This window comes from Corythoichthys intestinalis, chromosome 12 (assembly GCF_030265065.1).
Source record: "Corythoichthys intestinalis isolate RoL2023-P3 chromosome 12, ASM3026506v1, whole genome shotgun sequence".
NCBI classification, from domain to species: Eukaryota; Metazoa; Chordata; class Actinopteri; order Syngnathiformes; family Syngnathidae; genus Corythoichthys; species Corythoichthys intestinalis.
Window position 1 is genome coordinate 6,830,551 of NC_080406.1, and position 144,179 is coordinate 6,974,729.

The 144,179-nt window shown below is 40.0% G+C and overlaps 4 protein-coding genes across 14 annotated transcripts; 1 reads left to right on the forward strand and 3 right to left on the reverse strand.

Moving 5' to 3' along the window:
• The first annotated feature begins 413 nt into the window (after nucleotides 1-413).
• LOC130927374 (target of Nesh-SH3) lies at nucleotides 414-72,829 on the forward strand. 7 transcript variants are annotated; one of them, XM_057853159.1, is made up of 23 exons: nucleotides 414-644; nucleotides 28,466-28,645; nucleotides 28,716-28,784; nucleotides 28,857-28,989; nucleotides 33,096-33,286; nucleotides 33,373-33,416; nucleotides 38,032-38,077; nucleotides 41,357-41,422; nucleotides 41,580-41,660; nucleotides 43,826-44,953; nucleotides 48,024-48,101; nucleotides 48,441-48,602; nucleotides 49,199-49,255; nucleotides 53,879-53,941; nucleotides 57,320-57,442; nucleotides 59,765-59,854; nucleotides 63,393-63,605; nucleotides 63,682-63,790; nucleotides 66,609-66,688; nucleotides 68,529-68,558; nucleotides 68,818-68,976; nucleotides 69,095-69,217; nucleotides 71,798-72,829. In XM_057853159.1, the coding sequence occupies exons 1-23, from the start codon at nucleotides 536-538 to the stop codon at nucleotides 71,911-71,913; spliced, it is 3,450 nt and encodes a 1,149-aa protein (XP_057709142.1). In that variant the 5' UTR covers nucleotides 414-535; the 3' UTR covers nucleotides 71,914-72,829. The 7 variants fall into 7 exon arrangements, with proteins under 7 accessions (XP_057709142.1, XP_057709144.1, XP_057709145.1 ...); XM_057853161.1 differs by lacking the exon at nucleotides 49,199-49,255; XM_057853162.1 differs by lacking the exon at nucleotides 48,024-48,101.
• A 5,339-nt stretch (nucleotides 72,830-78,168) lies between these two features.
• Nucleotides 78,169-107,693, reverse strand: tfg (trafficking from ER to golgi regulator). Of its 3 annotated transcripts, none has more exons than XM_057853201.1 (8): nucleotides 107,545-107,693; nucleotides 102,895-103,105; nucleotides 99,825-99,908; nucleotides 93,874-94,020; nucleotides 90,220-90,381; nucleotides 87,703-87,849; nucleotides 80,785-80,874; nucleotides 78,169-78,748 (listed from the first exon to the last, which is right to left on the reverse strand). In XM_057853201.1, exons 2-8 carry the CDS (start codon nucleotides 103,076-103,078, stop codon nucleotides 78,339-78,341), a joined length of 1,224 nt encoding a protein of 407 aa, XP_057709184.1. In that variant the 5' UTR covers nucleotides 103,079-103,105; nucleotides 107,545-107,693; the 3' UTR covers nucleotides 78,169-78,338. The 3 variants fall into 3 exon arrangements, with proteins under 3 accessions (XP_057709184.1, XP_057709186.1, XP_057709183.1); XM_057853203.1 differs by having other exon boundaries at nucleotides 87,712-87,849; nucleotides 90,220-90,387; XM_057853200.1 differs by having other exon boundaries at nucleotides 90,220-90,387.
• A 3,374-nt stretch (nucleotides 107,694-111,067) lies between these two features.
• jagn1a (jagunal homolog 1a) lies at nucleotides 111,068-115,054 on the reverse strand. 2 transcript variants are annotated; one of them, XM_057852916.1, is made up of 3 exons: nucleotides 114,931-115,054; nucleotides 114,696-114,781; nucleotides 111,068-112,643 (listed from the first exon to the last, which is right to left on the reverse strand). In XM_057852916.1, exons 2-3 carry the CDS (start codon nucleotides 114,764-114,766, stop codon nucleotides 112,181-112,183), a joined length of 534 nt encoding a protein of 177 aa, XP_057708899.1. In that variant the 5' UTR covers nucleotides 114,767-114,781; nucleotides 114,931-115,054; the 3' UTR covers nucleotides 111,068-112,180. The 2 variants fall into 2 exon arrangements, with proteins under 2 accessions (XP_057708899.1, XP_057708900.1); XM_057852917.1 differs by having other exon boundaries at nucleotides 114,696-114,746; nucleotides 114,931-115,033.
• A 7,535-nt stretch (nucleotides 115,055-122,589) lies between these two features.
• col8a1a (collagen, type VIII, alpha 1a) lies at nucleotides 122,590-124,926 on the reverse strand. 2 transcript variants are annotated; one of them, XM_057852938.1, is made up of 2 exons: nucleotides 124,620-124,926; nucleotides 122,590-124,517 (listed from the first exon to the last, which is right to left on the reverse strand). In XM_057852938.1, the coding sequence occupies exons 1-2, from the start codon at nucleotides 124,924-124,926 to the stop codon at nucleotides 122,590-122,592; spliced, it is 2,235 nt and encodes a 744-aa protein (XP_057708921.1). The 2 variants fall into 2 exon arrangements, with proteins under 2 accessions (XP_057708921.1, XP_057708922.1); XM_057852939.1 differs by having other exon boundaries at nucleotides 124,647-124,846.
• Between the last annotated feature and the right edge of the window lie 19,253 nt (nucleotides 124,927-144,179).

The following is a 144,179-nucleotide window of genomic DNA, read 5'->3' on the forward strand; positions in this document are numbered from 1 at the left end:
GCTCCGAATAATGAGTTCGGGTTGAGATTGACCTTACGAGCATCTTTCCGTAACCACTCATGCCATTTTCAAATGCATTTTTCGTACAAATTCAAAAGTAGACGATTGCATTGGTAATTTAGACGTTCAAAATGTGACCGTTACTGTGTGACAGGCACTCCCAGAGAGAAGCAGTAGGGAGGGAGAATGAAAACAATGACTTGTGTCTACTGCAGATGGAAAGCAGAATTGGTGTGGACCAACCAGACTAAGCAGGGAGGGAAATTGAAAAAATGGAAGAGGGAGGGAAGTTTGGCGAAAGCTCCTTTTGGAGAAAACGCCAGTGTGTTTGGCTCTCTCTGACCCCTCCCCTCCAGCAGGGAGGTATAGAAGGTGCAGCAGCATCCAGACCTGCAGTCAAGTGTGCTGCACAAGTCCTGCACTTCTTTCTTAGAGAAGCAACCGGTTATCTGCACCTACTAATCTACTTGAGTGCCTCACCTGAACTTTGAGAAAACAGCGCACGCAGATTTCACAGACAAAGAGCTCGCCAGTCATGACAAGGATGCAGCAGCAACGCATGCCCTTCTTTCTGGTTGTCTTCTTTGTGGTCCTCATCGCGGGAATAGTTTTGTCGGGTCCCTCCACGCCACGCAGGAGCAGAGGTAGGGAATGCCTATGTTATTATATATGTTTGTCCACCTAATACAGAAATATCCAAACTGTGGCTCGTGGACCGAATGTGGCCCACTGCCCGGTTGTAATTGGCCCGCAGCAAACTATGAAAATACATTTGAATAAGGCCCACATAGCTTCCAATCAGTTGCACTTCTCATCTTTAACACTTGATAAAGCTAATCAATTAAACAGTGGCTCTCCATTAGCTCAGAGGTCAAAACCTGACATGTTGAAACATGTAGGAAACTAGAATTTCACTATCTTGTTGTATTTTTTCAATAAATAAACATACAAAAAAAATAATCGAATGTGATAAAGTCAGGTATTTTAATTGGGATTTTTTTTTATGTTGTTGCAGGACATTGTCTCACTTTTCTGCAAAGACTCGGTAGTGTAACTGACCTAAAAAAAAACATTTTAAAAATCCAATAAAACGTGATGGAAGAAAAATATTTAATTTCTAGTAATTGAAACCTTAAAACATAGCATTTAATAAATAATGATGGAATTCTTTAAATGGTGTCCTCCTGTATGAATGTATTCTAATCTGCTGTTGAGATTCCTCATTGATTCCTACATATATATATATATACGGTGATACCTCAGCTCACGAACGCTTAAGCTCACGAACTTTTCGCCTCAAGAACATTAAATTCGCGAGCATATAGTCTCTGCTGACGAACTAGTTTTCGGCGGACGAACCAAACCACGCGGTCGAACAGCGCCACGAGAAGCTGACGCACGCTCACGGCGTCCCAGTTCGTCCCCTCCCTTTCGTTGAGTGCGGACGTGGTTTGTGTGTGATAGACATTTTGGACCATATTGAGTGTACTTTTGCTATGATGGGACCGAAAAAGAGTTACCTACAGTCATTATGGAAGGTGACTCGTGTTACCAATTCGCCCTCGACTGGTAATTGGCGATGCTTTCAGCTTCCCACCGTAGTGAGAAGTGGACCGGCGAGTCACGTTGGCTCGTTGTCGTCGCTTGTCTTCGGTTCGCCCGATTTCCTCTCCAGAAAGGTGGCGGCGTGCATACAAACACCCAGAGGCGTCGGATGGCTTTTTGTGGGCACTTTTATTAAAAACCAAAAGCATGTGTGGGACACAGCGCTGGAGTCTACGCTAACTGCGCACTTTGCCGGTAACACTCTCCTTCCAAACAGTAACTCCCTCCCTCCCTCCTCCTCCCACTCCATTCCATCAAGCCATCAACTATCATCACAAAGGTAAATAAAACGACTTTATTCTACAATACAGTTTATTTCTTTAGTTATAATACAATAGCACATTTATTATACATAAAATAAGGTATATTTTTGTGTAGTTTTAAGGCTTATTTAGTAGAAAATTATGTTTTATGGGGACCTGGGAACGGATTATTCTCATTTTAATGGTTTCTTATGGGAAATAAATGTTCGGAAGACGAACTTTTCGCCTTACACACACTTTCTGGGAACCAATTATGTATATATATATATATATATATATATATATATATATATATATATATATATATATATATATATATATATATATATATATATATATATTAGGGCTGTCAAAATTATCGCGTTAACGCGCGGTAATTAATTTTTTAAAATAATCACATTAAAATATTTGACGCAATTAACGCACATGTCCTGCTCAGACAGTATTCTGCCTTTTGGTAAGTTTTACAGCAAGGTTTTTGGTGCTGTCTAACAGCGAACTCTTGTGGTCGCTTTGCGACATGGTTTATTGCTTTCTTGCCAGTTCATTATGGCTGCACGACGTCTCGGGCTGACGCCTACGTTGTAATGTTGTGCTTATATGATCCTTGGACAAGATTTGTCCGTAAGTATGGATGTTGTAAAAAATGTACATATTATGTTAGTAAGTGAAATGTTATATTTTTTGTATTAGACGCTTTTTGTTTATGTTTAGTGACCCTGTATAGCGTGCTAAGCTAACGTTGTTGCTAATGCAATGCTTGTGTACTTTTTTTTGTAGTTTCACTACGGTCTAAAGAGGACAGTGGTTTGAGGCCATTTTATTAATAAATCAGATGAAAAAGGAAGAAGTCTGATTATTAAGGCGTCGTTCACTAGCTGTCTAGCTTTGGAAAAAGTAGACGCTTCGGAGTGAGGACAGCATAGACAGATTTAAATGACAGTAGAGTGAAATGTTGAATGTATATATGCATCTTGTGTCTTATCTTTCCATTCCAACAAATTATTTTACAGGATATATAATTTACAGAAAAATATGGCATATTTTATAGATGGTTTGAATTGCGATTAATTGCATATATATATATATATTAGGGCGGTCAAACGATTAAAATTTTTAATCGAGTTAATTACAGCTTAAAAATTAATTAATCGTAATTAATCGCAATTCAAACCATCTTTAAAATATGCCATATTTTTCTGTAAATTATTGTTGGAATGGAAAGATAAGACACAAGACGGATATATACATTCAACATACGGTACATAAGTACTGTATTTGTTTATTATAACAATAAATCAACAAGATGGCATTAACATTATTAACATTCTCTTAAAGCGATCCATGGATAGAAAGACTTGTAGTTCTTAAAAGATAAATATTAGTACAAGTTATAGAAATTTTATATTAAAACCCCTCAATGTTTTCGTTTTATTAAAATCTGTAAAATTTTGTCAAAAAATAAACTAGTAGCTCGCCATTGTTGATGTCAATAATTACACACACGCTCACTCATGGTACTAACCCATAAAATCAGTTGGACCCAAACGCCAGCAGAGGGCGCCAAACACCAAAAAACAAGTAACAAGCGGACATTACAATGTACTGTCATTTTAGTCTGTTTGAGCCGCGTTACTTGCGTCAAATATTTTAACTTGATTAATTTAAAAAATTAATTACCGCCCGTTAATGCAATAATTTTCATTTTTTTTTTTTTTTTTTTTTTTAACCTGATTCTGATCCCTTTGTAGAAAACAGTTTGGACACCCCTGACCTAATACAATGTTGAATTGTAAAATTGTTGAGTATCTCCCGCCTTCCCCCCAAAGCCAGCAGAAACAGGACAAGTACCAAAATAGAGTTGTCCGATATTATCGGCCTGCTAAAAGCATTTTAAAATGATATTGGATAATATCGATCAATATCAATATGCATGCTGCTTTCAAGGTGAATATAGAAGCCTTCTGCCTTTGTACAAGGGCTGGTCACAACTTAGCACATAAGTTATATTTATTGACCATTAAATGTCTCCAAACTAAGATGCTTGGGATTTGCTATCTGAGCATTATGATTATTAAAGCATCCAGTGGGGCATCACAACACAATTAGCCATAATATGTTAAATCTACGACCGCATATATCGGTTTGATATCAGTATCGGATTTTGGGATTTGGAAAATATCGGTTAAAATGCAATTATTGGACAACTCTAGTGAAAAAAATATATATAGACATTAGATTAAATCCATTTAAATGCTTAGGCATCATCACTTTTCTCATGAAACTGAAAAATTTGAAAGTTCTTAAGGTCCTCTGATATGCTCTTGACTAATGCCAATGACTGTCATCCATGAAGAGGCCTGTCCTCACTTGTCAGGCTTACCTCAAAAAAAATTTTTTTTTTTTTTTTTTAAAATCAGGCACATATCCCCGTACCAATGAGAACACAACTGATGGGGAGACAAAAAATGTATTTTCTGGACTATAAGGCGCACTTTTTTTTCATAATTTGACTGGGTCTGCGACTTATGTTTTTCTCTGCATTTAGCCAGTTATCTTGTGTTATTTAAGGCCATAGTTATGAGAAAAACTGTAAATATGTGACATTAACAGAGGCTGTTCTTGGTTTTTGATAAAAAATCTGACCTTCAAAAACACGAATTATATATGTTTTTTTTCCTTTTCATTTTGCATTCTTTGGCTGGTGCGACATAAACTCAGGTCGACTTATAGTCTGAAACATTTTTTCCCCCAAAACTGGCACATTTCCCCGAACCAATGAGAACAGAACTGATAGGGAGGGAAAAAAAAAAGAAGTATTTTCGGGACTATAAGTCGCACTTTTTTCATAGTTTGACTGGGTCTGCGACCTATATATGTTTTTCTTTCCACTTAGCCAGTTATCTTAAATATAAATATGTAAATATGTTACATTAACAGAGGTTGTTCTTGGTTTTTGATCAAATAAAAAACTGACCTCCAAACGCGAATTATGTTTTTTTCCTTTTTATTTTGCATTCTTTGGCTGGTGCGGCTTATACTCAGGTGTGACTTATAGTCCGAAAATTACGGTAATCAGCGTATGAAAAGATTAACGTAGACAAATATGACATTCATTTTGTCTCTGTTTTGTAAGTTTGAAAAAAACCTGAGCTCATTACATGCGTTTATTCATCTGAAAAGAGGTTACGAATGAGTTCCGACCCTACACTGGTGACGTAACACGAATTTCTGCATAAGTCGGAATTAACTCTTTAAGTAAATCTCAAAAACCCTATCTAAAAAGTATTGTATTTTGTTTAATGATGGAGGATACACTGCCCTCTGGTGGCAGTGTTGGGTCTGGATGCACGGTAGCCTTGTAGGGCTAAGAAACACTCAGACGTCTGACATGGATAAAGGATAGCTGCGCTCTGGTTTGGCTCACATAAGGCTGTAAGTTGTTTCAGCTAATATATGTTTGTGTATGCATTTGTAATTAAGTTTACAGCTACAGTTTGTGGATTTACGTGTGAGCGATTTTGCTATGGGAATTGTAAATACGTTAGCATTTGTAGCATTTAAGTCAGTGGTCCCCAACCTTTTTTGCACCACGGACTGGTGTGATGTGGACTTTTTTTTTTTCATGGACCGACTATCTGTGTCAGAAAAATACATCAAATATAAAAAAACTCAACAGAGCTAAAAACAAATGTTAAGTGCAAGGAAAATGAAACTCACTATACTAGGGGTATTCAACTTCGGTCCTCCAGATCACCTATCCAGCTTGTTTCCATGTCTCCCTCTTCCAAAACACCTGACTCAAATAATCAGGATCGTTATCAGGCTCCTGCAGAGCTTGCTGATGAGCTGATCATTTGATTCAGGTGTGTTAAAGGAGGGAGAAATGGAAAACAAGCTGGATAGGGGCTCTCGAGGTCCGGAGTTGGATAGGTTGGAGATAGGGTGGGATGCTATATGCTAGCTCCAAACGATTTAAATGACGCCGTCCTATCCAGTTTTATCATTGTACCTATAGAATAGACTGGCAGATTGGTGTGTCAAGATGCAGATGCCAGAATGCGGTTACTCATAAATTTACTATTTTTCACGGTCGCAGGCCCTGTGATTGGGGACCACTGATTTAAGATAGCTGACTTTTGTTAGGCAAATTAGGCTAATTTAATCTACTAAATTTCATATTGATCAGACTAGAGCAGACATGTCCAAAGTCCAGCCCGGGGGCCAAATGCGGCCCTTGGTCAAATTTCCCTCAGCCTCTGTCATAAAATCAATAACGTCTGGCCCGCACAGATCTAATTGGACAGCAGTACTGCGACCAGCATATGAAGCAGCTTACACACTAAATGCTGCCCCTCATTTACCACTAAAAGGCAGTAGCACGACTAATTGAAACCATTGCGAATAGGCCTAAAAAATGACGGACAATATGGCGGCCGCATACAGCGACACGTCATTTTGTGACGTAGATGAGTAGGGTCTATAACTTTACAAATTGTCAAATGTGAAGGAAGTAAAAAGCTTCAAAAAGCACAATGGCCTTGTTTGCTTTCTGTATAGCTGAACAAGTTAACATTTAGTGAGGAGAGAACACGTCATATTAATAAGGTAAATTGAAAATAAGATACTGTAATGTACAGTAAGCTAATGTTTATGCGACTAAAAAAAAACCAAAACAAAAAAACAAATGACTGGAGACAAAATGGCGGACGAGACTCAGGCATCGTACAGTTAAAATCGCGTAAGTAGAGTACGTCGTGACCCATAGATTCGATAATTGAGCCACTGATTGGCAGTTTTGGTAAACAGAATATTTTCCTGTCTCACATTGCAGGAACTCAAACCCTCTGCCATATGCACGGCGTTCAGAATTGTGCAGTGTTTATATGTTCAAGCCTCTTTGACGCTTGTAAAAAATGATTAGACGTGAGCAGCCAGCAATCCAGCTTCTACTTTGGTTAACGCTGCTGGCAGGAGTTGGCTTGCAGGCCAGTCACGGTGTGCAGCTTTGCCCTTGTTTTTCTATTTCTTCTCAGCGGGTTTGAGTTTTTCTTGGCTCCAACGCTTGATTTTAAGAGTCAAACGCATTATGCAATGAAGTGTTTATTTTTTATTCTTAACTCAGACAAAAAATATGTATTGGAACGAACCTGGTAGTTGATCCGTACAGTGGTCCTTCAAGATAGACAGGAATGACTTGTCAAAATGTTCAGGTTCGGTCCATTGACCAGATGGGAGCGACTTATGTTACAGCAGACTTTGCCAATTTTTGAAGCAACGCAAACCATCAACATCTGTTGAAGGTCTGCTCATGCTTTATACCCAAGAAAACGTGACTAAATGAAGAAAAAAAAAAATGCAAGAAAGCACTCTTGCACGTTTGTATTTATTATCTTGTTAGATGACAGAGGCAATGGTGAAAAGTGGAAGGGTAGTGATAGTGTATTTATTATTTGGAAATTCATTTGCGGGTTTTGAGTTATTAAATCTATTAATTTCTGGTGGGAACAGGGGAGTCACTAGATATTAAGTACAGGGGGGGCTTAGCCTGCAGGAGTTACACAAGAGGTAAGTTAACGAAGCGTACAATCACAAAACTTCGCAAACAGCTAACAAAGACTGATCATTTATTTATATAATACAGTGGGTAGAACAAAGTATTTGATACACTGCCGATTTTGCTGGTTTTCCCACTTGCAAAGCATGTAGAGGTCTGTAATTTGTATCAGAAATTCTCTCCAACTGTGAGGGACGGAATCTAATACAAAAAAACAGAAAATCACGTTGTATGATTTTTAAATAATAAATTTGCATTTAATTGCATGAAATTAGTATTTGATACATCACAAAAATCGAAGTTAATATTTGGTACAAAAACCTTTGTTTGCTATTACAGATACCAAATGTTTCCTGTAGTCCTTGACAAGGTTTGCACACACTGCAGCAGGGATTTTGGCCCACTCCTCCATGCAGATCTTCTCCAGAGCCTTCAGGTTTCGGGGCGGCTGCCGGGCAACACGGACTTTCAGCTCCCTCCATAGATTTTCTATCGGGTTCAGATCTGGTGACTGGCTAGGCCACTCCAGGACCTTAAGATGCTTCTTACGGAGCCACTCTTTAGTTGCCATGGCTGTGTGCTTTGGGTCGTTGTCATGCTGGAAGACCCAGCCATGACCCATCTTCAGGGCTCTCACTGAAGGAAGGAGGTTGTCAGCCAAGATCTGGCGATACATACAGTGCCTTGCAAAAGTATTCGGCCCCTTTGAACCTTGCAACCTTTCGCCACATTTCAGGCTTCAAACATAAAGATATACAATTTTAATTTTTTGTCAAGAATCAACAAGTGGGACACAATCGTGAAGTGGAACAAAATTTATTGGATAATTTAAACTTTTTTAACAAATAAAAAACTGAAAAGTGGGGCGTGCAATATTATTCGGCCCCCTTGCGTTAATACTTTGTAGCGCCACCTTTTGCTCCAATTACAGCTGCAAGTCGCTTGGGGTATGTTTCTATCAGTTTTGCACATCGAGAGACTGACATTCTTGCCCATTCTTCCTTGCAAAACAACTCGAGCTCAGTGAGGTTGGATGGAGAGTGTTTGTGAACAGCAGTCTTCAGCTCTTTCCACAGATTCTCGATTGGATTCAGGTCTGGACTTTGACTTGGCCATTCTAACACCTGGATACGTTTATTTTTGAACCATTCCATTGTAGATTTGGCTTTATGTTTTGGATCATTGTCCTGTTGGAAGATAAATCTCCGTCCCAGTCTCAGGTCTTGTGCAGATACCAACAGGTTTTCTTCCAGAATGTTCCTGTATTTGGCTGCATCCATCTTCCCGTCAATTTTAACCATCTTCCCTGTCCCTGCTGAAGAAAAGCAGGCCCAAACCATGATGCTGCCACCACCATGTTTGACAGTGGGGATGGTGTGTTCAGGGTGATGAGCTGTGTTGCTTTTACGCCAAACATATCGTTTTGCATTGTGGCCAAAAAGTTCAATTTTGGTTTCATCTGACCAGAGCACCTTCTTCCACATGTTTGGTGTGTCTCCCAGGTGGCTTGTGGCAAACTTTAAACGAGACTTTTTATGGATATCTTTGAGAAATGGCTTTCTTCTTGCCACTCTTCCTTAAAGGCCAGATTTGTGCAGTGTACGACTGATTGTTGTCCTATGGACAGACTCTCCCACCTCAGCTGTAGATCTCTGCAGTTCATCCAGAGTGATCATGGGCCTCTTGGCTGCATCTCTGATCAGTTTTCTCCTTGTTTGAGAAGAAAGTTTGGAAGGACGGCCGGGTGTTGGTAGATTTGCAGTGGTCTGATGCTCCTTCCATTTCGATATGATGGCTTGCACAGTGCTCCTTGAGATGTTTAAGGCTTGGGAAATCTTTTTGTATCCAAATCCAGCTTTAAACTTCTCCACAACAGTATCTCGGACCTGCCTGGTGTGTTCCTTGGTTTTCATAATGCTCTCTGCACTTTAAACAGAACCCTGAGACTATCACAGAGCAGGTGCATTTATACGGAGACTTGATTACACACAGGTGGATTCTATTTATCATCATCGGTCATTTAGGAAAACATTGGATCATTCAGAGATCCTCACTGAACTTCTGGATTGAGTTTGCTGCACTGAAAGTCAAGGGGCCGAATAATATTGCACGCCCCACTTTTCAGTTTTTTATTTGTTAAAAAAGTTTAAATTTCCAATAAATGTTGTTCCACTTCACGATTGTGTCCCACTTGTTGTTGATTCTTGACAAAAAAATTAAATTTCATATCTTTATGTTTGAAGCCTGAAATGTGGCGAAAGGTTGCAAGATTCAAGGGGGCCGAATACTTTTGCAAGGCACTGTAGCTCCATCCATCCTCTCCTCAATACGGATGCAGTCGTCCTGTACCCTTGGCAGAGAAGTAGCCCCCAAAAATGATGTTTCCTCCTCCATGTTTCACGGTTGGGATGGTGTTCTTGGGGTTGTACTCATCCTTCTTTTTCTTCCAAACAAGATGAGCCAAGTTTAGACCAAAAAGTTCAATTTTGGTCTCATCCGACCACATGACCTTCTCCCATTGCTCCTCTGGATCAACCAGATGGTCAGTGGCAAACTTCAGACATGTCTGGACATGCACTGGATTCAGCAGCGGGACCTTGCGTGCGCTGTACGATTTTAATCCATGACGGCGTAATGTGTTTCCGATGGTTTTCTTCGAGACTGTGGTTCCAGCTCTCTTCAGGTCATTGACCAGGTCCTGCCGTGTAGTTTTGGGCTGATCCCTCACCTTCCTCATGATCAGTGATGCCCCGCTGGGTGAGATCTTGCATGGAGCCCCAGAACGAGGCAGATTGACCGTCAATTTGAACTTCTTCCATTTTCTAATAATCGCTCCAACAGTTGTTACCTTCTCACCAAGCTGCTTGCTTATTTTCCTGTAGCCCATCCCAGCCTTGTGCAGGTCTATTATTTTATCCCCGATGTCCTTACACAGCCCTTTGGTCTTGGCCATTGTGGAGAGGTTGGAGTTTGTTTGTTTGAGCATGTGAACAGGTGTCTTTTATACAGGTAACAAGTTCAAACAGGTGCAGTTACTTCCGGTAATGAGTGGAGAACAGGAGGGGTTCTTAAAAAAGAACTAAGAGCCGAAATATTTACTAGTTGGTAATGTATCAAATACTTATTTCGTGCAGTTAAATACAAATGTATTATTTAAAAATTATACAATGTGATTTTCTGGATTTTTGTATTAGATTCCGTCCCTCACAGTTGAAGAGAACTTATGATACACATTACAGACCACTACATGGCTTGCAAGTGGGAAAACCAGCAAAATCGGCAGTGTATCAAATACTTGTTCTCCCCACTGTATATAATATACATTGCTGGCCATAAGTATTGGCACCCATGCAATTCTGTCAGATAATGCTCAATTCCTTCCCGAAAATGAATGCAATTACAAATGCTTTGGTAGTAATATGTTCATTAATTTTCCTTGCAATGAAAACCAAAAAAGAAAATAGAGAAAAAAATCATTGTCATTTTACACAAAACTCAAAAAAGGCGCCGGAAAAAAGTATTGGCACCGTTTGAAAAATCATGTGATGCTTCTCTAATTTGTGTGATTAACAACAACTGTTACTTACCTGTGGCACATAACAGGTGGTGGCAATAACTAAATAACACTTGCAGCCAGTTAGAGTGGATTAAAGTCGACTCAACCTCTGTCCTGTGTCCTTGTGTGTACCACATTGAGTATGGAGAAAATACAGAAGACCAAAGAACTGTCTGACGACTTGAGAAGCAAAATTGTGAGGAAGCATGGGCAATCTCAAGGCTAGAAGTCCATCTCCAAAGACCTGAATGTTCCTGTGTCTACCGTGCGCAGTGTCATCAAATAGTGTAAAGCCCACGGCACTCTGGCTAACCTCCCTAGATGTGGACGGAAAAGAAAAATTGACGAGAGATTTAAGGTTTATTGTTTATTGTCATCATCATCATCGGTATCATTGAGAGTTACAAGTAGGGTTGTTCCGATCATGTTTTTTTGCTCCCGATCCGATCGTTTCAGTTTGAGTATCTGCCGATCCCGATATTTCCCGATCCGATTGCTTTTTTTTTTTTTTTTGCTCCCGATTCAATTCCAATCATTCCCGATCATTTTTCCCGATCATATACATTTTGGCAATGCATTAAGAAAAAAATGAATAAAACTCGGACGAATATATACATTCAACATACAGTACATAAGTACTGTATTTGTTTATTATGACAATGAATCCTCAAGATGGCATTTACATTATTAACATTCTTTCTGTGAGAGGGATCCACGGATAGAAAGACTTGTAATTCTTAAAGGATAAATGTGACTTTATATTGTGACTAAATATTGCCCTCTAGTGTATTTGTTGAGCTTTCAGTAAACGATACTGTAGCCATTTAACTTCTGCCCAAATGCATGATGGGAAGTGCAACCATGACTGTGCGTCATGGTACCAATTGATATATCTTCTCTGTGTTGGGAAATAACATAGGGTGTTAAGAAAGAGATCAACTACTACCTTTCTTCCCCATATTGCTTCCCACGATTATTCTAATCGTTGGGAGCGGGATTGTAAGGCTTTAACCATTTAAAAAAAGGCTCCAGAGGCTGCCATAATCCACTCTACTCATTTTACGCAGCCTTTTAGCTCTATATACTATATGGGTAAAACGGCGCCATTATAGATTGAACGCGACAATGCGTGAGTGGGTCGTGCAGTGCATGCGTTAATTGCGGTAAATATTGTAATTAGCAAACGATTTAATTAAAAAAAAAAAAAAAAAAATTTAAAAAGGCATGTCCGATATTTTTTTGCCGATTCCGATACTTTGAAAATGACGTGATCGGACCCGATAGCATTGTGATATAATTAACCCGAAGAAAACCGAAGAAAAGACAAGGGCTGACGGGAGAAGCCAGAGCTTATCTAGTCCCATCCCCTTTAGACCAAGGACTCACATCATTACATAATAGAGTAGACATTCCACATTGTGGTACATGTACAGGGATTTTTTTTCTCCCCGAAAGTTATTAATTCGACATAACACATGGGTAAAGCTGTCAATCAACTGTTTGCACATTGATTAGGGCAAGATTGTCTGATTTGTTAAAGGAGGAATAGCCAAGGGAAGAAAACATCTTCCACATCCTCGATCTGGCGCGGTCAAACATAAGGGCCTCCATTTCCCCTAGCCATCCTCCGTAAAATCCCCACGTGAGTGTTGGCCGGACGTGGGCTCGATGTAGGAAAAACCTGTCCGTTGTCCATAGATCAGTTTAGTAACTCCATTGTACACAATTGTTGCGGATTTAATCAAGGTGGACAACATTCACGTATGTCAGCACTCGAATGTTTTGTCTTTGCGACAGAACTGTTTATTAGGCCATGTTATGATTACCATTATCTTTAGCCCCTAAAGTTCCTTCACTTTTGTTATGGGAACACTGTGTGGTGTCTGTGTGTCTGGCAGAACACCTTTGTTTGACTATCCATCGGTTGATTTACAAAACTTGGAGGTCAATCACGGAAGCGACTAAGAATACTGTCCTTATATTTTCTTTTAAAAGCTGCTAGGGACCTTATGTTGGTTAGTGCAGGGTCAAGAGCACTCCACAGGCGAGCGCCTAAGTTGGTATTCGAAAAAGATTTTAAGGTGGTTCTAACTTGAGCATCAGTAAACACATTGTTCCCTCTCAAATCATAAGTCAATTCCCTCTCTTGGAAGCGAATTTGTAAGTTTTTGCGGAAGACAATTTGTATGGGCCTTGTACATCATCTGAACAGTTTTGAAGTATATCAAATCATAAAATTGTAAAAACTTGGATTTGATGTAGAGTTCATTTGCGTGTGCTCTATACGGCGCTTTGTGGATGATCCGGATTGCTTTTTTTTGAAGGATCAGCAGAAGATGAAGGTGTGCTTTGTAAGTGTGCCCCCAAATTTCTGCACAATAGTTGAGATAGGGCAAAATCAATGCACTGTAAAGTGTTTGGAGGGCCTTCAAATCTAGCATATTTTAGGCTCTAAAGAGATTAGAAATGCTTCTGGCTAGCTTATTTTGCAGATGGCTTACATGTGCCTTCCATGTTATTAAATCATCAATTACTACACCTAAGATTTTGTGCTCGATTTCAACGAAAGATTGTGCGGATGGTGGATAAAGAACCTCGATTAAAATCCAAACAAATTCAAGATGTCCTGCAGTCCGAGGGTACAGCAGTGTCAACCCTTACGATCCATCAGCGTCTGAATGAAAAGGGACTCTATGGCAGGGTACCCAGGAAAACCCCACTTCTGACCCAGAGACATATAAAAGCCAGGCTGGAGTTTGCCAAAACGTACCCGAGAAAGCCAAAAACGTTTTGGAAGAATGTTCTCTGGTCAGATGAGACAAAAGTAGAGCTTTTTGGGAAAAAGGCATCAACATAGAATTTACAGGAAGAAAAACGAGGCCTTCAAAGAAAAGAACACTGTCCCCACAGTCAAACATGGCGGAGGTTCCCTGATGTTTTGGGGTTGCTTTGTTGCCTCTGGCACTGGACTGCTTGACCGCGTGCATGCCATAATGAAGTCTGAAGACTATCAACAAATTTTGCAGCATCATGTAGGGCCCAGTGTTAGAAAGCTGGGTCTCCCTCAGAGGTCATGGGTCTTCCAGCAGGACAATGACCCAAAACACACTTCAAAAAGCACTAGAAAATTGTTTGATAGAAAGCACTGGAGACTTCTAAAGTGGCCAGCAATGAGTCCAGACCTGAATCCCATAGAACACCTGTGGAAGGATCTGAAAATGGCAGTTTGGAGAAGGCACCCTTCAAATCTCAGAGACCTGGAGCAGTTTGCCAAAGAAGAATGGTCTAAAATTCCAGCAGAGCATTATAAAGAACTCATTGATGGATACCGGAAGAGGTTGTTCGCAGTTATTTTATCTAAAGGTTGTGCTACCAAGTATGAGGCTGCCAATACTTTTGTCTGGCCTATTTTTGGAGTTTTGTGTAAAATGATAATGATCTATTTTTTTAAATTCTCTTTTGTGTTTTTTAATTGCAAGCAAAATAAATGAAGATATTACTACCAAAGCATTTGTAAGTGCAATCGTTTTATGGGAGAAATGGAGCATTATCTGACAGAATTGCAGGGGTGCCAATACTTTTGGTCAGCAGTGTAATACTGTGCATGTTTTTGGATGGTTATTTTGAGATGTAGGGGGAATTTAGTACTTAAAGGGTAAATTCTGACTTATGTAAAAATTCGGGTTACGTCGCTAGTATAGGAACGGAACCCGTTCGTAACCCGGGACTACCTGAATTATCACACCCCTAGTTTCAAGGGGTGAATAAAAATAAATACAAACCCTATTACCGTAATTTTCGGACTATAAGCCGCTACTTTTTTCCTTCAAGATTTATTTGGGTTAATCGGTAACAATTTATTACAAAGCGTCATAACATTGTCATAGGACCGTCATTCATACTTATGACAGTATCATGGGCATTACTGAATGCTTATGTTGTGAAGTGACATCCGGCAAATTATGTCAATAACTCCTTTTATGTCCAGCTTGGATCTTCTACATCCATTTAGAAGTGAGATAATTTGCCAAATACCACTAAATGACATCTGTTATAAGCATTCATAAATGCTCATGACAGTGTTATGTCATAATTATGACAGTCTTATGTCACTACTGTGTAATAAAGTGTTACCAAATACCATAACTAGCAATTAATGAAACAACTGGAACAGTAACTGAAGAAATTATTAGCACAGGACATGAATTTTGATTGTCATTTACATCTGTAGTGCTGCAATGCATGCTCGGAGGCATGTTGGACAACAACAGTGTTGACAGCAGGTGGCAGCAGAGGTTGACTGTTTGACAGTGATGGCCAAATTAAGCTTCTTGAAGCAATGAAGCTTTGCAGCCAATTGGTTCAAAGTAATTGGTGTGACGCCGATGTCAAATAAAGTATTACTGGTTAATATCCTTTTCATGTAAATATCCCATAATAAATACTTAATGACATACATACATACATACATACATACTACAGGACAGCTGCGGCTTATATTCCAGTGCGGCTTATCTATGAACAAATGCCGTTTTTGTGCCAAATTTGGTGGGGGGCGGCTTATAGTCAGGTGCCCCTTATAGTGCGAAAATTAGGGTAATATGCGCTGTGTAATGCATTTTTTCGTATTGTTGATGAGTCAGGAACATATCCCCAACACCAACAAAAGTTCCCTGTATATTCAAATCTTGCATCCAATTTCCAAGAAACCCAAATCAAATAACTGGAAAAGAAAAACCAAAATTGTATCCTAGAAAACAATCCATGACATCAACCTGTTTGATATCACAACTAAAAATGATTCACGACTGACCCACATTTAGACAATAAATGTCTTGGAGATAGCATTGAGAACAAAACCACATATAAATTACAGAGATGGAAAATGAAGACGGTGAAGAGAGGAAGAGTTGTCGGATGAACTCGGAATCCCATGGTGTCAAGATGATGGAATGATAGCCACTTCCACATACTGGATGGAAGAAGAAGAATGGGATAGATTGACGCCGCAAGAGGGAAGAAAAGCAGCTGTGGCGCTGTTAAAAATATACCCAAATCCATTTATCGTGTGAAAACAGCATGGTAGTCGCCAAGAAAAATTTGGGGAGTCCGATCCCTGGCATGAGTATCTCCTGCTGGACTGGGGATTGTTCCACAATAGACCCCGCATGATTTATAAACGATATTCCCTTGGTCCCATTTTACCTAATATAGGTCACTGGAACTGTCATTGCCTCGCTATCTAAATTATTTTCAAATGTCGGTGTCACTGTTGGCACAGAGTTCGGAGAGTTTTTCACACTTCATTGCCCTAAATGGATTTGGCCATAAAACATCTGTTTCGGCTCTTCTATCTTCTAGGACTCGAGCTTGACATCACCTCGTGTGTGTTTCAAGGAGCCGAAGGGGGGATTTACCGACTTCGCTTGGTTTAATTGATTTAAACGTTCGCGCATGTGAGGGGATCTAGTTTGTTGGGCAGTATACCGCAGAAGTATAAAGTTTATATACTCTGGTTTAGATTGGAGATGAGAGCAGATGTGTTGTTGTGCGACCACACCGACGAAGACAAAGACATTTTTTGTTTTAGAACACAACAATCTGTGTTACAGCTGTCTCGTATTTATGATGATTAAATCAGCGGAGAATCATTTATTACAAAAGGATTTAAAGCCATGCTAACTCATTGATGCTAATTGGTAGTTTTGGTAATGGGGGAATAAATCGGCATGGAAAGCCGCAAACTACAGTTTTAGGGATTATGCGAGTACTTCAAGGTTTTACTGTAATGGGTTTACGCAGGTTTGTTGTGGGTGGTGGTAGAGTGGCTAGCTGGCGCTTTTAGCCTAGCGGTTAGCACGCTCTGCTGCCATGCTGGACGCGCCGTGTGGCACGGGATTGCGTCATGCGGCGCGGTTTCGTGCAGACTGGTTAAGTTACCACAATCCATTCATCGATTAAGATTGAGTACAGGTATAGACCCCACTCACCAACGTCACACAATGACGTGTCGCTGTATTGTGCCGCCATATTGTCCGTCATTGTGTGTCCGTATTCTCAATGGTCTCAATTTATCGTGCAATTTATAGTGCAATTCATGGAAGCCCCGGTGCTTTCAGACGCTGTAAACTCATTGGATGTGTTGCATAAAAGGCGTTATGTGGAAAAGCTTCGGTCGATCCATTCGCCAGATCCATATTTGATGCCTAAATCGATATTTTTCGACCCTCTGTCTTCGCCGTCTCTGCCTGACATCTGCTACCCTGATATCTACAACTATGTTGTCCACAGAAACTCAGCCTATTCTCACGAAACTTTGAAAAACCTTAAGAGCAGCATTCTAAGCAACATTACCCCGTGTGACCCTTTACTTCCAATTTTCTAAAATGGCGACAATCAATAAAAAAAAAAGTTGACTGCGATGGCCGACGCTTCAAGGATAGGTGGATATTGGACTATTTCTTCAATAAAATACGCAACAACTGTGTCTGCTTCATTTGCAAAGAGACAGTCGCTGTTTTCAAAGAGTTCGATGTGACGCGATATTACCAAACAAGACACGCTGACATGTACGACAACATTACAGGGAAGATACGCAGCGAGAAATGAAAGCAACTTGAAGCTAGTTTAATTTCACAGCAGCAGTATTTCGCAAGAGCCCGAGTGTCGAAAGAGAACGCCACAAAGGCGAGATTGCTGAAATTATGAATTAAAAAAAAAAAATAATAAAGCAAATGTGACACACAAAAGGGCTTGCTAAAATTTGTTTAAATATATTCTACGTAAATCAGCCAAGGTAGCCCCCCAGATTTTTAGTAGTGTTGCACCGATACCATTTTTTGGCCCCGATACCGATACCTGGCTGTGCAGTATCGGCCGATACTGATACCATACCGATACCACCCCGTTTATATATATATATATATATATATATACAACTTTTTTTTTTTTCTTTTTTCACCCCCAAAGAGCTACATAATTGGATGTGAAATCATTGCTATCAAGGCTTTGTCAGGCTGTTGCTAACCTTTGCAAAATAGGAAAAGGATTTGTACAAAGTATAATACTAGCCCAACAGTAAGAAAGTAAAAATAAGTTCATAATAATAAACTCTGAATGAACTGAGTAAACTTTTTTAAACCTCTCAAATGCCAAACAGTGCAACTTTCATGAAATTATTGTCACATTCTGCTGCTGGTTAGATTGTGTTTTGTTGCTGGGCTGTTAGTGGGGCATTCCTGACGTCGCACCTGAATCCAATGCAGGCTCATCAACGCAGCATTTAAGCATGGGTGAGCTCAGAGAAGGCTGCCGAGATATTTGCTTTGCTGATCGCCATTTGACATCTCGCACTATAGTCTCGCTACATTTGCTTGTTACGCCCCTGCATTGGGTTTTTTCTGTTAGTGTGCTGCACTCGTTTGTAACCTCTACCCTGTGCAGGTATTTGAGTATTTGTATTTTGACTTTTTGGCTCGCTGCCTATCGTCTTAGTTAACCTTCGAGTTTGTAGTATTGAGCTCCGTCGACCTGCTGTCACGGACTCCTTTTGTTATTTCTACTATCCCGCGATCGCGTGTTATTTTTTTGTTTGCAATCATTAAACCCTTGTACGTATCCCCCGCTTGTTGTCTGCTTCGAGTTCCAACTTTGTTTCCGCATTTGCGGACGCTAACAATTATAAGTAGTAATAATTGACCACAGCATCCCGTCTCTCTACTAGCCTCCTTTTTTTCGGGAGGGGAGAGTCCCTTATTTCTATTTCTGAAAGGTGGCAACCCTACTTTGGAAACGGTTCCCAAATTACTGCAGCATTTCTTTCAGTAAAAGACAATAAAAGTAAAGTAGACGTAGTGAACTGACCAGAGATTGTTGCACCTGTCCAGCGCCCTTCCTCTGGATAGCAGTCCTGCTCTTGCAGGCTCAAACTCGTTGTGTTCGTTCACGTTTCGTCTTCACATGTTTTATCAGGTTCGAGGTATTGAAACTGGCCGATTTAACTCCACATCTCGAAACTTTCAGGCCGCAAATCTTGCATGCAGCCATTGATTTTAATTGACGGGATTTCTATTTTGAAATATTTCCCGACCGCCGCTATGTCGGCGTCGCCAAGCGGCCTTGTCATTTGTCAGGAGTGGCTATTGGCCCGTTCTCATTGGTCTGGAGCAGGCCAATAGCGATAGCTGCTTGGTGTTCACGTGTCATCACACAACACGGAGACAGAGTGTAGTGAGCGCCAGGAGGAAAAAAAAAAGGCTGCGGTCAAATGTTATAATAATGGACCGGTAAATTGTATCGGCGCCGTCTTTGTTGGTACTCGCCGATACCGATACCACCATTTCGGGCCGGATCGGCACCCCCTGCCGATACTAGTATCGGTATCGGTGCATCTTTAATTTTTACCACACCAAATCTGGCCTCCTTTGCAAAAAGTTTGGACACCCGTTTAACTGATGATCCGTAGGCGAGGCCAGCTTCTTTCACTTGTTACCAGCTAAATATTATTCAAAAAATAATGATTGTGGAAGAAATAAGCATCTTGAATTTGAAACTGTATGTTGTTGGCGATTAGCCTCGCAATGATCTTAATTGTGGTTGTCAGCCCAAAACCCTCTAAATATACATTAAATGCATCTTACCAGACATAAAATGACTATACATAATCTGTGGTGATCGTTTGTTGCCAAGTTTTCTCGTTGAATTGCAGCTGGTGGCCTAAAAGTGTCATTGCATGAAATTGACTTTCCTATATATATAAAAGTTGTAAAGCAATAAAACTGCAACAAAAATGAATGAAATGAACAAAACAAAACAAAACAAAAAAATCATAATGGGTCAAATTTATTTTTCGAACAGATCATCATGACTAGCACCTTAGTCGGTCATTTGCTTAGCATATAATTAAAAAAAAAAAAAAAAAAATTAGTGGAAGGCAATTTTATTTTTAAAGTTTTTTTTTTCTTTGATTGAAAATGTTTTTTGTTGTTGTTTTTTTTTTTTGGGGTTTTTTTTTTTTTTGATTGAAGCCACTTTTTGGGGGATTGAATGATTTAGACACAAATGTCCAACCCATAATATGGCCCAAACACAAAAAGGATTGCTTCAAATCAAAGAAAACTTTTGCAATGAAAAATTACGTGTTCAAATACAAAATTTTCAATCTCAAATATTTTTTCTATGATTGATATTTTTCTTTTTTTTTTTTTGATTGAAGTGATTTTTCTTTTTGAAAATATATACTTTTTGAAGCAACCTAATTTTTGACTGAATAATAAAGACAAAAATGTCCTAGCCAAAATGTGGCCCAAACACACATCAACATTACTTCAATCAAAAGTTGCTTCAATCCAAAAAAAAAAAAATTCAATCAAAGAAAAATGGCTTTCACATGCATTTTTTTGAGTTTCAAATTTATGCTTGCATTTAAACACGGTTTTTTTTTTTTAATGAAGCGACTTTTTTTTAATTGAAAATTTATATTTTGATTGAAGCAACTTTTTTTTATTGAAGCAACTTTATTTTGATTGAATAATAAAGACACAAAACTACCTCCATATGGCTCTGCCCAGGGGATACAATTTTTGACTGGGGTAACTACATTGGCACGACACCAGCGGGCGTACCATATTCAATGGTTGACGATCTTGGCGAAAAGTATTGCCTAAACAGCCTGATTTAGAATTCCTCTCAAGAATGATGGGAAACAAAAAAACGCTCATTTTCAACTAATTATTATAAATATTCTTGTAAGTTAATTTTATTGCTGACGCTGCGTTTTTGGGTCATCAACATGTTGTCCCCCCCCCCTACCCCCACCCCCGCCCCAAAAGTCAAACTCAGCCTGTGGGTAGTCCCTGGGTTATGACGAACTTGATTTATGCGATTTCGACTTTACAACGTCGGCGCCATTTTGTCTCCAGTCATTACTTTATTAATATGACATGTTCTGTCCTCGCTAAATGTGAAGTTGTTAACAGACATGAAAATGGGTCAAGGGTTAAAAAGGTGAGAAGGGTGTGAAGGAAATATGTTCCGGTACTGTGTACACAGGAACATTATTGAGTTGTGAGTGAAAATTTGCCAAGTGAATTTCTTCGTGAAATGATTGTGTGTGTGTCAGTTATACCCGGTGAGCCTTTCCAGGCCCTTCCAGTTTTAATTGATTGGACGTCTATTGCCGTCAATGGCAGCCAAAAAGTAAAAAAAAAAAAAAAAAAAAAGTTTGAGTTTATAAGAGATTTAGAGAACAAAATAACAGAAAATTAAAATGAAATTCCCAGAGCAGCTACATTTATTTGAATGTATGTCTTCATTCTTTTTTTTTTCAATTTATTAAAATTCCCATTAATTTATTTCTTGAAATGTTATTTTCTTTAATTAACTGAATTTTATTTAGAATTATTTACTTTTGTTTAATTTGCAGTTTTTTTTAAAAAAAATTATTTATTTTTTACTATTTAAATGAATTGAATTTATTATTATTTGAATGAATTAAATTAATTAAAACTACTTAAATGAATTTAATTTTTTTCTTTTTTTTTAAATGGATTAAACTGTTTAAAATGATAAGCATTAATTTATTGCCCATCACAAAATGCGTGTAGGCAACACTAATACTACAATTCAATGTCAAAAGGGGGCTGCAAAACATTGTCCGGTAGGCCACAATTGGCCCTTGGACCGCAATTTTGAGACCCCTATCCTATGTAAATGTAATATAATAAAATTCAGAGAAAAAAAAAAAAAAAACTGAATTCCTGCATGAAAGGGTTCAACAAAATTTGATCAAAACTTCACATTGTGCATGTTTTGGCAAGTTAATGTTACAAGCTATCATGGAAACTTGTGGTCAAAGCTGACAAGAGTGTGTTGGTTTATTTCTCTATTATTAAGCGACTCCCTTTCCCGGAGGACCATGCATCACTAGGTGATAACATTTAGTTTGGAGCCAAACTCCACTATCCACTTTGAGGGTGTTGCTGCTTTTCCAGCCAACTGCGTGACCTCCTCTTTCTTACTCACCAAAACACAAGATGGAGAGGACAATTATTCCGTGTTTATCAGATTTTGTGCCTTTATTTATTGGAGAATGTCACCCGCTGATTGGTGACTTCATAGCATTTTGAATGAGTGGCGTATGCAGTTAATGGAAATGAACCGGTTTAACATTTGGAGCCAGACTGCTGGAGTCATAATATTTTAATGAAAGGGACTCATCTTTATTAGCATCGCATAATACAAACCATGTTTGTTTTTGTTAGAATGAGTGCACTAAATGGCCATCTGGGATAGTGTGGAGATTAGCGTTGCATCATTTGATGGGGCAAGAAGAAGAAAAAATATAGGTCAGCAGACTTTTTCTCGCTAATAAGCATGCAAGCTAGATGTCATCGGGCGGATATTAGGGCCCCATTGAAAAAGGTTAAATAAATATTTTTTGACAGTGAGAAATAAAGGTTCTGCAATGGAAAAAACAGTTGATTATATATATATATATATATATATATATATATATATATATGTATTTACAGTGGGGAGAACAAGTATGGGTTTTCCCATTGGTATTTGATACACTTCCAATGGGTTTTCCCATTGGTAGTGTATCAATACTTGTTCTCCCCACTGTGTGTATATATATATATATATACATACATATAAGGTAACATAAAGAAGTGGGTAGAGTACCCAAAAAAATTTCGTTCAGTAACAGTAGCAATACAGTGATTCCTCCCTACTCCCTCAGGACCCTCAGTCCATTGCAGATTTTTTTTTTTTTTTTCCAATTAAAAAAATGAATAAATAAATACAGATGAGCTGTCCCAATCCTTCATTGTCTCACTCTCCCTCCTGCTGCTCTTTGTAGGTCAGGCAGTGCACTTGAGTTGCTCATTAAAGTTAAAGATGATTGACAGACATTTAATGTTTGATCTTGCCAGAGACGCTTACTTCAAAGTGTCGCATGCGTCACTCATTGTTTAGCTTGTTAAACAGTTGCTGTGGCAAGTCATTGTGTGTAAGTGAGCAGCTTGAACAGATTTGAGTGGACTCACTCAATGAAGCATTTAATAAAGACAAGCATTTTTCTATGTTATTCTTGTTTAAAAATAATTATGTGGGACAATAACACACACACACATATATATACATATATATATACATATATATACATATATATATATTAGGGCTGTCAAACAATTAAAAATTTTAATTGAGTTAATTACAGCTTAAAAATTAATTAATCGTAATTAATCGCAATTAATTGCAATTCAAACCATCTATAAAATATGCCACATTTTTCTGTAAATTATTGTTGGAATGGAAAGATAAGACAAGATGGATATATACATTCAACATACGGTACATAAGGTCTGTATTTGTTTATTATAACATTAAATCAACAAGATGGCATTAACATTATTAACATTCTGTTAAAGCGATCCATGGATAGAAAGACTTGTAGTTCTTAAAAGATAAATGTTAGTACAAGTTATAGAAATTTTATATTAAAACCCCTCTTAATGTTTTTTTTTAATAAAATTTGTAAAATTTTCAATCAAAAAATAAACTAGTAGCCCGCCATTGCTGATGTCAATAATTACTTACACAATGCTCATGGGCGCTGAAGCCTATAAAATCAGTCGCACCCATGCGCCAGCAGAGGGCGGCAAAACTCCATAAAACACAACAAGTGAGCGTTTCACTGTACTGTCATTTAAATCTGTCTGACCAGGGTATCTGCGTTAATTGCGTCAAATATTTTAACGTGATTAATTAAAAAAATTAATTAACGCCCGTTAACGCGATAATTTTGACAGCCCTAATATATATACATATATATATATACACACACACACACACACACGTTTTTTTTTTTATATATAAATATTTAGAGGAAATGTCAAAAAACATGTCTTATATGTATCTTTCCAATGCTAAATCTGATTTAATACATTAAACACACACAAAAAAGACAAAACTTTTGGGGGGGGGGACGCTACTTCCCGGATTTTCACTTATCGTTGCGGGTTCTGGACATAGTTTGCCAGATGACACAAAATGACAACTGTCATGAGCATTCATTAATGCCCAAGATCGTGTCATGTCATAATTATGATGGTCTTATGACAGTTTTATGACACCGCTGTCAAATAAAGTGTTACATATTAACCCAAATAAATCAACAAATAAGCCACACTGGACTATAAGCCGCAGGATTCAAAATGACTGATAAAAGTTGCGGTTTATAGTCTGAAAATTACAGTACTTTTGTTTTGGAATAACACAACTTTTATACAGATGATTGCAGGCCTTTACAGAATGGCATTGATATTGTTTTCATTTATTCTCTTAGGAATACCACTCTGTATTCATTAGCAAAAGCAGGTGTTTCCTGAGGAACTCTCCAGTAGAATGCAACAGCTGCAAATGTTCCACTGAGGCAAACTGGGCTCCTTCTTAGGCCAATGATCATGTATACTAAAGCCTGAACTATTAGGATACATTCAAACAATGGCATATAATACTGTTTAGTCTGAAAGATTGGCAACTAAAATTGCGCTGATACCCGTGAAATGACATCTTGAAGCAATTTGGGTAACAACCAGTAGGGGTTTCAAAGCCTGAAGAGTGCGCTAATAGCACTTAATGTAAGTACCCTAGCTGATTGATGGCTCGATGATCAGATCATCTAGATCCAATCACTCTACTTGGGAAATATTGATAAGTCTAAACAGTTCGCTAGCAACTTGCGGGCCAAGTGGTCTAAGTGTGGACGTGTCCCGAGTTGGAGCCAGGCTTCGTTTGTATTCAAGACTGAATTGAGGGCCAGATGTTTCCGGCTTCTCAAGCCAGTCTCATGTGCTTTTTCGGGGAATATTGATGCGAGAAGCAAAAATAAATGCTTTTGATCGAGGTTTTCATCGGGAACACAGGGCTGGAAAAGCTAAGAGGGTATTTTTCAAATCCAGGGCTTCCCCTTTGCAAGTGTCTCGTTGGGGTCTGGCAGCCGCTAGTGTTATTCGGCATGCAAAGTTCCACTATTTCATTTGCTGCTGAGATCGAAGCCAAAGACATGTGCTTTGGAGAGTTTATTGTTAATAATCATGACTACAAAGGACGGAGGTTCAAGCAGCTACAGGCTCCTGTCACTCTAATACTCTTTAAAAACCGTAAAAATCCACTAATTGCTTTGTTGTCAATGTTGATTTTGAATGAGATGAGAGAAAGGCGCGCTAACATTTCCACAAAAACGGTTATTCTTTTGTCAAATCTGATCATTTAAAGCATAGGTATGCTCATAGTCATGAGCCAAGTGTCAGTCCTCAATCAACCATTCTGACTAGGGTTGTTCCGATCATGTTTTTTTGCTCCCGATCCGATCCCGATCGTTTTAGTTTGAGTATCTGCCGATCCCAATATTACCCGATCCAATTGCTTTTTTTTTGTTTTTTTGCTCCCGATTCAATTCCAATCATTCCCGATAATTTTTCCCGATCATATATATTTTGGCAATGCATTAAGAAAAAAAATGAATAAAACTCAGACCAATATATACATTCAACATACAGTAAATACGTACTGTATTTGTTTATTATGACAATAAATCCTCAAGATGGCATATAAATTATTAACATTCTTTCTGTGAGAGGGATCCACGGATAGAAAGACTTGTAATTCTTAAAGGATAAATGTGACTTTGTATATTGTGACTAAATATTGCCATCTAGTGTATTTGTTGAGCTTTCAGTAAATGATACTGTAGCCATGCCCAAATGCATGATGGGAAGTGGAACCATGACTGTGCGTAGTGCTACCAATCGATATATCTTCTCTGCGTTGGGAAATAACATAGGGTGTTAAGAAAAAGATTAATGACTTCATTTCTTCCCCACATTGCTTCGCACGATATTTCTAATCGTAGGGAGAGGGATTGTAAGGCTTTAGCCAGTTAAAAAAAGGCTCCAAAGGCTGCCAAAATTCACTCTACTCATTTTACGCTGCCTTTTAGCTCTATATATAGGTAAAACGGCGCCATTACAGATTGAACGCGACAATGCGTGAGTGGGTCGTGCAGCGCATGTGTTAATTGCGTTAAAAATTTTAACATGATAAATTTAAAAAAAAAATGAATTACCGCCAATAACGGGATAAATTTGATAACCCTACCTTAAGCCTAAACTAAAGACTCTGGATGAGTGTAACATATTATGTCTGTAACGTTAAATACAATTAGATAACGATTTAATTAAAAAAATATATATATATAATTATATTTTAAAAACACATGTCCGATATTTTTTTGCCGATTCCGATACTTTGAAAATGACCTTATCGGACCTGATCGATCGGGATGCCGATCGATCGGGACATCTCTAATTCTGACCATAGGCGGAGTTTGACTTTTGGGGTAGGGGGGGCACAACATGTTGATGACCCCGAAACGCAGTGTCAGCAATAAAATTAACTTAAAAGAATATTCATAATAATAGGTTGAGAATGAGCGTTTTTTGTTTCCCATCCTTCTTGAGGAGAATTCTAAATCAGGCTGCGTAGGCAATACTTTTCGCCAAGATCGTCATTCATTGAATATGGTACACCCGCCGGTGTCGTGCCAATGTAGTTACCCCAGTCAAAAATGGTATCCCCTGGGCGGAGCCATATGGAGGTAGATTTGTGTCATTATTATTAAGTTGCTTCAATCAAAATATATATTTTCAACGAAAAAAAAAAGTCGCTTCAATAAAAATACCAAAAAAAAAGTGTTTGAACGCAAAAATAAATTTGAAACTTAAAAAAAAATAAAAATGAATAAACGCATGTGAAAGCTATTTTTCTTTGATTTTTTTTTTTGTTTTTTTTGTTTTTTCTTAATATTGAAGCAACTTTTTCGATTGACGTAATGTTGATCTGTGTTTGGGCCACATTTTGGCTAGGACATTTTTGTCTAAAATAATTTTGACCCATTATGAAAATATATTTTTTTGTTCATTTCATTCATTTTTGTTGCAGTTTTATTGCTTTACAACTTTTCTATATATAGGAAAGACAATTACATGCAATGGCACTTTTCGGCCACCAGGGCCCCCCCTTAAAAACGGCTTACAATTCTGACCCAGATAACTCGTGGCTTCCAATAATTAATGTCTGTAATAAATCAGCAGAATTTTGACGGAGAGATCGAGTTAAGTGTGAACATGAGGTAATCACGCGGGGAAAAAAATGAGACTAACTCACTTGAGTGTACCTAACTTTCGATGATACCCATATAATCAAGGTCTTTACGCACCATTTAAATCTGCTTGAAGCCAAAGACTTAAGGAATTTGGACGATGCTGAGGAGAAGCTTGACATTTCAGGCCAACTTTGGGCATCTATTAATTTTTGTTTCATTGTGGAACTTACATTGCATATAAGAAATCTAGGTCGGGTTCATACTTCAGGTCTTCAAGCACAATTCAGATTCTTTGTCATACCTGTGTTTTTGCCATGCCTCAAAACAAAAGACTACACATGCTGGCTCTACGTCATTCCAGGGTGATCATATTTTGATTTCCAAAAAGGGGTCACAAACTATTTACCATTCAGGAAAAATGTGACACAGATTGGATTTAAACCACATATGAAAGTGACCCCAGATCGGATTTGAAATGGTGCACTTCTATGTGACTTGTCCTGTTCAGACCGTCAAGGTAATGTCTCACTTGAGTTGGAAAAACACAAAAAAACGCTGGATTTGTGCATTAAGACCTGCGGTCTGAACCCAACCCTAGTGGAGCTCAAACCTTGTGGAAATGAGGTACTAAGAGTCTCACGTCTAGGAGTGGGAACCTCTTGGTACCTCACGATACGATACGATACGATTTGCGATACAAAGCTCACGATAACGATGATCTGACGATATGACGATACAACGATTAACGATACATTGGTCAGGAAATCATTCTAGGATATTCTTAGAAAAAAAAACAACTAACAAAAAACAGCTTCTAGTGTGAATTGAAATTAGGTTATCACTAGTAGACGTCCAATCCATTTACCCTGGGAGGGTGGCAGCGAATGAACATCCCATCCCTCCCAGTTCAAACTGATTGAACGTCTATGGCTGTCAGCGGCAGTCAATGCCAGGCAATTAAGTAATTTTGGGCCATTTAAAGTCTCACTGGAACGGCACCAAACAAAAGTTCCAGCATCATCACCTTGTCCAATGCACATTCTTGACAAGGTGATGATGCTGGAACTTTTGTTTGGTGCCGTTCCAGTGAGATTTACAAAGATGATGGCCTGAAGAAGACATTAAAATTCCCTCAGTAAACATTACACCTTTTTAAAACAATATCTCGATTCTTGGCAGGAGCATATCGATAACCTTTTGGGATACAAAGTATCACGATATATCACCATTTCGATATTTTGTCACACCCCTACTCACGTCTTTTGGAAAGCCACCAAACATTGACAAAAATGCATTCTCTTCTGTCCCATCAGTCCGACGTCAGAACATGAAGGTCCGTATCAACGCTACAGGTGACACCATCGTAATGAAGTTTGTACGTCCCAACACCGACACCAAGCTGGAGGGCTACATCCTGGGCTACGGCAGCAGCATGTTCTCCAAGCAGTTCATTCCGCTTCCGGAGAATGGGAAGCCTTACGAGACTGAGTTTGGTGAGCGTGATTTGAAAAGACTTAAAGCTTTATGAGTACATATATTTACTTCTTATTGTTGTGGCTACAGACGCAGAGCCTAAATACCTGATAGCCGTCCAACCGATCCCAACCAACGATATCAAAAAGCATTGCACAGGTGTGATTTTAAAAAAAAATTCTATTTATATTAGCATGTAACTGTTTGATGTTAATAAGCATTCATCTGCAGGGAAAGTGGAATTGGAGAAGCCACTTCACTTAGTTATAGGCTCAGTGACACCCACTTCAGTTCTGCTCTCCTGGGGAACCTTATTGAAGACTCCGTATGAAGGGAACATCATGAATGACTGTCTCGAGGATGGGTAGGCTTACACATTGTACAGTACACACGGTTGATTGTCAATGCTAGTCAGTGTTGTCACTGATAACTTGAAAAAGTAATTTTTGAGCCAAGTTACTTTAAAAGTACAGTGCCCTCCATAATAATTGGCACCCCTGGTTAAGATGTGTTTTTTTAGCTTCTAATATTTTTTTTTTCATTCAAATAATATGGGACCTTAATGGGAAAAAAGAGAAAAATCCAACCTTCAATGCAAGTGCATTTATTCAGTGGGGGAAAAAATCCTACGTAAAGAAATAATTATTTGACATCAAACCTATACTACTGCGGCGATCTACAAATGGACTCATACTGTAAACTGAAATCTGTTTTTTTTTTTTTTAATTGCACTGTTAATAACCAATATTTATTACTGATGCTGCTATCAAATATCACTTTACCCTGACCACAAGAGTTTCACTATTACAAGTCATTGACTCCTCTCTGATGCATTTTATATTGTTTTATCTTGTGATATGTAAATATATATATATGGATATATATATATATAAATATTTATATATAGACATACTTTTTAAAAATTTTGCATATTGGAGACTGTATATACTATTCTATGTGTAAGTACGTGTAGCTTTGAATTTCATAACACTTTGTGTAATGACAACAAAGGCATTCTATTCTATAATGTGTGTCACAATTATTAGCACCCCTGGTGTTAATACTTTGTACAACCCCCTTTTGCCAACAAAAAAGCACTTCATCATCTCTTATAATGTTTCACAAGCTTGATTTTGTGTCTGGTGAACCATTTCTGTGTAGATTTGGCCATATGTTTAGGGTCATTGTCTTGTTGAAAGACCCAGTGACGACCCCGCTTCAGCTTTCGGGCAGAGGGCAACAGATTTTGATTCAAAATGTCCTGGTATTTCAAAGCATTCATGATGCCATGCACTCTAACAAGGTTCCCAGGGCCTTTGGAAGCGAAACAGCCCCGCAGCATCAATGACCCACCCCCATACTTCACAGTGGGTATGAGGTGCTTTTCAGCATGTGCATCTTTCGTGGCATGCCAGACCCACTTAGAGTGTTTGTTGCCAAAAAGCTCCATCTTGGTCTCATCTGACCAAAGCACACGGTCCCAGGCTTTAACTGGCACCGCTGTTGCCAAAAAGCTCAATCTTGGTCTCATCTGACCAAAGCACACGGTCCCAGGCTTCAACTGGGACCGTGTGCTTTGGTCAGATGAGACCAAGATTGAGCAACAAACACAAGTGGGTCTGGCTTGCCACGAAAGATGCACATGCTGAAAAGCACCTCATACCCACTGTGAAGTATGGGGGTGGGTCAGTGATGCTGTTTCGCTTCCAAAGGCCCTGGGAACCTTGTTAGGGCGCATGGCATCATGAATGCTTTGAAATACTGAAATACATATTAAATCAAAATCTGTTGCCCTCTGCCCGAAAGCTGATGGGTCGTCACTGGGTCTTTCAGCAAGACAATGACCCTAAACAAATGGCCAAATCTACACAGAAATGGTTCACCAGACACAAAATCAAGCTCCTCCCATGGCCATCTCAGTCCCCAGACCTTGTTTTGTTGGCAAAAGGGGGTTGTACAAAGTATTACCACCAGGGGTGCTAATAATTGTGACACACATTATTTGAAGTCAAATAATTATTTCTTTATGTGGGATTTTTTCCCCACTGAATAAATGCAATTGTATTGAAGATTGGATTTTCCTCTTTTTTTCCATTAAGGTCCAATATTATTTGAATAAAAAAAATATTAGAAGCTAAAAAAAACATCTTAACCAGGGGTGCCAATAATTATGGAGGGCACTGTAATATATCAGTTACTTTTCTCCAACTTTTCTTCATTGGCTGCCTCAACATAAGAGTGACAACAGAAAAATGTCATCACATGTAATTGACTTTCCGATAATTGAATTTAAAGGGGAAGATCAATATTTTTCAAACTACGGCGTACACGCACACACGGTCAATTTGGCCACAAAACATGGCAGTAACTAAGCACTTTACACTCAATCGGACTCACGACACATCCCAAAGACGCTAAACGAACACGTCTCCTCATGGGATGAATGTGCAACACGAATATGATGTAAACAATGCTCGCCGACTTGGAGCGATGACTCCCCGCCGCTGCAACAGCAAAGCTAAGAAACAGCCGCGCATGTAACGGCCCTGACCTATCGCTGGAACCCTCCAGAATGAAGCAAAAATACTCATGTTCATTCACAGGTCAACATTCCCTCACACATCTCAATAGGTGGCTGCAGCCCTGCGTTCCTTACGCCTTTCTCAGTCCCAAACAGTGTTGTTAATTTTACTTTAAAAAAGTAATTAATTACAGTTACAAATTACTTCTCCCAAAAAGTAATTGTGTTAGTAACTCAGTTACCTGAATGTAAGAGTAATTAGTTACTTGGCAAAGTAACTAGTGATAATTTTCATGTTTTTTTTTTCCTCAAAAAAACAAACAAACAAACAAAAATGTGAAGTTTAAAGGATTTTGGGGACAGTTGGCCCTAGCCCAGTTCTTTACCCCCCACTTAACTAGACACAAGGGTATTGCGATAACTAGATAGTAACCTTTGCTATGTGTGGAAGTCATTTAAAGTTGTGAATCAACCGTTAAAGTTGTTAAAATTGCTCCCGTTATTGCATTAGTTCCCTTCCGTCTACTTTCAACATGTGTAAGTTTTAAAACTGTTTCATCGTTTAAAGATAGATTTAAGTCAAGATTTTGCCGATTTAAGAGCATTTTAGATTAAAAAAAAAAAAAAAGTTTCTTAAGTTCGCTAGGAATCGTATGTTTATTTCCGTGCGCAAGTCCCTTGTCCTGCCCTCGTCATTTTACTAACGTCACGTCTGCCCGTCGCTGATTGGTCCACTCCGCTGTCTGTTTGCTGTGGCTTGCTCCGCCCTGGAAATTGTATCCGCTGAATGGTGACCAGACTCAATAGCTGGAACAGCGGTGAGTCTGGTGTACCAGGCAATATTATTGGAGCCACCTAGCATCGCGTTTGCAACGGCGTCTTCCCCATTCCTGCTCTGCTCTCTCGTCTCCGTGAGTCCGTCTCTCTCAGACTTTTTTTTTTTATTCAACCAATTTAGTAACGCATAGTAACGCACGCCTTTCCCGCCTCAGTAACGGTAACGGCGTTGCCAAGATGAGAAAAGTAATTAATTAGATTACCTATTACGAAAAAAAATAAGTTAGTAACGCCGTTATATTCTAACGCCGTTACGAACAACACTGGTCCCAAAACACTTTAGCGCGCATGTTTGGGTGGTTTTAGGTAAAGCAGACAGTTTTTTCATCTGTGTGATTTTGACAAATATCAGATCACATTTGATGGTGATTTTATGCAAAAAATGTGAGAAATTCCAAAAGGTTTTGATTAGGGCTGTCAAATGATTAAAATTTTTAATCGAGTTAATTACAGCTTAAAAATTAATTAATCGCAATTAATCGCAATTCAAACCATCTATAAAATATGCCATATTTTTCTGTGAATTATTGTTGAAATGGAAAGATAAGACACAAGACGGATATATACGTATATATATATGTACATTCAACATACGGTACATAAGGACTGTATTTGTTTATTATAACAATAAATCAACAAGATGGCATTAACATTATTAACATTCTGTTGAAGCGATCCATGGATAGAAAGACTTGTAGTTCCTAAATGATAAATACAAGTTATAGAAATATTATATTAAAACCCCTCTTAATGTTTTCGTTTTATTAAAATATGTAAAATTTTCAATCAAAAAATGAACTGGTAGCCCACCATTGTTGATGTCAATAATTACACAATGCTCATTGGTGCTGAAGCCTATAAAATCAGTCGCACCCAAGCGCCAGCAGAGGGCGGAAAAACTCCATATACAATAATTAACAAGTGGGCATTTCACTGTACTGTCATTTAAATCTGTCTTAGCGGAGCATGTTTTCGTTAATTGCGCCAAATATTTTAACGTAATTAAGTAAAAAAATTAATTACTGCCCGTTAACGCGATAATTTTGATAGCCCTAGTTTAGATACATTTCATACCACTGAATAAATTTTACTTTGCTTTGTCTTTGGTCCAGACACTACACTGTGCGTTACCGGGAGAGGAACAGAAAATGGAATTACCAGACCTGCCCAACTAGTGACACAGTAATTGACAATCTCAAGCCCAATGCAGTGTACGAGTTCGGTGTTCAGCCTAGCACAAAGGACAAGACTGGTTCGTGGAGCAAGCCTGTCATCCACAACATTAGCTCAGGGGGCATTCAAGGTAGGTTTGATGATCAGGGGCTACCACCAATATGAATTAAAAAAAAAAAACGTAGGAATGTAGCAACTTTCTCTTTCTCTTTCCAGAGAAAGTCATCAGGAAAATCTACAAACGTCCCATCAGCTCTGTGGTACGTATCTTTCTCTTTTGAAAAATGTGATCACAGAATAAACTAAGAGTTGTAACTTAATGTCATAACTAAATTTATGTCTTACAAGAGGGATTTATTATACCTATTCATCAACAAACAGTTTGTTGAAGCTAATGAGAACCAACAGCTCATCTCAAAATAAACATATTCCGGAACAGGGTGTGTGTTCGGAAGAATTAATACGCTCTGGAGAACTTGTTGTAGAGTACAGCCGAGCAGTCTTGGCTGTGGACTGCGAGGCGAGCAGGATTGGATGTTTTTTCACTGTCACATCAAACAGGAAAAAGGAGAAGCGGGGCATTGAAACACCACCACCAACAGCAGAAATGGTGGCCTGCTTAATCCTACCAAATCTCAAAGTCCTGTGCAACTGCCTGGCTTCCAGAGTAGGACTCTAGTGACATAAACATGTCATCTGTTCAACCCTTTCAATTTGAACCCGAGAGGAACATTAATGAGCATGACAGCAAAGTCGATATTTCACATAACGAGCAGCAAAAGCAAAATGAACAGGAAAGACTGGATGAAACGAGATGAGAGTAGGAAAAAAAAAAACACGGTGTTCTGGCAAAATATGCTACACCGGTGAAACGTGCTACAAGAGGCGAGTTCGACACCCAAAGTACTACCGTGCGCTTTCAGCTTGTTTTGTACTGTATAGGTGCATACAGACAGAACATACTAAAGACGCCTAAAGAAAATACTTTAACGCAGTGCTTGTTTTGTAAATCAAAAGGTGCCGGAACGCAAAGTGCATATGACAGCGCAGGGATGACGAGACGGGCACTGGTCCCGGAACATACGCAGAAAATGGTGCTGAAAACAACATGCAAATCCCCACTTGCCATGCTGTGGGACTTACAAGCCTCAATTTCAGATAATATCCACTGTATAAATTAGAGATGTTGGGATACCGATCGATCGGCATCCCGATTCAATTCCAATCATTCCCGATAATTTTTCCCGATCACATACATTTTGGAAATGCATTAAGAAAAAAATGAATAAAACTCGGACGAATATACATCCAACATACAGTACATAAGTACTGTATTTGTTTATTATGACAATAAATCCTCAAGATGGCATTTACATTATTAACATTCTTTCTGTGAGAGGGATCCACGGATAGAAAGACTTGTAATTCTTAAAGGATAAATGTGACTTTGTATATTGTGACTAAATATTGCCATCTAGTGTATTTGTTGAGCTTTCAGTAAATGATACTGTAGCCATTTAACTGTTCTGTCCAAATGCATGATGGGAAGTGCAACCATGACTGTGCGTAGTGGCACCAATTGATATATCTTCTCTGCGTTGGGAAATAACATAGGGTGCAAAGAAAAAGATCAACTACTTCCCACGATATTTCTAATTGTTGAGAGAGGGATTTTAAGGCTTTAGCCAATTAAAAAAGGCTCTAAAGACTGCCAAAATTCATTCTACACATTTTACGCTGCCTTTTAGTTCTGTATATAGGTAAATCGGCGCTATTATAGATTGATCGTGACAATGCGTGAGTGGGTCATGCAGCGCATGCGTTAATTGCGTTAAATATTTTAACGTGATTAATTTTTTAGAAATTTACTACCGCCATTAACGTGATAAATTAGATAGCCCTACTTTAAGCCAAAACTAAAGTCTCTGGATGAGTGTAAGACGTTTTGTCTGTAACGTTAAATACAATTAGAAAACGATTTAATTAAAAAATATACAGTATATATATTAAATAAAGGCATGACGATATTTTTTTGCCAATTCCGATACTTTGAAAATGACGTGATCTTTACAAGGAACCACTGGGGGCCTTGAGGACCGGGTTAGAGACGCCTGTCCTAGAGTACAGTTGGCGCAGCTGAAAACCAATTGACTACATCCATACTGGTCAAGTTGACCTACCACATGACCCTAGGTCAGGGGTGTCCAAACCTGTCCGCAAGGGCCGCTGTGGGTCCTGGTTTTTGTTCCTACTAATCGAGCACAGACAGTTTAACCAATGAAGTTTGTGCTAAAACAAGCAGCACCTGACTGCGATCAACTGATTACACTTGTGAGACACCAGATTGGTAAAAAGATGTCATCTTGTTCTGTAGGAATGAAATCCAGCACCCACTATGGCCCTATGTGGAATAGTTTGGACACCACTGACCTAGGTTAATGTATAGCATGTATTACCAGTACCCAGTGGCAGTTCCTGGCACGGGCGGATTGCGCGGTTCCCTGGGGTGCCAAGTTGCTAGGGCCGCTTGAGTGATTGTCTGCTAGTCTAGAACTAGTCGACAAGTTTCACTATGTACAGCTTGTTGAGTCAACTATCAGTTGCTGAGACCTCTGCAAATTGGTTCTCCTCAACCTGGACTCTATACATCAGGGGTGTCAAACCAATTCCACAAAGGTCCAAGAGTGTCCTGGATTTCGTTTCAACTAAGACTGTGCAAACAGATTAACTAATGAATTTTCTGCTGAAACAAGCAGCACCTGACTGCAATCAACTGATTACACTTGCAGGAGATCAGATTGGTCAAAATATGACCTCATCATTGGTTGGAGCAAAATCCAGGACCGTCTTGGCCCTTTTTGGAATTGGTTTGACACATCCGATGTTTCGAGTCCAGGTTGAGGAGAACCAATTTGCAGAGGTCTCTGCAACTGATAGTTGACTCAACAAGCTGTACACGACCTGAAAAGTCTCTCTAAGCAAATAAACGCAGAACTAGCAAAATTGCAAGAATGGTTCGAGGCAAATCAATTAGCCCTAAATCTCGAAAAAACTAAATACATGCTATTTGGCAGAAAAGGCCTTAACGAGAACTTAAGCATACAAATAAATAATGTTATGATACAAAGAGTACAGCAGCACAAAGTCTTAGGTATTGTCCTTGATCACCAACTAACTTGGAAGGCCCATGTGGTGCAGCTGTGCAACAAGCTTGCTAGGAGCATCTCCATTCTCTTTAGAGCACAAAATATGCTAGATAAGAGCGCTCTCCAAACCCTTTACAACGCACTTGTCTTGCCGCACCTCAGCTACTGTTTGGAAATTTGGGGACACACGTACACAACACACCTTTGTCCACTTTTATCTTTCAAAAAAAAGGCAATTAGGATTATTCATAAAGCACCGTTCAGAGCGCACACAAACGAATTTTACATCAAGTCCAAGCTATTAAAATTTTATGACTTGGTTAACTTCAAAACTGCTCAAATGATGTACAAGGCCCACGCAAACAGTCTCCCGCCTAACCTACAAGCTCTATTCCAACTAAGGGAATCAAACTACGACCTAAGAGGAATCAGACTGTTTTCCTATCGGACAACTAGGACAACATTAAAATCTTTCTCGATTACGAACATTGGGGCTCACCTATGGAATACATGTGATGCAACGCTTACGAGTATAAAATCATCGAGTTACTTCAAAAAGATGTACAAAGAAACTATACTAAATCGCTACATGGACCAAAATAAGTCATAGCTGCACTGCACGCACACATTCGCTAAAAATTGTTCCCACAACAAAAAGGCAAACAAAGGATGATTAAATGTCAGGGACAGAGACTAAGACATAACATTGGTTGCTCTGAAGATATGCCCTCCAGTAAAATTCTGAGCTGCCATTGCAAAGTGAGCGCTGTGTTTAACCTGCTGTGAGATGGAGACTGGACACTCAGCTCATTGGACAAAATATTTTCTACAATGAGACCTACACCAAACCAACGGACAATATTGCGAAATGCCATGGCAATCAATGACTTTTTTTGAAAAGATATATGAGTAAAAAAATGGACTATGCAACACTAACATGCTTGACTGTGCGTCCCGGGCTGTTGGGGGGACGGGTATCGATATGCATTTGCTTTTTTTCCCGTCTGCCTTTGTCTGTCATCGTCTTTCTTCGGGCAAATTATTCCATATTCTGTGTCAATGTTTCTCCTTTCTGGCCAAACTATCCCACACTCTGTAACTGTCAATGATACTGATGATGATGACAATGACAATAAATTCATTCATTCATAGTGAAACTTGTCGACTAGTTCTAGACTAGCAGACAATCACTCACGCGGCCCTAGCAACTTGGCGCCCCAGGGAACCGCCCAATCTGCCCATGCCAGGAACTGCCACTGGGCACTGTTAACAAAGTTTCACTCTCTTACTGGCTGTCTCTTCAGCGTATGCTTATGTCGGTATCCAATCCGGCACAGATTCAGAAGGTGTGTTGGTGCCACAGTGTCTTGCTGTCTCCTTTGCGGAAGCGCGTTTGGCTTTCGTACCGAGTTTCGTGCACACCGGCAAGCAATTACCAGTTATGATTGACAACTTGCAGGGAGAGAGCGTCACATGGTCGTTTGCCGCGACAGTATGCGTATGCTATTCTCAGGGTTGTTTGCCTCATTAATTTCCTTCCCAACTGTCGAATGGAAACGGCGTGAGTACAGCCAGGTCATGACAAGCCAAGTCCGTCTGTAAAGTGCTAGCCACTCAGTTTATTTCCAACTTTAAGACGTTCCTGCCAGCAGGAGTTATCAATTTATTTGCTGTGGTCATTGTGACTGTATTATTGACTAATTCTTCTCCTTTGTTTTTGACTCACTAGAAACCCATTGCACCAGGTCCTCACTTCCCCTTCTCTCCTCGCCATGGTAAGTTAATAGCTATTTGTTGGTTTAAAAAAGTGAGTATTTCTGTAATAGAAGATGCAGAATGTTTGTTTTATTTTGTTTTACTATGAGCTTTAAGTCATAGCACTGGAAAAGTCTTTATTTTGCAGATCAGCCTATTCAAACTGAAATTTATTGCACATTCCAGGTTCTAGAAATTTGTTTTTGTAGAAGACTCCAGATCTCGGTGCGAGTAGTGAAAACAAGGGCAATGCATCCATGTACTGGCTCCATACAATACGACAATACATCCACCAAACTTACAAACGGCTTGCGATTCAGTGCAACAGCATCCGTCCCGATTATGACGAAATTAGGGTTGTTAAACGATTAAAAATTTTAATCGAGTTAATTACAGCTTAAAAATTAATGAATCGCAATTAATCGCAATTCAAACCATCTATAAAATATGCCATATTTTTCTGTAAATTATTGTTGGAATGGAAAGATGAGACACAAGATGGATATATACATTCAACATATGGTACATAATTACTGTATTTGTTTATTATAGCAATAAAGCAACAAGATGTCATTACCATTATTAACATTCTGTTAAAGCGATCCATGGATAGAAAGACTTGTAGTTCGTAAAAGTTATAGAAATTTTACATTAAAACCCCTCTTAATGTTTTCATTTTAATGAGGGCTGTCAAAATTATCGCGTTAACGGGCGGTAATTAATTTTTAAAATTAATCACGTTAAAATATTTGACGCAATTAACGCACATACCCTGCTTAGACAGATTTAAATGACCGTACAGTGAGTGAACTGCCCACTTGTTAATTGTGTTTTATGGAGTTTTGCTGCCCTCTGCTGGTGCTTGGGTGCGACTGATTTTATAGGCTTCAGCACCCATGAGCATTGTGTAAGTAATTACGGGCTACTAGTTTATTTTTTGATTGAAAATTTTACAAATTTTTTAAAAACGAAAACATTAAGAGGGGTTTTAATATAAAATTTCTATAACTTGTACTAACATTTATCTTTTAAGAACTACAAGCCTTTCTATCCATGGATCGCTTTAACAGAATGTTAATAATGTTAATGCCATCTTGTTGATTTATTGTTATAATAAACAAATACAGTCCTTATGTACCGTATGTTGAATGTATATATATCCATCTTGTGTCTTATCTTTCCATTCCAACAATAATTTACAGAAAAATATGGCATATTTTATAGATGGTTTGAATTGCGATTAATTACGATTAATTAATTTTTAAGCTGTAATTAACTCGATTAAAATTTTCAATCGTTTGACAGCCTTAGTTTTAATAAAATTTGTAAAATTTTCAATCAAAAAATAAACTAGTAGCCCGCCATTGTTGATGCCAATAATTACTTACACAATGCTCATGGGTGCTGAAGCATATAAAATCAGTCGCACCCAAGTGCCAGCAGAGGGCGACAAAACTCCGAAAAACACAACAAGTACACATTTCACTGTGCTATCATTTTAATGTTTGAGCGGGGCATGTGCGTTAATTGCGTCAGATATTTTAACGTGATTAATTAAAAAAATTAATTACCGCCCGTTAACGCGATAATTTTGACAGCCCTAGACGAAATACAACCTAATGCGGTCCATTATGATAGACGCATGCGGTGCTCTGAAGCTTTGGCTTACAAGCATCTGTGCCAATATCAAACCCAAACATCTTTCAACATTCTTATGAATTGAATTGAAAAAAATCTGCGATGGACTGAGGGCACGAAGTTTGAAGCGTGGAGCAGCGAGGGATCACTGTAATTTCAGTTTCAGTTTAAGTTTCAGTTTATTCGCACATCATCAAATACAGTACATAATCATACGCTAGCAGTTCACATGTTAAGATGGGCAAATAGGACACTCCAAAGAAGCTATTCAAAGCTTTTAGCAGGGGCCCAGTTAGACAACACACACATACACACACACGCAGGCACACACACAATTAACTGTGGACAATTTCAAAATTTTGGTTACATTGGATTTGGTAAGAGACATCAGTAGTGTTATTCAAATAATCAGCATATTATATATACATTGCTAGGAGATGAGTTTTGAGTTTTTTCTTAAAGATGGAGATGGAGTGTGACATTTTAAGTGTTTCCTCCAATTCATTCCAAATCTGTGGTCCTTTGCACACAATGCTAAAGCTTGTACACTTTAGCCTTCGTTTTTTCCCTGTGATTTGATGTTTTCTTCTGGTAGTGTATGTGTGTTGAGGAGTACAGACTGGGACGAGGTCACCTAATTTATAATTTAGTCGGTAGATAATCTGATACATTACACAAGCATTTTGGTAATAGTTGTGGTCTTTAAGCCTCAGGGGGTGGTGGCGGTGAAAAATTATTTTAGTTGGAGCATTAAACTCAGACCATGTTAGGGCACGTATAACTTTTTTCTGTAGTATTTCAAGCTTTTTTAAATAAGTTGGATATGTGTTGCACCATATGACATTACAGTATTGTAAGTGTGGTTCAAATAAAGATTTATACAAAATGAGAAGTGCAGAGAGTGGGAGATAGTGTCTCAGTTTAAAGAAAAGAGCAGCATATCTTGACAGTTTATGTGTAAGATCATCAATATGTTTTCTATAATTAAGGCACTCATCAATATGGACTCCCAAAAATTTTGTAGAGTCGACCCTTTCTATGTTTTCTCCGTTTATGTTTAGGCAGATTTGTTTAGTGGCTTGTTTTTTATGAGAGCGAAACACAATGTAATTTGTTTTATTGATATTTAGAGATAGTTCATTACATTTTAACCATGTGTCTATTTTCTTTAATTCACTATTTATGATTTGCTCAAGTGCAGTTGGATTTTTATGGGAAAAAAACAAATTTGTATCATCAGCAAATATTACCTTATGTAAAACGGACGTGGTGTTAACAAAATCATTAATGTACAGGTTGAAGAGGAGCGGCCCTAAGATGGAGCCCATCTCCTATTTTTTCTAAATCCAGTTTTCCCAATTTGGATGATACTATCTTGAACAAGTAGTGTATAACTGATCTATGCATATTAGTCAATTTTCCTAACTTCCAATAAATACCACATACAGTTTTCGTAAACACAACCACTGATGAACCCAGACTACCTCACATAAGAAGTAATAAATGATCTTTTACAGTGCCTGAGAGAATTACTGTGAACTGGAAAACCCTCCAAATGTATTTGTGTCGAACAAATGCTTTCCAATTTCTTTTGCAGGACAGACATATCCGTTATGCTGACTTCTCTACAATCTAACCTTTCTTTCTTTACTCTTTGTTAGTTCTTCACAATAGGACGCAGGGAAGACTACCCCTATCCCGCATCATAACCCCAAAGACAACTCTTGGTAATTTTTTTTCCCGAACATGATTTCAGGAATTCCATAATGAGTCAGAAAATCATAGTACTAAGCAACTTGGACTCTCTTTCACTTAAGGATAGCTGCAACAATGAGTACTTTCTACAGTTCTTTCACATGAACTAACGTGCACTATATTTGTCAGCACCCATCACAACTACTAAACAGGAACCTTTGTCTACCACTGGACCTGTGGCACCTGTGACTACTACCAAACAGCCCATCGGTAAATAATAATTCAAGTTTGTTAAGACCTTAAACACTGGACCTATACTAATTGAGAAGCAGACAATGTGCGAGTTAAGAATTGTTGCATGCTTGGATCTTAGCTAGCGCAGGCTTAGCTTAGCTGTTTGAATAGGCAACGGTAGCCAATTAGCATAACATATTCTGAATTTTCTAATGATGACTGTTGGGTCTAAAACACCTTCTTCAATTTAGCTGTTGACCCAGAGCGAGGGGACAAAGGCAGGACACAAGGAGGCAGGAGGCAGAGAGTGGACTTTTACCAACTGCAGTTTGGGGAGAGGTCTGAGATCGTGCAACGTGACTAAGAGTGTCTCATCGAAGTCTCTCTCAGAGCTCCCCGCGCTGCTGACTTTTATTGAGGGCTTGTTGCTGGGCAGAATATAGTTACAACACTGTTGTCCAACGTGGTAGTTTCGATCGGGCAAATTCCTTATTCTAGTCATTGATTAAATTAACAGTCCCACTCTTGATTAAATTAACAGTCACACTCTTGAGCGAGCAAGATAACTTTGTTTTGAACACACATTTGCACTCGAAGTAGCTTGGTGGAAAAGTACTGAGACGTTGTGTGATGAATCAACATATGTGTGTGTATCTATTTATCAGCAGAATGTGAGCAATTGCCGGTAATAAAAATGTAAGCACATGATTATGGGCTAAACTGTATTCTTCATAATAGCTTGGGAGAGCGCGTATAATAGCTGTGGGAGAGCAAAGTTGTATAACCCGCAGAGTATAATGGTCATACAATCAAGCATATCTTACAATGACCATTAGAGCTTTTTTGTGTTTCAGATGTATTTTGTTATTTTTAATCTGTGATTTAAAAAAAAAAAAATTTTGCCGACCCAGTTGAAGTGGGCCTGCTACCATAACCGAATTGAGCGATTAAAACAATGGACCAGTGTATTTTTTTGGCAGCCATTTTAATTTTCGTCTTAGTCTTTTGGACAAAAATACTTATTAGTCTAAGTCATATTTTAGTCATTTCAAAAAGTGTTCGTCTTCGACTAGTTTTAGTCAACGAAAACTCAGACAAATTTTGTCTGGTTTTAGTCGACAATTCGCAAAATGTTTCCGTCTCTAAACTTAAAAAGTTCAAAACAGCACATTATTTGCAATTAATTAAACTCACCTGAAAGCCACGAACTGTATGTAAAATGTTTTCCAAGAGTTTAAGAAGACACAGAGTCACCGTGCTAAATGCTAATGCTAACGCAAACTCTATGCTAACGCTACTAGTTAGTTTAGTGTGTGATGATCACTCAGCCTAAAGGTATAAGCAGTATGACATATCTAGCCCAGATAAGAAAGCAAAACTTACCTAGCGGCACCTGACACATATGTTTAACAAAAAGGAGCCGGGAATGGGCACAGTCTTCACTCACTGGCCGGTGAGTGAGTGTGTGTTTGGGAGGCGCAGCACTTCACTTGAGTGACACGATCAAACACTGCTAAATGCGTGCTAACTACACATACAATAAGAAAATACCACACATTGTGGATACATGACTGAAACTATGCCGAATTTTCATGTTATTCTCGTGTCATCACACCACAACTGGCATCAATTTCGTTATGTTTTAGTCTCCCAAAACCTGTAATCAGCGCGTCATCGTGACGTCACCGTCGTGAAAAAAGTGTTCGGTGACCAAATATTTTCATTATTGTCATCGTTGATGAAAACAACACTGCAACGGACTGTTTGAAAATTCAGTCCATAGTACTGTGTTACTCTAGCCTTAGAATTACATTGTTTCAACTTACCCTGTGCTGTTTTTGGACTTTCTCTATTAATTCTGTTGCATTGGAGTGTAAACCAGTTCGGAATGCCTATAAGGCAAGCAATCAATCAACAGCTAATAAAACCTTCTTTCCTAGTGTCTTAGTGAGACAGCCTGTGGGATTTGTCCCATTTAAATTCTGGCTAGGAAGACTGGATTGCTTTGAGGCTGAATGAATCATTGAAATTTGAGTCAGGTAAAAGATAATGTGTCACTGAAAACTAGGCCAATCATCATATTGTTAGTTTCCAGGTCCATGTGTGCTCTCTGTCGTTTTTTTTAGCTCAGTTGTTTTAGTTTGTCATGAGTGAATAAGTCATTCACAGGAAATATTTTCTGTTTCTCACACGCCACCCAGGTGGAGGCCTCTCCAAATCTGTCATTCCTCCTTTCCATGAGATCCCCTTAGTTCCTAATCTCCAACTCCCACTCGGGAATTCAGCTCCAACAGCTTCTATACCAGTCCCAAATCTAAATGGTGGACAATCCCAAATTCATGCCCCACCACCGTTACATCTCCACCAATCCCCAAAACAATCCAAGCCCAGACCACAATTACCCCAAATAGGTTCTCAAGCAAAACCAAATTTGAACCGTCAATTCGCCTTCCCACCGGTAACCCAACATGGACCATATCTAGATCTAGAGCTGCACACCATGACAAACAACCAGATTCCAAAACATTACCATCAAACAACCCAGTCTACAACCCAAGCACAACCCCAGTCAGAAATTGGATCAACATCCAAAACCCAGACCAAATCAAAAACTCAGGCAAAGCTACAACTTCTAATTCCGTTTCAAGCCACAACACAACCTGAACCACAACACGATTTAATAACCCAGTTCAAACACCCGACACAATTAACAACAAAGCCTGCAGATGAGAAACTACCAAAAACATCTCTAATAACAAAGCTACGTCAACCTCCAAAGAAACAAAATCAAACAAATTCTGGCTTCATACCTAAACAATCATCCCACACTTCAAATCAGCCACAACTCGAAACACCATCTGAACCAACGATCCATTTTGACACAACACTTCCATCTGTCACTCAACTAAAACACTCTCCCAAGCCTGGGCCTAGCATAAAAAAACATTTTACAGTTCAATCAACATCCAAACCAACGGCTAATTTCTTAATCCCCATGTCACAACCTTTGTTTGAGAGAACGACCCAGCCAAAATCACAGCCAGGTCATCCAGCTAAGTCACAAAAGCAACCCATCACCAGATATGGTACTAGTAACCAACCAGAACCGTTAGATAGAACACATACACAACCCCAGTCTCCTTCTTTGTCTAACACCCTACCCCAAAGAAAACCTGCTTCACAACTCCCATCACCGGCAGCAAAACGACCCCAAACCAAGACCAATACTGCACCAAATCCGCAAGCAGAACCTCAACCTGGAATTGAGATTCAGACTGACGGCAGGACAATTCCTATTGAGATCCCTCCATTGCAGGCAGTTCCCACTGGTAAACACCTACTTTCCAAACCTCATACAGTGAAGAATATAAGTATTTGACCAACCTGCTGTTTTGCAAGTTCTCCCTCTTAGAAATCATGGCGGAGTCTGAAATTTTCATCGTAGGTGCACGTCCACTGTGAGAGAGATAATCTGAAAGAATTCTGACCCTGAAAGAGCTGTTAGTCCACCTATTAAAAGTTCACCTCCAATCCATGTATTATCCTGAATCATATGCACTTGTTTAAGGTCGATAGCAGCATAAAGACACCTGTCCACCCCATACAATCAGTAAGACTCAAACTAACATGGCCAGGACCAAAGAGCTGTCCAAAGATACCAGAGACAAAATTGTCCACCTCCAAAATGCTAGAAAGGGCTACGTAGCAATTGCGAATTAGCTTGGTGAAAAAAGGTCCACTGTTGGAGCAATCATTAGAAAATGGAAGAAGCTAAACATGACGCTCAATCTCAGTTGGAGTGGAGCCTTTTGGAGGCAGTCTTTCAGGTCCTCCGCGTGTTTGTTTTCAATTCAGGTGAGACGGCTAGACTGGATTGTTAAATGAAGACTGGAGGCATGAGATCAATACAGAACAGTTTTAATTTCAGAAATGTCTGGGTGCATCTAGTTACAGAACAAGCCGTGTAGAGAAATGCACACTAAACAGAGGGCTCGGCCTTCCTTATATACAAATAAGGAGGTGTGTCTGGATCGTTTGGTGATTAGCTCTTCTTGCAGATCTTGCAAAATAGGTCATGAGCCTTGCTGCGTTGGCAGTTAAAAGTCCATGATTATCTGAGGGGAAAACTAACTATCAGCCGTTTCTATGAAAAACAACGCCATTTATGGTCATGCTTGCAATCATATCAGAAGATTGCATTAGGCGAGATGCACACTGACTTCAAGCGCCATGTAAGATATCACCTCGTGGGGTCTCAATGATCCTAAGAAAGGTGAAGAATCATCCCAGAACTACACGACTGGAGTTGGTCAATAACCTGAAAAGAGCTGGGATTACCGTTTCCAAGGTTACTGCTGGTAATACACTAAAACGTGATGGTTTGAAATCATGCATGGCACGAAAGGTTCCTCTGCTTAATCCAGCACATGTCAAGGCTAGGGTTGTTCCGATCATGTTTTTTTGCTCCCGATCCGATCCCGATCGTTTTAGTTTGAGTATCTGCCGATCCCGATATTTCCCGATCCGATTGCGTTTTTTTTTTGCTCCCGATTCAATTCCAATCATTCCCGATAATTTTTCCCGATCATATACATTTTGGCAATGCATGCATTAAGAAAAAAATGAATAATACTGGCACGAATATATACATACAACATACAGTACATAAGTACTGTATTTGTTTATTATGACAAATCCTCAAGATGGCATTTACATTATTAACATTCTTTCTGTGAGAGGGATCCATGGATAGAAAGACTTGTGACTTTGTATATTGTGACTAAATATTGCCATCTAGAGTATTTGTTGAGCTTTCAGTAAATGATACTGTAGCCATGTCCAAATGCATGATGAGAAGTGGAACCATGACTGTGCGTAGTGCTACCAATTGATATATCTTCTCTGCGTTAGGAAATAACATAAGGTGTTAAGAAAAAGATCCATTGCTACCTTGCTTCCCCACATTGCTTCCCATGATATTTGTAATCGTAGCGAGAGGGATTGTAAGGCTTTAGCCAATTAAAAAAAGGCTTCAATGGATGCCATAATTTACTCTACTCATTTTACGCTGCCTTTTATTTCTCTATATAGGTAAAAACGGCGCCATTTCAGATTAAGCGCGACAATGTGTGAGTGGGTCGTGCAGCGCATGCATTAATTGCGTTAAATATTTCAACGTGATACATTTTCTAAAAAAATTAATTACCGCCATTATCGGGATGAATTTGATAACCCTACCTTAAGCCTAAACTAAAGACTCTGGATGAGTGTAACATATTATGTCTGTAACGTTAAATACAATTAGAAAACGATTTAATTAAAAAATATATATATATTAAAAAAAGGCATGGCCGATACTTTTTTGCGGATTCCGATACTTGACGGGATCGGACCCGATCGATCGGGACAGCTCTAGTTAACACCATTTTTTGAACATATAGTCCCCTCTGAATTAGAACAGTTAGCAAGATATAAATTCAGCTCTCGAGTTAAACAGTGTCCATATTTAACACACACATATTTTTTTGCCGATTCCGATACTATGAAAATGACATGATCGAACATCCCGATCGATCGGGACATCTCTAGTCAAGGCCCGTTTTAAGTTTGCATATGACCATTTGGATGATGCAGAGGAGTATTAGGAGCAAGTTTTGTGGTCAGATGAGAATAAAATAGAACTTTTTTGGTCTGAATTCTACTAAGTATGTTTGGAGAAAGAAGAATGATGAGTACGATCTCAAGAACACCATCCCTACTGTGAAGCATAGGGGTAGTAGCATCATGCTTTGGGGGGGGTTTCTGTGCATAGGACAGGATGAGTGCACTGGATTAAAGAGAGTATTGTGAGATTTTGGAGAACAACCTACTTCCTTTGGTAAGAGCATTGAAGTTGGCAATATGACTATGACCCGAAGCACAGAGCCAGGAAAACAAAGGAGAGGCTCGGTAAGAAGCATAACAAGATTCTAGCATGGCCTAGCTTTTCTCCGGACCTAAACCCAATTGAAAACCTTTGGAGGGAGCTCAAACTCAGTGTGTCAGCGACAGCCCAGAAACTTGACTGATGGGTGGGCCAAGATCCCGCCTGCAGTGTGTGCAAACCTAGGGAAAAACTACAGGAAACGTTTGACCTCTGAAATTCCAAACAAAGCCTACTGTACCAAATATTCACATTCGTTTTCTCAGGTGTTCGAATACTTATTTGCAGCTGTATCACACAAATTGATCATGCACCTACGATAAACATTTCAGACCCCTCCATGATTTCTAAGTGGTAGAACTTGCAAAATAGCAGGGTGTTCAAATTCTTATTTTCTTCACTGTATGTTCAGACAGATCAATGTCAAAATAACAACAAATGCCCTTTAGAATATACATGAGTTTTTTCCCATACAGCTCCTAGTCCACCGGAGAAGGGAAAGCCTCTGCCAATTCCAGCCCCGGCTGCAGAGAAGCCTGATAGTTACAATCTTGGTAAACAATTACCATCACCGCTTTACGTGAAACCTGTATGACACCCAGTTGCAACTGAAATTCACTGGATGATATCACTGCTTCCCCATCTCCATATCCATCCTTAAACCCACGTCATCGTCCCTGTCACCCTGTGTTTTGTGAATCACGGCCCGGCAGAAAATCCTAACCATTCACAAACAGCGCAGTGTGCCATCCATGTCTGTCTTTTCATTCCTTGGTCTCTCGTCTACATTCCTTTCACCAATGTGCAGTGTCTTTTGTCCCATTTAGGTAGGGCTTTACAAGCTCGCAAATGGACCATCGCTAACCTTCCCGAATGCGTCTCTTCTTATCTAGGTACCTCTAACCGGAGAGTTGAGAACCCTCGCTCCCCCACAAGCTCTTCAGCTATCCCTGGAGGAAGAAACACAACATTTTCCCGCGTCCGGCCTCCACCTCACTTCCCTCGAAATGGTGTCAGATCATTCCCCACCTCACACAGCTCTAGGATCTCTGGGGGTAATGGAGATCACTATCTTCCTCTCTTCTGAATCCCCCTTTCTACTTTTCTGTTATTCAAACTTCGTATCTGCAGATCTGCATTTACAGATTACAACAGATGGTTCCAGGTTTAGCACAGAATATATGCGAAAATTCTCCTGAAATTTCCTGCGCTTGCCTCATATTTGCGCTCTTTTGCGGTTTACTCAACATCTCTGCCATGGGTTTAAATTTACGGCCTGAACCTCAGCATTGTTAATATGATTTATCTTCGCTGGACCACATTGGATGTCTGGCGACAGCGCTGGCTGAGACACGCCACATTTTACACCTAGCATGCCAAAGCAAGCACAGCGCAGGCAGTTTCACCGATCTCTTTTTCCTCTGTTTGTATCATCCTTTCCTAAACATACCCACAGACACCTCAAAAGAATTACAAAATGGGGAATGAGAAAAGCCAAAGTGTAGAATTGTCATGAAGTCGTGACAGCTCCAGATTTAAATCCAACTCATTTCTGAAAAACTAGGTCAAAGGCACCTTCAGCTTTGTTTCCCCTGACTGGCGAAACCAGTGACAGCGAACACTTTGTAACTGACCTTCTTCTCTCCAACAGTGCATCATAGGAGCAATGCTCTCCCTAAACCTGGAGCATGGCCCAAAGAGAAACCTGGTAAAGACTAACATAAAAATCTCCTTTCAGCGTTGCAAGCACACTAACCTATGATTCAGTGTCACAGTATGTCCTTCCCCACATCATCACAATTATCATCATCATCATCATGCACTCCCCCATCCGTCCCACAGTCCACTAATCCTTCAACCTGCCTGTCAGAACTTTTGTGGCGCTTTTCGTTTGTTGTTGAATATACCTTGTCCCAGAACCAGTTCAGCTACGATGGGCATAAAACCTGAAGATAAATAACTTGTCGATCACTCGAATTATTATCCATCTGAAAGGTTTATGTTCCAAACCTTAGTCAGACAGTCAGGGTCACGTCTTATAACAGTTGAGGAAGAAATGCCACCGCTTATTCCATGAAATAGCGCGGCTCCAATAAATGACTGCATTATCATTTCGCCCTTCTTGGTAATTGGCGGTGTTATGGTCCGGCGATTCATGTTTGCTCCTTGTCGTCGGTTGGCTCGGTTCGTCCAATTTCCTCTTGAGGAAGATGGCGGCGTACATATAAACACCGAGAGGCGTTGGATGGCTTTTTGTGGATACTTTTATTAATAAAACAAACGCATGTGGGGGACGCAGCACTTGAGCCTGCGCTAACTGCGCACTTCCTCTACTCTCTTGCTCGACCACTTTCTTCTTCACTGCTCAATCTGGCAATTCCGGTCACATTGAAAATAACAGCGGCCCCCTTGGTGGGTGTCGGTAACACCTTCGTCCATTCCACTTGCTTGTCTCTGCCCTTAGCTCTCAATATATCAATATACGGCGCCATTGTAGTCTGTTCGCGGCAATGCTTGAGTGGGTCGTTCAGCTCATGCGTTAATTGCGTTAAATATTTTAACGTGATTCATTTAAAAAATTAATTACCGACCGTTAACGCGTTAATTTTGACAGCCCTAGTAATAATACAACCTATGACTTCATTCTCGTAATATTGCGACTTGAATCTATTAATATTTTGATATTTTGGCAACTGAAGTCACGTGAATGACAATACATATTTGATTGACTGCTTCCTCGTCGTCGCTGAAATCTGTCGCAGAAAGAGCACCTCTGTCAAGATGGCTGAATTTCTCTTCAGCACAAAAATCCTTCTCGTGACATCTCTGAGAACGGCCTATTTGGTCAAACTCGCGACATCACGCGGTGCCTACTGCATGTCGCCTGATTACATTGCCTCATGTAACGAGAAAAAAACACGTCCGGTCTGAACGCAACATCATGAGGACAAGCACCAAAACCAAACCCCAAAAAATAACGAAAATGATTACTAATTGAATTTGGAGGAATTCGGTGTTTAATGTTCCTGATGATCGAAGAAGGACATTTCTTCAGATGCCCATCTTTAGACTCATGTCGAGCATAATGTTCCCTATAAAAGGTCAGCACATGTAATACTAGGGTCATCACATTGCTTGACGTTTGCCAGACCAGTCCCTGCTAATTGAAATCAGTCAATCGGAGACAAGGAATGCAAACCATGTCATGTCTTGAATTAACAAACCATCACGGACCTACACAGTCTTCATAATTGTACAACCTCAAGTACATCGCTCCCAAGGCCAGCATTTACGTAATTGCTGCTGTATATAACAGCAATGATACAAGACGTGTGCTGTTGACAGCACATTCTATCCTCAATTCTTCACCCAGTTAAGCATGACATCACATTTATGTGATTGTAGGCGCACACAATCACGAGGATTTACCTCATGCACATACAGTACTTGCCCAGATACATATTGCTGCATGTTTGCCATTAGCTGTATGTCATGCGGCGCTTAATCTTGGGGCTCGTCAGTGAGAATCATCAGCAATATGTCTTGTCAATTTCTCCAGGGAGATGACGCATGATGTCATTGATCGCGAGGATGAAAACGATCTCCCAAAATATGCAGCTGGATCACTTACAATAGCGTAATGTTACAAGAATAAGCACTGATTTATCTCCGTGATAAGGAAATGAAAAACGGCCAAAGTTGTATTGTAGCTGAGCAACTCCAATTTAGGAAAAGGCTAGCGAGACTCTCAGAGGCACCAGTGTTCTCTCTTAAGTGATTTAGCGCAACCACAATGAATTGGAGTTAGTCGTTTCCATTACAAGTGAGCATTACAGATCATATTTCCATTACGATTTGTTTATTTGATAAATCATAACTGTTCGGGCTGAAATTTATTGGTGAGGACCAGGGGTGGAGATTCGTTTTCAAATTTGAGGGGGGGCAATAAACAGTAAAATTTTAGAGAATAATTATTGAGAGGGTTTGACCGCAACTTTTACAGCAATTTGTCGCTTTACTCTTTAAACCGGGATACTAGTGTCTTTCTTAGCATGAGCCATAGACTTCATAATGTATTGACGGGACACAGGGCCGATAAAAAGGTTGCCTGCATTGTTGGCGAGGCCGTCAAAGCTGACCAAGTGGAATCACAGACAGCTTTTTTTCGTTGAAAATTCTTGTGAATAAATGCTTAAATTCCAGAATTCTTTATAGATATGGACGTAAAACAGTCTCGATTCTTGGTTAAAAGCAAAAAAATGATGCAGTTAGCATCTATTTTACGTAAATATGTCGAAGTACAATGCTAGTTTGTTAGTAAAAGTAGCTAGCGGCCGCCTGATGTAAATAGAGCTTTCCTGGTGAAAATTCTTGTGAATAAATGCTTAAATCCCTGAATTCTTACCGTGCAGTTATCATTTATTTTACGTAAATATGTCGAAGTACAATGCTAGCCTCTTAAGTGAATATAGCTAGCGGCGGTCTGATGTAAATAGTGCATTTACGGAGGAAATTCTTGTAAATAAATGCTTAAATCCCAGAATTCTTTATAGATATGGACGTAAAACAGTCTTGATTCTTGGTTAAAAGCAAAAAAAATGGTGCAGTTAGGATCTATTTTACGTAAATATGTCGAAGTACAATACTAATTTGTTTGTAAATGTAGCTAGCGGCCGCCTGATGTAAACCGAGCTTTTCTGGTGAAAATTCTAGTGAATAAATGCTTAAATCCCCGAATTCTTACCGTGCAGTTAGCATTTATTTTACGTAAATATGTCGAAGTACAATGCTAGCCTCTTAAGTGAATGTAGCTAGCGGCGGTCTGATGTAAATAGTGCATTTACGGAGGAAATTCTTGTAAATAAATGCTTAAATCCCAGAATTCTTTATAGATATGGACGTAAAACAGTCTTGATTCTTGGTTAAAAGCAAAAAAAATGGTGCAGTTAGGATCTATTTTACGTAAATATGTCGAAGTACAATGCTAGTTTGTTTGTAAATGTAGCTAGCGGCCGCCTGATGTAAACCGAGCTTTTCTGGTGAAAATTCTAGTGAATAAATGCTTAAATCCCTGAATTCTTACCGTGCAGTTATCATTTATTTTACGTAAATATGTCGAAGTACAATGCTAGCCTCTTAAGTGAATGTAGCTAGCGGCGGTCTGATGTAAATAGTGCATTTACGGAGGAAATTCTTGTAAATAAATGCTTAAATCCCAGAATTCTTTATAGATATGGACGTAAAACAGTCTTGATTCTTGGTTAAAAGCAAAAAAATGGTGCAGTTAGGATCTATTTTACGTAAATATGTCGAAGTACAATGCTAATTTGTTTGTAAATGTAGCTAGCGGCCGCCTGATGTAAACCGAGCTTTTCTGGTGAAAATTCTAGTGAATAAATGCTTAAATCCCCGAATTCTTACCGTGCAGTTAGCATTTATTTTACGTAAATATGTCGAAGTACAATGCTAGCCTCTTAAGTGAATGTAGCTAGCGGCGGTCTGATGTAAATAGTGCATTTACGGAGGAAATTCTTGTAAATAAATGCTTAAATCCCAGAATTCTTTATAGATATGGACGTAAAACAGTCTTGATTCTTGGTTAAAAGCAAAAAAAATGGTGCAGTTAGGATCTATTTTACGTAAATATGTCGAAGTACAATGCTAGTTTGTTTGTAAATGTAGCTAGCGGCCGCCTGATGTAAACCGAGCTTTTCTGGTGAAAATTCTAGTGAATAAATGCTTAAATCCCCGAATTCTTACCGTGCAGTTAGCATTTATTTTACGTAAATATGTTGAAGTAAAATGCTAGTCTGTTAGTGAATGTAGCTAGCGGCCGCCTGATGTAAACAGAGCTTTTCCAGTGAAAATTCTTGTGAATAAATGCTTCAATCCCCGAATGCCTGGCTTGTATGTGCTTTGATTGGGGATAGGCAAAGGGGTATAATCGATTAATTGTTATTCACAAAATATGGCTCTCAGAGCATATAATGTTGTTCTTAGAATTGCAACCTGAATGAAACAGCCTTTCATCTGACCGTAGCCCATCAGGGCAATCTATTGCCATTCTGTGAATACAATTGATTAACAATCAATTAATCGATTATTTTGCCCATCCATTGCTTGTATCATTGCTTTTGTGTATGACTTCATTTTTGTCCACAGCTCATACTACTCCCCATCGATTCCTAAATGTGAGCTTCTTAACACTATTTTGTTTCCAGTTCTGAATTTCTTCTCCTACAGTGCAGATCACCTGTTGCTCTTTGAGTGAGACATGTAATATGCAACGTTGTAACATACTGTATGTAATGTGTCCCATTAATCCCTGCAGTTCTGCGACCATCTGTTCCTATTAACAAGAGACCCAACCTTGTGGGGATGCCAAACGACCATGGTGAGAGCGACAGTCACGAACACCGCTTAAACACTGCCTTTATGTTCTTAATCTTGCTATAAGTACCGAACCCCACGATTTTCACAAGTGCAATCGCCCGAACCCCTTGGAAAGAGATAATGAAGCAATTTTCTTCAAATTCAAAACCGACATATCTAAGCTAGCAAGCTAATATCTTAGCAAATTCCCGTGATAATTTTTTCTAATTTTAACAGCATGTATTATAAACAGGTAAAAACCTGAGAGCAAACTGCCCTTAGGTCTGTTTTACTTCCTCATACCAAATACAGTGGGGAGAACAAGTATTTGATACACTGCCGATATTGCTGGTTTTCCCACTTGAAAAGCATGTAGAGGTCTGTAATTTGTAAGTTTTCTTCAACTGTGAGGGACGGAATGTAATACAAAAAAAACAGAAAATCACGGTGTATGATTTTTAAATAATAAATTTGCATTTAATTGCATGAAATAAGTATTTGATACATCTCAAAAATCGAACTTAATATTTGGTACAAAAACCTTTGTTTGCTATTACAGATACCAAACGTTTCCTGTAGTCCTTGAAAAGGTTTGCACACACTGCAGCAGGGATTTTGGCCCACTCGTCCATGCAGATCTTCTCCAGAGCCTTCAGGTTTCGGGGCTGCTGCCGGGCAACACGGACTTTCAGCTCCCTCCATAGATTTTCTATCGGGTTCAGATCTGGTGACTGGCTAGGCCACTCCAGGACCTTAAGATGCTTCTTACGGAACCACTCTTTAGTTGCCTTGGCTGTGTGCTTTGGGTTGTTGTTATGCTGGAAGATCCAGCCACGACCCATCTTCAGGGCTCTCACTGAAGGAAGGAGGTTGTCAGCCAAGTCCTGGCGATATATAGCCCCATCCATCCTCCCCTCAATACGGTGCAGTCGTCCTGTACCCTTGGCAGAGAAGCAGCCCCAAAAAAATGATGTTTCCTCCTCCATGTTTCACGGTTGGGATGGTGTTCTTGGGGTTGTACTCATCCTTCTTTTTCCTCCAAACACGATGAGCCGAGTTTAGACCAAAAAGTTCAATTTTGGTCTCATCCGACCACATGACCTTCTCCCATTGCTCCTCTGGATCATCCAGATGGTCAGTGGCAAACTTCAGACGTGTCTGGACATGCCCTGGCTTCAGCAGCGGGACCTTGCGTGCGCTGTAGGATTTTAATCCATGACGGCGTAATGTGTTTCCGATGGTTTTCTTCGAGACTGTGGTTCCAGCTCTCTTCAGGTCGTTGACCAGGTCCTGCCGTGTAGTTCTGGGTTGATCCCTCACCTTCCTCATGATCAGTGATGCCCCACGAGGTGAGATCTTGCATGGAGCCCCAGATCGAGGCAGATTGACCATCAACTTGAACTTCTTCCATTTTCTATTCATCGCTCCAACAGTTGTTACCTTCTCACCAAGCTGCTTGCTTATTTTCCTGTAGCCCATCCCAGCCTTGTGCAGGTCTATTATTTTATCCCTGATGTCCTTACACAGCTCTTAGGTCTTGGCCATTGTGGAGAGGTTGGAGTTTGTTTGTTTGAGCATGTGAACAGGTGTCTTCTATACAGGTAACAAGTTCAAACAGGTGCAGTCACTTGCGGTAATGAGTGGAGAACAGGAGGGGTTCTTAAAAAAGAACTAAGAGCTGAAATATTTACTAGTTGGTAATGTATCAAATACTTATTTCATGCAGTTAAATACAAATTTATTATTTAAAAATTATACAATGTGATTTTCTGGATTTTTGTATTAGATTCCATCCCTCACAGTTGAAGAGAATTTATGATACAAATTACAGACCTCTACATGGCTTGCAAGTGGGAAAACCAGCAAAATCGGCAGATATCAAATACTTCTTCTCCCCACTGTACGAATCAACCTTCCACTGAGCAAACCAGTTTTTCCTCCCAATAGGTCGAGAACTAGCAGTTTAAGAAATGGGCGCAACCCAGTCCAAAACCTTGGCTAAAATGCCACTTTGCCTAGATTTAGACAGCATACGAAACTTTATACGAAACTTTATACCGTACCTCGCACAAGGCAATTCTCAGGCTACTTTTTTTTTTTACTTCATTACACTTCAAAATCCATTTCAATTTGAAGGGCTGGCAGAGTGATCACTACAAGCAAAAATGCAATGAATGTCTATCACCGTTAATGGCAGCCAATGAGCTGACTGTATTGATTAAATCTGAGTACCGTATTTCCGGACAATAAGTCACAGTTTTTTTAATAGTTTGGCTGGGGTGCGACTTATACTCTGGAGCAATTTATGTGTGAAATTATTCACACATTATTTTATCATTTCACGTTATTTTCACACTGAACCTCGAGAGGGCACTCAAGGCCTGTGTTTCAACATTGACGGTAACTTATAAATACAAAATGAACTCAGACGGGGTGAACAAAATGGCACTGAAAAGAAAATCATATTCTGCAGATAACAAGCTACAACTAGTGAAATAAGCATTTGAAGTCTGGAGTTAACAAGAAACTTGTAAGGGACTGGCGAAATGAGGTTACTTTACTGAAACAAAAAAAGCTAATCGTGGGCCAAGAGCTAGGTGGCCTTTCAAAATGACATGTCTGTTCTTGGTGTCAAATTTTATCAAATAAATTTCCCCCAAAAATGAGACTTATACTCCGGTGTGATATATATACAGTACGTTTTATTCCTCTCCATTGCGCATTTTGTGGCTGGTGCGACTTATACTCAGGTGGTACTTATAGTCCAAAAAACACGGTCGATATTAGTGTACGTCGCCCTCTAGTAGTTGGCCGCCATAACTTGGGTGTTTACACATACTCAAAGCAATGGCATCCACGGTTAACATACTGTATTAAATGTCAAAGGATGAGATTTGTTTTTTTTGTGAGATTAAGCAAAAAACTACAACTTCTCAACAACTGATTTGAGTTTCCCCCGCTATGCTTTTGCATGCAACGATTCATGTTGAGCCATCAAACCGATTCATTCCATTCACACCGCAACATTTTGATTCCGGCATTTTCCTTCATCTCGCCACAATTTATTTCAGCCTGTCAAGCTTAAACAAGTTAAAACTGACCACAAGACAGAAAATGAACATCCAATGACGAGCGCGATTCATCCTGCAAAGCAAAATAATGAGCACGATCCGTGTTAACCCGTTGCAGTATCATATTTTGCCTCGTATTATTAGTCACAGTGGTGCAAACATGTGCAACAACCACAGCACTTCGTGCCATAATGGCTGACATTTTCTTTAAAAACAGCAACTCAATGTTTGATTTCTGACGCAAAAGGAGTTGCTTTGGAAGGATGGCCAAAGCAGATGGAACACAACTGTGTGTGAGTCACATGATAAGCTGAGCTCTCTTCCCCCAGATAAACCCATGGACCTCAAACAAGGCGACAAGGAGTCCATCTTGAAGCCTTTCCCCCTGGTCACGTCCAAGCCTAAGCAGGAACGGCGACAACAGACAACCACTACTACGCCTTCATTAAACAGTAAGTAGGTTGTTTTTTTGTTTTTTTGTTTTTTTTTTTGCCAATGCTGTGATGTGACGTGACAGTGAGGAACCAAAAGGTTTCTATTAGAATAGTGTCTATGTTAAGTAATTGGCGCTGAAACCAACCATTCAACAACCAGTGTTTGGGGGCATTTGCAGGTCATTTCCTGTTCATTTTGGGGCATTTAAAGGTCCCTTCTTGGTTAAAAGCAAAAAAACAAAAAAAAAACAAATGTGCAGTTAGCATTTATTTTACTTAAATATGTCGAAGAATGATGCTAGTCTGTTAGACAATGTGGCGGCCGTCATATGTAAACAGAGCTTTTCCGGTGAAAATTCCTTTGAATAAATGCTTAAATCCCTGAATTCTTTATAGATATGGACATAAAACAGTCTCGATTCTTGGTTAAAAGCAAAAAAAAAAAAAAAAGGTGCAGTTAGCATTTATTTTACGTAAATATGTCGATAAATTATGCTAGTCCGTCAGTCAATGTGGCGGCCGCGATATGTAAACAGAGCATTTCCGGTGAAAATTCTTGTGAATAAATGCTTAAATCCCTGAATTCTTTATAGATATGGACATAAAACAGTCTCAATTCTTGGTTAAAAGCAAAAAAAAAAAAAAAAAAAAAAGGTGCAGTTAGCATTTATTTTACGTAAATATGTCGATAAATTATGCTAGTCCGTCAGTCAATGTGGCGGCCGCGATATGTAAACAGAGCTTTTCCAGTGAAAATTATTGTGAATAAATGCTTAAATCCCTGAATTCTTTATAGATATGGACATAAAACAGTCTCGATTCTTGGTTAAAAGTAGGGTTGTTCCGATCATGTTTTTTTGCTCCCGATCCGATCGTTTTAGTTTGAGTATCTGCCGATCCCGATATTTCCCGATCCGATTGCTTTTTTTTGCTCCCGATTAAATTCCAATCATTCCCGATAATTTTTCCTGATCATATACATTTTGGCAATGCATTAAGAAAAAAATGAATAAAACTCAGACAAATATATACATTCAACATACAGTACATAAGTACTGTATTTGTTTATTATGACAATAAATCCTCAAGATGGCATTTACATTATTAACATTCTTTCTGTGAGTGGGATCCATGGATAGAAAGACTTGTAATTCTTAAAGGATAAATGTGACTTTGTATATTGTGACTAAATATTGCCATCCAGTGTATTTGTTGAACTTTCAGTAAATGATACTGTAGCCATTTAACTTCTGCCCAAATGCATGATGGGAAGTGCAACCATGACTGTGCGTCGTGGTACCAATTGATATATCTTCTCTGCGTTGGGAAATAACATAGGGTGTTAAGAAAAAGATCAACTACTATCTTTCGTCCCCACATTGCTTCTCACGATTATTCTAATCGTTGGGAGAGGGATTGTAAGGCGTTAGCCATTTAAAAATAGGCCCCAAAGGCTGCCAAAATTCACTCTACTCATTTTAGACTGCCTTTTAGCTCTATATACTGTATGGGTAAAACGGCACCATTACAGATTGAACGCGATAATGCGTGAGTGGGTCGTGCAGCGCATGCGTTAATTGCGTTAAATATAGTAATGTGATAAATGTAAAAAATATTAATTCTCGCCGTTAACGCGATACATTTCATAACCCTACCTTAAGCTTAAAGACTGGAAGACTGTAACATAGTATGTCTGTAACGTTAAATACAATTAGAAAACGATTTCATTAAAAAAAAATAATAATAATAATAATAATTAACAAAGGCATGTCCGATATTTTTTTGCCGATTCCGATACTTTGAAAATGACGTGATCGGGCCCGATCAATCGGCATGATCGGGACATCTCTAGTTATTGCCACCACTTGTTATGTGCCACAGGTGAGTAACAGGTGCTGGTAATTCCACAAATTGGAAAAGCATCACATGATTTTTTCAATTTGGAGTTGGACAACATCGGGATATCGTTTAAAAAGTCATTATAGGACAACTTTTAACTATTGTTATTAATTATTATTTTCTTAATGATTTTTTATATATGTTAAATGTAAATTCAAGCATCAAAGGGTAATGTGCTGTTCTCTGAACTTTATGAGCTTGTACACTTTAGTACATTTATCATAAGGCATTCCATATGGAGCAATGGAGCTCCATGAACGAAGAGGTTGTAATCTGCAAAGGAACTAAGAGAACACGTTGTGATTTTTGAGTTGTCGTGAACGCTCAAGCAGGTGTTGGACAGACGAGATGTTGACCCGAGCCAGAACTATGAAAAATGCTGACAGAACGTCCTGCCAGGTAGTCGGCTACAAAACTAACTCTTCTCCTTCCTATCTACAGGCAGCCGCTTTGACATCAATGAAAATTCCTCCATATTCAGGCCCCTGCCCGCATCCGATGTGGACATTATGGGAAAGAAGCGATATGTTGGTAAGACTACAAAATGCTTTGTCCTCTTTTAATTGCATTCAGACCCAATCCCTGTTTTGTTGGGCCTGATTAGAAAACTACTGCACTGTCGGTTAACCGTCCAAACATGCATTCCATTCGTCAAGTGATCTAAAGCAGCAAAAACTCAGACCGACCAACTGGTAAACTTGCACCAACTAACAAGTCAACAATCCAAACCAACTATCAACCAAGGCGATAGCTTTAAGACCGCAAGGGAAGCTCAGCTTCCCCTAAAATGTCAAAAAATAAGTGCTCAAATGTATACTCATAGACTTCACTATCAGTTGATAGGAAACGGGTCGCGGGGCTGCTCCATACAGAGCCTATTTTCAAAAACTTAAAATTCATTTATTTTCAAGACCAAAGCCGCTAGCAACCTAAAACCAAAACAGGTGCCTCCCTTTGCCATATATGAGTCTCTGTGAGCAGCGGCATCAAAATAATTCAAAGTCGTTCCCTAATAAAATCCTGCTTAATTATTTTTTATATAAGTATAACTAAACTTAAAATGGCTATAGAATTCTCAGATTTTACGCTGGATGCACAAAAATCACCAAATGCAGAGATAATCAACTAAATCTTCAGGATCAATAGCAATATTTAACATAAGTTTTTCCGAAATAGCGACTTAATTTTGTTTTTATTTAGTCCAATTTTGACACGTTTTCAACAGCTAATAAATCACTCAATTTTCATATCAGAAACTTAATATTGAGGAAAGCATGCATTAGGTTGACTTCTGATGTCACTATTACGTCACACTTCTTGTCGGCTGAATTCCGATGTCACTACTTCTAGGGTTGTTCCGATCATGTTTTTTTGCTCCCGATCCGATCTCGATCGTTTTAGTTTGAGTATCTGCCGATCCCGATATTTCCCGCTCCGATTGCTTTTTTTTTGCTCCCGATTCAATTCCAATCATTCCCGATAATTTTTCCCGATCATATACATTTTGGCAATGCATTAAGAAAAAAATGAATAAAACTCGGACGAATATATACATTCAACATACAGTACATAAGTACTGTATTTGTTTATTATGACAATAAATCCTCAAGATGGCATTTACATTATTAACATTCTTTCTGTGAGAGGGTTCCACAGATAGAAAGACTTGTGACTTTGTATACTGTGACTAAATATTACCATCTAGTGTATTTGTTGAGCTTTCAGTAAATGATACTCTAGCCATGCCCAATGCATGATGGGAGGTGGAACCATGACAGTGCGTAGAGCTACCAATTGATATATCTTCTCTGCGTTGGGAAATAACATAAGGTGTTAAGAAAAAGATCAATTGCTACCTTGCTTCCCCACATTGCTTCCCATGATATTTCTAATGGTAGGGATAGGGATTGTAATGCTTTAGCCAAATTAAAAAAGGCTCCAAAGGCTGCCAAAATTCACTCTACTCATTTTATGCTGCCTTTTATCTCTCTATATAGGTAAAACGGCGCCATTACAGATTGACAATGCAACAATGCATGAGTGGGTCGTGCAACGCATTAATTAATTGTGTTAAATATTTTAACGTCATACTTAAAAAAAAAATTAAAAATACCGCCGTTATCGGGATAAATTTGATAACCCTACCTTAAGCCTAAACTAAAGACTCTTGATGAGTGTAACATATTATGTCTGTAACGTTAAATACAATTAGAAAACGATTTAATTAAAAAAAACATATATAAAAAAAAAAAGGCATGGCCGATATTTTTTTGCCGATTCCTATACTTTGAAAATGACGTGATCGGACCCGATCAATCGGGATGCCGATCGATCGGGACATCTCTACTTAAAATGGCTATAAAATTCTAGATTTTACGCTGGATGCACAAAAATCCCTAAATGCAGAGATAATCAACTATATCTTCAGGATCAACAGCAATATTTAACATAAGTTTTTCCGAAATAGCGACTTAATTTTATTTTTATTTAGTGCAATTTTGACATGTTTTAAACAGCTAAAAAAAATCACTCAATTTTTATATCAGAAACTTAATATTGAGGAAAGCATGCATTAGAAAAGCGCTATATAAGACCATTTACCATTAGGTTGAATTCTGATGTCACTATTACCTCACGCGTCTTGTCTGCTGAATTCGATGTCACTATTGCCTCACACGTCTTGCCGGCTATCTGGCCCTCGTCAAATGTTACATAAAATAAAACACGTAAAAGCAGATTTTTTTTTTTGTATGGACTCAGAAATGTCTAAATTGCTAGTTTTTTTGCCCCCCAAAAATTGGCCGAAAATTACTTGATTATTTGACTGTAAGATAACACTATTGTGTATGCATACAAAATCCAACATGGCGGCCATCATAAAACAGAGATTTTTAAGTAGAATAGTCTTGTAAAGAAATGCGTAAATCAAAGAATTTTTGTAGAAATTAACGTACAACAGCCTAGATTCTTGGTTCGAAGCAAAAAAAAGGGCAGTTATCATTCATTTTACCTAAATATTTCACGCTAAAGTTACGCAAATTTTTTCCACTCATTTAATTTTTTTCCACAAAGTTTCAAAATGCATGCATGGTGCTATTTTATATAATAATTACCTTGAATCCTCCACCAAATCACTCTTGAGACACTCTTGCCTGCTTGTATGCCCTAAAACTTTCGTCCTATTTCCACCTAAATCTTGCGTTAGAACGCAGCGTGTGTTTGAGTTTATCGCAATGAAAGCTGCTACGACGCTCTGCTTGGCCCGGCCCCCTACGGTAATGCAATGTCTGTAGGAGCTCTCTCGTCAAACGATAGTTAAGTCTATGGTATACTGTAAAAGTACAAGTATCTAAGAAAAAAATTACTCAAGTAAAAAGTACTTGCTTTAAAGTTTACTTTACAAGTAAAAAGTAAAAGTATTGTCTCCCGATGCAAAAATGTAATGGGAAAAAACAAGCAATAAAATTGGCTGCACTGTAAACAGAAGCTTAACAAGCTCAAAAACTCCTAAACTTACCTTAATGGCGGATTGCAAGCAACTACCAAGTGCATCCCGCCACCTACTGTACAAGAGTGTGGTGGTTTTTAATTGGTCAATATCTTGTTCACCCGCTTAATCTTGCTTGTATTCACGTTGCTACCTCTCGTGCTCAGTTACGGTATAGTTGCACGGGGCTTATCGATTGCGCCGAAGGCATGAAAACAAAACTATCAGTTCACGATGAGAAAATAGAAAACAAACAAACGTAACGTGTAATGCAGGCGACAATTTGAAAAGTAGTGGACTAAAAAGTACAGATACCTGCTGTAAAATGTTAAATAAAAAGTACCACTTCTTATTTGTATTCAAGTACAGATGCACAAAAATGTACTTAAGTACAGTAACAAAGTAACGAACGCGAATTCTATGCTAATGCTACAAGTTGCATTTAGTGTTACGATCACGCAGCACAGACCTGTAAAGGCTAAAGCAACATTGCATCTTCTATCTCCGCCAAGAAAACAAATCTTACCATGTGAACAAATGAGCTGATTCATGACATTATCCTCCAACTGTGTATTTCTACAGCTCCTCACGTGGTCTACAAGACTGATAAGAAGCCAGACGAGCCTTGTTCCATCACATCCTCGCTGACTTACTTCCCTGACGAAGAGGACGGCGGCGATCAGAACGTGACGGCCGCCCCCCGTAACCCACCATCCAATCTCACCGTTGTTACCGTCGAAGGGTGTCCGTCTTTTGTCATCCTTGACTGGAAGAAATCTGATAACGAAACTAGAGGTATTGCAAGATGTTTAGCTTAATATTTGAAGACAGATTGGAACTGTGTGTGAGTATTTTTACCGATTCTTATCAGAATACGAGGTAGTATCAACGGCTAAAGGACCCAACGGAGAAGAAGTGTCCATATTGACGACAACAAACCAGACGCATACGGCTGTGGAGAATCTAAAACCAGAAAGCAGGTATGCAACCACTAAAAGCACATAGAAATATTTTTTTTAATTTAGAGGGCGTTTTGAGCATTTAAAGGGTTAATCACACTTACGCGGAAATCCGGGTTACATCGCCAGCGCAGGAACGGAACTTGTCCGTAAATCGGGGACTACCCGTCTTCGTTCGTTCTACAAATACAGTGGTATGAAAAAGTATCTGAACCTTCTGGAATTTCTCACATTTCTGCATAAAATCCCCTTCAAATGTGAGTTGATGTTTGTCAAAATCATACAGATGAAAAAACAGTCTGCTTTAACTAAAACCACCCAAACATGCCTAAGTTTTCATATTTTAATGAGGATAGCATGAAAACAATGACAGAAGGGGGGAAATAAATAAGTGAACCCACTGCCTAAGGAGACTTAAAGAGCAATTGAAACCACTTTTTATCAAACAATTTAAGTCAGGTGTGTGCCCAATCACTGATGAGTGGTTTAAAGCTGCCCTACCCACTATAAAACACACCTGGTAAGAATCTTCTTGATGAGAAGCATTGTGTGATGTGCATCATGGCTCGGTCAAAAGAGCTGTCTGAAGACCTGCGATTAAGGATTGTTGATTTGTATAAAGCTGGGAAAGGATACAAAACCATCTCTGAATGTCTGGATGTTTATAAATCGACAGTCAGAGAAGTTGTCTACAAATGTAGAGAGTTTGGCACTGTTGCTTCCCTCCCAAGGAGTGGCCGTCCACCAAAGATGACGCCAAGAGTTCAGTGCAGAATACTCAGAGAGGTAAAAAAGAACCCTAGAGTGTCTGCTAAAGACTTACAGAAATCACTGGCACAGTCCAATATTTCTGTACACACATCAACCATATGTAAAACTATGGCCAAAAATGGTGTTCATGGGAGGACTCCATGGAGGAAGCCACTGCTGTCTAAATATAACTTTGTTGCTCATTTAATGTTCGCAAAAAGGCACTTGGACACTCCACAGAAGTTTTGGCAAAATTTTTGTGGACTGATGGAACCAAAGTTGAATTGTTTAGGGATAATACACAACGTCATGTGCGGAGGAAAATTGGAACAGCTCTGCATTGTGGAGGGAGCATCATGATTTAGGGCTGTTTAGCTACCTCAGGGCCTGGACAACTTGCAATCATTAATGGAAGAATGAATTCAAAAGTTTATCAGGATGTTTTGCAGGAAAATCTGAGGTCGTCTGTCAGACAGTTGAAGCTAATAAAAGAGGATGGAGCAGAAGAACAAAATACATGTTCTGAGTGGCCAAGTCAAAGTCCAGACTTGAACCCCATTGAGATGCTGTGGCATGACCTAAAGACAGCGATTCCTGCCAGACATCCCAGGAATCTGACTGAACTACAGCAGTTTTGTAGAGAAGAATGGGCCAAGATTAGTCTTGATCAATGTGCCAGACTGATCTGCAGCTACAGGAAGCGTCTGGTTGAAGTTATTGCTACCAAAGGGGGGCACAAAATATTAAATGTGATGGTTCACTTACTTATTTTTCACCCTTCTGTCATTGTTTGCATACTATCATTAAAATATGAAAAACCACACATTTATAGGTTGAGTTAAACCAGTTTTTTCATCTGTGTGATTTTGACAAGGAGCAGATCACATTTGATGGTGATTTTATGCAGAGATATGAGAAATTCCAAAAGGTTCAGATAGTTTTTCATACCACTGTAAGACATCATTTTCTAATTCAATGAAAATACAGCACAAAGTGCGTCCCTTGAAAGCTCAATAAGGGACGCATACTTTTGTTTCCGAATACCGGACGATTCCATTTTTCAAGGGACAGTTGGCCACCCTATTCTAAACCGATGTGATATCACTTGCTTAGACAGCCTGCTCCCTGCAGAGCTGCTGGATTACAAATGTTGCTGTTCAAACTACAATTATTGACATGCAATGTCAAGTTTTATTCTCATGCGTGCGGAAAGTTTTTTTTTTTTTTTTTTTTGCATACTAGCAAGCACCATTGACTCGCGTTAGCTTAGCCACTCCAGAGCCCTGCAACTAACCAACTCCACCGACTAATTAAACCCTCGCTACCTCGGAAATCAAGCCTAATGTAAAAAAATTCTCAACTTCCCCTTTATATAGTTCATTAACACACGCACAAATTATGATTTTTTTTTTTCCAGTCACTTGCAGCCATTGACGGCACTAGACGTCCAATCCATTAAGACTGGGAGGGGCTAATGAAGATGAACAAGCGCCGTCAATGGCACTGAAACATGAGCGTTCCTGGGGGGATGGGATTTATCTGTTTAATTGCTGTGTTTTGCAAGTTTAAATCCTGTTATTTTTCTTAACTATCTCATTCATCCATCATTGTGATTTTGATGGATTACAGCTCACACTTTCCAAGGAGTTTTGTCTTAATTCAAGTATGTGTCAAAGCTGCAAATGCAGATAAACAAGCACAAAACTCTTCCCACCACACAAGTCGAACATTCTCTTACACACACTCACTCGACGACTCACTTTATAATGAGAAAGAAATCATTTTTGGGGGGATTTTTTTGTTTTTAATGCACACAAAATAATAGCCAAAGAGAAACAAAAACCAGAAAGGGTGGAGTGTTTCTTATTTCGCATCTGGAGTTTTAAGAGTTTACCAGAAGCATCCCCTAGGGCCACTTTTTGCTAGGATATCTTAAGCCTCAGCACGTGGAATAACCATCAGCTGTTTGACTACAGTGAGTGACTCACTGAGAGTCACATTGGCTCCGAAATAGCGATGATTTTCGATGGAAAAAAGATGCTTGAAGTTCAGTTTATCCACAGGATTGATGATTTCTGTCTTGTTTTAGCTACGAGTTCAAAGTGACACCAAAGAACGAGCTGGGAACGGGGCCGTCGAGCGAGCCTGTGTCGTTTAACACAGAGTCAGGCAAGTTTCATCTGACACCACACATAGAAAAACCCGGTAGAAGGAAATCCCAGTTGCACTGATTGTTTGGAACAAAAATTTAAGTTAAATATATCATATAGCAAATGACGCAGTCATATTTGAATAGTGAAATCAAGTTTATAGGTTAAACAGAAAGTGCGTGTTTAATCATTCTACAAAAATTGGCTGGTGCATAAATTTGGGCACCCTTGTGTTTTTATTGATTATTTTTGGAACTCGAAATTTGGAGAGACAGCGAGAACGAAAAGTATTTGACAATGGCAAAAAGCTTTTAAAACATATGGCATTTTTTTGGTAATATGACTTTTGGCATATGGTAGTTTTTCTGGTATATGGCAAAATGGCTTTTGGCAGAGGCTATAGCGTTTTTTTTTTTGTGCATATGGAAAAATGACTTGGCATATGGCATGTTTGACATCTGTTTTTTTTGTATATAGCAATATTGCTTTTGGCGTATGGCATTTTTTTGCATATAGCCAAATGACTTTTGGCATATGGTAGTTTTTCTGGTATATGGCAAAATGGCTTTTGGCATATGCTATAGCGGGGTTTTCTTGCATATGAAAAATGGCATGTTTTGACATATATGGCTTTTTTGGTATATAGCAATGTTGCTTTTGGCATATCGCATTTTTTTGTATATGGCTTCTTTGTACATATGGCATTTTTTGCATATTGCCAAATGACTTTTGGCATATGGCAGTTTTTTGGTATTGGGCAAAATGGCTTTTAGCATATAGCATTTTTTTTTGTTTTTGTTTTGTTTTTTGCATATGGCAAGTTTTGACATATGGCTTTTTTTGGTATTGGCAAAATAGCTTTTGGCATATGCCATTTTTTGGGTATATGTTTTTTTTTTTTTTTTAGAGCATATGGCAAAATAGCTTTTGGCATATGGCAAAGTGTTTTTTAGGGCATATGGAAAAGTGGCGTTTGGCATTTTTTTCACATATGGCTTTTGTTTGGTATATGGAAAAATGGCTTTTGGCATATGGCATTTTTTGTTATAGGGCAAAATAGCTTTTGGCATCTGGCATTTTTATATGGTTTTCCTTTTTTAGAGTATTTGGCAAAATGGCTTTTGGCATTTTTGCAGGCCCTGCCACTGACGCCCATGCACGTCCAAATTTCCCATTCATTTGAATGGCAGAAAAACGTGTGGTTTTGATTTTTGAAAATACACTTACAACATTTTTCTGCCATTGAAAATGAATGGAAAATTTGGGCGGCCAAGGCTGTGGATGGCATCGCCTTACTTGGGTGCACGTTGAATGTCAATGCACTGTAAAAGCCATTTTGCCATATACCCCAAAAACTACAAAATGCCAAAAGCAGTTTTGACATATACAAAAACAAATGCCATATGCCAAAAGCCATTTTGACATATACCAAATACCACTTTTCGTTCTCGGCCCTGCAGAAAATTAGTTTGATAAGCTGACTGACGTTCACCACCATACGTAGGTGAAGCCAATCATGAGAAAGAGAATTTAAGGTAGCGAATTGCAAATTGTTCTTCTCTTTGCATCATCTCTGAAGAGTGGAAACATGGGAGCCTCAAAACAACTTTCACAGGATCTGAAAGAAAATTATTTAACATAGTTTAGGGGAAGGAAATAAAACGCTGTGAAAGCTACCATCTCAATTTCTCCAGAAATTGCATTTTCTAGTTAAAAATTGCCTTGCTTGTGTGTAATTGATTGCTAATAAATTGCATGAGGCAAAACTGAGTGGAACATATGCTGCTTTGCTATAGTCTTATATTGTGCCAAATTACATGTTAGACATGACAATGATATCATTTCTCCTCTCCATGCAGCTGACCCACGCGTGAGTGAAAATGTTTCAGGTAAATATTATCATTTTTGTAACACATTAAGCGCCAAAGTCGCAAATTGCGACAAGCAGCCTTTCTGACTCATGTAGTTACTACTTTGAACCAAACGATGGCAGGTGTCTGACATCATTCGGTGCCAAGGTAGAAACTACATAAGGCACCATATTTGCAGCTCTGTCTTGTTAAAGTCAGCAATGTTGCATGTGGCAATTATGAGTTAATACCGTATGATTAAAATGTAGCAAATATTAAATACTTTTTACATTTTCAGGAAAAGATGCCCTTTGGACACAGTTCCCATTCAAGACGGACTCTTACTCAGAATGCAATGGGAAGCAATACGTGAAGAGGACTTGGTACCGAAAGTTTGTGGGCATCCAGCTCTGCAACTCCCTCAGATATAAGATCTACCTCAGTGACTCACTCAATGGTAAATACACAGAATGTCGCTATCCAAAACTAAGACGAGCTTCTTTTTTATTCCTATTTAGCATGTGTCTTGATTCTTGGAAGTCACATCGATCCTTGACATTTTTCTGTGTCTTCAGGAAAGTTCTATAACATTGGAGATCAATCGGGTTACGGTGAGGACCACTGCCAGTTTGTGGACTCCTTCCTGGATGGACGGACTGGGGCGCAGGTGTTTGCTGACCAGTTACCATCAAGGCCAGGTATTTATGGGCTGTATACTGTTTCTATATGAACAGCATAGACGGAGTTAGACTTTTGTGGCAGGGGGGGTCAAAACATGTTGATGACCCCGAAACGTAGTGTCAGCAAAAAAATGTATTTACAAGATATATGCTCGGTTAGTAGCTTAGCCCATGCTCATAAAGTCATCCCAGCCAGGAGGGTGTGGGTGTGCGTGCGCGCGTTTTTCTGTGGAAAAGTAGACGCCGATTTTTGCGTTCTGTGGAGATATCCAATTTAATGACAAGTTTGTCCAGTCACTCACACCCTTGCGAAACGAATCCTCACGAGTTTGAATTTGGCGTCAGGCAAAACCAGGAGACGGCATCCTTTTTGACTGAATATTTCAGCCAGGAATATTTATAATAATAAATTGAAAATGAGCGTTTTTTTTTGTGTGTGTTTCCCATCATCTTTAAGGGGAATTCTAAATTAGGCTGCTTAGGACAGCTACGCTTTTGGCAAAGTTCGTCATCCATTGAATATGGTCCGCCCGGTTGTTGCTCTGTAGTACAATTAGAGTCTTTAGTGGGACAAACTAAAACTCGGCTCACAATTTTTGCAGTCCTCTCTGGCGTTTCATGGTCCACATATTAAATCCTTGGTTCTCGCTCAGTAATTGTTGTTGCTTTTAAAAGCTTAGGTTTGAAAAAGAATTACGTATATCCATTTTTTTTGGGCGAAGCCATAGCTAAGCAAAGAAAATGACTGTCTCTAAGGTGCTAGACCCATTATAAAAATATTTTTTGTTCATTTCGTTCATTTTTGTTGTTTTATTGCTTTACAACTTTTACCGACAACATTTTACCAGCAAAGTCTTAATTTTAAATTAATATATTGGAAAGTCAATTACATGCAATGAGGTTTTTGGCCACCAGGGAGGGGCTATGCCCACCCCCGGCCCCCCCTTAAGCTCCACATACGATGAACAGTGATCCCTCGCTACTTTGCGCCACAAACTTCTCACCCTTAGTCCATTGCGGATTTTTTTTTTCAATTAAAAAACAAAACAAAACAGTATTTTATGAGCTGTCCCGATCCGATCACATAATCTCACTCTCCCTCTTGCTGCTTTTCTTGGTTAGGCAGTGCACTGGAGTTGCTTGTTTAAGTTAACGATAACTGACAGGCATTAAGGTTTGCTCGTGCCAGACGCTTGGAACGCTTGGAAGCCGAAACTTCAAGGCGCCACATGTGTCAATCATCGTTTAGCTTTTTAAACACTTGTAGTGGCAACTCTGTTTAAGTGAGCACTGTGAGCAGATTTGAGTGGACTCCCTCACAGTGGAGGAGCCAGGAAATTTTTGTTGGGGTGGCCAGGATGGTTATGTGATCATTTTGGGGTGGCACCATCTCACTGGAAAATATAGCAGTATTTAGGGCACCGAAACCACACACCTCCACAATATTTGGAATGTAGGTTATGGTAGAAAAGAACAGATAATATTCAGTGTATCTAACTTTTCTGAGTGAGTCACTCAATGGAGCATGTAACCCTTGAGGTTAGAAATAATTTTATCTAAACTCAAGGTATTTTGACCATTTATTGCCCACGCCTTTGCGGTGTTATAACTTTGTCATTTCCGATTTTTTATTTACTTTCAATGACTCAAAATGTTCAGGGGGACCTTAGCTCTGCGTACATGTTTTTTTTCTCATGCCCTCTATGGACAGTAACAGCTGTGCTATGCTAATAGCAAAATTAACTATGCTGTATAGGCCTATATCATTAAAAAAATAAATACAAGTGGAATATTTCATATGGCCTAATTAGAGCTTTGAATAAGTCAATGAGTCATCACAGCATTATTTTGTTGAAGGTCCCGATTTTTTGATAATGGCAATTTTATATAAAAAGTTACACTTGAGGTATTTTGACCATTTAATCACCACGCCATTGCGGTGTTATAACTTTGTCATTTCTGATTTTTTTTTTTTTTTTACTTCCAATGATTCAAAATGTTCAGGGGAACCTTAGCTACGCGTACATGTTTTTAAATTTTTTTATGCCTTGTATGGAGAGTAACAGCGGTGCTATGATAATAGCAGAGCTAGCAATGCTGTATACATATATATATATATATATATATATATATATATATATATAAAATTAAATTGGAATATTTCATATGGCATAATTACACCATTGAATAAGTCAATAGGTCATAACAACATCTTTTTAAGGTCCCTATATTTTGATAATGGCAATTTCATATAAAAAGTTACACTACCAGTATTTTGACCATTTAAAAAAAGAAGCATTTTTCTATGGTATTCTTGTTTAAATAATAATAATAATAATTCGGTGGGACAGTAACATCATGATTATTACCTTTGAAAACTGACTCGGATTTCTAGTAGATATTAGCTTGTTAGCTTCGCTACATAGGTTTTGAATTTGGAAAAAAAAAAAACTGCTTCATGATCCAAAGGGTTCGATGAATGCACATGTGAAACAAATGGAGTTCGGTACCTTTACCAAGGTTTAGAATTACTGTTATAAAGTTATCCAACAGTTATCCCAATGACTGATCGAGTTTTTGTTTATTTGCTTGTTTCAGGTTACTTCCGAGCACTGAGACAAGAGCCAGTTAGCTTCGGCGAGATTGGGGGTAAATCGCACGTGACTTACGTGGGATGGTACGAATGCGGCACGCCCATACCCGGCAAGTGGTAACGCCTCAACGCAGTTCCGAAGAAGGTCTGGAAGACGAGAACCAATGGAGCCTAACCTGAAGGGAGTTGGGCTTCGTTTCCATGGTGCCTTAAATCAGGTGTGGGAAACCCTCCCACCCCATTTAGATAGTCCCCCAAGGACCATGCTAAATTCATGAGAAAAAAACACGGTCGGACAAATGTTTTTCCACTATAAATTGTTAACATTTGTTGGGCAGAGTTTTTAAGAATTACATGGCGGGTTATACATGGCTAACAAGCTATTAGTTCCCATAGACACTGTAGATTGGGGTGGGGGTGTCTAAGGTTACCACGAGATATGAATGGGTTCGGGAAACAATACCCTGATGTTGTAAATGTGTGGAAATGTATGGATGAGTAGTAAAAATGTTGATTATTCAGTCATTGTTCTGAAAAATATTGGGAAGCTGGCTCCCAAAATGTATCATACTATTTATCAAGGGATGGTCACAGAATTATAGCGCGTGCTTGTACATTCCAGAGGACATAGACTTGCATGGCTATAAACACACACATTTGTATACAGAAACAAGGTGCCACTCGTAATGACTGTACATTTGAACAATGTAAAATACAGTACAAGCACATACGACACATGCGAGACCGACTGTTCGCTGTTCCTGAGGAATCGCTAGCGGTTGCAGATTGCACAATATTACACTTTTGTTTATATATGTAAATGGAGGGAAATATTTTTTGTCTACCAAGGAAAGATGACGTTTGTTGGAAGTATAAATACGTGCAAATCGATGGTGAAAAAAAGAATTGAGCTTTTATGATGTTGTTTTATGCTAACCTTTCTCCAATAAGGAAATTTATCCTTTGCAAACTGTACATATTTTTCACATTTGCTTACACTTTTGTGTCGCAACATGATTTCCAGCATTAAATCTTGTTTTGATATCAACTGGTACTTGTTTGTTGTTTGCAAAGGGGCTTAAATCACTAAAATTTCTTTAAGACCAAATGTGAAGTAAGGTTGGCCAACCATGTTCTTGGATAATATCAATGGCTAAACAATTATAAGCATTTTTTTTTTTTTTAACGCAACCCTTCCAGATTCTTTGTTAACCCATAGCAACGCCCTTGACAACGAAAATGCTTTTCTTCGACAATCTTCGGAAATTACGTCACACAGAGAACTGCGAGGGAAGTCCGCCATAGAACAGTATTGCTTCTCGGTAAGATTCCACGGCGGTGTGTGGCGATGTATTGTTCTCACTCTAAAGAAAGTTGTATGAGTGGCCAAAGGATAGCAGGGCACGTAAATGGACATCTTTCGTTCGCACGAAGCGAATACATTTCACGCCATCATCGAGTACTGTTCTCTGCTACACTTCGAAGATGCCTGCTTCCTCGACCCGTCTGCTTATGATCAAGGATTTGCAAAAAAGTGTGATTTTTGGATAGATGACTGATGACTTTGTCAAAGCAGAGCTGCCAACTGTTGTGGAGTGAAAAGCAAAAAGTAGTGACGCTAGCTGAAAGGTAACTCAAGGCAAAACCCCGATCGTGTTGTGGAATAAACAGTAGAAGCTAGCGACGTTAGCCGAAAGCTAACGCGTGGCAATCCCCAATCATAGTTGCATTGAGTTAATTTTGCCTACACTTATAAAATTCGTCAAAACTTTTCTTTTATCCCAGGCAATAGTAGGTGGTTTATTTACCTGACATGTTTCAGCGAACACTTCCACCTTCGTCAGAGGGTCCGAAGGCGGAAGTGTTCGCCGAAACATGTCAGGTAAATAAAAGCTAACGTCGCTAGCTTCTACTGATCATTCCACAACATGATCGGGGATTCGTCAAAACTTTTCTTTTATCCCAGGCAATAGTAGGTGGTTTGTTTACCTGACATGCTTCAAATCATAAAAATAATAACAGCCTATATCTTACCAATCTTGTCATCTCGATGGGTCTTGTCTCCATTCCATGTCAGGTAGTCTGGGCACATTGTTTGCATCCTGATTAGCGTCTGGCTAATACATGTACGGTCCAAACTAAAATTCCAACCTCCTCCTCTTCCTCTAACTCTTCAATAACTTGGATCCCCTTACTTGCGCTCGATCTATCGCTGATGTCGCTGTTTGAATCATTGTTTGAAGGGCTTTGTATGGTGGCCGTATGGAGCGCTGCCATCGTTGTTCTCGGTGTGACGTGTCACTTGCGGGTTGGTCACCTTTCAGGCTCGAACTTCGGAAATGCGATTATTTTGTCATATATCCGACATAAATTATTTTTTCATGCTTTATTTGTTGGACAATGTTTAATTACTTTAATTGTGACCCTATTTGGCATTTTATGGAAATTACTTCACATTTGGTCTTTAAAGGGCAGGTGAACAGTTTGTCAGATTTCGATGTAAAATTTGACGAATTTTAACTTTGGACGAGTTCTTAGAAATGACAATGTCATTTCTAACACGTAACAGCAAGAAGAATTGGCATTTAGTTTATTAGTACTCTGTCAATACTGCCTTCCTAAACCAGGAAGTGTGACGTCACTTACAGAAGGGAACAGAAGATGTGGCGGACTTTATCCATAGCAGCGCCAGCGATAGTGATATTTCCAGCAAAAGTAGCCGTTCAGGATCGCTTTTTCGTGACGATACAGACAGGGGTATGACAAAATATCAACATGATGATACTTTTTATCCCAAAAGATTATCGATATACTCCTGCCAAGAATCGAGATATTGTTTTAAATAGGTGTCAATGTTTAAAAAAAAAAAAAAAAAAAACAAGCTAACAAAATCTTCCACCATAATAGTGTCTCTGTCAACTCTATGGTTGCCTTTGATGGCGCTAGACGTCCAATCTAGTGCCGCAACGATTAATCGATTAATTCCATTAGAAAAAAAATATTCGAATGAAATTTTGTTGCTTCGAGTATTTGTTTAATTAAAGTGGTGTTGTAATATTTTATTTTAAAAATTCCCATTTCGTTTTATTTTAGTGGGGTGGATACACTGCTCTCTGGTCTGCCTCATTTCACATGGCTGAATCAAACTGCTCTCTGTAAAGACCAACCAAAGCTCAGTTTTTGTTTGAGCTAATGTTTTATTTTCCTGCATTTATAATTTAGTTTATAGGTATATTTAGCTGTTTTTGTGGGGATATGTGTCTGAACCATTTGTGAAGAGCATTATAAAAAAAAAACGTTAACATTTTAAAGAATTTAAGCTAGTGGATTTTTGCTATGTAAGTTAGCCAATTGTTCTTTTGTTGTACATAGATCCTCATTCATTTTTATACCGTTTGAGGCTCAGCTCAGGTATTCTAATTTTTCATGTTCCTTATCCGATTACTTGATTATTCGGACTAACTAGTTCATCGATTAATCGACTACTAAAATAATCGATAGCTACAGCTCTAGTCCAATCCATTTAGACTGGGCGGGGCAAATTAATGTTCATTTGAAACCAGAGCAGTCTTTCCAATTTTGGGAGCCTTTACAGGTCACTTTTTGTTCATTTTAGGACATTTGCGGTCACTTCCTGTTGATTTCGAGTCACTGCCTATTCATTCCCGAGTCACTTCCTGTTCTGTAACCCAAAACCAACAGGAAGTGACCGATCAATGCCCCAAAATCAACAGGAGGTAACCCTGAAATGCCTTAAATTCAACAGAAAATGACTGAAAACAAACCGCAAATGACCTGGAATGCCCCAAAATTAAACTCATTGCTTGCCATTGACGTTCAATACATTTGAACTGGGAGGGTGGCCCCTCCTACTCCAAACAGATTGGATGTCTACTAGTGATAACCTTCCAGAAGGATGACGATAGCTCTTTTTGTCACGTAGAATACTCTAGAACGATTTTCTGACCAATGTATCGATAATCGTTGTAACGCCATATTGTGAGATTGTTATCTTGAGCTTTGTATCGCAAATCGTGTCATATCGTGAGGTACCAAGAGGTTCCCACCCCTAGTTACCGATGATTATGAGGGCTCCCAGGGTAGATTCTCTACGATTAGTCCTTACATGTTTGAACCTGAGGTGTCAGATGACTATTTACTCGGCATGGCAGACTGTGGCGATAACGCCGATTGGCGGCTCGACACTTCACAAAAGGAAGAGTGGTTAATCGACGTCTACAATCATGATTTCTCTCTAAACCTTTCTTTCCCTAGTCATTCTATGATATAATTATCAGTAATCGCAAAAACAGACGAGTTATGTAGAGCTAGTAAGGCTGAATGATATTGGAAAATGCTGACATTGTGACTTTTTGGGGGTTTGTGAAATATTTTGGGATATTAAAACTAGAAGTGTTTACCAGATGACTTGAATAGCTCTGTTTGGGAAGACTGGTTGACTCACCATGACCACATTGCATTCATACAACGCCCCCACCATAAATTTGTTGGCTAGCCCACCCACCAATATAATGTCAGATTGTAGTAGCTATGGAACTCAAAATGTTGACTGGACTGTTATGAACTATTAAATCATTAGTAACATTAAATAATATGTATTGCCTTTTTTGTCATGTGGGTGGTAGTGGTTAACACTAGGGTTGTTCCAATCATGTTTTTTTGCTCCCGAGCCGATTGCTTTTTTCTGCTCCCGATTCAATTCCAATCATTCCCGATAATTTTTCCCGATCATATACATTTTGGCAATGCATTAAGAAAAAAAAAGAATAAAACTCGGACGAATATATACATTCAACATACAGTACATAAGTACTGTATTTGTTTAGTATGAGAATAAATCCTTGAGATGGCATTTACATTATTAACATTCTTTCTGTGAGAGGGATCCACGGATAGAAAGACTTGTGACTTTGTATATTGTGACTAAATATTGCCATCTAGTGTATTTGTTGAGCTTTCAGTAAATGATAGTGTAGCCATGCCCAAATGCATGATGGGAAGTGCAACCATGACTGTGCGTAGTGGTACCAATTGATATATCTTCTCTGCGTTGGGAAATAACATAAGGTGTTAAGAAAAAGATCAATTGCTACCTTGCTTCCCCACATTGCTTCCCATGATATTTCTAATCGTAGGGAGAGGGATTGTAAGGCTTTAGCCAATTAAAAAAAGGCTCCAAAGTCTGCCAAAATTCTCTCTACTCATTTTACGCTGCCTTTTATCTCTCTATATAGGTCATTACAGATTGAGCGGGACAATGCGTGAGTGGGTCGTACAACGCATGCATTAAATATTTTAACTTGATACGTTTAAAAATTACCGCCGTTATCGGGATAAATTTGATAACCCTACCTTAGGCCCAAACTAAAGACTGGATGAGTGTAATATGTCTAACGTTATATACAATTAGAAAACGATTTAATTAAAAAATATATATTAAAAAAAAGGCATGGCCGATATTTTTTTGTCGATTCCGATACTTTGAAAATGACGTGATCGGACCGACATCTCTAGTTAACACCATTTTTTGAACATATAGTCCCCTCTGAATTAGAACAGTTAGCAAAATATAAATTCAGCTCTCGAGGTAAACAGTGTCCATATTTAACAAGTCGCTCATATTTTTCCATTACGTGGTCAAATCCATCAAAGATGAGTGATTTCAGGCTTGGGTGTTCGATACCTTCTGAAAATGTCCTTTAATAAATGCTTTGTGCTGGATTCCCTCGGACAGTTTGACCGCATGCTTTCTCAGAACACATCCAGGCTTCCAGAAGCCTGAAAACAGGAAAACAAAATATAATACCGACCGCATGACATCAGAATTCCCAAATCTGGAAAGTGGAAAAGTCCTTGACAGCAAAACTAGTGTTAGAAAACACAAACAACTCAGCTGGGTCTCAATCATTTATTATGGTAACGAAAAAAAAAAAAAAAGTTACAATTTATACACTTAACAACTCATCTCACGTGAAAGTGTCATTTGAATTTCATATATTAGTAAAAACCGGTGATAGGATAGAGCTCATAGACTGGAAACGTTCTGTATCACACTTGGATTAACCCTGCAAATATGCCTTCTATCAGCTAACCTCCCCTAGAAAATGAATTCAGAGTTGGTGTCGAGAAATAATAAGAAACAACATTTGATGTCAGTTAGCGCATCAGACACCCAGTGCAGCAAGTCTTAATGATACGGGTGTCGTTCGCGCGATAATGCAAAGTGGGATAAAAAGCCTGTTTTGGTCTTTTCAACACGTGAAACAAAATTAGAGTGGGTCAAGTCGGTGAAATGAAATATAAACAAAAAAAGACAAAAAACAATTACAACGACAACAACAAAAGACAAGAGATGTTGGATAGACGGTGTACAAATACGAAACATCAGACTGGAGATGGGGTTGCCTTTTTCATATTTGGATTCGATACTCAAATGAAGGGGACAAAAAAAAAATCAGAACCGTAAAATCAGTCCAAGTAGTTGGACCCATTAGGGTTTGTGTATGGATGATTCATGTGCTCCGTTTACCGGTACCCAGGCCCCGGTTGAGCATAGCCCTGACCGTAAGGGGGCCGGTTGCGGGCATATGGGTTAGCAGCCCCGGGCGGAGGGGTGACCGTGCTGCCTGGAGGTGGGGTGTATCCTGGGCGAGGTTGGTACCCAGCAGGCTGGGAGGTGGGGGGCATGCTGTAGTTGGCAGGCTGCGATGCCTGGGAGGTATAGTTTTGGGGAGGAAAGGCTCCTGGTGGGTACTGCTGGGGTCCCTGAGGAGGAGGAGGATGAGGCTGCTGCTGGCCACCTTGGAAGCTAGGGGACGGGGCCGGCGGACCCGGGGCTGGGGCTTGGGAGGAAGGAGGTGCGTAGTTCTGGAACTGCTGCTGTTGAGGCTGCGGCGGACCAGGTTGGGGGGCTCCCGGCTGGGGGCTGTACCCAGCTGAGAAAATGTCAACAAAGCAAAAAGGTTTGTGTCTGCAAATCAAATTATTATATGCTTAGCTTCTACAACCCCTAGCAAAAAAATGGGACTCACCAGTCGCGGACGAGCACTCACTCAGTCATTTTATCATGTAGAACAAACTCCGATAAAAAGCTTGGAAAAATAATGGATTCGTTCAAAAGTGCAACTCTTTAGCGTTCAGAAACGCTAAAAGAATAAAAAAACATTGTGGTGGTCAGTAAATGTTACTTTTATAGAGCAAGTGCAGGGAAATATATATGGAATCACACCATTCTGAGGAAAAATATGGAATCATGAGAAACAAAGAAATAACAATCAAAACAGCATAATCGAGAATTTAGTAGCACCACCTCTGGCTCACTGGCTCACCTCTCACTGGAACAGCACAAAACAAAAGTTCCAGCATCATCACCTTGTCAAGAGTCAAGACTGCATTGTATAAGGTGTCAAGAGGCAAGAATCTGCATTGGGCAAGGTGATGATGCTGGAACTTTTGTTTTGTGCTGTTCCAGTGAGATTTACAAAGATGACTGCCTGAAGAAAACAAAAATTCCTTCAGTTCTTGATGATATGGGGCTGCATGTCAGGCAAAGGCACTGGGGAGATGGCTCTGGTTAAATCTTGAATAAATGCACAAGTTTACATTAGAATTTTAGACAGCTTTCTTGTCCCTTCAATTGAAAATATGTAATTTTCCAAGATGGCAAAACATCATGCCACAAAGCTAAAACTGTTAAAGCATTCCTCGGAGAAAGACTCCTCCATTAAATGTCATGGCCTGCAAATAGCCCAGATCTCAACCATATTGAAAACCTGTGGTGGAAATTGAAAAAAATGGTCCACAGCAAGGCTCCGACCTGCAAGGATGATCTGGCAACTGCAATCACCAAATTGATGAAGAATACTCATCAAGTCCATGCCTCAGAGACTGCAAGCTGTCATAAACGCCAGAGGTGGTACTACTAAATACTGGAGATGTGTTTTGATTGTTATTTCTTTGTTTGTTTCTCATGATTCCATATTTTTCTCCTCCGAATGGAGTGATTCCATATGTATTTCCCTGCTCTTGCTCTATAAAAGTAACATTTACTGACCACCACAATGTTTTTTAATAATTTCTTTTAGTGTTTCTGAATGCTAAAGGGTTGCACTTTTGAACTAATTCATTGTTTTTTCAAGCTTTTTATCTGAGTTTGTTCTACATGTCTGAGTGAGTGCTCGTCCGAGACTGGAGATTCCATACTTTTTGCTGAGGGTTCTATTACCGCCTTGAAGTTGGCCCGTCGATCAGTCGCAAATTTATATGAAAATAATTTCAATGGTTTGAGCTACGTTTGTGCTGTAAAAAGTTTTGTTTGTGCTTCTGTCGTTTTTAAAATATTTACAATTCTTTTATAGGTCAATCTGAGGTCAACCCGGCCCCCATTTTGATTAAAAATGGTGTCAATCGTTTATGCTTCATTTGTGCTGTAAAGTTTTGTTTGCGCTGCTATTGTTTCACTGATATTGAGATATTAATTTCGAGTGATGACGTCAATAGCAGCCCCTCTGTTGTGGCTGACGGAGTGTACCAACTCTTTCAATAACAGAGGAGTGCCCCAATAACTAGCGCAAACGTAGCAGAAATGAATGGCACCCCTTCGAGTCCATTTTGCAGTAAATGGGGGGCTTACATCACTAATATCTCGATATCTATAAAATGATAGCAGCACAAACATTTTTTTTTTTTACAGCACAAACTTAGCATAAACAAATGGCGACATTTCGGATCCATTTTGAAAAAAATGGGGGGCTGCGTGACGTTAACGATTAACAATAAAATAAATTTAAAAAAAAACAATATGTTAAATATGTTATGGATAAACAATACCCAACGCTAGTATGGTCAAGCCATGTCTACATGCCTAGAAAATACATCGAGATGCTGCCATGTGATTGGCTGATTACAAATTTGCTCTAATGGGGAGTGTGCCTAATAAAGTGGTCGGTGAGTGTTGATTTTACACACTTACCAGGATACTGCATTCCATACTGTTGAGGTGGTGCACCTGGCTGCTGTTGAGGGTATCCAGCTGGGGCCTGGTACTGCTGATACACCTGACCTGAATGCAACACAGAAAATGTCAGCTTCAAGAACTCTTTACAATAATCAGGAAGATATTTCATTTTTATACTGGTCAGTTCCAACAAACAGCTATTGCAATGGTACCTCTACATACGAACGTACAAACTAAATTTTCAGGTTCCAACACTCCTCAACAAGAAAATATTGCCACTTGTTACCACTATGTTACCATTCGTAGTATTTAAGCTAACGGACTTTTGTTTGGCAAATTAGGCTAATTTAATCTACAAAACTTACATATTGATCAGACTAGATGGACGTTTGAACACCAATTGTTTTGTGCCAAGTGTTTTAAAATATGTTTAAAATGCGTGCCGTTTTGGACATAAGTATACATATGTGTGTAACAGCTTTACAAATTCTGAAAAGTGAAGGATGTCAAAAGCTTCAAAAAGCACAATTGCCCTGTTTTCTGTAAAGCTGAACAACTTCACGTTTAGTGAAGACAGAATACATAGTACAAAATAAGATACTGTGAGGTAAAATAAGGCACTGTTTATGCGAAGAAAAAAAAAAAAAAAAAAACGACTGGAGACAAAATGGCAGACGAGACTCCGGCATTGTAAAGTCGAAATTGTGCAAGTCGAGTACTTCATAACCCGGGGACCACCTGTATTTAGTGGGCATTTATCATGTGATGCCACAACTTACTTGAAAATAGCTGTGTTGGCAGGTTAATATTATCAAAACAAAACTATAAACATTTCACTTTCTTTTTGGAACCTTCTCATATTGTCTGTGCATTTTAAAACAGGCCACATGCAAGCAATGTGGGTTTATTTGCTAGTAAATGTAGACACAACATCCACCTTGTGGCCTCAGGCTCGCAAGCTAGCAGCATACAGGTGCCCTTGTAGACACAAACACTCCTTCCGTAAACAACTCTACATGATTGGAAGGATGCGTGTACCCACTATCGTTTTCACAGGGAGATTGCCCGCTTTACTTGCGGCATCTCCCATAGCAGACATGTCTACATTTGCAGACAGTGACTTCCTGCTGCACTTGAATTAGCCATGACTTCACCAGACCACAGTGCCTACATGCACATGTGCGGGAGGATGACTAGCTGCAGCCATCTCAAAGTTAAGCCTGCCTCTTTGAAAATGACAGATTAGCATCCCAAAGTGAGCGTCTCTTTGCATTTTAATTAAAGAGTTTTCATGTTGTTGTTATTCACACATCCCAAGGAATGGATGCTCATTTGATAATCATCAGCAGTTTCCCAAAGTGGGAGTGTCCAAACTAGACTCTGCTAACTCCTGTATTCAGTTATGTCAGATAAATTATGCTATGCTGCACATACTGTGGGGAGAACAAGTATTTGATACACTGCCAATTGGCAGTGTATCAAATACTTGTTCTCCCCACTGTACCTTTCCAGACAAAGAATCGGACATTCAAGTAAGCACATCATAATAAAAGTAGGAAGCACAGCAATAATGTGGCGGCCATGTGTTGCACGGTTAAATACGAGCAACACCGTGGTCTTTATTATGGTGTAAAACGCTGCACGGATTTGGCCGCCATTCATCCTTTTCATGGTCTGAGGTCCTTCACTGCTGTTACGTAATTAAGCGCTGTAGAAATACGAGTGGCTCTTAAATGTTTTAGCCCCCAATACACTAAAGAAAATATTCAATGTATTCCTTTAACTCTCCCTGGAAATAAGTTTGCTTGAAAGTACTGGTGCACCGATAATAGGAATTATGACATCATCCCAATAATTCCAATAACATAATTAATAGAACCGACAATACAGTATGAACTGTGCTCGCTGGCTGGGAAACCAGTTCACCATTTGCGGGGCATTGCTGCCACCTGCCGGTCAGAATAATTCGCTGCATCTATAATTTGGCCCACAAACTCATTCACTTTACACAGTGCTGTGTCTAGTGTTAGCATTGACAATCGTGAATGCTTTCTGTTACTTACGTTTCCGCCTCGGAAATATATGTCTAAGTATTTATGTTTACTATAACATATGGATGTGCAATATATGTTTACTTCGGTGGTGAAGGGTCATATGTACAGAACTTCATAAGTGTTTGTGTTATAGAAGCCAGCCAATGCTTAAGGCTAGTAGCTCAAGCTAGTGTGCTATGCTATACGTACATATAATAGTTATCGTGTAATGTTAGTCCCGTCAGCATGCTTGGTAGGATTTTATACTATGCAGGGAATAAACCTCATACTTTATTGAATATGGGTTAACTCACTGGCGTTTATATTGATTATTATAAGGCAAGCCATAAATCCTTTTTGTTCTACCATATTTTTGTTATGAGGAATGAGTGATAAACCTTACTATATAATGTTTACAGTGTTAGTTATAAGTTAGTAAGTTATTGAGAGGCATTTTGGTTATTGATAGGCTTGCTGTCCTAACCTGTCCCCCAGGTTAAGAAAGTTGTTTCATGGACCAAGACCACAAAAGTCTCCGTAGCACCAAATATTTTATCTGATGACAAGGCACAATACCTGTTGGGTTTATGTTTTAGTTCAGTGCTCATTGTTCAGGAAACACATCTTCAATTATATTGACTAATTGATTGTGATTGACTCAAATTATATTTATTTGAAAAAATAAATATTGGCACTTTATTTGAAGTCAAGACTGTTCTTGTCTTTGTTTTGTTCATTATAATGTTCATGTCTATGAAAATTCTGGTGAGATCAAAGACAAATCCATGTTGAATCCACCCTTATTATTTTTTTAAACCTCCAGGTGTTCAAAAACTCAGGTGAATATACATTTTAAAAATTATTTATTTATTATCGGTTATCGATATTGGTATCGGCTTTGAGCAGCAGGAAGTTATCGATATCTGTCTCAAAAAAGGATATCGTGCACCCCGACTTGAAAGCGAACTCGTGAAATTAAAATAAATATTTTACAAAAACTGCATACAACGGATTAGCGTCCTCACACAACAGACTGGTTTAGCGGCACGCATTTGTTCATGCACGGAAGCATGGAGTCAACCAAATAGCATCTGTCAGACAACAGGTTGTAATCAAATTACCGTAATTTTCGGACTATAAGACGCTACTTTTTTCCCCTCATTTTGAATCCTGTGGCTTGGTCATGTCATGATTAATGATGGTATTATCACACTCTTATGGCGCCACTGTCAGATAAAGTGTGACCAAATACTATAACTAGCAATTAATGAAACAACTGAAACAGTAACTAATGAAATCATTAGCACAGAACATGAATTTTGATTGTTATTTAAAGCTGCAGTGTTGCAATTAGGCATGTGCCGGTATGAGATTCTGACGGCATGATAACCTTAAGCAAAAATATCACGGTTTTGCAATCACAGCTCTAAAATGTTTTGAGATTTCTGGGTTACAATAAAAACTTTTCTATTGAACAGGATTTTTATTTTTCAAAACATTAGCAAATTGGAATATAAGTTCAATGTTAAATACCGTATTTTTCGGACTATAAGTCGCAGTTGGTTTTTTTATACTTTGGCTGGGGGTGCGACATACTCAGGAGCGATTTATGTGTGAAATTATTAACAGATTATGATATAATTTCACATGTTATTCTGGTGGTTTGGAGTGACACTGATGGTTTGGTAAACTTGTTAGCAAGTTCTTTATGCTATAGTTATCTGAATAACTCTTACTAGCTATGTAACGTTAACATACCGGTCACGTTCGAGTTCTGCCTTTGGCAATGTGTGTTCAATTGTATTATTGACTTTTTTATATTGAAATGCATGCTTTTAGTTTGTGGTGCTTTCACGCCCAAGTGGGGGCGCACTCGCACTTGTTTGCGCGAAAACAAGCGCTCAGGCGCCAGAAGAAGACTGACAGCTACGCAGCTCTGAGCAAGTGGGTGAGTTAGCGAGAGAGAGAAAAACACGGCTGCGAACCTACGTTCATTGTTTATGCTTGTAAAATATCTCTACAAAGGCAACGCCCTGTGTGTATCATCTTTTCTGTTGTTGTTGTTGTTCTGTTTTCCACCAGCGATCGGACACCTAGAGCCAGTTGTGTGGTTGTTTAAACGATGTGCTAATGCTAGCGAACGCATGCCAACCGTTTGTGTCATTGCTATAATAGCAGCTAATTATTATTTATTTACATTGATTCGAACCTGTTTGGTATCGAGGAATAAACTGATTTGTATTATTTCTATTTTTAGTTTCACTCTTCAAATGATGGTGTCATAACGACGGCCAATATAAAGTCAGCAAATTATACGGATGTCCAGCATCGTCATTTGGGAGTTTAGCTCGTTGTATAGCCAGGACCGAGCCGTAGGGTCCTGGTGAGGACAGTACATTTTGTTGCTCATGCATCATGTAACATTATCATACTGTAGACTTACTCAGCACGTTGCTCTCTATTTTATTTTAATTTTAAATTGCCTTTCAAGATGACATATCTGTTCTATGTGTTGGATTTTATCGAGTAAATTTCCCCCAAAAATGCAACTTATACTCCAGTGCGACTTATATATTTTGTTTCCTCTTCGTTGGGCATTTTATGGCTGGTGCAACTTATACTCAGGTGAGACTTATAGTCCGAAAAATACGGTAAATAAAAATTACAAAAAATAAATATTCTAAATAAAATAAAAAGTGGCTAATGCTAATCAGCCACCTTATCTGCCTCGTCAATAAGCTTACGTTACAGTATGTTTTACCACTGCTAGACGCACTACACACGCTGGAATTAACACTCGTAGCTAGTGGGAAACGTTCATTCCAGCGTTTACCGGTACTAACTTTTAATTTTGTATAAATGTGAAATCATATTGTAGATATTGCTTTCTCTGCTCTTCTCATTTTTGGGACATAAAAAAAGCTAAAACTGTAGGGACGGTATGACGGAAAATTTTAGCGGTTTTGAAACCTTGACGTTTTCATACCACGGTATACCTTGAACATGCCTAGCTGCAATACATGCCAAGAGGCATGTTGGACAACAACACTGTTGACAGCAGGTTGCAGCAGAGGTTGACCGTCTCCCGCAAGGGAGCAGTGATGGCCAAATGAAGCAATGAAGCTTAGCAGCCAATTGGATACAAGCTTCATTGTGGTTCATTCGGTCTTGTGACAGTCTTATAATGCCGCTGTCAAATACAGTGGTACCTCTACATACGAAGTTAATCCGTTCCAGGACCTTGTTTGTAAGTCGAAATGGTCGTATGTCGAGCAGGATTTTCCCATAGGAATACATTATAATTCCATTAATTGGTTCCACAGCCCAAAAACCTTCACTAAATCCTTAAAAAATACTGCTGGTACTATTACAAATGGCAATTACACTTAGCAAAACAAATAAATTATAAATCAAAATCGGAATAATAATAATAATAATAATAATTCCTGTATTAATGTAACGAATCGGGTCCTAATGTGGCGGACTTTTTTTGCTGACCCTGAACGCACCGCGGTGCTGACGTGCCAGAGGCAGACCGGTGAACTTGAGTTTCACTTTCACTTTGAATGTTTTCTTAACACCGTCAATTGCGGCAGACAGAAGGTGTTTTTGTTTTGAATAAGTTGTGAAATAAATGATAAAAACGTGGCGAAGTTGGCGATTTCTCTGGAGATGTTACCACAATAAGAATTGTCAGCTTAACTTATAAAGACTGGTGAACGATGGTCGGAGGAGGACCGTGGAGATGTATTGTTGAGCCATTTCACGGATGCCCACCCTACGCTCATATTTTTCTGTCATTTGCATCTTCATTTAGAAGGTAAGCGTCAACTTTTTCCTTGTTTCACCACCTGTACCAACCTTTTCTGAAACCAGTGTTGATTTGTCACACAAGAAAATCCGCCGTGCATTCGTCTGCGGTGCTGCCATTGTCGTCGTATTTCGAGCATGTCGTCGGATGTAGAAACAAATGGCGAGTCAAATTTTACGTCGAATGACGAAAAGTTCGTGTGTCGAAGCGATCGTATGTAGAGGTACCACTGTAAAGTGTTACCGGTTAATATCTTTTGGTGTAAATTTCCCATAATACAGTGAGGACAGCTGCGGCTTATAGTCCAGTGAGGCTTATCTATGAACAAATGCAGTTTTTGTGTCAAATTTTGTGGGTGGCGGCTTAAAGTCAGGTGAGCCTAATAGCCCGAAAATTACAGTACACAGTCTGAAGATCTTGTTAGCAGTGTTGTAACTGCAACAAACCAAGATTACATCTTACGGCTTAAAATAAAATGCTGCTCCATCTAAATTTTCTAAAGGAAAGGCCTACTGACAACCTATCAAAGGAATTGGAGAGTAAACTGCCCTCAGGCGCAGAGACGTTCCCATGAAGATAGTGGGAAATGATGCTGAACATCTGGCTTGCAAAGGGACTCATGTGAAATTCGCACCTCATGCACTATCGATAGCCGAAACCAGCAAACAATGGTGGGTCGGAATCCCACGACAAAAAACACTCTATTGTTCATTTTTATGAACATGACGTGGCATTCTTTTCGCGTGACATTTGTTGTGGGGTAAAGGCTTGAATGTCCAACAATTACTGGACCTTAAGCCGTCATAATGCAGTCCACAGAAGTTAGACCACATTTCAGTCTGTATCAAAGGATTAACTGCATGTGTAATTGCCTTTCCCTGTGTTACATCTGTTACTGGATTTTATGCTAGCAAGCCTCGCTGCCGTGGACATGGGAGCAAGGTGCGCCAAAAGCGTGGGCGAGAGAGGCTTCTACCTGCAAATGCCTCACAAAGCCTAGGAGGCAAGCTAGACCATGTAGCATCCACTTCCCACATCTTAACAAGTAAATAGTGTTTTTAAAGTTGACCAGATTATACTGCATCTTACCATCTATACCTGATTGGGGTCCCTGCTGCACTCCAGAAAAGGGAGCCTGCGCTTGGGGAGGCAATCCTGGCTGAGGGGCTGCGGAAGAGGCGGAAGCAATGCTATCAGGCGTCCCTGAGCGCTCCTCTGGGGCTGTTGCTGGCGGAGCTACAGATGGCAAGGAGACACACAGCTGAGACAAAGCCATAGCTCACAACGGCTGTTACAGTGATATGAAAAAGTTTTGCGCCCCCACTGGCAAATTCCATTATTTTCATTTAAGAATCAGTGGGTGTTTGAATTTCCTCGTGAGTGCATGACGATTCTATGGGGTTCAAGGCTTGATTAGCTCACATGTCAATTTTGGTTTTCAACAAACCCTTGCTAATTGCCTGATAATGACTTAACCGATAGCCCGATATTGTCCAACTCCCAAAATCCAAAACCAATATCCAACAGATATCGATATACACTACCGTTCAAAAGTTTGGGGTCAAAGTGACCCCAAACTTTTGAATCGGATTGTACAAAATGAAAAATCCCATATGATTTGAGGGGTGTGCCATCTTAGGCACCCCACAATTTGATTCGATTACGATTCAGGGTGCTACGATCCGATTATTTAACGATGACCGCGGTATTGACGAGGATCGCGGTTATCGCGATTATCACGATTATCGATATATCGTACAAATTTATGTCCATTATTTATTTAAAATATCCTAATGATTCAACAGGAACGATGGAAACATGCCCATACAACAAAAAGCTGCCCTTAAGCTGCTTTTTTATTCATTTATTTTTTTACAAGAAAGTGCAAAAACATTAACCATTTTAAAGGGAGTACTTATTTCTCTCAACAATACAATAACATTTACACAGGTGGAATGAATTCCACATTTTCTGGAAACAAAGTGTCTATAGAAATACGACTTCTTTTAACCAATATACTTTGTTTTCACATAATTCTGTACTATTTCGCATGTTTGAAGTGTTACTGCTGTACTTAATCGTGGTTTTACACATTTTGCATATGAAATACACGTTAGCTTAGCGCTCGGCGCTAACTATTAACATCTCAAAAACAACAATAAAGACTAAACAGTACAAGAGAGTTCGTGTATTCACCTCTTTTAGATGCATACGTGTCTTAGCAACACACTCAGGACATTTTTCAATTGAAATGCCATAAAACTACTGCTGAACATCTAAATGACAAGGAGCAACGAACTCTCTCTCTTCCCCTCTTGCTCTAAAAAGATAACTTGCGCACAAAAGCGCAACCCAAATTTATTTCCCAGTCTTTTAAAGGGGAGTAAGTCTCTCTCTCAGTAATCAGCAGCAGCCATCATAACGTGCGCGCGCCTGTTAACAGTGCCCGGCGGCAGACGTGTCTTGAATTTCGTTCTGCTATGAGCGGCTGCCATAAAGTTAGGAAGGAAAAACATCGTTTTTGAACCTTTATGAATCGTAATCGAATCGTCACGTGTCGAATCGCGATGCATGTAATAATCGATTTTTTGGGAACTCCTCTATATGATACACTACCGTTCAAAAGTTTGGGGTCAAAGCAACACCAAACTTTTAAACCGTAGTGTATGTGGTCGTGCACTTAACTTGGTATTGCTAATTGCATTGAGACACCCCACTGGATGCTTTAATGATGATAAATGTAACAACTTCAAGGTTTTCCAAATAAAAGAAATATTTTGTGAAAATTTTTAGAAAATAAATGTGCCATATCAATAATATAAATTGAAATGGGACAAAACGTCCATAAATAAAAGGAATCATTACATCACGTTTACAGTAATTACCCCAAAGAGCCACTAGGGGGAAACCAAAGCATTACAAATACAGGCAGGCAATTATAGGACATGCCAATGCAACGAAATTTGCAAAGATGCATTCTACTGAGATTTTGCACAGATTTTTAAAAATAATTGTATTACTTTTCTTAGAGACTTTCTTTCTGGTAATGCAGTAAAATGCATATAATCCATTATTTCTAAATCATTTATTGTTCATTTATTTTTTTGCTCCATAAATGCAAATGGTAAGCTCACATAACAAATCCTAAGCATCTTAGTTTGGAGACATCTAATGATCAATAAGAATTACTACTGTGCTAAGCTGTGACCAGCCCATGAACAAAGGGAGAAGGCCAAAACAGATTTTGATATTATCTGGTAGCATTTTAAAATGCTTTCATCAACGACAACTCTAGTGCTAATAGGTTAAAGGTGTTCAAATCAACAAAATGGCAAAATTGCCCAAATTTGTGCACCTGTGTAGTTTTGTTTTGATGCATATTGCCTGAAATGTTACTCCGTCCATCAGTTTTTTTGCTATATCAAAATGAAGTTGCTGATCCAAACACCCAAAGATTTACGAATGAAAATTGCCCAAACTGTGTAGATTGTAACTACAACATTCATTTTTTTTTTTTTTTTTTTAAATAAACAAAGATTTCTGGCAAAAACTGCTAGATAAGCGTACTGTATGTGCTAGTGGGTCATTAGGATCTTTAAGCAATACCTGGGGCCTGGTCCTCGCTCAGACCAAAAGAAGAGATGACATTCTTGTTGACTTCATCTTGGTTCTTTAACGGGTCAAAGGCGGACATACTGGCCGCGCTGACTGGGGTCACATGCTTCGCAGCAGCATCTGTCGTCACCACCTTGCCTTCGCGTCCGTCAACTGTTTCTGATAAAAAGTGTCCGTCAAAACAAATTCGACAAAAAACACCTTAACATACTGCCTGTAAAAAATGCATTCTACCCCTCTCACTGCAGCAAACAGGTTTTTTTCTAATGCTCAATCAAATTATATGTAAAAGACGTGCTTTAAATTGTTCCACCAACTGCCATAAAGTACTGTTTATATTTTCCGTGTTAATCAAGTATATGCTATAGATGAGGTGCTCTTTGTGCTGCTGTTCTTTACTGTGTGCTTGGTGGAAAGTGTGACTCAGACAGGTCGAGGCAGGACTCCAAAATATAAAATCCTCCGCTTGTCTTTGCCATTTGCAGCGGTTTGTGTGATGCGTTGCAGCCAACAATAATGCATGTTTTTTTAATGCGGTTACGCAGACTCGCTGCTTCGCACTCGACTCGCAAGATTGCTTTCCTGCTGCTTTTGGGCTATCAGCCACATCGTCTCTGCATGGCAACAGGATAAAACTTTACAAACGATGTACAACCCCTAGCAAAAAGTATGGAATCACCAGTCATGGATGGCACTCACTCAGACATTTTATCATGTATAACAAACTCAGATAAAAAGCTTGAAAAAAAAATTAGTTCAGAAGTGCAGAAACACTAAAAGAAATGAATAAAAAACATTGTAGTGGTCAGTAAATGTTACTTTTATAGAGCAAGTGCAGGGAAATATACACTAACCGGCCACTTTATTAGGTACACCTGTCCAACTGCTCGTTAACACTTAATTTCTAATCAGCCAATCACATGGCGGCAACTCAGTGCATTTAGGCATATAGACATGGTTTAAGACAATCTCCTGCAGTTCAAACCGAGCATCAGTATGGGGAAGAAAGGTGATTTGAGTGACTTTGAACGTGGCATGGTTGTTGGTGCCAGATGGTCTGGTCTGAGTATTTCAGAAACTGCTGATCTACTGGGATTTTCACGCACAACCATCTCTAGGGTTTACAGAGAATGGTCCAAAAAAGAAAAAATATCCAGTGAGCGGCAGTTCTGTGGGCGGAAATGCCTTGTTGATGCCAGAGGTCAGAGAAGAAGGGCGGGAGTGGTTCGAGCTGATAGAAAGGCAACAGTGACTCAAATAACCACCCGTTACAACCAAGGTAGGCAGAAGAGCATCTCTGAACGCACAGTACGTCGAACTTTGAGGCAGATGGGCTACCGCAGCAGAAGACCACGCCCGGTGCCACTCCTTTCAGCTAAGAACAGGAAACTGAGGCTGCAATTTGCACAAGCTCATCGAAATTGGACAATAGAAAATTGGAAAAACGTTGCCTGGTCTGACGAGTCTCGATTTCTGCTGCGACATTCGGATGGTAGGGTCAGAATTTGGCGTCAACAACATGAAAGCATGGATCCATCCTGCCTTGTATCAACGGTTCAGGCTGGTGGTGGTGGTGTAATGGTGTGGGGAATATTTTCTTGGCACTCTTTGGGCCCCTTGGTACCAATTGAGCATCGTTGGAACGCCACAACCTACCTGAGTATTGTTGCTGACCATGTCCATCCCTTTATGACCACAATGTACCCAACTTCTGACGGCTACTTTCAGCAGGATAATGTGCCATGTCATAAAGCTGGAATCATCTCAGACTGGTTTCTTGAACATGACAATGAGTTCACTGTACTCAAATGGCCTCCACAGTCACCAGATCTCAATCCAATAGAGCATCTTTGGGATGTGGTGGAACAGGAGATTTGCATCATGGATGTGCAGCCGACAAATCTGCACCAACTGTGTGATGCCATCATGTCAATATGGACCAAACTCTCTGAGGAATGCTTCCAGCACCTTGTTAAATCGATGCCACGAAGAACTGAGGCAGTTCTTAAGGCAAAAGGGGGTCCAACCCGTTACTAGCATGGTGTACCTAATAAAGTGGCTAATGAAGTGACTGTTCTGAGGAAAAAAATATGGAATCATGAGAAACGAATAACAATCAAAACATTTCTAGTAGCACTAGCTCTAGCTTTTATGACAGCTTGCAGTCTCTGAGGCATGGACTTGATGAGTATTTGTCATCAATTTGGTGCCAACTCTCTTTGATTGCAGTTGCCAGATCATCCTTGCGGGTCGGAGCCTTGCTGTGGACAATTTTTTTTTTTCAATTTCCACCACAGGTTTTCAATAGGGTTGAGATCTGGGTTATTTGCAGGCCATGACATTGACTGGATGAGTCTTTCTCCAAGGAATGCTTTAACAGTTTTAGCTCTGTGGCATGATGCATTGTCATCTTGGAAAATGACAAACATTTTCAATAGTAGGGATAGGAAAGCTGTCTAAAATTTCAATGTAAACATGTGAATTTATTGAAGATTTAACCACAGCCATCTCCCCAGTGCTTTTGCCTGACATGCAGCCCCATATCATCAAGGACTGAGGGAATTTTGATGAATTTTGCACAGCACCAAACAAAAGTTCCAGCATCATCACCTTGTCCAATGCATATTTTTGACAAGGTAATGATGCACTTAAGTTTTCACATTACGAGCGATTTCAGAAAAGCCTCCCTCTCGCTTGGGTGTCCGTGTGCCTTGGCATCCCATCAGGTGGCATACCAGCTCTCGCTTAAGTATCTCGGTGTCCTGATAGGTGGCATACGAGCATCTCACATCAACAAAATCCCAACATCTGCTGCTCATCCTAGTCTTCTCGGGTGATAGAAGTTTGTATCGAAGTGCATCAGAATCTTTTATACCTACAAGTGAACATTAACCATGTCCTCGAGTTTACTTGCCCCCCATGTTATCGTTTCCTTTAATCTTACGGTGAATGAATGGCTGCCCGTTCTTGAACTAGTGATAAAAATATCTTGTATTTCTATTACAAGGCCCTTAATGCTACACCATGCCTGGTACCTTGCAGCTTTTATGGCTAGAGGAGGAAATGGAGCATAATAGTTTCTACTCTAAGTGCTTTATTTTGGATGTAATGATACATCGATCTGGAAATATGCACTGATTGGTTAACAATCCAATCAAATTGATTCAACGCAAAACAATCAACATAGTTTTGTTGGAAAAAGTTCATTCAAATGTGAAATGTTTCACAAATTTGTCAAAATGAGAAAATTTCTCTGTATTTTTGATCGATTTAGGTGAAATGTAACTCAATGTGTTGAATGTGTAAATATCGTATTAAGACACCGAGGCCCTTGAACTGAACTGAATCTTGGCTGACTTTGCAATTATGGCAAACGTCATTTCCTTGTCCAAAGCGAAGACGAAAAAATTTAAGTTATCCGTCATGTCAAGATTAAAAGTCTTGTAACACTGTCTTTCGAATCATTTAAATAGAGTGTACACAAAAGCTCTAGCTTTTAGTACCGTAACTGTGATCCTAGCAAAACCCAATGACATCGATGAGTCTTTGATTGTTTCTACACACAACTGCGGTTGCCCACGTTGCATTTTTTAACCTGAAGTAAGAGTTGTGGGATTAAAAATAATTGTTTTCTGTGTGTTTTACCGTTTTCTGGTGCCGTTGCAGCCATGCCGGGCTCCACGGGGGGCTCAAAGTTATCTAGTAGGGTGTTGACTTTATTCCTCAGCTCAATGAGTTCCCTACGCAGGTACTTCACCTGACTGGACTCCAATGGCCGGGGTTGACCGTTAACTGTAGATGACAACATAAGAAGGTGCTCAAAGTTGCATGGTACAATCAGTCAACAATTGTCAGCAGTCAGTGAACAGTTTGAATGTCAATATTGTGCATTTAACATGAAATTAAAAAGTATGACACACTGACAACTCATTAAAACACAAGGAGAATTGCGAAACATCGATTTTTCTGGAAAAATAGGCATTAAGTGACAGGAACATTGTGTCCAAATACTATTTCGGTCCAACATTAGCGATGTTACCAAATTAGCTATCCATACCTTGATAGGATTTTATTCTGTACCATGGAGGGCTGCAGCTATCGATTATTTTAGTAGTCGATTAATCTATCAACTATTTAGTTCGAATAATCGAGTAATCAGATTAGGAACATATAATTCATTGCAGAATAAATTTTAGAAGATGTAAAACAAAGGCTTGCTAAGACTGCGCTTTCAAAGAGCGTTAAATGCCCGAGTGTTTCTTAGTTCAAACTATGCAGAACTGCACTTTTATTTATAAATAAATTAAAATACCTGAACCTAGCCTCAAATGATATAAAAAAAAAAAAAAAGAGGATCCAAGAACAAGAGAAAGTGGCTAAATGGCATTGCAAGACTCCACTAGCACAAATGCGATAAAATGCTAACTAATGCTGCCTTTTTATTTTTTATTTTAACAATGCTCTTAACAAATCGTTCAAACAAATTTCCACAATAAAAAGCTACATAAACCTATAAACTAAATTACGTATGCATAAAAAAACTCAAACAAAAACTTCCCTTATGTTGGTCTTAACAAGGAGCCATGTCATTCACTAGTGAGCTACAGGGCAGTGTATCCACCCTAATCAATAAAACTAAATGCAAACACTTTCAAAACAAACCATTACAGTGTCACTCTAAATCAGACATGTCCAAAGTCCGGCCTGGGGCCAAATGCGGCCTGTGGTCAAATTTAATCCGGCCCCCAGCCTCTGTCATAAAATCAATAACATCTGGTCGGCACACAAACTTAATAAATTGGTCAGCAGTACTGTTACCAGCATATGAAGGAGCTTACACACTAAATGCTGCTCCTCATTTACCCACTAAAAGGCAGCAGCACTCTAAGCAACATTACCCCGTGTGACCTTTACCAAACATGAAATGCTGACATGTACGACAAGATTATAGGGAAGATAAGCGGCGAGAAATTGAAGCAACCTGAAGCTAGCATAATTTCACAGCAGCAGTATTTCACAAGAGCCCGAGAGTCGAAAGAGAACGCCACAGAGGCTAGTTGCGAGATTGTTTAAATTAATAATTAAAAAAATATTAAAGCAAATGTGACACACAGAATGGCTTGCTAAAATTTGCTGAAATAAAAGGACGTCAGCGAAGGTCGGCCCCCCCACATTTTTATTACACCAAATCTGGCCCCCTTTGCACAAAGTTTGGACACCCCTGCTCTAAACACATACTCGAAGCAGCAAAATTTGATTCAAAGCTTTTTTTTGATTACTCGAGTTAATTAATCATTGCTAGTACCATGTTCAACCGGGTTTTGTGTATGCTTGCTCCTACTAGAGTGTGAAATGTGCTGCTTGCTATGTTTGAATGCTTTACATGACAAAAGCAGTTTACTTTGTTGTATTTTAAAATCAGGTGAAAGATTAAGAGATGTTTTTTAGCATTCCTGATCACGTGCTTTGACTGCACTGATATTGAGACTAAGACTGATTAACTATGTAAACGTGAATAAAAACATTACTTGTACACACAATACGAAGTTTGGACTCGAATTAATCCAAATGATATTTCATTTCCGTTGGAATGTTTAAAATTCAACCATTGATTCTGGTCAACCTTCATGGTATACTGTAGCTGTATTGCAATAAATGCTAAACCATTACCGCGTAGCCCCTATTTGACACCTGCGCTACATACAACTGTTAAGCACCCTCATTTTCCCCACTTAAAAGCAGATAATGGAGGGAAAATTCCAGCGAGAAAAAATTCAAATCAACGCCAAGACTGCCGGACATTCCTTTCCATCTCACACGTACACAGTTCTCTGTTGAGTGGATAATGCTGAACAGAGATGTTCAAGGTCATAAGGCAACGCACCCAGACGCTGGCCGACTCAAACTATTCCCAAAGCTCTGACGCATGCAAGAGGAGCGCTTTTCCACGTGAGGTCGCGGCATGTGACGAACAGGGCTCCGCTTGGATTGGAAGGAAACGTTTTCACAACCACCCACATTCTTTCTTTAAAAAACAGATTTCGAGCTAATGGCGGTCATTTGATGACAGGCTGACTGGAAGCAGAGCACAACAAACATGCACACACGTTCCTGACATCAGAGAAGTGACGGTGCACGTTGCATTGGGTTTTCAATAAATTTCAGCCAAACGCCTGTTATGCTACTCAAGAATTTTCTGCCAGTTCATGAAATCATCATATTACTAACTGTATAGGCAATGTTTTGAGCACCATACATTTATATCCAGTTCAATGTGACATAGGAGCTGAAGACTATCACAACTGATTTTGGAAGAGTGGCATATGTAAACTCGCTGGGTTAAAAGCAAAAATGAACTCAAGCAGAAAGCAATCACGATAAATTCTATTATTGCACCACTAAATCTGAATGTATCAACTCACAAAAGATTAAAATCGTTCATTATTAACTAAAGATGTCCCGATCACGTCATTTTCAAAGTATCGGAATCGACCAAAAAATATCGGACATGCCTTTTTTTTAATATATACTGTATATATTTCTTAATTAAATTGTTTTCTAATTGTATTTAACGTTACAGACAAAATGTCTTACATTCATCCAGAGTCTGTAGTTCTGGCTTAAAGTTAGGCTATCAAATTTATCGCATAAACGGCGGTAATTAATTTTTAAAAAATTAATCACGTTAAAATATTTAATGCAAATAACGCATGCGCTGCATGACCCACTCACGCATTGTCGCGTTCAATCTATAATGACGCCGTTTTACCTATATATAGAGCTAACAGGCAGCGTAAAATGAGTAATGAGAATTTTGGCAGTTTTTGGAGCCTCTTTTTAATTGGCTAAAGCCTTAAAATCCCTCTCTCAATGATTAGAATATCGTGGGAAGCAATGTGGGGAAAAACGGTAGTGGTTGATCTTTTCCTTAACACCCTATGTTACTTCCCAACGCAGAGAAGATATATCAATTGGTGCCACTATGCACAGTCATGGTTGCACTTCCCATCATGCATTTGGGCAGAACAGTTAAATGGTTACAGTATCATTTACTGAAAGCTCAACAAATACACTAGATGGCAATATTTAGTCACAATATATAAAGTCACATTTATCCTTTAAGAATTACAAGTCTTTCTATCCGTGGATCCCTCTCACAGAAAGAATGTTAATAATGTAAATGCCATCTTGAGGATTTATTGTCATAATAATTAAATACAGTACTTATGCACTGTATGTTGAATGTATATATTCGTCCGAGTTTTAGTCATTTTTTTCTAAATGCATTGCCAAAATGTATATGATCGGGAAAAATTATCGGGAATGATTGGAATTGAATCGGGAGCAAAAAAAAAAACGTAATCGGATCGGGAAATATTGGGATCGGCAGATACTCAAACTAAAACGATCGGGATCGGATCGGGAGCAAAAAAACATGATCGGAACAACCCTATAAACAGCAAGCAACTGAACAAAAACAGCATCTAGTGATTTAAAGATGTTGGAGAACTAAACATCGCTGATCAGAAGCTATACTACTGTTTAGTTATCCACGTGACGACTGGTCATCAACACATAACACCAGACAATTGCATTAGTCACCAATATCAGAGTCGCAAGTAAGTCCCGAGTCGGTCTGTGTACCTTTTGCTATTCGTTTTTCCTTCCAATTCTGAAGAAAAAAAAAAAAAAAAAAATGAGCCCAATTCCGTTTTTATGTGTGTTAACAAAAAATGAGAAATGAATCGTCTCCCGTTTCCCAATTGAAAATTACTTATTCAATAATGGAAAATGAGCCTTAATCTGTTTTCCAATATCAGTTTATCGAACTGAAGTCGGAAAAAAAAAAAAAAAATACATCCACGTGTTTTCCACGACGTTCGCTTTAACAATGAGCCATGACCCGGAAGACGACGTTTTTCTTTTTATAAATGAATATTATGCGACTTCAGCAGGATCTTGTTCGTCTTCTTAAAGGAGAAGTCTTCCGGGTCAACACTCATTGTAAAGGCGAACTTGGTGGAAAACAAATATTGGGCGTATTTTGGTTTTCGACTTCAGTTGGATAAATTGACATTGGAAAAACGGATTAAGGCTCGTTTTTCTGTTATTGAATTACCAATTTTTATCCGGGAAACGATTTATTTCTTTTTTTTTTTTGCTAACACAGGTAATAACAAAAAACAGGAATGGGTTCATATTCCGTTTTTTTGTTTTCCCAAAATTAGAAGGAAAAACGAATGGTCAAAGGGTACACAGACCTGAGCCGAGCCTCGAGGTCGCGTCGGGTCGAGCCTCGAGGTCACGTCGGGTCGAGCCTCGAGGTCACGTCGGGTCGAGCCTCGAGGTCACGTCGGGTCGAGGTCGCGTCCAGTCACGAGGTCGCGTCCAGTCTCGAGGTCGCGTCCAGTCTCGAGGTCGCGTCCAGTCTCGAGGTCACGTCTAGTCGAGTTTCATGGTCATAAACACGACTCGTGTCAAGTCAAAGGATGAAAAGATGAGTCGTGTCAAGTCTAAAGGTTGTCGAGTCAAGTCACAGGTTAGTCAAGGCCGTCATCATTGTTCACCAGCCATCCCACAAAGCACTCAGGTTTACCTTTGAGGGAACCCTTGCTGTCAAAATTATGCAGTAAGTCTGCTGGGAATATGATTTTTGATTGCAATGATGTTCCATGAGGGTTTGGCGAGAGGCCATGGCGAACAAGCGGATCACTGGCAGGTAGGAACGAATCCACAATCCAGGTTTTTCGAGTCAGCTTGTCGAGTCATTGCCTCACAAGTCGAGTCGAGTCTCGAGTCTGGGACCCATCCAGCTCAAGCGAATTAAGCCCGAGTCTGCGTTTTTCCCCGTTACTCAAGTGCAATTGTCTGCATAACACTGAGGCCATTCTAGCAATGAGCAAAAATACTCAGATGCTGCTGCTTTAAATGAGTCAACTTGATGAGGTAACTTGCAGTGACTATTAAATCTGCATATGTTCTTAAAAGTGTTGGTAAAACTCAAAATAACACGAGATATAAAGGCATTGCAAATGTCTGGCTACTTTAAGCAACACAGCCAAAAACACTTGTCAACAAAATTATGGAAAATATCTGCTTCAGAAACAAAAATGGCCAAATCACAATTGCTATAAAATATTTAGTTATTACAAATACACATACGGTTTAAATATATAATATCAGTTTTACAAGTTGCTATATTTCGCGTGAAATGTATATATTAGTGAGTGCCACTGCTAATGAAATGTCTCGACATGAATGCATTTTGGCGCTACAAAAATACCAGGATTTATTTGCTTACATTTCACCTAAATTGCTTGGATTGTTAAATTTCAGCCAGATAACATTTTAAAAATTATAGCCAACTGACACTTTTGCCCTATTTGTTCTTTTTTCGTGATCTAAACTTAATAGTCTCGTTAAATTTATCCAGGATGCATTTTGCTTGTAGACCAGCATAATCGGCCCAAAATAATTGCAGCCTTTCTCTGCTTCTTTTGCACTCAGGGAGACAAACGCTCAAGTCTATCAATCTAAACCTCGACTGCCATCTTGTGGCCAACTACAGTAAATTGACTTTTATGAAATGAACTTACCAAACAAAGTTAACTTGAGTATTCTACTGCACTGGATGGCGAAGGAGAGGTCAGAGCTGTCAAAGATGGTGATGAGGTCATCATCTATGAAATAGATTGGAAGGAGAAGATACATGAGTGTGCAGCAAACAAGTTAAAATGTAATCTTGCCCAAAGACAAGTTTACATTAACCATTTTAGTTCAGCGTTTTTTGTTGTTGTTAGATTAGGCAAAGTTTTGTGGAATACAAAGGGTTCTTAATGCTTGCAATGCTAGAATACTGCTTCTATGGCAACCAACCAACCAACCAACCAACCAACCCAAATTTGCACACAAATTAGAAAAGGCAGATAACTGTAAATATTTGCAAGAAAAACACTTCTTGTTCATAAGGTAAAGTTATGAAGTAAAAGCAATAAGCATGACGGTAGCAGAGGTGGGTTTTGAGAAAACTATGGCACTGAGTAGTTTTAGCACGCCATACTTTTTACTTGATTTGTGAAAAAGAAGCACGACTCTTTCGCCGCTACTTTAAGCTACATTTTTCTTCTTTATTCTACAAATTACATTATATTTTTGCCGGAGATGCTCAAAGTGACATAAAAGCCCTGTTCAATCACATGGCGTTCTTATAGCGCCAAAAAAATTAAACTTTCACGTGGAGCACTGCCGTCAACATGACTCGAAAGTGCAGCTTTCGACCTCTTTCCCAGTTATTTGGCAATGATAGACAACCGAAAACCGGAGATATGATCGTTTTCATTTCTTGGCAGGAAATGTTTACTCCACTAGAGGGCACTTCTGCCCTTTGGACGGGTGATGTTTTATTTCGGTAGATATTTCTATTTGGAATTCGATGATTTTTGTCTTTTATCTGGCCTCGTCTGGTCATGTGGTAGGTTATAGTACAGTATAATAATAACATTTAGTATAGTTGATTTTGTGCCGAGAAAAAAAAAACATACCATTTGTTTGAAAAAATATCAAACATGTTACTCATTCCTTCAGTTTTCTTTTCACCAAATACTTCATTTTAGAGCTGAAACGAATACTCGAGCAACTCGAGTAACTCGAGTTTAAAAACTGATCCGAGTAATTTTATTCACCTCGAGGAATCGTTTAATTTTGCCAGCTCTAAGCATCCAGTTTTGCCCGGACTACTTTTAATGCGGGACAACACGCTGACGTTACGTGCGTAGAGGAAGAAGCAATAAAAATAAAAAAAATAAAAACTTACCGCAGCCGACAGCCGCTACAAACTACGCCGACGTTGCTAAAAACTACGCCCGCATGATGCTAGTTTGGTAGCAGGTAGTGTCCGATGCGTCTCATAGATATCGCATGCATTTAGGACTAGATGCGAAATGACAGACTCGGCCGCGTCTGGGCAGCGTTACTAAACAGCCGCCATCTTTAAGCAGTAGACTTCTCATCGCTAATAAATATAACGTTACTGTCACATGCTCGCGTAACGTTAGCCCTTCGGAGGGCTAGGTTTCTATTGATTTTGACCACTGTCGGTGCGTGGCTAACGTGTCTTACATAAGGCTTTATTTAATCTGTAAAAACACAGCGCTGTAGAGTGATGAGAGTGTAAAATTAAAACATAATAAAGCTAACTGTCAGTTTTAGCTCAGTAATCATTGCTGAATAAATGTGCTCCAATACAACAGGTATCATACATTTATTTTGAACGCTGCAAAAACTCAAAAATGCTACCAGTACTTATAGTTTAGACTAACTTCAAACTTAACTTAAAAATAGCTTGACACAAATGGAAATTAAATTGAAACACGTGGGAAATACATGTAGCTTTCAAGTGATCTGTGTTATCAAGCGTAATTACATTTTTAGGTAAGAAATATGTTTTTATATATATAAGGTCTAGAAGCAGTGAATTTTTTTTTGTAGTCACATCTTAGATGCAATTGTTGGCTGTTTTCAACAATGTACATCAAAAATAAAGACATTGATTCACTGAAAATGGCTCGATATTGGATTAAATGTCTTTTTCCTTATGTATATGTATAATTGCTCTTTACCTAAAAAAAATAAAATAAAATAAAAAAAAGTTTTATCCGATTACTTGATTAATCAATAGAATTTTCAGTCGATTGCTCGATTACTAAAATATTCGATACCTGCAGCCCTACTTCATTTGTACTGGATTACCCACCTGTGACAGTATTCAGGATTGTTGCAAACCGACATTTTGTGAACGGTCTGAATGATCTCAGTAGGGGTGTGACAAAATATCGAAACGGTGATATATCGTGATACTTTGATACAAAAGGTTATCGATATGCTCCTGGCCAGGAATCGAGACATCGTTTTAAAAAGGTGTCAATGTCTGGGGGAAAAAAAATAAAAATGAACGAACAAGTTGCTACCAAAATCTTCCACCATAATAGCGTCTCAGTTAACTCTAAGGCTACATTGACAGTGCTCGACGCCCAATCCATTTAGACTGGGAACGTTCGTTCATTTGAAACCAGAGCATTCACAGTCATTCTGTCCGGGCATTTACAGGTTACTTGCTGTTCATTTTAGGGCATTTACAGGTCATTTTCTGTTGAGTTTGAGTCACTGCCTATTCATTTGGGTGATTCCCGGGTCATTTCCTATTCTGTAACTCAAAAAAAAAAAAAAAAAATGAAGACACCCATAAAATACCCCGAAATCAACAAGTAACAACTGAAAATGAACAGGTAAATGACCTTAAATGGCCCCTGCCACTACCGGCCATAGACGTTCAATCCGTTTGAAGTGGGAGGTTAAAATGGATTAGACGTCTACTAATGATAAACTTATTCCAATTCACAGCAGAAGCTTGTTTTTCTGTTTATTAGTTGTTTGTAGAATATCCTAGAAGGATTTCCTGACCAATACGTATACGTAATAATCGTTGTATCGCCATACCGTTATCGTGAGATTTGTATTGCGTATCGTATCGTGAGGTACCAAGAGGTTCCCACTCCTAGATCTCAGTTCAGGTCAACAAATAATGCAGCTTGAAAAGTTTTTTGTTGTTGTTGTTTTTGTGGATACCAAGCCATCACTGCCGTGAGCGAGTCAGAGGAGGTGACCCACCTTCGTCTTTGTACTTAATGGTGACCTCATCGTTGCTCTGCAGTTTGCCCCTGAAGACGCGTTGCATCATGAGCACCAGCTCGTCGTAAGTGATGTCTTCATTGTGGATGGGGATGCGTCTGATGTCATCACCCAATTGGGCTTTGATGATCAACTTTCCGCTTAGGTCGAGCTGGCCGTTCATGGTGCCGTCCTAACTCTGCTGCACCTCCTAATAGGGTTTTAACATCAACAAAAAAAAGTTGTATTAATACAGAGCAACAACACAGAAGAAAAATTGTGATCACAGCCAAAATTTTTAATCGAGTTAATCACAGCTTAAAAATTAATTAATTGCAATTCAAACCATCTATAGAATATGCCATATTTTTTTTGTAAATTATAGTTGGAATGGAAAGATAAGACAAGACGGAAATATACATTCAACATACTGTACATAAGTACAGTATTTGTTTATTATAACAATAAATCAACAAGATGGCATTAACATTCTGTTAAAGCGATCAATGATAGAAAGACTTGTAGTTCTTAAAAGATAAATGTTAGTACAAGTTATAGAAAATTTATATTAAAACCCCTCTTATTTTTTTTGTTTTAATAAAATTTGTAAAATTTTCAATCAAAAAAACTAATAGCTCGCCATTGTTGATGTAATTACACAATGCTCATGGTGCTGAAACCCATAAAATCAGTCGCACACAAGCTCCAGCAGAGAGCGACAAAACACCAAAAAACACAAGTAACAAGTGGACATGACACTGTGCTGTCATTTTAATCTGTTTGAGCGTGGCATGTGCGTTTATTGCGTCAAATATTTTAACGTGATTAATTTTTAACAGCCCAAATTTTTATACCGATCCAGACTTCGTTTAAGGTGCGTAGAAGCATATGGTGTGGCGCTGCGTATATTTCCTGGAAGCCGCAGCCAGGACTGCTTGTGCATAAAATGGCGATCCTGGAAGTGGCAACAGTTTTGACAGGCAGAAATGTCAGGGAAAAAAATGATCACGAGTCTCTTTGACTGGGGGTACCACGCAGGTCCCTTTTGGGGGTTTAAATTTACCTTTACGCATTTTTATGTACTGTACTCATGTTCGGTCGGCATTGAGTTGGGAAGGGCCAGCCCCGCAGCTGGCTGATCGGAGACAACTCGGGAGACGAGTTCTGTAAAAAACGCTCATCTCAACCTCATTTGCGATGGAAGGTCCCCAAATGGGCACTGAATTGAAGCATATTATTGAGATGTAGTTTGAAGGTTCAAGAAAAATGTGTGGAAAAGAAAGAAGCAGGAATGCCACGTCGTGATCGTCCGCCTCCATTGTTTAGGATGCTTTCATGCCGCACTAAAAACAGCGATGGCATGACGTCCCTTCCTGAGTATCCGAATGTGACAACACTCCTTATTAGGCGGGACGTAGGCAGCGGGTAACATCACCCGCCTACATTATCCGTCTAACAACTAATCCAGATAATAGGCATACTAGTGTAGCCGACATGCCGTATAGTCCAACTAATTACACGTTTAAGGCCATTATCTGTCCTAGTGTAGACGTAGCCTTAGATATAGTGGGTTAAAATTTGAAAGAAAAACAAACAAACAAAAACAATGGTATTATATAATTCTGAAGGGTTCGGTTAATGTACATGGGAAACTCGTAGTGTTCAGTACCTTTAGAAAGGTAAAGAACCACGAGTCTAAAGTGTTAAAGGTCTAATGCAGAGGTCACGGAACCGCGGACCTCGGTCCGGTTCCGGACCCCCAACCCATCTGGACCGGATCTCAAGCTGTCCGGACTAATAGACGTTGCAACAACAAAAATCTTTTTTTTCTGCGGGTTTGCTGAGTGGAGGTGGGCAACAAACAAAAACCTTAGCGGTGACGCACATGAGCCAGCCAATGGGAGTGAAGCATTTGAAAGTTATTTTTAGAACAGCAAGTCTCACACTCGCTTCCCAGACTCCGCGGAGTGACAGCCAAAAACTGAGCCGAATGAAGTTGGAGGAAGAGGCGAAAAGGTACGGCAAATGGCGTGCTCCAAACTACGCAAGATTGACGCACAAAACAAAGTGTTTAAGGAGGAGCGGACCAACCCATTTTTGTTCATTTTACCTGGCAGCAGCACAAGACTGCTATGCCTCATCTGTTCAGAGACGGTAGTGCTTGTAAAAAGCAGCAATTTGAAGCGGCACTATGAGACGAAGCACTCAGCTTTTTTGCAAAGTTTCCCTATGAACTCTGCCATCCGTTCCCCCCCAAAAAAAAAAAAAACGAATTAAGGGCTCAATATGATCGCATCTCAAGGCTCATGTTTCATTTATTCACATATTCACATCGTTCACAGCAACGCGCAAATGAATTCTCCCTCAGAATAGCGTGGATATTTGGTCAAAAAAAAAAAAAAAGTCTCAGTGACGCACCGATTGTCAAAGAATGTATGAGTGCAGTTGCTGAAACTTGATGGAAAGCTAAAAGGTCTGTCAAAAAATAAAGCAAATCCCATTGTCAGCATCCACAATTAAAAAAAAAAAAAAAGTCTTGAACATGCTCTTATGTTGCTATTGAATCAGTTAAAGCACTTTTTTAATTTTATGGACCTTTTATATTTTATTTACATTTTTGAATGTTGTAATTATCAGCATGGCCACGTAAAGATACGTTTGTATTTTTTGGAAAAAAAGAAGCATTAAAAATATTTCCGGACCCGAGATTGTTGTATTTTTTAAATTTCGGACCCAGAGGATTTTAATTTAATGACCCCTGGTCTAATGTATCAACTTTTGAATAGCTGTCCACTGTAGCGATCACTGTTCCTGAAACGATTAAGCAAGCATCATTATTACTAGAGGTGTGCAAAAGTTCCGATTCTTAGATTATTCGCGATTCGGCCGTGGAAGATTCGAGAACGATTCACAAACATCCAAATTCCGATTACTGAAATATGCCAAGTAAAGCGGAAGTACAACACACTCAGCGCGCCGCGCGGTCAATGAGGAACGGAGCGAGAGTAGCTAAACATCACGCTTCTCATTACCCGGCCCCTCGGGTAATCCCAATGCTCAACTCACGGCTCTCGCTCAACTCATGCCACGAGATAAAAAAACACAACAACATACCTGACTGCTGCCGAAAAGCTGCTACTAAGTACATCCACATATTGTTACGGTAGATATCATTTATATAGGACTAGATGCAATATAGATTCGGTAGCGTTAGCAGCACACCTACAAAAAACTAGATGCGGGCGTTAGTAAACGGCCACCATCTTAAATCAGTACACTTCCCTGCAAGGCTTTTGTAGCGAACCTTCCAAGCAAACCTAATTAACTTTTTATCTAAAATACTCCTAAATCGGTAAAATATTGACTTGAATCTATCTTTAAAATAGTTTTAAAACTTTCACATGTCAAAAGTAGACAAAACGGAATTATGGAATAACGGGAGCAATTTTAACAACTTTACAGTTGAGTCACAACATTAAATTAATTGAATGTAGTTTAAAGCTGCTGATACAGAATGGGGACTGGAGTTTTTTATTTACTGTTATTTTTGTATATTTGTTTACTGCTATATGTTAACTTGATACTGAAATAGTAGTTTGGTTTAGCCTGAGAGTATTTTGAACAATTTTGGAACTAATGTACAAAACATTAAAAAAAAAAAAAAAAAAAAAAAAAAATTAAAAAGGAGGGGGGTGCATCAATAATCGTTTTATAATCGAATCGGAGCCTCTGAATCGTAATCGTAATCGAATCGTTAGGTGCCCAAAGATTCCCAGCTCTAATAATTACCATGTGAGCTGTGGAGACCTGTATGCGATCATGAACAGACTTTGACCCAAAACTGATAACATAACTAACCATAGTGACAAGTAGTGTATAATAAACTATTAACGTGACCAGTTGGCAAGTAGGTTCACTGAGTCCGGTGTTGTAAGACCAACTATCCAGCAGCCCATTGTAGAGAGACGCTTGGCGATGTGTCCTTGCCAGATGAATAATTGCCTGGATGCTAGGGATTGCGTTGCGGCTACCGCTTAACGTTAGCACCGGGCTGTCGACGTCCATTCTATACATCCACGTGTGCTTCAATATTTGGGAATGCACGATTGACAACACCACAGTAGCGAACAGAGACGCCCCATGTTTAATAGGGCAGGTCATCTGATCGTACAACAAATATGCCAACAACTTATGACGGCGAAAGTTGGCTAGGCCGTTTTCGATTCAACTCCGACGATGACAAGAGCGAGAATTCCTCTGAAAATGAACATCTGTGAATTACTAACGTAATAAGCAAAACAATATAGCGTTTCATAAATACGTTGTCATTAGCAAGTAAGGCATTTAAATTGAAATGAGGCAAGTTCGGTGAAAGCTGACACACTCGGAGACCAACAACACACGCGTTGCTTGATTTAGATTCTCACCAAAAGTCTTGCAGCTATATGTATTTTGACAAACGAGGAATGAATTCCTCCCAAACATCTGTTTTAACAAGCTAACCTGTTAGCTCGCTGAATTGCCAACGTAACGCTAGCCAGCTAGCTAGTTAGCCACACACATCGACAAATAAACCTCAAACACGTGACATTAGGTCGGAAACAGACAAGTCGGCAAATTGTTTGCAATTCGACAAGTTTTTTTTTATACCTGATCCCGACGACGTGACCACGCTGTGTTTCACAAGTTGTTCCTAAACTGTGATGAGTAAAAGCGGGTTGCTCGCCTAGCAAAAATCAGGTGCCATCAGCATCAGGAAGTGAAGTACCGCCTCGGCCTCAGCTGTCACTCCGTACGTGGCAGTCACATTGCGCATGCGCAATTAAAATGAAAATAATAAAAATTTGGACATGAGTTATTTCTTTACTGTTTTTACGATATTATTTTTCCTCCCAAAATTAAAACACATTTTTGGATTTTCAAATGAAACGATCAAAATTAACTACAACGCCATCGGCTCGCTCCCTAAACGTCTCGTCAACCCAACTGAAGAGCAAGCATGCTCTCTACTGGCGAAATCTGAACCTACAGGCAACATAAACCCGCATTTAATGTACTAATCAGTCCTAAGACCTTTTTTATTTATTCATTTTGACTTTCAGGGACAGTGGTCACTACAGTGAACAGCTATTCAAAATTTAACCCTTTATAAAGCAAGTGACCATTTTTGACTACTTTTGGTCATTTTAAAAAACGGAAATATTAGCAATTATTAGGGCTGGGACGATTCACTTTTGCACGATCCGCATCCCGATACCTGTGTGGCAATCCAATACGTATTGCGATACATCAACTATGGCAACATATTACCTTTTAAAATTTATAAAAACAAAAGGGCATGTATCTCCATTTAAACTAGATTACATTTGACATTTACTCTTTTTTTCGCATAGAAAAGTGCATTAACTGTTGCAGCAACTGTTCCTGTTCAAAATTGAACATAAACTATTGAAACCACTTCACATTTTATACCGCGTCCAGATCCGTACAGAAAAAAAAACACACAATGAATTGCCACTCACACTACCGCAAGTGTTTAAACAAGCGCAACGATGCGGCATTTTTCAAGTGGCAACATCAAAGCCTAAACAGCAGTCACTCATCATTAACTTTAACAAGCAACCTCGAGCGCATTGCCGACCAAGAAAAGCAGCAGGACGGAGAGTGATCGGACCGGGACATCGCTAGTTTGTTGTAGTGTTGCACCGATGCCATTTTTTTGACCCCGATACCACTCCGTTTATATCCCAGATAGCAGATCGACATTGAATAAACGTTGATTTTCCATCAAAATCATCAGTATGGTTGACATTGAAATTTTCAACATCAAGTAACGTTAAAACAACGTTGTTGAATGGAATGTCGGGCGATGGTTGGGTTAACATTGTTTTATGGTTGATGAATTAATGTTGACAAATAGTTGATTTATGATTGACTGGGAAATATGATTGAAAAGTCATTGAATTATGGATGAGCAGGCGTTTTTCAATAGCGATAGCTGCTTGGCATGCAAACTAGTGGGGATTAAGTGTCAGGAGAAAAAAAGGCTGAGTTCAGCGTTACCGAACCGGTAAATGGTATCGGCGCTCTGTTTGTTGGTACTCGCCGATACCGATAACACCGTTTCGGGCCGAATCGCCCCCACCCTGCTGATTCTGGTATCGGTGCATCAGTAGATTGTTGGCTTGCGACCAGACTGCTTTGGCACAGCACATTAGAAGTATCTAAAGTATTGATACTCATAAAAAAAGTATCGATACTCGGATCGTGACATAAGGGATCGCATACAGTTGTGGTCAAAAGTTTACATACACTTGTAAAGAACATAATGTCATGGCTCTCTTGAGTTTCCAGTTATTTCTACACCTCTGATTTTTCTCCGATAGAGTGATTGGAACAGATACTTCTTTGTCACAAAAAACATTCATGAAGTTTGGTTCATGAATGACTTTTATGACTTTTATGGGTTAACAGAAAAAGTGATCAAATCTGCTGGGTCAAAAATATACATACATGGATCTGAAAAAGCGAATCATTGACTTGAACAAGTCAGGAAAGTCACTTGGAGCCATTTCAAAGCAGCTGCAGGTCCCAAGAGCAACAGTGCCAACAATTGTTTGTAAGTATAAAGTGCATGGCACTGTTTTTTCACTGCCACGATCAGGAAGAAAACGCAAGCTATCACCTGCTGCTCAGAGAAAATTGGTCAGGAGGGTGAAGATTCAACCGGGAATCACCGAAAAGCAGATCGGCCAAGAATTAGAAGCTGCTGGAACACAGGTGTCAGTGTCCACAGTCAAGCGTGTTTTGCATCTCCATGGACTGAGAGGCTGCCGTGCAAGAAGGAAGCCCTTGCTCCAAAAGCGCCACCTTAAGGCTCGACTGAAGTTTGCTGCTGATCACATGGACAAAGATAAGACCTTCTGGAGGAAAGTTCTGTGGTCAGACGAAACAAAAATCGAGCTGTTTGGCCACAATGCCCAGCAATATGTTTGGAGGAGAAAAGGTGAGGCCTTTAACCCCAAGTACACCATGCCTACCGTCAAGCACGGTGGTGGTAGTGTTATGCTGTGGGGCTGTTTTTGCTGCCAGTGGAACTGGTGCTTTACAGAGAGTAAATGGGATAATGAAGAAGGAGGATTACCTTTCAAATTCTTCAAGATAACCTCACGTCATCTGCCCGAAGATTGGGTCTTGGGCGCAGTTGGGTGTTCCAACAGGACAATGACCCCAAAGACACATCAAAAGTGGTAATGGAATGGCTAAATCAGGCTAGAATTAAGGTTTTCGAATGGCCTTTCCAAAGTCCCATTGAGAACTTGTGGACAATGCTGAAGAAACAAGTCCATGTCAGAAAGCCATCAAATTTAACTGAACTGCATCAATTCTGTCAAGAGAAGTGGTCAAAGATTCAACCAGAAGCTTGCCAGAAGTTTATGGATGGCTACCAAAAGCGCCTAATTGAAGTGAAAATGGCCAAGGGACATGTTACCAAATGTTAGCGCTGCTGTATGTATATTTTTGACCCAGCAGAATTGATCACTTTTTTCTGTTCACCCATAATAATGTCATAAAAGAACCAAACTTCATGAATGTTTTTTGTGCCAAAGAAGTATCTGTTCCAATCACTCTATCAGAGAAAAATCAGAGTAGTAGAAATAACTGGAAACTCAAGAGAGCCATGACATTATGTTCTTCACAAGTGTATGTAAACTTTTGACCACAACTGTATGTCGCCAGTTGATATTTTTTCCCAGCTCTAGCAGTTTTTAACATATTAAGATTACTACTTTAAATTATGACTCATTATGGTATTTTATATATTTTTTATTATTATAAATACAATTATAAATGAATATAATGTGAATTTAAAAAATCAAATTAAAATGAACAAAAACAGAAATACGCACTGTTTAGGGCCCCAATAACTCTAAAGTAGATTTTTACTCCCCTTATCTGTCCACAAATAAAGGAGGAGTAGCAATTTTTAAGTGTCCTCCCCAAGAAAACAAGAACAACGCAAGCAGGTTTTTGAGACCTCCCTCTCTGCAGTCTAAAAGTTAAAACATATCGGACACATGCTTCTTACTGGACTAGAGCGAAAAGCCGTATTAGAAAAAAAGCTGTACAAATACAACAAAAAAGTCGTAATGAAGAGCTGAATCTCATTTTATTGTAAAAGACAATCAAAACAGGAATGCCACAAATAATACATTAATAAATTATAATAAATAATAATCTATGGATGTTTTTGTAAAATGACATGTATTTGCTAAACGCAAGGAGGTCATTTCAACTTGAAATGAAAAATTACATTTTAAGATACACACTTGTACAGGATTGCAAAGAAAATTTGGCCACAATGAAAAGCAAAACAAACAAACAAAAAAATAGTCAGTTTTGTTAAGAACTCATATTGTCATGAAACAGATTCATTTTAATGCAAAGAAGAAGAAAAAAAAGTAGTAGTCCTAACTTATACAACAACTAACAGATAAAATAAAAATAGTAATAAATAAAATATAATAATCATAAAAAACAACATTTCTAAAAATAAATTAATGTTAAGGGAGAAAAGTTGTATTATTTTTAGGGCTGTCAAAATTATCGCGTTAACGGGCATTAATTAATTTTTAAAATTAATCACGTTAAAATATTTGACGCAATTAACGCAGATGCTCCGCTCAGAGAGATTTAAATGACAGTACACAGTGAAACGCTCACTTGTTGTGTTTTATGGAGTTTTGCCGCCCTCTGCTGGCGCTTGGGTGCGACTGATTTTATAGGCTTCAGCATCCATGAGCATTGTGTAAGTAATTATTGACATCAACAATGGCGGGCTACTAGTTTATTTTTTGATTGAAAATTTTACAAATTTTATTAAAACGAAAACATTAAGAGGGGTTTTAAAATAAAGTTTCTCTAACTTGTACTAACATTTTTCTTTTAGGAACTACAAGTCTTTCTATCCATGGATCGCTTTAACTGAATGTTAATAATGTTAATGCCATCTTGTTGATTTATTGTTATAATAAACAAATAGTCCTTATGTACCGTATGTTGAATGTATATATCCATCTTGTGTCTTATCTTTCCATTCCAACAATAATTTACAGAAAAATATGGCATACTTTATAGATGGTTTGAATTGCGATTAATTATGATTAATTTTTAAGCTGTAATTAACTCGATTAAAATTTTTTAATCGTTTGACAGCCCTAATTATTTTATGATTAAAATCATATCACCAGAATATTCCTGAAAAATATTTGCTACTTTTCTGCAATCATTTCTTCTTCTTCTCTTGTGTGGCATTGAACCACGAATCAAGTAGCTGCTTCATGCAGTAGAGCTGCCACGCGTGCACTTGCACTGCCACAACCATGACCAAATACATCACAGTCACTGCAGAGAAGCCAAAGATAAAGCGGTACGCTTTCCCATAGCGATATAGCTGCTGCGCCAGGGGGAACATCTCCATGGCGCCGTAGATGAGCGGCGCCACCGAAAACAGCCCGGCGCTTATCATGGACAAGACCAGGTAACTGATGTTGTTCTTGGGCAATGACAGGCTACTGCACAGCAGGGGCACAATGCTCAGCAGGTAGACGTACTCCCATTGGTAGGGCACGGCGACTGTGTCGGGTGGAAGCAGCTTTAAGCGACTGACGGTCACTTGGGCAGCCACCAGCAGCCAAACCAGGAGATGGATCACGTTCAAGCGACGTACCTCTGACTTCAACGAAGCGCTGTGGCATGAATATCAAAACCTTTTGTTATGATCCAATCTTATTGTTGTCCGTTTGTACTAGTTGCAGTTACTTAAAATGCGTACGACAGGAGAAAAAAAAAGTCTTTAATAGCATTATTATCTGAATTAAAATCATATTTTGAGACGATTCGACTGTATACAGTGGGGCAAATAAGTATTTTGTCAACCACCAATTGTGCAAGTTCTCCTACTTGAAAAGATTAGAGAGGCCTGTAATTGTCAATGTGGGGAATGTGGGGGAAAAAAAAACAGAAAATGACATTGTTTCATTTTTAAAGAATTTATTTCCAAATTAGAGTGGAAAATAAGTATTTGGTCACCAACAAACAAGCAAGATTTCTGGCAGTCAAAGAGGTCTAACTTCTTCTAACGAGGTCTAACAAGGCTCCACTCGTTACCTGTATTAATGGCATCTGTTTTAACTCATTATCCGTATAAAAGACACCTGTCCACAACTTCAGTCAGTCACACTCCAAACTCCACTATGGTCAAGACCAAAGAGCTGTCGAATGACACCAGAGACAAAATTGTAGACCTGCACCAGGCTGGGAAGACTGAATCTGCAATAGGTAAAACGTTTGGTGTAAAGAAATCAACTGTGGGAGCAATTATTAGAAAATGGAAGACATACAAGACCACTGATTATCTACCTCGTTCTGGGGCTCCATGCAAGATTTCACCCTGTGGCGTCAAAATGATAACAAGAACGGTGAGCAAAAATCCCAGAACCACACGAGGGGACCTAGTGAATGACCTATAGAGAGCTGGGACCACAGTAACAAAGGCTACTGTCAGTAACACAATGCGCCACCAGGGACTCAAATCCTGCACTGCCAGATATGTCCCCCTGCTGAAGCCAGTACACGTCCAGGCCCGTCGACGGTTCGCTAGAGAGCATTTGGATGATCCAGAAAAGGACTGGGAGAATATCTTATGGTCAGATGAAACCAAAATAGAACTTTTTGGTAGAAACACAGGTTCTCGTGTTTGGAGGAAAAAGAATACTCAATTACATCCGAAAAACACTATACCCACTGTGAAGCATGGGGGTGGAAAAATCATGCTTTGAGGCTGTTTTTCTGCAAAGGGACCAGGACGACTGATCTGTGTAAAGGAAAGAATGAATGGAGCCATGTATCGAGAGATTCTGAGTGAAAATCTCCTTCCATCAGCGAGGGCATTGAAGACGAGACATGGCTAGGTCTTTCAGCATGACAATGATCCCAAACACACAGCCAGGGCAACAAGTGGCTTCGTAAGAAGCATTTTATGGTCTTGGAGTGGCCTAGCCAGTCTCCAGATCTCAACCCCAAAGAAAATCTGTGGAGGGAGTTGAAAGTCCGTGTCGCCCAACGATAGCCCCAAAAAAATCACTGCTCTAGAGGAGATCTGCATGGAGGAATGGGCCAAAATACCAGCAACAGTGTGTGAAAAGCTTGTGAAGAGTTATAGGAAACGTTTGGCCTCCGTTATTGCCAACAAAGGGTACATAACAAAGTACTGAGATGAACTTTTGGTATTGACCAAATATTTATTTTCCACCATTAACTACAAATAAATTCTTTAAAAATCAAACAGTGTGATTTTTCTGTTTTTTTCCCCCACATTCTGTCTCTCATGGTTGAGGTTTACCCATGTTGACAATTACAGTCCTCTCTAATTTTTCAAGTGGGAGAACTTGCATAATTAGTGGTTGACTAAATACTTATTTGCCCCACTGTATTTATACATTATTTTGTGTATGATATTTAAACTATTAATATTTTATGTACATGTTTAAAACTATTCTTTAATGTTGTAATGCTAACATATGCATCAATAGGGTTTTATATACACTTATTGTTGATATATGCGCAAAAAGAAACGTATGTCAAATGGGGTGGGGTTACACTACTTCGCGGTTTTTAATTTTACGCTGTCGGTTCTGGTCCCCATCAACAGCGATAAGTGAAGGATCACTATACTCTGACGCCCCTTTGCCGGTACTTGATGAAATACAGGAAATAACACATCATAATGTCTCACTCACCTCATTTGGAATTGTTGAATCGCGTTGTCTTTAGGTTTAAAGCCATTTCCCCTGCCAACACGTGATGTCATGTTGAAGATAAATACCTATTGTCAAAACGCATACAGTATTTAATCACTGAATATTGAATGAGAAAATGCTCAAGCCCCTTTGGGGGTCAGGCTTGGCAATACGTGAATCACTGTTTGGAGCCTCAGCGTTTTTCTCGGCTATATTGCTCGTTAACAATTCTTACCGGGTGCGTGTCTCCGACGATCTGCCCGTTTTAATGCGTAAATTACGCGTATACAAAATATGTCGTGAATCAAAGGGCTCGACTCTCTACAGCTGTACGCATGCGCACTTGCTCTTGCGGCGACATCTATTGGTTGTCTCTTGAAAGAAGAGCTATATTTCCGCGCATGCGCTGTCGGTTGGGTAAAAGAATGGTGGCAATACAGACGGGACGTAATTTAGCGGGAGAAATATCCAAAATATAAACATTTTACGGTCTGAAGACAGGAGGAGGTTTAGAGAGAAGCTTGTGTATTGGCGTAACAATAAATTGACCAAATAATAAGAGTGCCTCGCTAAATTCTCCCCTAAACGTGTTAAACAAGCTAACTCCAGGTAAATAGCATTGCTTCTTGACACACGCTCCCATGATGCAAAGCGTGAACTACTCTTGTCATCTTTTCATCCAATTAAAATGGAAATTCTAGCTCTCAAATGACAATGTAATGTCATGTATTATTTTATGCAGTATTTGTGCTGCTAATTATTACACAAACACACTCGGGGGGTGTACTTTTACATCGGAACAATTCTAAATACAGAGGGCGTACATAAACAAAAATGAATCTCTGGTCGACAAAATCTTCATACGTCCATTATTTTATGTATAATTTATGAAGTGTCAGGTTAATATTTTATTAGGGCTGTCGAACGATTAAAATTTTTAATCGAGTTAATTACAGCTTAAAAATTAATTAATAGTAACTAATCGCAATTAATTGCAATTCAAACCATCTATAAAATATGCCATTTTTCTGTAAATTATATATATATATATATATTCTGTAAAATAAATTGTTGGAATGGAAAGATAACACACAAGATGGATATATACATTCAACATACGGTACATAAGGACTGTATTTGTTTATTATAACAATAAAGCAACAAGATGGCATTATTAACATTCTGTTAAAGCGATCCATGGATAGAAAGACTTGTAGTTCTTAAAAGATAAATGTTAGTATAAGTTATAGAAATTTTATATTAAAACCCCTCTTAATGTTTTCGTTTAAAAAAAAAAAGTAAAATTTCAATCAAAAAATAAACTAGTAGCCCGCCATTGTTGATGTCAATAATTACTTACACAATGCTCATGGGTGCTGAAGCCTATAAAACTGCAAAACTCCATAAAACACCATTAACAAGTGGGCATTTCACTCTACTGTCATTTAAATCTGTCTGAGCGGGACATGTGCGTTAATTGCGTCAAATATTTTAACGTGATTAATTTAAAAAATTAATTACCGCCCTTTAACGCGATAATTTTGACAGCCCTAATTTTTTTCCAATTATTATCTTTGTGATTAGAAATAAACACTTCAGTAGTAGTTTTTAGGAACATTTTATTTAGAAAAACATCGTAGACAAAAAAATAATTACAATTATATAAACAATGAAACATACATTAATTCTCAGGTTACACAACATTAGCACCATGCTTTAAAGGACAAAATACTATTTCCCCCCAACACCCCTCCCCTCCCATACTTAACATATAAGAAAGGAAAAAAACGGTCCAAATAATAAATTACTGACAGTACAAGTACTCACTTTTCATCACTATTTAAACATTTTTACGTGTAATTTTACTGCTGCAACAGATTTCAGATCGGCAGTAACAATAATATAAATAATAAGACTCAACGGTAAAGTTAAATCTGTTAAACAGGTACTGTGACATAGCCCTGGAATTAAATTTTGAATAGGAATTGGTCGACTTTTATTTTTAAAAAACTGCACAAATCCATTTTAAAAACAAATGCTTCTTCTTTTCTGTGCATTTTACTAGTCAAATCCAACATTTTTTTAAATGACATAACCACACTGTGCATTGTGGAAAAACAAATATTAGCGACGTACAAAGAATCGGCATTTAGTAATATATTTTAAGTGATCATACTACCAAATCGGTTACAACTCCAAGCAGAATTACAGCGAAAGCAAGCAAATCAACAACAAAAAAGTATAATTAATTTGACATTATTTTCTGGCACTGTTACTCATAAATATGTGTATATATACGGTTTGCGTCAAACTATTGTTCCAATGTTTTAGGTTAGGGTTAAAGTTAACGTTTTTTCCCCCCGATATAAATCTGTAAAAGTTTTATTCATCATTTGTTATGGAGGTGGAGGTTTAAATAGTCCAATCAGTACATATTTTTGGGGCTGAACTTTGCATTCTTCCCCACGTAGTGTGCCTAACACTTTTAATTTTTAAAATATTTTCCTTTAAAAACTCCATTGCAACAGGATTTTTATGATCAATCCAGTGGCGGAACAAATGTGAACAGGACCCAGGTGCAGTGAGTAAATACAAGCCCCCCGAATGGACTGTCAGACAGGGGCATGGAGGGGTGGTTATTGACTATTATTTGGTGAGCCCTCCACACTCTTGCAGCCAACCTCCTTAAGACAATCGTGTAGTGTGTGTGGAGTGGGCTGGGGGGCAGATGCCTATAAAAAAAATTGTTGTGGGTCCCTCCAGACAACTAGGTGGCTGACAAAGATATTTTAACACAATATTACAGATCCGTGCATCATATTACCTTTCTGTTTTACCCTCCCCTTGCCCAACCACACCCATTTATGGCCGCAAATCAGGCCCTTCTGAGGCTCAGCAACCTCCTAAGCTCCACCCCTGGATCAATCGGTCCCTTCATCTTCTTGCATTAAAATTTACAAACCGCATTCACTTGTTTTACCAAGTTGTAGAGGTGGGGCTTAGCTAAACAACTGTCGTTGGGCAGGGGCGTCAACTATCCTAACTTTGAGGAGGGTGACAGGAACCCTGCCACATAAAGAAAACTACAAATGTGCTGACTACGGCATACGTCATGCCCCCCTTTTCCCATTCATTGTAAAGACGGACATCGATGCGCTGGCGAGTTCGGGTGGGGTGGATTGTTGTTTTGTTTTATATTTTATATTGTCGGGGATGAGATCCTGCCACGAGTGAGGGTAGGAGGGAGCGAGAGATCGACAGGCGGATCGGTGCAGCGTCTGCAGTAATGCGGACGCTGCACCGGTCCGTAGTGTTGAAGAAGGAGTTGAGCCGAAAGGCAAAGCTCTCGATTTACCAGTCGATCTACATTCCTACCCTCACCTATGGTCACGAGCTGTGGGTCGTGTCCGAAAGAACAAGATCCCGGATACAAGCAGCCGAGATGAGTTTCCTTCGCAGGGTGTCCGGGCTCTCCCTTAAAGATAGGGTGAGAAGCTCGGTCATCCGAGAGGGACTCGGCTTTGAGCCGCTACTCCTCCGCGTTGAGAGGAGCCAGTTGAGGTGGCTCGGGCATCTGGTTCGGATGCCTCCTGGACACCTCCCTGGAGAGGTGTTCCGGGAATGTCCCACCGGCGGGAGGCCCCGGGGACGACCCAGGACACGCTGGAGAGACTATTGCCACAACTGCATTCATTACCTTATCTCTATTCATCCTTCCGCTGGAAACAGAAATGTCGTTTAATCCATCTGCAGGCGACTGCGAAATCATGATTTTACAACACTGTGCAGGTGTGCGCACAGTGTCTTCCTTAAGGCAAAACATTACCGCTTGTGTCCATCGGCGTCGCTAAAATCGACCAAAACTGAAAAGTTACCTATAGTGCTAACGGTTAGGCTAACGATTTGTAAATCTGTATTTTCTGCAAAAATATCAAACAGTTTACACACGAATGCATATCTATTTTATCGGGATGGACAAAATGCAGAAAGAAACTGATACTAACTGGCGGATGTATACTAGTATATGACATATTAAACTCATTGTGGTCGTAGACACTCTAGTCGACCCATTACGTAAATCCTTCACAAGTACCATAATTTCCGGATTATAAGCTGCTACCACCCACCACCAGGCTTGAACCCAGCGGTGTGGCTAATTTTATTTCTATTTTTAATATTTTTGGGCTCTCTTGGTGTAAATATCACATAATACAAAGGAAACCTGCATTTTATAGCCCAGTGCAGCCTATATATGGAAAAAAAACAGTATGCATGTCAAATTTTGTTTGGCTTATATTCAGGTGCGCCTTATAACGATACTTGTTTACACCAAAAAAAATATTAAAAGAGAGACCGTTTTACATCCCTCTGTTAGTGCTGCTGCTTTGGTTAACAGCAAACTTCAAAATGAGTGAGCAACTAATTCCGACACGGTATCTCTTCAAGTAGGTCACTATTTGAGGAAATACAAGTCATTCAGTTCTTTGGTGAATCCTTTCTTTCATAGATTATTCTATATCTTTACAGCTATAAAATTGCACATGGACTAACGGCTCGTGGTGTAATTTGTATTGTACAGTGATGAAAATAAGTATTTGAACACCCTGCGATTTTGCAAGTTCTCCCACTTAGAAATGAGGGGCGGTTTTAAATTTTCATGGTAGGTGTTTATCTACTGTGAGAGACAATCTAAAGGGGAAAAAAATCCAGAAATCACAGTGTATTAATTTTTAACTATTCATTTGTATTATACTGCTGCAAATACGTATTTGAACACTTGTAGCTAGAATTGTGAGCCTCAAAGACCTGTTAGTTGCCTTTAAAAAGTCTAATGAGTGTTACTTTTTGACCTGTTTGAGGCGGTTAGCTGCGTATAAACACCTGTCCACCCCGTACAATCAGGAAGACTCCAATTACTAACATAGTCAAGACCAAACAGAGGTCCAAAGACACCAGAGACAGAATTGTTGACCTCTACAAGGCTGGACATGGTTACAGGGCAACTGCCAAGCAGCTTGGTGATATAATATCCACCGATGGAGCAATTATTAGTAAATGGAAGAAGCTAAACATGACTGTCAATCTCCCTCGGACTGGGGCTACATACAAGATGTACCTCGTAGGGTCTCAATGATCCTAAGAATGGTGATGAATCACCCAAGAACTACAAAGGAGGAGCTGGTCAAGTACCCGAATGGAGCTGGGACCACCATTTCCAAGGTTACTGATGGTAATATGCTAAAACGTCATGGTTTAAAATCATGCATAACATGGAAGGTTCCCCCACTTAAACAAGCACATGTCCAGGCCTGTTTTAAGTTTGCCAACGGCCATTTGGATGATCCAGAGGAGTCACGGGAGAACGTCATATGAGATCAAAATGTAATTCCACTCATAGTTTTTGGAGGAAGAAGAATGATGAGTACCATCCCTACTGTGAAGCATGGGGGTGGTAGCATCATGCTTTGGGAGTGTTTTTCTGCATATTGGACTAGATGACTGCAGTGTATTAAGGAGAGGATGTCCAGAGCTATGTATTGTGACATTTTGGGGAATAACCTCCTTCCCTCAAGTAGAGCATTGAAAATGGACCGTGACTAGGTCTTCTAACAGGACAGTGGCCTGAAGCAGACAGCATAACCAAGGAGTGGCATATCAAGGTTCTGGAGGGGCCTAGCCAGTCTCAAGACCTAAACCCAATCGAAAATATTTGGAGTAAGCTAAAACTCAATGTTCCTTAGTGACAGCCCAGAAACCTGATTGATCTAGATACAGTGCCCTCCATAATTATTGGCACCCCTGGTTAAGATGTGTTTTTTAGCTTCTAATATATATATATATTTTTTTTTAATTCAAATAATATGGGACCTTAATGGGAAAAAAGAGAAAAATCCAACCTTCAATACAAGTGCATTTATTCAGTGGGGAAAAAATCCCACATAAAGAAATAATTATTTGAAATCAAATAATGTGTGTCACAATTATTCGCACCCCTGGTGTTAATACGTTGTACTACCCCCTTTTGCCAACAAAACAAGGTCTGGGGACTGAGATGGCCATGGGAGGAGCTTTATTTTGTGACTGGTGAACCATTTCTGTGTAGATTTGGCCATATGTTAAGGGTCATTGTCTTGCTAAAAGACCCAGTGACGACCCATCTTCAGCTTTCAGGCAGAGGGCAACACATTTTGATTTAAAATGTCCTGGTATTTCAAAGCATTCATGATGCCATGCACCCTAACAAGGTTCCCAGGGCCTTTGGAAGTGAAACAGCCCCACAGCATCACTGACCCACCCCATACTTCACAGTGGGTATGAGGTGCATTTCAGCATGCGCATCTTTCGTGGCATGCCAGACCCACTTAGAGTGTTTGTTGCCAAAAAGCTCAATCTTGGTCTCATCTGACCAAAGCACACGGTCCCAGTTGAAGCCTGGGACCGTGTGTATTTTTGTGTGAGAGCAAGATTGCTGTTTCGCTTCCAAAGGCCCTGGGAACCTTGTTAGGGTGCATGGCATCTAGCCTGGCTCTGCCAGACTATTCTCCCTGTATTTTTCAAACAGAGAGAAATAGTCTGGGACCCATCCCATTGACGGCCTTTTCGAGCAGATACAAAATCAATCGACAAATCAGATTCGTTTATTTGCGTGACGTGTTCTTCACGAGCAACGTCACTCTTGCGCGTCGAAAGTCGTCCCTTCAGCAACACAGACGGTGAACGGCAGAGCCGAGAATATGTTCCAATCCACGGTAAAATCAGTTTTAAATGACCAAAAACACATCGACACGAGTCACTGACAACAATCTGTCTCGCGCTAGCCATGTCGAATAAACTCCGCTCTCTTCATATGTTTACTTCCGCGCGCAAGTCCGTCATCCTGAAGTCGCCATTTTACTAACGTCACGTCTGCCCGTCGCTGATTGGTCCACTCCGCTGTCTGTATGCTGTGGCTTGCTCCGCCCTGGAAATTGTTTCCGTGGGAAGGGTGGCCAGACTCAATAGCTGGAACAGCGTTGAGTCTGGTGTACCAGGCTACATGGCATCATGAATGCTTTGAAATACCAGGACATTTTAAATCAAAATATCTTGCCCGAAAGCTGAAGATGGGTCGTCACTGGGTCTTTCAGCAAGACAATGACCCTAAACATATGGCCAAATCTGCACAGAAATGGTTCACCAGACACAAAATCAAGCTCCTCCCATGGCCATCTCAGTCCCAAGACCTTGTTATGTTGGCAAAAGGGGGTTGTACAAAGTATTAACACCAGGGGTGCTAATAATTGTGACACACATTATTTGATGTCAAATATTTTTTCTTTATGTGGGATTTTTCCCCCTCTAAATGAATGCACTTGTATTGAAGGTTGGATTTTTCACTTTTTTTCCATTAAGGTCCCATATTATTTGAATAAAAAAAATATATATTAGAAGCTAAAAAACACATCTTTTTCAGGGGTGCCAATAATTATGGAGGGCACTGTAACATCTGTGTGGAACAGTGATGCAAAATCCCTGCTGTGCAAACCTGGTGAAAAGTTACAAGAAATGTTTGACCTCAGTAAGACTGTACCAAATATTAACATTGATTTTCTCAGGTGTCCAAATACTTATTTGCAGCAGTCCAATACAAATAAATTGTAAAAAAATATGGACTGTGATTTCTGGATTTTTTTTAAGATTGTCTATCACAGTCGACAAGCACCTACCATGAAAATTTCAAATCCGCCCATCATTTCTAAGTGGGAGAACTTGCAAAATTGCAGGGTGTTCAAATGCTTATTTTCCTCACTGTAAATTAAGTCCATCGTACGTCCTCATGATAACCGAGCTGACTTCTCATCTGTATTGATGGTTAAAAGTCCACTTTTTGCTCTAGCAAATTTCTATTTTTCACTTAGAGTGGATACAGGAGAAATCCGGAGAAGGATGAATGCACAAATTCCCCAGCGTAAAGTCCTGCAGCCTGGTCTGATGGTAGCTGAATGTAAACAGTGTCCCCTTGTTGTAAAGGTAAGACCGCACTTCCCGATGCTTGATCTAAGTATCCCTTTTTGTATTCGTCGTATGTATACATCACCGGCTCATTGTTCCTCATCAGGCTCACCCACACGTTTGCTCCTTTGCAATGAATGTGGTAGGCAAAGTAGTAAATGCCCGGGACTTCGCAGGTGAAAATTCCTGTTTCGGGGTTGAAGTTTTGGCGACCGTTGTACAGAGGCTTCTCGAAAACAACCGGTGTGCCCACAGGTGGGAATGGAGCTGAGGCTATTGCTGTGAACGCTGGCATTTCCAAGCCGCTGAGTCCCATGATTTCTGCGCTGTTTCCTCCATATTTGCCCTTTTTACCATAGCCACCAGCCTTCTCGCCATCCAGTCCAGGGCCCATTTCGGAAAGCACACCAGCCAAGTCAGGAGACACACCAGGTTCTCCTGGCGGGCCAGGGGGTCCAGGTGGTCCGCTCTGTCCCGGGGGTCCTGCTGGTCCTTCTTTCCCCCGAGGTCCAATAGGACCGGGATGACCTGGAATTCCCTCGCCGGCAATTCCAGGTGGACCAGGAATGCCAAAGTCTCCTTTTGGTCCTTGAAGTCCAGGTGGTCCCATAGGGCCTGCTACACCATCCATGCCAGGGATTCCTTTCGGACCTTGAGGTCCTATTTCACCAGGAAATCCACCTTCTCCCTTCGGTCCAGGAAGTCCTGCTGGACCTTGCGTGCCCGGGAGGCCTTTATGTCCACTTTCACCTTTAGGACCACTTGGTCCTTGTGGACCTCTCAGCCCTGGAGTTCCACGTTCTCCAGGCAAACCATCAGTGCCAGGCAATCCGGGTGTACCGGAGTCACCCCGAATGCCGTCGATCCCTTTAGGTCCACCTTCTCCACATTCTCCTTTTGGACCTGGTAAGCCTACGCCCCCTGATGGTCCCTTCGGTCCTGGAGGGCCCGGCTGACCACTTGGCCCGGCAGGTCCCGTCATTCCAGGCAATCCCGTGTGGCCTTTATCTCCCTTTGGTCCTAGCGGTCCAGATGGCCCATTAAGACCTTTATCACCCTTTGGTCCTTGAAGGCCTGGTTTCCCAAAACCAGGTAGTCCTGGCTTTCCTGGTAAACCAGGGGGCCCTGGGTGACCTTTCCCACCTGGCATTCCGGGCTGTCCGGGTTGTCCATTTTGACCAGGTTTTCCTTGTCCAGGAAGACCTGACAATCCGGGAGGTCCTCGTTCCCCTGGTTGGCCATTTAGTCCCTTAAGTCCTGGATGTCCCTTCTCTCCAGGAGGTCCTTGTGGGCCTGGCATTCCGTTTAATCCTGGTTTTCCAAAACCAGGTAATCCTCTTGGTCCAGCAGGTCCTTGGGGTCCCGGCAGACCTTTGTGACCCGGTTGCCCCGGCTGTCCCATTCCTTTATCGCCTTTGGGTCCTTGTAATCCAGGAAGTCCAGGCAATCCTTTGTGACCTGGCTCTCCTTTCATCCCTGGTTGACCCGGCAGTCCTTGGCCACCTGCTTTACCAATTCCTGGAAGCCCGGGTGGTCCTGGCGGACCTTGACGTCCTGGTTGTCCTAAAGGCCCCGGACTACCACGAGGTCCCATTTCTCCTTGTGGTCCAAGCTGACCGAGTCCTCCTGGTCTGCCTGGCGGTCCTGGTAAGCCTGGTTTACCCATTCCCGGCACTCCTGGTTGACCGGGAGGTCCAGGTAGCCCCGCTGGTCCAGGTTGGCCATTGCCTGGAGGCCCAGGGGGACCTACAGGTCCTTCTGGCCCAGGTGGCCCAACTGGACCAGGTTGTGCATGGGGAATTCCTTCAGCACCACTTGGGATTGTCTGGCCTGTGATCAAAGATAGTGACATCAGCAAAACATCCGCTATCTCATGAGTAACATGGTCACAATAGCATTCATTTTACAATAGGTAGGATAAACGTTTCTTACCTTTGTCTTGGCCACCATTATAGCCACCCCCTTTGCGAGCCTTCTCATTGCCTTTCATCACGGGCATCTGGGGAAGTTCCTTTCTATAGTGGGGATAATGCATATAGGGCATATTTTTGCCAATGTATTGTTGTTGCGGGTAGCCTTCATTACCCATGCCCATGTGTTGCAAGTGTTGCATTTGCATCTGCTGCTGGTATGCTTGAGGGTGTTGTTGATTGTGCCCATAGTACTTGCCATCACTTAAATACGTAAGTACTATTAATTGCAGCAGGGTCAGGAGGAGAGGGGGTCGAAGGGTCAGCATGGCCGAGGCCTGTATTGAAGGGAGAAAATATCATTTAGACAATGCACCAGTGTGACTTCTTATTTGGTTGCACCAACAACTTCATTTCAATAAATAAGATAATGATTTGCAATGCATTTTCAACCAATATCCCAGTTTAATGTATCAGAAATGCCAAATATTTATTTTTCAAACCATTGCTGTTTTCGTCAGCAATGAGAGTAAATGAAAACATTTCATCGACGAACCTTTTTTTTTGATGACGTGTCGATGACTTCAACATAACGAGACGAATGCCAGTTTTTGTTTGACAAGACGACAACGAGACGAAAATTTTAGTCTTTTGGCTGAAAATACTTATTAGTCTTATTCATATTTTAGCCATTTCAAAATGTTTTCGTCTTGTTTGAGTCGACAAAATCTCAAAAAAATTTCGTCTAGTTTTAGTCGCCAGTTACTCAAAATGTTTTCGTCTGTAAAATTCAAACTTTTTAGTCCAAAAATGAATAAAGGTTTCCACCAATTTCGAATGAACATAGACAGATGAGTACATATTGTAGCGTCTACAACAGCTATGTCAAAAGTCCGGCCCGGGGGCCGAATGCGGCCCGTGGTCAAATATCATCCGGCCCCCAGCCTCTGTCATAAAATCAATAACGGCTGGCCCGCACATAGACTTAATAAATTGGTCAGCAGTACTGCTACCAGCATATGAAGTAGCTTACATACAGGGCCGGCCCAGGCCATTTGGGGGCCCTAAGCAAAATAATGCCAAGGGGCCCATATTTTTGGAGCACCATTTCGTCACAGTGTACTGTGAAACCCATACATGCAATCCAACCCATACGTCTATATTTTGTATATTAATCAGATTTTGTTGCACTGCATTCTTCAAACTTCTCACCCCAAATTATTGTCAGTACTTACAGTAGATAGCCCCAAACCTTTTTCTAAAAGAGGGAAAAGAAAGAAGTATTTTTTAAGCTTGGCATTAAGTATCAAAACTCACAAAAGTCAAATTAAGCAAACCCGGTATAAAAAAAATAGAATATAAATTAAACAATTGCCAGATTGGGGGCCTCCTAGTGGTCAGGGGCCCTAAGCAGCTGCATTGTCTGTGTATAGGCTGGGCCGGCCCTGCTTACACATTAAATGCTGCTCCTCATTTACCCACTAAAAGGCAGCAGCACTCTAAGCAACATTACCCCGTGTGTCTCTTTACTCCCAATTTTCTAAAATGGCGACAATCAACAAAAAAAAGTTGACTGCGACGGCCGACGCTTCAAGGATAGGTGGAAATTGGACTATTTCTTCACTAAAACACGCAACAACTGTGCCTGCCTCATTTGCAAAGAGACAGTCACTGTTTTTAAAGAGTTCAGTTTGAGGCGATATTACCAAACAAGACACACTGACATGTACGACGAGATTACAGGGAAGATACGTAGCGAGAAATTGAAGCAACTTGAAGCTAGTTTAATTTTACAGCAGCAGTATTCACAAAAGCCCGAGAGTCGAAGGAGAACGCCACAAAGGCTAGTTGCGAGATTGTTGAAATTAATTTTAAAAAATAATAATAAAGCAAATGTGACACACAAAAGGGCTTGCTAAAATTTGCTTAAATATATTGTTCTACGTAAAGAATGTCAGCCAAGGTCGGCCCCCCACATTATTTCCACACCAAATCTGGCCCCCTTTGCAAAAAGTTTGGACACCCCTGGTCTACAAGGACAACACCAACTTTGTGATGACAACACATTCAGCAGGAGAAGCAGTACATTATTTTCAATAAAACCTACCTAGTTTCTGATCACTCAGCACAGAACTTTAAAGGCTAAAGCAACATTGCATATTCTCTCTTGCCAAGATAAGAAAACAAATCTTACTGTGTTTCCAAACAAACAAGATGGAGTGCAGTCTAGCTTGAAACACCTTAACTCGGGTGGGGGGTGGGGGGGCAGCACATGAGTGACACAACTCAAAAACTGCTACGATGCAAGCTAATGCATTCCACGTACAATACGAAAATGTCACGCGTTGTGAACACATGACAGGAAAGATGTTGTATTTTTGTCTCGTAGTCTTGTCAGGAAAAAACTGGCATTCGTTTCGGCATGTTCTAGTCTCCCGAGCCATGTTTTTAGCTAATCAAGTCATCGTCATAAAAAATTGTTCGTCGACGAAATATTTTCGGTATCATCGTTGTTAACGAAAACAACACTGGTTCATTCGAAATTGTTGGAAAACTTACTACTTGACAAAAACTTTTGAATTTTACAGACCAAAACATTTAGATTAATCGTCAACTAAAACTAAGACGAAAACGAAAGCATTTCGAAATGACTAAAGTATGACTAAATGTAAATATTATCGTCCAAAAGACTAAGACAAAACTTAAAAGGGCTGCGAAAAACACTGTTTCAAACTGATAAACCTTATTATTCTTAATGACTATTTATTTAATGCAACTATTTAGTACTGCAACGATTAATCAATTAACTCCAATAATTCGATTAGAAAAAAGATTCGAATTCAATTTTCCTGCTTCGAGTATTCGTTTAATTGAAGTGGCGTTGTCATGGTTTGTTTTGAAAGTATTTGCATTTGGTATTATTGATTTGGGTGGATACACTTCCCTCTAGTGGCACCAATAAATATGATATAACTCATTTCACGTGGCTGAATCCAGGTGCTCCCTGTTAAGACCAACATGAGATAAGTTTTAGTTTGAGCTTGTTTTTTCAATGCATTCGTAAATTAGTTTACAGGTATATTTAGCCGTTTTTCGTGGGAATATGTGTTTGAACCATTTGTTCAGAGCATTGTTTAAAAACATGTTAGCATTTTATAGCATTTAAGCTAGCTGACTTTTGCTATGTAATTTAGCCAATTGTTCTTTTGTTGTACTTAGATCCTCATTATTTTTTTTTACCGTTTGAGGCTCAGCTCAGGTATTTTAATTTTTCTATGTTCTTTACCCGATTACTTGATTATTCAAACTAAGTAGTTCATCGAATAATCGACTACTAAAGTAATCGATAGCTGCAGCCCTACAACTATTTACTCATTTTTAATTTTATGCCCGTCACTCATTTAAAAAAAAGTATTTGGAAGAGAGCTGTTTGTGTTGATGCTTTGTCGTTGGAATTCTTTCCCATTCTAGCTTGATGTACGTAGAACTCCACTGACTCAAGAGTCTGGGGTTTCCATTCATATATTCGCTTCATAATGTGTCACATATTTTCAATAGGAGACAGGTCTAGACTGCTGGCAGGTCTGTTTACTACTCGCATACTTTTGCGACGAAGCCACAATGTCGGAATGATGCAAATGCGGCTTGGCTGAAATGAGCAGGTACGTCACTCAAAAGTACGTTGCTTGGATGACAGTGTATGTTCCTCCAAAACTTGTATCTAACTTTCAGAATTCATGATGCCTTCATTGATGTGCAAGTTACCCATGCCATGCGAAAAATACAACCCGTACCTTCACAGTTGTTTCTGAACTTTGGAGGGTCCTTTTGCTATTTGGCTTAAGGACAAACTGTCAATGACTTTCTCAAAAGGAACATTTTAAATCTGGATTTAGTTGAAAATAGCTCAGTTTTCCACTGTGCACTGTGTGTGCATTATAGATAAGCTCAAGCATAGACTTCATAATGATTGACCTGACACTTTTGCCATTCACTGCTTCACGCCTTCCCGAAGGGCGCTGCCCCAGACTCCACTTTATATATTAGCAGTCGGTCACATGCAGCCGGATTTACGTTGAAAAAGTACGAAAGCTGTACTGCATATGAACAGGAAGGAATGTCTCAGGAGTGATTTGTTCCAGGAGTCAAGGTAATTATTACATTTTTCGTACCATGCATGCATTTTGAAACGTTGTGAAAAAAAATCAATGGGAGAAATAAGCCGCTACGGCATTATACTTCACACTAGGCCTGCAAGCAGGACTGAACGGGCCCTCGCAGTTTGGCGCAACTCGGACGCCACGCAAACTCGGACGGCATGCAGGTCGGGGTGGTGGCAGACAGCCCCCCTCTACATCTCCCAAGTTATGACTGTTCAAAATATGTGGAGAGAGAAAATGATGACAGTCATAATCACTTTCCTTTTGGACCCTTCTGCTTTACCCAAACCTCAATAATTTTCATCAGCCATCTCAACACGTCTTAAGGCTTCCCTTATGCAGGTTTGAGGTTGATTGATTTTTTTTTCCCTTAGAGAAGGAGTGTGTCCCGTAAAAAAGTGCATTTCCTGTTCCCACTAGGAGGCGCCAGGCACAATTGGTAATATTTCAATCCAGTCCTGTTCAGGCTGGGATACCTCACACACATGCCGGATTTAAAAGAGATTGAAGGTTGTATGAGGGAGTTATCAGTCATTATCCGAATTTGTCGTTTAGCCGAAAAAATGGACGACTTTGGCACCTCGCCTAGGTCAGGCCCGTGAATGAAAACACACCATTTTGATAAATTAAGATTTCATATGTCTCATGAACAGTCTCGCAAATTTTGAGGATGATCAAACTAATTCCCTCCGTGCCAAGGTCTCAAATGTGCACATTGTAAATCGATAAAAATTTCACATTCAATCCAAAATACCCGATTTCCTGTGGGATTTGGAATGTGTGTGCAAGAGACTTTTTGGAGCAGTTTTGCACAAGGTTTTGACTCTCCGAATTTCATCACTCCATGTTAAAAAAACCTAAATGGAGAGGCCTTTTTGAAAAATTTAAGGGGGCGCCACTGAGCCATTTTGTTACATTTTTTCGTAACATTGCAAGATTATCGAACGGGTTCCAAAGCTGCATGTATGTGCAAATTTTGGTGAGTTTTTGTGCATATTCAAGCCTCCAAATGTAAACTGTTACTGTGAACCCATGAAAATTTCACATTCGATCCAAAATACCCGATTTCCCTTTGGATTTGGAATACGGGTGCAAGAGACTTTTTGGAGCAGTTTTGTATAAGGTATCTACTCCCCAAATTTCCTCGCTCTATGTTGAAAAAACCTAATAGGAAAGGCCTTTTTAAAAACTTCTTTCTGTCGCCACTAGTTGGCACTGTAGAGTTGATGCAAATGACCCCTACAAGAACCTTCAGGGTATGACTCTCAACCAACACGGGAAGTTTGGCGCAGATATGTTGTATATCTGCCGAGTTATGATTGTTCAAAGTTTTTGGCGAGACAAATTGTTGACGGTCATTTTCACTTCCAGTTTGGACCTTTCCACTTCAACGAAACCTCAATATTTTTCATCAGGCACCTGAACACATGTCTTGAGGCTCCCGTAAAACAGGTTTGAGGTCACCAGATTTTTTTCCCTTGGAGGAGGAGCCTGTCTCGTAAAAAAAGGCATTTCCTGTTCTCACTAGGGGGCGCTAGGCCTAATGAGTAATGTTTCAATGCACTCGTGTTAAGGGTGGGATACATACATGCCAGATATGAAAAAGACTGAACGTTATGTCAAGGAACTATTAGTCATTTACTGAATTTGTCATTTTGCCGAAAAAATGGCCGACTTTGGCACCACGCCCAGGTCAGACCCGTGAATGAAAACGCACCATTTTCAAAACTTAAGATTTCATATGTCTCATGAACAGTCTCACCAATTTTGAAGATGATCCAACTAACTCCCTCGGCGATAAGGTCTCAAATGTGCACCCTGTAAATCGATAAAAATGTCATATTCGATCCAAAATAACCGATTTCCTGTTGGGTTTGGAATATGGGTGCCAATGCTTTTTTGGAGCGGTTTTGGACAAGGTATAGACTCCCCAAATTTCATTGCTCTACGCTGACGGACCCTAATGTTATAGGCGAATTTTAAAATTTCAAGGGGGCGCCACTGAGCCATTTTGTTACATTCTTTTGCAACGTTGCAAAATTATCGAAATTTACATTTTTCCGCACGTAGGTGCAAATTTTGGTGACTTTTCGTGCATGTTCAGGCCTCCAAATTGGCCGTTTTCATTTGCCCTGAAAAAAATAAATAAAAATAAATAAATTAAAAAATATATATAATCCTTTGCAAAACAATAGGGCCTTCGCACGCTTAGTGCTCGGGCCCTAAATATTTACGTAAAGTAACTGCGAACTGCCCGGTTTTTGCTTTTAACCAAGAATCGAGACTGTTTTATGTCCATATCTATAAATAATTCAGGGATTTAAGCATTTATCACAAGAATTTTCAACAGAAAAAGCTCTTTGCTTACATATGGTGGCTGCTAATTATTCACTTCATAAAAAAGATGGATCAAAACATCTATCTTTCTAAAACAAACATGTATTTTAGGAGCCTGAGAGGATGAGGACAGCCCGATTCTCGAGCCTGTAGGTGCTGGCCAGGTGGGAGAACCACAAGTCTGTCAAGGCCGGCTACAAGTTGACCCCGAAGGCGCTCTTTGATCAAGAAGCAGAGCGTCGGGCTCATCATGGCAGTCGTCAACCCCAACACGGTCGCCGGGCTGAGGCTCCTCGCCATGACCACAGGCAAGGAGGAACACAGGGAAATGGCCGACATCCTGGAGATGTTCCAGAGAACAAGGGAGGGTTGGAGACGGGCCGAGCGGTCCTCAAGCGGCCATCTCTCCCCACAGCCCACATGGCGTCATTCTGAATGTCGCTGTGGGACTCCCTGATGTGCAGGAAGCACAAGAAGGATAGGTTCCTCTCCCTTGCCATGCACCACAGTGACCGCTTCAGGCATCTGCTGGAGTTCCTGGCGGTCGCTCTTCAACTCTTTTGGTGCGAACTTCTCCAAGGATGTGACTTCAGAAGCGAGGAAGAACAAGGCCTTGGAGTGTCCGACCGGCAGGAAGAAGAGCATAGTCGAAGAGGGCAGAAAGGAGACGGCAAGGAACAGGGACTTGTACAAGTCGAGGAAGCTAACCAGAAAACGCAAGACAGAAAGAGGCTATGTGATTTTTGAAAGACGAGGCTCACATACTGGTAAGTGGTAACATCACATCGATTATTTGGACTGCCTGAATTATAGAATCTCATAGGCATTTTATATTTATGTTTATTCAGATTTCATAATTTATACTTGCAAGTAACTTTTGAAATTTTAACTTTTCTTATCCTGCACTGTAAAAGGAGATGCTCCACAATTTCATTGTACAACTGTATCATGACAATAAAAGGGCTATTCTATTCTATTCTATTCTATTCTATTCTATTCTATTCTATTCTATTTTGTGATTGTTTATAGAATTTATTGATAATGTATTTACATCTTATTTATAATTGATTCTGCATGTTTTCCTCAAGTCTTAGGTTTCTGATGTGACAATTGAGTGATTAATTAGCTGTTGATCCTGAAATATAGGTGATTGTCTCTGCTTTTGGTGATTTTTGTGCATTTAGTGTAAATTCAGAGAATTATATAGCCATTTTAAGTTTTGTTATACTTATATATTGGGGCAAATAAGTATTTAGTCAACCACCAACTGTGCAAGTTCTCCTACTTGAAAAGATTATAGAGGCCTGGACTGTAATTGTCATAATGGGTAAACCTCAACCATGAGAGACAGAATGTAGGAAAAAAAAAACAGAATATCACATTGTTTGATTTTTAAAGAATTTATTTCCAAATTAGAGTGGAAAATAAGTATTTGGTCACTTACAAACAAGCAAGATTTTGGGAAGAGGTCTAACTTCTTCTAACGAGGCTCCACTCATTACCTGTATTAATGGCATCTGTTTTAAGTCATTATCCGTATAAAAGACACGTGTCCACCATCTCAGTCAGTCACACTCCAAACTCCGCTATGGCCAAGACCAAAGAGGTGTCGAAGGACACCAGTGACAAAATTGTAGACCTGCACCAGGCTGGGAAGACTAATTCTGCAATAGGTAAAATGCTTGGTGTAAATAAATCAACTGTGGGAGCAACTATTAGAAAATGAAAGACATACTGATAATCTCCCTCGATCTGGGGCTCCATGCAAGATCTCACCCCGTGGCGTCAAAATGGTAACAAGAACGGTGAGCAAAAATCCCAGAACCACACGGGGGGGACCTAGTGAATGACCTACAGAGAGCTGGGACCACAGTAACAAAGGCTACTATCAGTAACACAATCATGTCATGTATACTGTATAAGAAAATTCGCCATTCATTGAAGGTGCACTTTTATTACTACTATATTATTTAAGAATTTATTTCCAAATTAGAGTGGAAAATAAGTATTTGGTCACCTACAAACAAGCAAGATTTCTCGCTGTCAAAGAGGTCTAACTTCTTCTTAACGAGGCTCCACTCGTTACCTGTATTAATGGCACCTGTTTTAACTTATTATCGGTATAAAAGACACCTGTCCACAATCTCAGTCAGTCACACTCCAAACTCTCCTATGGCCAAGACCAAAGAGCTGTCGGAGGACACCGGAGACAAAATTGTTGACCTGCACCAGGCTAGGAAGAACGAATCTTCAATAGGTAAAATGCTTGGTGTAAAGAAATTGTTGGAGCAGTTATTAGAAAATGGAAGACATACAAGACCACTGATAATCTCCCTCAATCTAGGACTCCATGCAAGATCTCACCCTGTGGCGTCAAAATGATAACAAGAACGGTGAGGAAAAATCACAGAACCACACGGGGGGACCTAGTGAATGACCTACAGAGAGCTGGGACCACAGTAACAAAGGCTACTATCAGTAACACAATCTGCCGCCAGGGACTCAAATCCTGCACTGCCAGACGTGTTCCCCTGCTGAAGCAAGTACACGTCCAGGCCCGTCTGCGGTTCACTAGAGAGCATTTGGATGATCCAGAAGCGGACTGGGAGAATGTCTTATGGTCAGATGAAACCAAAACAGAACTTTTTGGTAGAAACACAGGTTCTCTTGTTTGTAAGAAAAAGAATACTGAATTGCACCATACCCACTGTGAAGCATGGGGGTGGAAACATCATACTTTGGGGCTGTTTTTCTGCAAAGGGACCAGGACGACTGATCTGTGTAAAGCAGACATGTGCAAAGTCCGGCCCGGGGGCCAAATGCGGCCCGCAGTCAAATTTCATCCGGCCCCCAGCCTCTGTCATAAAATCAATAACGTCTGGACAGATTTAATGAATTGGTCAGCAGAACTGCTACCAGCATATGAAGTGGCTTACACACCAAATGCTGCTCCTCATTTACCTACTAAAAGGCAGCAGCACTCTAAGCAACATTACCCCGTGTGACCCTTTACTTGCAATTTTCTAAAATGGCGAAAATCAACAAAAAAAAAGAAAGTTGACTGCAACAGCCGACGCTTCAAGGATAGGTGGAAATTGGACGATTTCTTCACTAAAATACGCAACTGTGTCTGCCTCATTTGCAAAGAGGTCGCTGTTTTTAACAGTTCAATGTAAGGCGATATTACCAAACAAGACACCCTGACATGTACGACAAGATTACAGGGAAGATATGCAGTGAGAAATTGAAGCGACTTGAAGGTAGTTTAATTTCACAGCAGCAGTATTTCGCAAGAGCCTGAGAGTCGAAAAATGAACGCCACACAGGCTAGTTGCGAGATTGTTGAAATTATTAATTAAAAAATAAATAAATAAATAAAGCAAATGTGACACACAGAATGGCTTGCTAAAATTTGCTTAAATATATTGTTCTATGTAAAAGACGTCAGCCAAGGTCGGCCCCCCACATTTTTACCACACCAAATCTGGCCCCCTTTGCAAAAAGTTTGGACACCCCTGGTGGAAAATGAAAAATTCTGGAAAGAATGAATGGGGCCATGTATTGAGAGATTTTAAGTGAAAATCTTCCATCAGCAAGGGCATTGAAGATGAGACGTGGCTGGGTAGCTTGACAATGATCCCAAACTAACAGCCAGGGCAAAAAAGGAGTGGCTTCCTAAGAAGCATTTAAAGGTCCTGGAGTGGCCTAGTCAGTCTCCAGATCTCAACCCCATAGAAAATCTGTGGAGGGAGTTGAAAGTCCGTGTTGCCCAACGACAGCCCCAAAACATCACTGCTCTAGAGGCGATCTGCATGGGGGAATGGGCCTAAATACCAGCAACAGTGTGTGATAAGCTTGTGAAGAGTTACAGAAAACATTTGGCCTCCATTATTGCCAACAAAGGGTACATAACAAAGTATTGAGATGAACTTTTGGTATTGACCAAATACTTATTTTCCACTCTAATAAGGAAATTAATTCTTTAAAAATCAAACAATGTGATTTTCTGTATTTTTTTTCCACATTCTGTCTCTCATGGTTGAAGTTTACCCACGTTGACAATTACAGGCCTCTCTAATATTTTCAAGTGGGAGATCTTGCACAATTAGTGGCTGACTAAATACTTATTTGCCCCACTGTATAAAAAGTAATCAGGATTTTATAAGGGAACAACTTTGAATTTTTTGATGTCGCTGCTCATTGAGACTCATATATGCCTAAATTTTGGTTTTAGGTCAGTATTAGCTTAGTTAGGTATTAGTTATTTGAAAATAGGCCCCCTACGGATTGGCCGTGCACCCCGTGTCATGTCAATATATTATGAAGTCTATGGCTCAAGTCCAGAGAGGCCGGTGGCGTTTCTGTGTGTTGTTCATACAGTAAATGGCTTTTTTTTTTTTTTTTTTTTGTGTGTGTTTGAATTTTAACATGTATTTGTAGATGTAGCAATGGGCTGTGGTAACTGACAATGGTTTTCTGACGTGCTCCCGAGCCGATGTGGCTATACAGTCCGTTTCACAGTGGTGGCAGTTTTTAATGTAGTGTTGCCGGAGAGGTCAAAGGTCAAGGATATTCAATGCTGGTTTTCGGGCTTCCCGCTGAACTATAAAGATCTCATTCTCTAAATCGTTTGAGGATTTTATCATGAAATCCTTACAGCAACATTAGGTAACTTTTCAACCTTTATAATCATAATATTTGTGATAATATGTCGAGTGACCACCGGTTGAATGACACCCCTTTTATATCTTGAGGGGGGTCTGTATTGGTTTCACTAGTACTAATTAACTTTGAGGAGGGTGGCAGGAACGCTGCCACACAAAAAAACTACTAATGTGCTGACTGCGTTACGGCATATGATATGTGCCCCTTTCAATATCAAGACGGAAGTCAATGCGAACGCTTTCACGTGAATTCTGCAAAGATGGCAGAGCAACAAAAGAGACAAAAGGTTTTGTTCGAGGAGGGAAAAAAAAGGCAGGCTACCAGGATACTCAAGAATAAACATTGGCCCGACTTTCACTAGCTGGCGTGACCCCCCTTCCCCCTCAACCGAACTCGTCAACGCTGACGAGTTTGGGTTGGGTGGGGAATTAGCCACACTAAACCACATGGTTGCTAACCGTCATATGCTATTGTTTATTTTTGTTTATTTTTTATTTATTTATTTTACCTGTCCTGTTCAGCTGTTTGATACAGAGAATGGAAGTCTAAGTGCCCGGGTTGTCTGAACAGTTTTAATGTTTCACATTGAGAGTCTGACATACTCCCAATGTGATCATTCAAAATACCTTTTTATTATGACAAAGCAGCGAACAGGAAGGGATTATGGGGGACAAGAAAAGCAACACAAGAAAGAAGAAAAACACATACACAAACAACAACAAGAAATACATAGAACATCTAGACTAATTATTAATATGCTGGTGCCATCGTCAGCGAGATGTATTTCCGGTTTACACCATGTGGGGGCCTATTGGCCAGTGAAAGGGGGGTGGGGGTGTCTATAAGCTAAGTGATTGAAAGAGGTAGAGTGTACACAAATCAGTTCTGTGATCTAGAATCCAGTAATCATGTGAATCTCTTATGAATGTAAGCCCGTTGGCGACCAACCCTACGCTGCCCCATCGCCAATCCCGGCACCAGGACCCCCAACCCGAGAATGCCCTACTGCATCCAGCAGCACGCGAGCCCCATCGGGCGCGCGACAGCCACGCAGACGGGCGGAGAAGCCGCGCAGGTGCCAACCCAGGGCCACGGCCCCCACCCAGCCAGCCCAGGGCGGGGGGTCAAGCGCAGCCCATCCCTCCTTCCGCAGCCCAGCAAAGGAGCCATCGTCCCCACCCCCCCACCCCCCCTGGGATCCCCCGGGCCACCCGCGCACCCATCAACCGGCCTTCAGGGATGGCAGGAAGGGACGCACCCCCACCCCCACCCCCGCCCGCCCACCCGGGCCACGAACCACAGCCGCAGCCCCCAACCGGCACGGCACGACACGGGACCCCCAGCGGCCCACCAAGCCCATGGCAGGGCAGGGCCCGCCGCCGGTGCAGGCAACACCCCGCTGATACACCGGCGCCCAGCCAGTGACTCGCGACGGAGCGCAGGGCAGATGTCCAGTCAGAGAAGAGGGGAAGGCGGAGGCAGGAGAATGCCGAGGAACTGCCACATGGCGATGCAAGGTCGGAGCCCCGACCCCTCCACCCCACTCCCGCGGCCAGCAGCCCAGGCAGAGAGGAGGCCACACCCCAGGAGCCACGCCATAAGGAAAAAGTGTTGGACCACCCTATTACTGTGGCTGCCAGGTTCCCGGCTGGCAGCCATCACCCAGCACCGTGATGGAATTGTGAGGGGAGGGTAGTGCAATGTATGCATTAAAATAGAGCTTGGCTTGGGGCAGTGGGACCGCAGCATGGAATTTCTGCCCAGCCGCCCGTCCCACCGCCCTTTGCCGGAGCTCTCCTGTGGAGTATGATGTGTGTGGTGCGTTTAAAAAAGGTGCAGGGATGGCGGGGCCTGTCGTGAGGAGGTAACCGTGAGGTACCTCCCCCCAACAGGTCCCAACCATCCCACAACCTTGGTGTGTGGTGCATTAAAAACAGGGGGGAGCCGGGCCGGGACTGTAAAGCCCCGTCCCAACTCTCCCCGGAGAAATGTATGAGCATGTAAGTGCCAGGGTGAAAGATATTTACAGTGCCGAAGTGAGAAGTGCGTGAGTTAAGAGGCAGGCTCCCGCGGGCGTAGCCCCGTCCACCAGAACCACCGGCCGCAGGGCGGGAGAAGCGTCAGTGCCCCGATCAATCCCCGCCCCAGACCACCCACGGCGCCTCTGCGACCGCCCCCTTCACCCGCCGAGCACCCACCCCACACTCTGAGCAGGCACCACGCCGAGCGCCGGCGACCAGGGGAGGTCCACCCCACCGGCAAGGGACAACAAGCCCCACCCAAGGCCCCACGGGCCCCAAGAGTCCCCGTCGACGGCCTCGCCGGCAGGGGGGCAGTAGCAGCCGCCGCGGCCCAGAGAGGCGGACAGGGGACAGACCAAGGGGACGGAAGCGCACCCCCCACAACCCACCCCAGGGCCAGGAGGGTCGCGCGGTATGACACCAGAGGGCATCTCCCTGGCACCTGGTACAGGGAGACGCAGCTCCGGCCGGGCGGACCCGGGAGGGAACCATGGCCGCTGCATACGCCCCCTGGCCCCCACCCCAACTCCTCCCCACCCCGGCCGGCCGGGGAAGGTATATGCTATTGTTTAGCCACAACTGGATTCATTACCTTATTACTATTCATCATACAGCCGCTGGAAACAGAAATGTTGTTTAAAGTGCCTATGACAGCAAAAGCAAGTTTATTTCATCTTTCACGTAGTATTTTCTGCTCCTGAATGAAATTGACCGCTTGGATGTGTGTGGAAGCGATTGATTGATATATTCAATTTTTTGACTTCTTGGATTGAGGAGGAATGCGAATGTGACGTCACCCGGGTCAGCATCTCACAATACAGCGTTGCTTTTAAAGCATGCAGACGGACTGCGGATTCAGCTGATTTTGCGGATTAATTATTTTTCCTATCATGACAGCCAAATGTGCTGCAGGGTTTTGTTGCAGCAACAGGCAGAGGTGTGTGATCCTTTTTGGGTTTCAAAAAGGTCCCGTTCACTGTGGGGATTGGTCAAAACAAGTCCGACAACTGTGGGACCATTGGACTTATGAGGAAGTGAGTGCCGATCGGTGAAGACAATCGATAACACCGCCGCCGTGTGATATGATCCAGGGTAGTTTTGTCTGATTTTTCGCATCGAAAGGTGAGAATAAGACTTGGAAACGCTGCTTGGTTCGGGTTAGCATGTCGGCTAGCTGTCACACCTCCTGGTTTGTTTTACGCTTTCCGAAGCCGGGGCAGGGAAATGAGAAAAGCGGGACTAACTTCGGTGGCAAAAAATATTGTTCGGGAGGGGTAAAATGTCGACAGTTTTGACCATTATGGAGTAATTTTGCCATATCGTACTGAATAAAAGCATTTTTAATATTTCATATTCCATTCAGCACAAGACTGCTATTTGTCATGACCATACCATTTTTTTAGCAATTGGGGAAAAATACTTAGATTCAAAGAATCTCTTGGAAAAAATATTGGAGAGAGTAAAAGAATGCCATTTTGCGGCTGTATTTGTCACATTTTCCACGTTTTCAATAATTCTCCCTAAATGGGCTGAATTCTAAATCAGATGAAATCATGACCCTGCCGACATTATCCTCCAGCTGGGGTCGCTAGTGCGCTATAATGACAAGCGGGCTAAACGGCAGATTAAAAGACTAATTTCTCATCATCTGCGATTTGCCAAATTGTAGTATATAGTCGAATCTTCTGAAAATATGATTATAATTCACATAATAATGCTATTTAAGATTTTTTATGCTATATCAGGCACTTTAATCCATCTGGAGGCGACAGGGAGATCATGATTTTACAACACTGTGCGTGTATGCGCTGGTCCTCGTGGGAAACACAGTCTTCCTTAAGGCAAAACACTACCGCTTTTGTCCACCGGCGTCGCTAAAATCGACCAAAACTGAAAAGTTACCCAGTGTTGCTTTAAAGTCCATGCATTTGTAGATTGGGAAAAACTGTGATCAACAGGTGGAGTAGAGCAATGGTCAAACCACACTGTCCCTATTTTCCCATCATGATGCAAACATGTTGGTCTGAAGCCAAAACAAGAGTGTGCCACTCAGCTCCTGGCTGAACATGAAACATGTCTTCCTACATGTTCTACCACCATGATGTAACCTCTAAGTGCATTGTTGTGACTTCCTGCTCCATGAATAAGCATCCATCTAATGTGAATGGTCTGCTCCTGCTATTTAGTCATTCCTAATACCAGAGGTTTCCATCCTATCATCTTAGTCTAGGCTCAGTTACTCGCATTACTGCTTTACGAAGGAAATATTTACTGTCATTTTTGGAATTCCCAGCCACATCCCGACGCCATCCGATTCTATTTTTTCTGTCAGATTGCTGACCTTTTCTCAGTCGACTGGTAATTTTGACAGGACAGTGTCACTGTCTAACCTGCTATGAGAAATGGTCTTGAAAAAGGAATGGATCTCATTGCTATGGCAACACAAGGACGAAAGAGTTCTTCAGAGGGGAATGTGAGTGATTTTATTGATATAAAGAATGATTTCCCCCCGTGAACTGAATACAGTATTGTCACATTACAAACGGCATGACGAAATAACACTTTTCCTGACAGTTAAACGAAAAGGATAAAAGATTAGAAGCAATTGATTAGACTGATTTGTTTTAACAGTTAAACTTGTGTGTCTACACCTTGAAGTTAGCTGAAGTTAGAAGTAAAGCTACATTGCTTGCTTTCAGCAGTGTTATTAAGACTACTGAACTGGCTTTCTGGCGCCTCACAAAGGGTGGAGCTGTGAACTACATTTGATTTCAGATTTGTAGGTACACACTCAAATAATTCCAAAAATGACAAAACATTAAAATGCGTTAGATGCACTGTAATTTTATTTGTTTTTTGCATATTCTAGCTAGGGCTGTCAAAATTATCGCGTTTACAGGCGGTAATTAATTTTTTAAATTAATCACGTTAAAATATTTGACGCAATCAACGCACATGCCCCGCTCAGATTAAAATGACAGCACAGTAAAATGTGTACTTGTTGTGTTTTTCGGAGTTTTGTCGCCCTCTGCCGGCGCTTGGGTCCGACTGATTTTATAGGCTTCAGAACCCATGAGCATTGTGTAAGTAAATATTGGCATCAACAATGGCGGGCTACTAGTTTATTTTTTGATTGAAAATTTTGCAAATTTTATTAAAACGAAAACATTAAGAGGGGTTTTAATATAAAATTTCTTTAACTTGTACTAACATTTATCTTTTAAGAACTACAAGTCTTTCTATCCATGGATCGCTCTAACAGAATGTTAATAATGGTAATGTCATCTTGTTGATTTATTGTTATAATAAACAAATACAGTACTTATGTACCGTTTGTTGAATGTATATATCCATCTTGTGTATTATCTTTCCATTCCAACAATGATTTACAGAAAAATATCGCATATTTTATAGATGGTTTGAATTGCGATTAATTGCGATTAATTACGATTAATAAATTCTTAGGCTGTAATTAACTCGATTAAAAATTTTAATCGTTTGACACCCTTAATTCTAGTGTATTTCGAATTATTTCCTTGTGAGAGGTGAATTTGCTTCCTCTTTTGAAATCTCAAAATAATACTGTTCCTAGCACGAACGCACAATGGAATCAGTTTTGAAAATTTTGTAAACCTTGACAGTGATTTAAAACATTTTTTTTTTTTTTTTTTACAAACATGTATTTTGGACACTTAAAATGAATAAATATGCATTCGTGATTCATAAATTATTGTGTTTATTTAAATGAAAATAATCTGTAGTTTGAACCTTTTCTGAGAAGAACTACATCCCCCATGATGCTTATCGGTAAAACAGAAATGATTCCAATTAAATGTGATGAATTTATTTATTTATTTATTGTTTTTTTTTTAGAAAGAGATTTGTCAAAATGGCAGATTTCCAGGTCAAAAGGCTAATATGTAGATTGTTTATCCATATGTGCCCTGCTATTGGCTGACAATTACAGTTTTCCGAATATGACTTTTTAACCGATATCCCGATATACTTCAAAAATCCAATATCAAACTGATACCGATATATGCGGTCGTGCCGTGCGCTTAACATGTTCATTATTAATTTATTTTTCAATCATTTATTGTTCATATAATTGCACCATGAAGGCAAATTGTCTGCTCACATAACAAATCCCAAGCATCTTAGTTTGAAGACATCTAATGGTCAATAAACAAAACTGCTGTGCTAAGCTGTGACCAGCCCTTATACAACGGCAGACGGCTTTTACATTAATTTCGAAGGCAACATGCATAATGGCCCTAAACTGATAATGAAAACCCGATGTCGATATATCTGATATCATTTTAAAATGCTTTAATCGGCCGATATTATCGGCTACCCGGTAATATTGGATGAACTCTACTGATAACTGCCTCAGGGTGTAAACAATTAGATCATTTCACAGACCACTCCAGGTGAACTTTTGGCACAAAGACCAAGAACAAGAGGTAACCCCAATACCAAGTGACTCCTTGCTGGATCCAGCCTCAGCTCGCTAGATCCGCATAGCAATCATGCCCACTGAACATCAGTGCGCCAGATGCGGCGGGGATCATCAATCTGACTTCCAAATTATAGGTTACGCTCTGGTCCGGGGCGGACCGTGCTGACCGGATGCGCTAAAATTCAGAAATTTAACTGTCGACGTGTGACGTCACAACAGCACGCACCCTGAAGGCGGCACACGCTGCGACACTAAACAGGAGAACATGGAGTATTCAGGACACGTCATCTCGGCCTACAAAATTTTTTTGGGTAAGTGATTTATTCAAAGTCATAATTGCGTTTTGAAGTCACTTCTTGACTGCTAAACAAGTTATTCAATCGAGTGTTAACAAAATGGTCGGTGTATTTAAGTTATCTGCCATGTCTGCATGTTAAGAAATTGAAAATTTGTTGCATGAAAACATATGGCGGGAGAAAGTATTTATTCTGTGTTGCTGTAAATGTTTCTATGTTTGAACACTATTATTCAAATTGAGCCCGTCCACCTTGTGTTTGTGTATTTGTGTCACTGCCTTGATTGCACAGATGGGTGAGCCTGGGACCAGGGGCCACTGATCATCGTCAGCAACTTAGCTAAAACCATCCTTGGCCTCACATCATCACCAGATCAACAACTCACTGATGTGACTTTCGGCTAACAAGGAATCTTGTAATCCTGATACTGAGCTCAATTTTGTCCCTCCAGATCCTGTACTGCATGCCTGCCAGAACACCTGCCCGCTCGTTCACCTGTTCTATCAAACTGCCCGACGGATTCTTTGGAAACTATCCATTTCTGGCCCAAAACTGGTTGCTGATCCGGCAAGTGACTCCCTACTGAGTTTTGGTCATTGTTCAAAAAGACACTGGGGCAGATGTGTTTTACGAAATTGGCCCTGGGGTGGCTGTGTGGGGACCGTGGCCCTGGGTTGGCGCCTGCACGGCGTCTCCGCTCGTCTGCGCGGCAGTCGCTTGTTTGGTGGGGATCGCTTGCGGCTGGATGTGATCGGGCGCGCTCGGGTGGGGGGTCTCGATACCGGGATTGGCGGTGGGGCGGCGTAGGGTCGGTTGCTAACGGGCTTACACTCACAAGGGATTCACATGATTACTGGGTTCTAGATCACAGAGTTGATTTGTGTACACTCTATCCCTCCCAATCACTTAGCTTATAGACTTCCACACCCCCATCCCGTTCTTTGCCTGGTCAACAAGCCCCCCACATGGTGTCAACCGGAAATGCATCCAGCTGACTACAACACCAACATATTAATAATTAACGTAGGCTTTCAATGTATTCCTTGTTGTCGTTTGTGTTTCTTTTGTTTCTTTTTCTTGTGTTTCTTCTCTTCTGTTCCCCCATAAACCCTTCCTGTTCGTTGAATGATCACAATGGGAGACCAACCGGACACTTAGACTTCCATTCTCCGTGTCAAACAGCCGAACAGGACTGGTTTTGAAAAAAAAAAAAAAAAAAGAAACTGCGCCAAAATTTACATTACATTCGGCCCATGTCCGCTCCAATTATACAGGGCGGGGCAGAGCAACTTGCTTATTTAAATTTGGGACCCTGAAGCGATGGTTGCTCTGAGGATGTTAGGGATGGACTTATTTGAAAAGGTGCGGCTTAAAGTTTTGTTCTTAATATGCGTTATTTATTGTATGTTTATTTTTCAGGAACCCCAGTGAGCATCATGGAGTGGACGGAGTTTTCAAGCGGTCGCTTAATCGTCGCAATGCAACGTGCATTCTGTAGACATTTCAATATTGCCCCCCGTGGTCATGTTCCTGGCTGGAAACACTCATTGATCATTTTGACATAACAGTCAGATGTCACTGGTACTGCCTGTTTGTTTTCTTCCAAAAACCATGGAACGCAATGCAATAGTGCACACCAAACAG

What these genes read in the sequence shown, in the direction of transcription:
- LOC130927374 (XM_057853159.1), top strand. Translation starts at nt 536, where the DNA reads ATGACAAGGATGCAGCAGCAACGCATGCCCTTCTTTCTGGTTGTCTTC. An exon ending in CAGCTCTAGGATCTCTGGGG is followed by an intron (nt 48,603 to 49,198) that starts GTAATGGAGATC and finishes TCTCTCCAACAG; the next exon opens with TGCATCATAGGAGCAATGCT. An exon ending in CCTCAGTGACTCACTCAATG is followed by an intron (nt 68,977 to 69,094) that starts GTAAATACACAG and finishes CTGTGTCTTCAG; the next exon opens with GAAAGTTCTATAACATTGGA.
- tfg (XM_057853200.1), bottom strand. Translation starts at nt 103,078, where the DNA reads ATGAACGGCCAGCTCGACCTAAGCGGAAAGTTGATCATCAAAGCCCAA. An exon ending in CATTAAGTACAAAGACGAAG is followed by an intron (nt 99,909 to 102,894) that starts GTGGGTCACCTC and finishes TCTATTTCATAG; the next exon opens with ATGATGACCTCATCACCATC. An exon ending in GAGCGAGGACCAGGCCCCAG is followed by an intron (nt 87,850 to 90,219) that starts GTATTGCTTAAA and finishes TGCCATCTGTAG; the next exon opens with CTCCGCCAGCAACAGCCCCA.
- jagn1a (XM_057852916.1), bottom strand. Translation starts at nt 114,766, where the DNA reads ATGACATCACGTGTTGGCAGGGGAAATGGCTTTAAACCTAAAGACAAC. An exon ending in ATTCAACAATTCCAAATGAG is followed by an intron (nt 112,644 to 114,695) that starts GTGAGTGAGACA and finishes TTCATGCCACAG; the next exon opens with CGCTTCGTTGAAGTCAGAGG.
- col8a1a (XM_057852938.1), bottom strand. Translation starts at nt 124,926, where the DNA reads ATGCTGACCCTTCGACCCCCTCTCCTCCTGACCCTGCTGCAATTAATA. An exon ending in TAATGGTGGCCAAGACAAAG is followed by an intron (nt 124,518 to 124,619) that starts GTAAGAAACGTT and finishes CTTTGATCACAG; the next exon opens with GCCAGACAATCCCAAGTGGT.